Source organism: Heptranchias perlo, chromosome 14 (genome assembly GCF_035084215.1).
Source record: "Heptranchias perlo isolate sHepPer1 chromosome 14, sHepPer1.hap1, whole genome shotgun sequence".
NCBI lineage: Eukaryota > Metazoa > Chordata > Chondrichthyes > Hexanchiformes > Hexanchidae > Heptranchias > Heptranchias perlo.
In genome coordinates, this window is record NC_090338.1 from 27,664,508 (window position 1) to 27,786,403 (window position 121,896).

The window sequence follows — 121,896 nt, forward strand, 5'->3', positions numbered from 1 at the left end:
TGCAAGGCAGAGACAGAGGGCCAGAATAGACAGGAGAGGATGTAAATGTGGAGAATATTGCGGAGATAAAGTGGAGTGAAGGTGCAGAGGGATTTGTAGATGAGGACAAGGATTTTAAAATTCAATCCATTGGAAGGCGGGGAGCTAATGTAGGTCAGTGATGATGGGGATGATATGTTAGCAGGACTTAGGCAGGACAGGATCTGGGCAGCAGACTTTGATTGATTGGGAGTTCATGGAATGTGGAGGTTGGGAGGCTGACAAAGAGAATGTTGAAAAAGCCAGTTGATAGGTGACAAGGGTATTGTTAAAGGTTTCAGCAGCAGTGCAGATAAGATAGAGTTAGAGATGAGCAATGTTGCCGAGGCAGAAGTAAGAGGTCTTGGAAATTGATAGTATATGAGGCTTGAAGCTAAGCTCTGAGTCAAGTAGAATGCCAAGGTTGTGTAAAATCTGGGTCAGCCTAAACGATCAGCCAGGGGGAGAGGTGGAATCAATAGTGCGAGTGTGGATTTCTTGGTGGGTGCCAAAACTGAGATTCAATTGTTGGAAATTTTGCCCTCCACGACTTAATGTCTGACAACACAAAGATAGTCGTAGGGTAGAAGGAAATAGCAGAGAGGTACAGCTGGGTATTATCAGCATAGATGTGGAAGCTGACCCGATATCTATGACAACTTTCCGCACCAGTGCTTCCGATATGTCTTCCTTTTTCCTCAACCGAGGATTCCCCTCCACTGTAGTTGACAGGGCCCTCGACCGCGTCCGTCCTATTTCCCGCACTTCTACCTTCACCCCTTCCTTCCCCTCCCAGAATCATGATAGGGTCTCCCTTGTCCTTACCTTCCGTCTCACCAGCCTCCACATTCAACGTATCACCCTCCACCATTTCTGCCACCTCCAGCACGATCCCACCACCAAACACATCTTCCCCTCCCCTCCCTTTTCAGCATTCCGAAGGGACTGTTCCCTCCGCAACACCCTAGCCCACTCTTCCATCACCCCCAACACCCGCTCTCCTCCCCACGGCACCTTCCCATGCTAGCGCAGGAGATGCAACACCTGCCCCTTCACCTCCTCCGTTCCCACCATCCAGGGCACCAAACATTCCTTCCACGTGAAACAGCGGTTTACTTGTACTTCTTTCAATTTAATATCCGCTGCACACAATGTGGTCTCCTCTACATTGGGGAGATCAAACGCAGACTGGGTGATCGCTTTGCTGAACACCTCCGCTCTGTCCACAAGCGTGGCCCTGACCTGCCGGTCGCTTGCCATTTTAATTCCCCTTCCCACTCCTACTCTGACCTCTCTATCCGGCCTCTTGCACTGTTCCAATGAAGCTCAACATAAGCTCGAGGAACAGCACCTCATCTTTCATTTAGGCACTTTACAACCTTCTGGACTCAACACTGATTTCAATAACTTCAGATCATAACCACTGCTCCCATTTTTTGGTCAGCTAGTGCTGCTGCTACCATTTACAGCTACTCCTGATCAATCTTTTGTTTCTTAACCTGTCCCATTATCACCTTCCTTGCCTCACACCATCATCCCTTTTGTCATTTAATCACTAGTGCCCTCTACCCTATCACAGACCTTCCCTTTTGTTTTTTCCTACCCTCCCTCCCCCTCTTTCCCTGCTCAACAGGCAACAGTACTTGCTCAACAACTTTAACTCTTTTAACATCATCCAGTTCTGACGAAAGATCTTCGGCCTGAAACATTAACTCTGTTTCTTTCTCCACAGATGCTGCCTGACTTGCTGAGCTTCTCCAGCATTTTCTGTTCTTATTTCAGATTTCCAGCATCTGCAGTATTATGCTTTTCATCCTATGCCTAATTGGCAAAAATAGCCCTGAGGAGGAGTTCATAGAATGTATTAGGGACTGTTTCTTAGACTAATACGTCGGGGAACCAACCAGAGAACAGGCCATTTTGGATCTGGTAATGGGTAACGAAACAGGATTAATTAATGATCTCAAAGTAAAGGAGCCCTTGGGAGGCAGAGATCATAACATGATAGAATTTCACATCCAGTTTGAGAGCGAGGATCTTGGGTCTGAAACTACTGTATTAAACTTAAATAAGGGCAATTATAAAGAAATAAGGGCGGAATTGGCTAAAGTGGACTGGGTAAACAGATTAGATGGTATGATGGTGGATAAACAGGAGCAAACATTTAAAAAGATATTTTATGACTCGCAACAAAAATATATCCCTGTGAGGAGGAAAGACTCCACAAAAAGGGTGAACCAACCATGGCTAACTAAGGAAGTCAAGGATGATATCAGGTCAAAAGAAAAAGCAAACAACATGGCAAAGATTACTGGTAAGCCCGAAGATTGGGAGAACTTCAAAAACCAGCAATAAAATCCCACCCCTCCTCACATATTCCCTTAATCAGGTCTGTTAATGACCTGAAATACCAAGGTAAATACTGTTAAGTGGAACCCCGCTGGCTTTAATTGCCTGCGGGATTCCCACCTGCGGGGGATGCACGCACGTCGGCGCGTCTGTGGGGAACCCGGAAGTGGGCGTGTTGGAGCCGGGCTCCAGACCTGCTCCGGGATTCCCCGATTTTTGGAGCCCCCCTGCCAGGAACGCACCCGATAGCGGGAGCTAAAATGATGCCCAAAGTGTCTGCAAAGGGATATTGACAGGTTAAGCAAATGGGCAAAAAATTGGCTGATGGAATATAATGTGGGAAAATGTGAAGTCATCCACTTTGGGAGGAAAAATAAAAAAGTAAAATATTATTTGAACGGAGAAATACTACAAAATGCTGCTGTACAGAGGGATCTGGGTGTCCTCGTATATGAAACACAAAAAGTCAACATACAGGTGCTCTACGGGGGGAGGAGCTAAATACGATTAAAATCACTCAGGAGATGGTACTCAGTAAATTAATGGGACTCAAAGTGGATAAATCCCCTGGACCTGATGGCTTACATCCTAGGGTCTTGAGGGAAGTGGCAGTAGGGATTGTGGATGCTTTGGTGATAGTTTTCCAAAATTCCCTGGACTCAGGAGAGGACCCGGCAGATTGGAAAACTGCTAATGTAACACTGTTATTTAAAAAGGGTAGTAGGCAGAAGGCTGGAAATTATAGGACAGTTAGCCTAACATCTGTGGTGGGTAAAATTTTGGAGTCTATTATTAAGGAGACAGTAACGGAACATTTAGATAAGCATAATTTAATAGGACAAAGTCAGCATGGCTTTATGAAGAGGAAGTCATGTCTGACAAATTTGCTTGAGTTCTTTGAGGATATAACGTACAGGGTGGATAAAGGGGAACCAGTGGACGTAGTGTATTTAGACTTCCAGAAGGCATTCGACAAGGTGCCACATAAAAGATTATTACTTAAGATAAAAAATCACGGGATTGGGGGTAATATTCTGGCATGGGTGGAGGATTGGTTATCGAACAGGAGGCAGAGAGTTGGGATAAATGGTTCATTCTCGGACTGGCAACCAGTAACCAGTGGTGTTCCACAGGGGTCGGTGCTGGGTCCCCAACTCTTTACAATCTATATTAACGATTTGGAGGAGGGGACCGAGTGCAACATATCAAAATTTGCACATGATACAAAGATGGGAGGGAAAGTAGAGAGTGAGGAGGACATAAAAAACCTGCAAGGGGATATAGACAGGCTGGGTGAGTGGGCGGAGATTTGGCAGATGCAATACAATATTGGAAAATGTGAGGTTATGCACTTTGGCAGGAAAAATCAGAGAGCAAGTTATTTCCTTAATGGCGAGAGACTGGAAAGTACTGCAGTACAAAGGGATCTGGGGGTCCTAGTGCAAGAAAATCAAAAAGTTGGTATGCAGGTGCAGCAGGTGATCAAGAAAGCCAACGGAATGTTGGCTTTTATTGCCAGGGGGATAGAATATAAAAACAGGGAGGTATTGCTGCAGTTATATAAGGTATTGGTGAGACCGCACCTGGAATACTGCATACAGTTTTGGTGTCCACACTTAAGAAAAAACATACTTGCTCTCGAGGCAGTACAAAGAAGGTTCACTCGGTTAATCCCGAGGATGAGGGGGCGGACATATGAGGAGAGGTTGAGTAGATTGGGACTCTACTCATTGAAGTTCAGAAGAATGAGAGGCGATCTTATTGAAACATATAAGATTGTGAAGGGTCTTGATCGGGTGGATGCAGTAAGGATGTTCCCAAAGATGGGTGAAACTAGAACTAGGGGGCATAATCTTAGAATAAGGGGATGCTCTTTCAAAACTGAGATGAGGAGAAACTTCTTCACTCAGAGGGTGGTAGGTCTGTGGAATTTGCTGCCCCAGGAAGCTGTGGAAGCTACATCATTAAATAAATTTAAAACAGAAATCGACAGTTTCCTAGAAGTAAAGGGAATTAGGGGTTATGGGGAGCGGGCAGGAAATTGGACATGAAGCTGAGTTCGGATCGGTCAATGCCCTGTGGGTGGCGGAGAGGGCCCAGGGGCTGAGTGGCCGGGTCCTGCTCCTACTTCTTGTGTTCTTTAAATTTGTGGTTGGGATCAGATCAGCCAATCGGCTCGAGGGGCCGATTGGCCTACTCCTGCTCCTATTTCTTATGTTCTTATGGAAGGCAAAAGGAATATTGGCCTTTATTTCTAGGGGGATGGAGCATAAAAGCAGGGAAGTCATGCTACAACTGTACAGGATGCTGGTGAGACCACACCGGGAGTAGTGTGTACAGTTCTGGTGCCCTCATTTAAGGAAGGACATATTTGCATTGGAGGCAGTTCAGAGAAGGTTCATTAGGTTGATTCCGGGTATGGAAGGTTGTCTTATGAGGAAAGACTGAACAGGTTGGGTCGACACTCATTGGAGTTTTGAAGAATGGGAGGAGATCTTATTGAAATATATAAGATTCTGAGGGGACTTGATGATGCTGAGAGGATGTTACCCCTCATGGGGGAATCTAAAACTAGGGGGCATATTCTCAGAATAAGTGGTCGCCCGTTTTGACAGAAATGAGGAGGAATTTCTTCTCCCAGAGGGTCGTAAATTTTTGGAATTCTTTACCCCAAAAAGCTGTGGAGGCTGAGTCATTGAATACATTCAAAGTTGAGTTAGACAAATTTTGGATCAACAAGGGAGTCAAAGGATATGGGGAAAGGGCGGGAAAGTGGAGTTGAGATAAAAATCAGATCAGCCATGATCTCATTAAATGGCGGAGCAGGCTCGAGGGGCCGAATGGCCTACTCGTGCTCCTACCTCTTATGGTCTTATGATGATGTTTGTGAGGGGTAGCAAGTCGATGAGGAAGAAAAGGAGCCATGGATGAATCCTTCAGGAAATCCAGACATGATTATGCGGGAACTGGAGGAGAAGCCATTACTGGAGGTTGGTTAGCTGTGTTGGGATAGATAAGAATGGGCACAATGCAAGGGCCCAACCCACTGAGATGAGCCAGTGAGAAAGATGTGTGATTGACAGTGCCTAACACCATGGTCTTGGAACTCTGAACAGGGCAGAAACTGAACTGAAAGAATTCAAACAAGGAATTGTGGGAAAGGTAAGTACTCAGCTGGTAGACAGAGACACATTCAGGGACCTCGGACAAGAAGGCGAGATTGGGTGATAGTTGCAGAAGACACAAGGTTCAAGGGTGGAATTTTAGAGGTGAGGATTATTGATGGTGGTTTTGAAAGAAAGAGGGTCAATGTCAGAACAGAGGGAGCCAGTAACAATGTCATTTATATAAATTTTCTGTCCTTTTCTATCTCCCAGTTGTGACCTGCAATTTACAGGCACCAACCAGGGCTCAGCATTAAGTTTTAATCCCTATAACATTTATTCCTTTTCCTAACCAGATATTGATGCATTTCTTTTGAGGAGTTAATCAACATGGTAGCAATTGCTTTTACTGAGAATCAGTTCTAATACTTAAGGCCACTTGATGTTTCCCCTCCAATGTAAGTTTATGTTCTCCTTTATCTTAACTCCCCTCATACAACACAATTCCTCAGCCAAGAGGGTGGCCTGGCAACCTGTCACCCAGGCTGTAGCTATGCAGCTGTTCGCATGAGGAGGCGCCTGGAGTATTTTAACCTCTTTACTTTTCCCCTCTCCCCTATGGAGAATTTCCTGGCCTTTTGCCAAACCCAAGACCAGAGTTTCAGAAATCACCATGTGAGGAATCATTCACAATCTCGTATTCTACCCTTTCTATGGCATCAGATAGTTGATCATTAATAAGTTGCATCACCATGCTGCCATCTGATTTGATGTACTTTTTCAATAGGTTTTTAACTATCTTGATAAAGTAGTAACAATTTGACTCCTGCCTACCTTGTAAAAATACTCACATCCCTGAAACTGCAATTTAACTGCATTCTATTTTCATGTTAAAGTTTATTTTTTCTTTATTTTTGTCTTTTGTTAGCAGCTGAAGGATAAACATTTCCTAGGTTATCTGGTATAGTTCTAGATTACCTGGTGTGCTGAGCCTCAACTTTTATGTTCAATACTACTTCAAAATTCTTTAATCATCACTAACTCACTGTGTAGGGAATTTTATAATCGATCTGCACTTAGGTTGACAGCTAAAAGAAATGAGAATTTAGGAATAAATTTTATTGAGCCAACGTGCAATCAATCGTTACCCTCTCACTGCCAAGATAAGACAATGCAAAACCTCTCAGCTGCAAATTAGAATTTTACTGAACTGCTCCATAATTTTCAGTATTGGAAGAGAGATATTTATATATGGTGCTTCTCAGTTGCCTCTTTTATACACCGTTTTCTACTTCAACACTGCTGGTTAAAGACAGCGTGGCAGCAGGCATTTTGCACCAGTTGTGAAATTTCTATTTTGCAGACCAACCATCCATGTCCAATGTAATGGCAGTTAGTGATGAATTATTGACAGTTTTCAGCTGTGTCCTGCACTCACTTAGAATGGGTCCAGAACATTAAGTCCCTTAAAAATAACGTTTCTTACCAGCAGCATCATGCAAGTGCATTCCTTCCATGGCACAACTACTGGCCACTGGCTCTACATGGCCACTGATCTGTGGGACAGCAGACCTAATGGTACCAATGATATCAACAAAGCTGTGTGAGATGCTTGTCTGCAATTCAGCCCCAATCTTTTCTAGGCTAGAAAAGACAGTCCTCTCTAGCCTTAGGCCTCCATGGCAGCAGTCTAAACATCCACTGCAAAAGCACAGACTGCAGTTGGGTCTCTGTTGTAGGAGCCTCCCTTGCTAATGTCTGCGGAGCTCCATGCTGAACTGCAGTGCTATGAAACCATCCATCAGGGTACCGTAGTTGATTCCTCAAATGACCTTCCATACTGCTGCATAATATCTGACAGCGTCCCTTTGCCTGCACATCAGTTTTATACTCTGCAAGCATCCTTTTAAAAGCAAGATTTGGGAGATCTGAATCCCCAGGCTCTAAAGCTAAGGGGTGATATATCCCTACACTCTGATCAGCAATGTCTTCTTCCAGTGATCCCCCTCTCCTCCCTGCTCCTGACCACTCGTGCTCTGTACATCACCCAGCGCGCTCATTTTCCAATTGGTCCCAGGAGAATGTCTCTGGACAGGTGTTTGCAAGGTGAGAGTGAGTAACGGCAAATGCTGTGAAGTGGCAGCTGGCTTTTCTTAGCTTCTCTGACACAGTGAGGCTATTAAACTTTCTGTGGCAATGAATGTTGGTGTGCCGAATGTTAGAATTGGCACTGACTACCCTGGCCGCTTCCTTCCACTTAACTGCTATTGCTCACCTTGGGATCCTCCTTTTGACCTTCTGAAGATTGACTTCCTTCTAAGCTTGACCCCTTTAAGTAGCACTTCGAACATCAGCATCGGCAAAGCAGGAGCTCCATGCACCACAGCATTCCTGTCTGATATTTTCGGGTGAAGAAACTTGTTATCTGCATGCAAAACAAAGTTTTGTTTTGAAGCCCCTTTTAAGCTGCTGCAGGCAATTAAGTCCTGCAACAGTATATCATTTTCCACCACCAGACAGGCAAGTTCCCAAAGGTGGGCATTTGCCCGAATTATGCAAATCATGCTGACCCTAGAAATTACAGGAAGGTTATGGCTCCTGATGTTGGGCAGGCGGAGGTTCCACCTCACTACATTCCCAGCAACTGTTGTTTTACTGACAAAAATCCTGCCTTGGCTGTCCGAACACATGCATGACAAATCTGGCCTTGCCAGCAACGCCCACATCCCATGAACAAATAAAAAAAATCGACACTTGAAAAAGATAACAGAGGGCTACAGGCACGGAACGCTTGAGTGATCAAAAGAGTTGGAAGAAAAGAAAACTGGAGGTCTCATCCACCCCCACACACACACAGCAATCATATTTATATTGGTGGGAAAATATGGTTTCTGAAATCTTCAAAGGATTACGTACTAATGTTGGAGGAAAGAAGCTTTTGTAAAGATTGTGCAAGTAATGAACTGTCCAAACACACTGATCAGTGCATCAAAGATTAAATTGTCATGGGATTATGAACCACGTCCTCCATGCTACCCCAGGGATGGGCTATGAGTGCTTGATTGCATTATGGAATGTTTTGTTGACTTAATTTAAGCTACAGATTTCTGGTTAATTAGCACTTAGGCTTCCAAGAAAAAGAGACAAACTTCTCATATATTGACAGAAATAATTTTTTATGTTATGATACATTTGACAGCAAAACTAGTTTCAGGTTTATGTGGGATTATTATTTTGCTGTCATTTTTTCCCTGCTTTCTGACCCACCCAACTCCACCACAGCTATTCTCTAACCAAGAGATGCCTTTGTTAGACTGGTTGTTTCAAGGAGCACAAGAGTGATGTATTTAACTTGCATTCTGATTTTTTTTTTATGTGTTCCTTTCTCCCTATACATGTGGAAATGCACCACATCTACTTGCCTTCCTCCTTGGAATTGTCTGAAATTGTGAATTCATGGAGAGGGGAGATCATGCCTATGTCCTGCCAATTCATGTTACTGCAGTCTGACACACTGATTTATTTGTTTTGGAGGGATTGCAAAGTCATGGTACTTGGCAATGGCAGTCCAGTAATTGCATGAGACTATGACATTTTATTGATTCTCAAAACTTTTGTAGAGTGGGGTGAATGACACCATGGCATAGCTCATTAGCATAGCAGTGCATTCTGCCACAGAGTGGTGGGACTTAGGTTTTGTACTGGCACACCATCACACCACTGAGTTTTCAACCTCAGCCATGTTTATAAGAGAAACATTTCACAAGGTTTCGATATAATATTGCTAACCTTGTTAGGAAATACATTATATAGGCTTTTCCTGTAAACAAGGCTTTCTGTTCTGTTATTAAGCATCAACAGGCTTTTGGTCACCTTGTGAAGAGAGGCCCCCTTGAGTAGTGAGCATCTTATCTCATGCATAAGATGGGTAAAGGGAGTTGGCCAAAGTTTAATAAGAATACAGGATGTTTTGGCCAAACATAGTGTCTTTGACAAATTGGAGACAATGATGTCAGATGTTGTGTGTCATCTGGAATGTAAGGGAGTAAAACGGATGGCAGCTCCATGAGACAGAGAGGATGATTGATGGAAGGCCCTATGATCGCACATGACCATGTAGAACTGTTTGGGTTAATAAATGTATATAAACTGAGAATTAAATTGTTTTTGTTGGAACATTCTCTGAGCAAGGCTGGCCACGTTCAAGTAATATGAAGGACCTTCAAGCAGTGCACCTCGGAACCTTGTACGGTGATAAACTTTGCCAGGTTGTATTCGAAGATCTTATTAGTATGTTCAATTGTGCTGTTGTATTTTAACATCTTTGCTGCTTATTATAACTTCTTAATAAAGCTACTATTAACAAGCTCGCATGCTGATGCCCGGAGAGATTTTAACTTCTGAGCCTCATTTACATATGCAAGATCGGACTCCCGCCCAAACCCAGCAGAAATCATTGCCTGGCCAGCGGGGGAATTATGAATTTGGGCGGTCGGAGGCCTCAACAGGGGACCTGTGGAAACGATCCCCAGCATAAGGTAAGTTCATCAGAGGACTCGGAGGGGAATGCACGTCAATTGGGAGGGCGGGGGGATGAAGCTTGGGGCAGGGGTGGCTCAAGGTTTCCTTGTGGGGCCCGGAGGAGCACTCCTGCTTCTCCTGTCTCACGGAAACTTTAAAAAAAAACATTAAAATGTACTTTTCTGGGCGTCGTTTGGCCCTGGCTGCTGTTCCTGGCAAGTTTGGCCTGGCGGGGAAATCACCACTCCTCCCTCGCTCAGACTTCAGGTTAAAATGGCAGATCTGGCCTTGATAATGTCATCGGAGCCCGACCTGCATATTTAAAGAGGACCCCGCTGGCTTGGGGTGGGTGTCCTTGCCAGCTGCAATTTAAAATTGGAATCGGCCAGATTGGGATGGGAAAGGAATGGGTAAGTTCCCCGCTCCATTTGAACTGCACCCGCACCCCCCTGCCTCCCAAGTACCTGGTTTACAGCAAGTGGGGGGAGTTAAAATCAAGGCCTTAATGTCAGGCTTACTGAAGCTATTCACTTTATTTAAAGAATATATATTTTGGTATGAGGATAACTAGAGTATATCCTTTTACACAATGTTGACCATGGCTTTGAAAATGAGACATGCCTGCTTTAACCATGGGGAGTTCATTAACTCAACAGGATGATGACGATGACTCATTCCCATGAATCCAGCAGCATGCTGCAGTGTGTGCTGCAGTACTGTGCATTAGATTGCATGCAGCACACAACTCTCTGAAAGATGGATACCGTTCTCTTTGTCTGTGGTTGTATTTGGCTGCTGCTCAGTGAGTATGCTTCTCTCTTTTTACGTTCTTAATGTTCATTTATGAATTAGGCCTATTAATCATCCTAGGCAATTGTCACAGTGCTAAACTGGAGATTATGAGCTGGAAACTGCTGGTACATTGTGTGTGAGCATCATGCTCACATTTAGCACATTTCAGCAAATGAGATCCAAGTATTGAGATGAAAACTTTTATTTTTTGATTCTTTAATTAAACTTGTTGGCATTTAAATAAGCAGAATCTCTCACAATACAACCATATATATATCTATAATGTCTTTATTGGTGTTTGTAATTAAGCAGCAAATACAACTCTAATTCTGATCCTCAAAGCAGCACAATCGTATTGCTCTGGGCATAATGACTTTTTTAGCTGGCTTGAGACTGCTATTCATGTAAAATTTAAAACAATGAAGTTATTTCTAATTTGCTGTACATCTGTTTAAAAAAAATAAACTAATTGGACATGATTAATCAGTACCCTATTTTGTTTGATTTTACTTTAATTGATAGACATTTTTTCATACATTCTTAAAAAAGCTCTGAGGGAGAATGGTCTAATGTTTCTTAATACTGCCCCTACCTTCAGCAGTATAATGTTTGAGAATTGCTTTTAGACTGAAAGAATACGGTGTGTGTATTTTTATTATTGTATGGGGCTGCAGGTTAATGATTTTTCAATGCTGTACAAGTGCAGAATCTTATTGAAATGGTGATATACTCAAATGCTGTGTTTGGTGTTGGTGCATTGTTATCTTTTGCACTGTTCAGCTTAACACAGCCATTTTCACAGAAATCAGCTGTTTGTTGTTCTTGCTGCAGTGACACAGCTGACTTTTGAGACGTTAAACTTAAAAGTTTAAAAATAACCCAGCATCTCCCTAAATGACTCATCAAAAGACTAATTGAGCTATACAGTGCAGGACATTTTCAGGTTCGATCCCTGGTCTGTGCTGAGTTCACTGAACTCAGTCAGGGAGGTTGTACACTCTCTAAGATTCTTGGTTTTTGAAGAGAAAACCAGTCAGGGTTCCCACTCCTAATCACTAAGCAGTGACCCCTGCTGGAAGAGTGTGTGTGTGTGTGTGGGTGTGTGTATATACATTAAGGATAATGCTACCAAGATTCATTAGCCTGGCTAGGCCCAGTTGGGCAATGTACCGGATGATGTACACTCTACCCCATGAAGAAATTAAGGCCTTTCAGAGAAGAGATGAAAAAATTGTCTGTAAATTGGGGGAGGAAAGAGAGCCTAGGTGACCTTTTTGAAATATCGATAATTTTCCAATAGTATAAAAGAACTGATTACCCCATCAGCTCTATTCTGGCATCAGGAATTTTACTGACAATGGGAGATCAATGAGCAGAGGTACATGTATAAGTTTAACAACTTCCAATGCAATAGCAGCGTGAGTATTCAGTGTAACTGAGGCAGTTTGCTCTCACTGCTCTTAAAAGTGCACTGAATACTGCACAGTTTGGTGCAGCAAACTGCGGTTATTAGAAATATAGTGAAAATCTACTAAAATAGTTTGATCCAAAGATAAGTTAGATGTAACGCAGTATTGGGGCTCTTTAGCTCCCTCCTCCACTTCCATTACATGGGTGGGAGAAAATGGGGATCTGTGATATTAAAATGTATGGGATTTTGCTAATATTGTCACTGTCCAGGAAGGTGATTACTAACTGTTAGTGAAAGTGCTATCCAGTAATAGTTGTTTCCTTCATAGCCTGCTTTAACAAATAGAGCACCACGTTCTGTGATGCGTCACAGAGCTACTTTCATTCATCGGAAAGACTATTACTAGACCCTTGCACTTGTAGCAATCATCACATATGGGTTGCTCATACTTGAAAAACAGCTTCTGCTAAGGCCCATCAGCAGTACAAGATTCTGCATGGATCACTTGCATTATTCCAGATCATTACACATTAAAATGAGTAGCAGGTGAGATCTTTCTGATAGAAAGGCTGCAGATATTGTTGCAGTTCCCACTTCCCTCTTGCCTGTCTGCATCAGTCTTCTGCCACCTTTGAAGCTTATTATGGTATCCTTTGTGGATAGGGTAAATTTTTCTCTAGAGTTACACTGGTACTTCCATTGGAAAATTGGGCAGGGATTGGTTCCACCAACTCCCCACAGACTACTGCCACTTTTGGGATTATCTGCCAAAATGACAGATGCCGTTGAATCCATTTGCCCTAATATATGGGTGGGCATATTCAAATGACATGTTAATAACAGGTTGACGTCATACAACTTATTTTGCATTGTTAGTGTCATCGCAATGCTGGACGCCATGAAGGCTGATGCATTCCTGGCATACAAGGTGGGCAGGAGATGATTTCAATTTCAATCCCCAAGAGAATGTAATTGATTGCAAGATAATCGATTACACTTCCGCTGCCTGGAAAATTTTTAAATATAAAAGAAGAGCAAAAATCCTTCAGTTGTTCTGGAAGCAGCCAGCCACGCTCCAATACTGCAGGCACCCAAGGCCTGCAGCAGCGATTCTCCTCCCTCTCCTGAGGCAGGCTTCCTGACTCGGACGGGAATCTCCCCAGGAACCTGCCAAAATTATTCAAATGTCACTGACCTCAGAAAATACACCAGGGTCATCGGAAGGACAAATGAGCATGCACAAAGCCCGCCCTACCAACTTCACACTGGCTTTCTACCAAGGTGCAAAGCCCCAGCTAATACTCACTAGTGGATGTTAATAGTCATGTTCAGGTCACTTCACAAGAATATGAAATTGCATGGAATGGGAAAAGGCCATTCATCCCATAAAGCCCATTTCTTCCACACATCATGTACAATCCACATGACCACATAGCCTGGTGTCATCAGTAAATTTTATATTACAAGAAACATTCTTCTCTATGTAAATAATGTGAACAGTAAACTGAACAGTAAAAATAGATAACTGCAGAACTCTAATTGTCACTCCACCCCCCCCCCATTCTAGACCTTTTTCCATTTATCATCATCACCTCCTTTCCATTCCCCAGCTAATTTTCAATCCAATTAGCCAACTTTCCGTTATTTCCATGAGATTTAACCTTATAAGCCTCATGTACTGATCTTTATCAAATGTTAGAACTTAAATGAATAACTCCCGTCACATTATTACTGATACTCCCATACACCACATTTCAGTAATTCCTTTGAAGTAAACCGATATAACCTTAATAAAAAAATTATTTCCAACAAGAGGGTTTAATTTTCTTTGAGCACTCATCTTTGTCTTTGTATGCTAGTTATCGCATTTACATAAAATTCCCTTGAATGAATGCCATTTTAACACAGTTGTTACTTGTTTATTTTAAATGGGCCTGTAAAAAAAAATTAAAGTAAGTTACATTTTGTTTTATTTAAAGTAATGAAATATGTTTTAATTTTATTTATCAATCAGTTGTGCCAGTCCTGGGCAAACAGGAGTAGGCTTGATTTTACATCGGGCACGGGGATAGGGGTGCTGATTGCAGAGTCTGAGGATAATGCTGTGCCCATGGACAAAGTTCAAAGTTTAGTTCTCCCCTTATGTGTGCCACAGTGTCATAACTAAGGATACCTGTTTACTGTGAAACTATTTGCAGAAAAATCAAGGCTCAGTGATCATTTTCGAAAGGACAGTTTTTTTTCCCCATGCTCTCACCCTTTGGCAAACTAGGTAGTGTAATTGAATAATTTTCACCAAATACAGTACATAAGTTAAATTAACATAAACATGTTTTGTACAGGTGCTTTACATCTTCTATGCTGGAAATGGAAAAAAAACATTGAGGGTGAAATTAGTCTTCTCCAGTAATGTGAAGCGGGCACTATCGAATCAGACTTCAATGGAAAAGAAATTTGGACGCAGGATAAAACAGGCTGTCAATTCGCAATTGCCCCATTTCGCATCACTGGATGACACCAGTTGCATCCCCCATATATCTACTGCTCAGGATCCCCGCTGGTTTAATGTGTGAATTAATAGTGTGGTAAGCAGTTGAGCCAGACGAAGAGGGCCCCAGGTTAATCCCTTGGGATTGTGCTGATTTAGGCAATGTTAGTGGGGCTACACATTTTGCCTCATTGTACCCAAATTAGGGAGGCACAAATAGTGAGGGTTCTTCTTTTTGATTGTAGTCTGGTAATCCTTGCTGGAACCTGCGTGTATCTGGATGTTAGGAAGGACAAGTTTGGGTTTGGCTGTGACGCTCCCCATGATGAATAGCCTGCCAAAACTCAGGGTCTAGTCTCACATATGAAAAATTACTATATGAGTAAGCTGCTGGAGGATTATCAGGAGCCATGAGAATTTTTCCCAGCATGAGTCATATTGTACAGGAGAAAATTGGGGGAAAATGCCAGGTGTATGGCCTGTATAGTCCTATGCCTACTGATCACTCCTCATCGACAACCACTGCTACCCATTCTTCACTGATGCTAAGTGTCTCACCCTGTGTTTCCTCATTCTTATTAATATCTACACCTCCCACAGTTTGTGAACTGTGTTGGTAGTGCATGTAACGTCAGGTACAGTTGCTACTTGGCTGTGTTTTTACCACTCCAACCAAATTTTAGAAACTGTTTTAGCCAACAGTGCATTGCCTGCTTTTTAAAAGTTGTGTCTCGAAGCCTTCTTGATTTTGCCTCTCTCCTGGCCTCTACTAGGCAACTGCTCCCCACAGCACAGCTGAGATCAGGATATCAACAGATGACAGGAAGGTCAGTTGCAAATTCACATCCCATCACTTTGTGGCATTGCATGTTGGTAAAAAAGTTTGAAGCAATAATTCTCCAAATAATGAGCTTTCATTCTGCTAGGGGGAGACATAGAGTGGAGCAAAGCAAGTTTCTCCTCATGGGAAGGTAACATCGGATTAAAGGGTTGATTCTTTAATTTGGTGCAAAACTCACAGGGGCCAATCATTGTGGATGGAAAATCACACTATTTCCAGAAGTGCCACTTCCCACCGGGAGCACTTGATTGTGAAGTCACCCCTTAAATATCACCTCCAGGGCCACTTTCTCTTTCATGCTGCTTTCTTCACTTTGCTTTTCACTTTCACTGCTGATTAATGAACAGCACATTAATGAGACTGCCTTTTGATACCTTCTCCAATCTATTGTTCCATGTTTTGTATTCTCTAATTCATAGTTCTCATCCTGTGTTATTAAATTACAACCATTCCAGAAACATTCTTTTTTTCCCTTCAAGGCACCATTTACATCCAGGGTTGAGAGTGTGTTTTTGCACAGATGAGTCCTGTGGGTATATGTTGGCAATGTTGGACTGGCATTATTACGTCAGCATTTGTACATTCTGTGAGTATATACTAGCATTGTTATAGCGTCAGTTCTGTGGGTATAGACTGTTGTACTGTCATCATAGGTTCATGGGTACACCCTTTGAGCATGATGCACATTTCTCTCAAACACACAGAATTTGTCCACAGCAGCTGGAGATTCCCAGCGCTATGGCCCGGATGAAATTTCCAGCTCAAAGCCTGGGCCCCAGACAGAAAAGTCAACCCATGTGGGGAAAATGTTGCAGGGATTTCTGACTTTAAATATTCAATTTTATGGCTAAGCTTAGAGATTTTTTTGTGGAATTTGTGATTTTTCTTATGTGCTATGTTAAATATTAATAAATCTTAATTTTAGCTGTATACAATGACCTGAGTGGGTCAAAAACGGTGATGAAACTATTTGATTAGTTTGTTTTGTGCTATTTGTTGGTTCTAAATTCCTGGGTTTGGAAAAGTTTGAGTAATTTGGGTGGTTTTTGCTTGCTTATTAATTGCAAGCAATGTTTGTCTAGTTGATGAACTACTTTTTAGATGGCTTCACATTTAGCCAATTACATATTTTAACTAATCAGATGACCTTAGTGGTCATTTGATTGCCCTATATTTGAGTTTTCCTTATTGCAAGTTTGCTTTTGTTTTATTGAGGGTATTAAATATAGTTTTATGGCATTGAACATTTCTCTCCTTGTGCATTGAACATCTTACATATTTTGTCCTCTATCTTGTTGCCTTTTTGCTCAAAGCTTACTTTTGGCAAAGGCAAACCTTTCTGGAGTTTGGCTAATTCTTGCTGCAGTACAAAGTTATAAAGATGAAATTCCTTTGGCTGTTTCCATAATACTGCATGAATTGAATGGGGAAGAATTCATGAGGTCACAACATCTTCACTGCCTGGGTGGTAATCTGGCAGAGTGGATCAGCCCCCCATTGTAAAACCTGCCCAATTTTCATCTTAATGATTTCAAATTGGATGAAAATAGGGCAGGTTCCACAACGTGTGAGTGATACGTTCCACCAGATTAGCACCCAGGCAGTGAAGGTGAAAATTCCCTCCATAGAATTTTACAGCACTGAAGGAGACCATGCATGTGAGGGAAAACCCTTTCATAATTTTGCCAGTGGAAAGAAGACAGAATTGGAGAGGGTACAAAACTTTTGCCATCTAGCTGGTTTCCCAAGTGTCCAAGGCAATATCAGTGGAACCCATGTAACCACCAGGATTCCACACATTAATCCAGATGCATACATCAACAGGAAAAGGTACCAATCCATAAATGTGCAAATCATTTCTGACCACAAAACTGACAATGTGCACATTAATGCCCATTATGCAGCAGTCTGCAGTGCTTGCATTATTTGATGGCCCCAAGAGAATGAAACGATATCATAGCATTTATGAGAGAATATTGTTCGCTCTTGATCCCAAACTGCTTTAGGGGTCTGCAGATGACTGTGAAAGTGCCACTCACTCTGTGATATTCGGCATGTTCATTAAGACTTCCGCAGCACTGCAGTTATGTCAGAAGTGCATTGCTGCACGTTCTTTGCCGGCTGCTGTAGGTTGCTTTTAGATGTAGCAAATGCCTTTTGCTCCTGCATCAACTCTCATCCGAAGGCAGACTCCGTAGGATACCAAGCCCTTTTCCAGTTGACATGCAGCCCAAGCATGCAGCCTGCCCAGACCAAGATTTTTCCTATCCTTCCACTTGCTCCTCTTCACTTGTGAACTGTGACTCACCTGGTGCACCTTTCTCAAACTCACTCACTCACTATCTACACTCTCTAGAGTACTAGTATCTGTTCTGGTGCTGGGAGCAGGGAGACTGCTTAATGCAAGCTGCTGTGATATCGCAGAATCCTTAGAGCCACCTTGTCTCACATCATTCTGTGGGAACCTATAGGAAGAGAAACAGAAACTGATTTACAATGCATCACCAAGACAGTGCCTTGAAAGATGTAACATCATTAGACACTCTGAACTATGCAGCTCCTGCTGTGAGCATTAAGAAAGAGAGTCAAGTTATTAAGGATCATAATACATAGAGGATACTTGCTGGGTGATAGCACCATGCCTCCAAATTCACCTTCACCAATGCCTACAACAGCTTATTTTCTGAAAAACCAATGGCCAATTCATCATAGACCATCACTTGCTTCATGATGGCTGGTCCCTTCCTGTTGTGACCCTCTCCCTTTGGTTGTGCACAGCCTTGCACAGTAAAATAACTGATATAAACTCCCCAAGCACCTCAAACAACATCCCTTTGCCCAGGCCACCTGCCTCTTGGGGCCAAGACCTTGCAAATGAGCTAGCAAGGCATTTCTGCAGGCAGTGTTCTATGCAAGCAGAACTTGGAGCAACTATATGTAAGGTATTACTGTGTCCCAGTGCAATTGTCTCTTCTTCCATCTGCTGTATGCAAAAGTGAAGTGAAAATGGATGAATGTTTTCTACACACTCTCTCCCAGAGGGCACAGAAAGAAACCTTTCCATTGGCTCCACACCTTACATGGACAAAAAGCAAGCATGTATTTTAAAGGATACACTCACCTTGGCATCTCTGGATACTAGAAAACTTCTCCCTTGTTTTCTTCTGTGTACGATGGGCTTGGGATGCTACATGCCCTCTATCTTCCACCTTTCTCCATGTAGTTTGCACCTCCATCTTCACAGGAAAGTGGCCTTCTGCTTCAAAAAAACCCACCATCCTTTGCCACATCTCCTACAACAGGACCACCAAGGAGTCTTCAGTGAAGGAAGCAGTTTGATTTACATTGCTCCTTGCAGCCATATTTTGATACAACAAACTAGTTATTTAAGATTAGCCGAATTTTGTGACTAGCAGCCATTAGTACTTCTGGCCTGACTCCCTGAACTCATTTTTCATGTGCAGGAACCTTATTCTAATTAAGGGTGAAGGTGCTTGCCTCATGAAATTTGGCAAATGTCAGGCCTGCCCACTTGGTGCACGCAGCCACGATCTTGCCAGTCTCAAAAAATTGGTGCTATAAAACAATGTCTTTTATAACAAAGGAAATTAAGTTTGAGTTGTTCGAGTGATGGGTGTCATTGGCAAGACCAAGCTGATCCATTCAATTGATATTTGATAAGAGAAAGGTCGAGTCTTAAATCAGCTGAGGAATGTATGTAAATATGCCTACACACAGGTGTGCATGGGAGAAGGGGGTTTCCTGAATGTGTGTAGCTGGTTCTATCCTATGACTAGATAACTGGGAGAAGACTGGAGAGTTAATTGCACAGGGAAGAAATATAAAAATATAAGTAAAAACAAATTGTTGCTGTGTTCTCAGTTCTAATGATTTCATCATAATCTTAACAAGAGCACCAAACTCACCATTGCAAAACAAAGAGCGTTTTTAATTCAATGCTTTTCTTTCATTTATCTAGTGATCCTTATGTTTTCTTTGTGCACATATATCAAAAGATGTCCTGTATTTCTTAAGTGCATGTATTGTTAGTGAAGGGAGGGAAAATGAGCTTGTCTGACATCTTGCGTCAATCACCGTTGAGTTGCATGGATTTTGTATATTACTATCACAGAACTAAAAATAACCTCTGTAATCCAATTCTAGGGACAGTGCTGACTCATTGGGAGGGCTCTGGGCAGCGATGGTCCTTGAAAGTGCTGAAATCAGCCTGACCTAGGGAGTCCACCAAAGCTTGCCAGCTTGTTGCCCTTGGCATGTTTGATCTGCAGAAGTGGCTATATTCTACTGCAGTGCAAAATTTTGCAAAATTTTTTTCTAGCTTTTACAATGTAATTTTTTTTATTTTAAAAGACGCATTGTATACACAGCATGAGGTGCCAAAGAGTCAGAAGACTTGGAGCCATGCCTGTAATCCTGTAGTTGCGGAGTTCTAGGTCTTGGCAGTGCTAGCCCCACCCCAATACGCATGATGCTGTTCCATAAACCCTTATTTTGTCTGCTCTTTCCCTGCCCCAATGATATGCCAGCTGATTCATATTGACCTGTTAAATATAATAAGTCTGCCTTTATATATTGGAATTAATTTTAATTTTGGAGATGGGGGAGATGGATAGATTGTCTATAATGTGAGATGTAAGGGTATATTTTCTGATTTGGGCAAAAATAGTACTGGACTAGAACAACAGGTGGAAGATTCACTGATTTGGAGCTGAGCCAATCTTGTGAGATTTTCCACAATTATTCCTAATTAAATATTCATATGAGTCTAGGCCATATTGTATCTGACCTTGGGAACTCATCAAAGGTTGGGGGGGGTGCAGAAATTGTGTGAGTAAGTAGTAGAGGGAGTGCTGCACTGTTTGAGGTGCCATCTTTCAGATGAGATGTTAAACTGAGGCCCTGTTTGCCCCCTCTGTTGGACATAAAAGGTCCCATCGCACTATTTGAAGAAGAGCAGGGGAGTTCCCCTGATTTTCTGGCCAATATTTATCCCTTAACCAACACTACCCAAGAACAGATTACCTGGTCGTTAATCTCATTGCTATTTGTGGGGCCTTGCTGTGCACAAATTGACTGATGGGTTTGCCTACATTACAACAGTGACTACACCTCAAAAGTACTTCATTGGCTGCAGAATGCTTTGGAATGAGGACATGGAAAGTGCTATATAAATGCAAGTTCATTCTTCTTTCTTTTATTGAGGCTGACCTTGGAAATTAACGCACTCATGATGGGTGTGAATTGAGCTCTGACCTATGATCAGTCAGGGTCATGCCTGATTGGAACATTGATTCTCCACTGTATGGTTTAATGTCACAGTACCCCTTTGAAGGGGACAAAGTATTTTGCTGTTTTAATGTCTCAATTGTAAAGTTGAAAATGGATGGTGTGCAACAAGAATGGTTTCTGTAATCCCATCAGGATGGATTTCAGGACAAAGACTGTTATTGATCAGAAAATTCAATTAAGTTAAAGGTTCTTTTGGCCACTGTTGTCCAATAGAAATTGCTGACTAGCCACAGGTGTGCCTACGGTGACACCGTTTTAGCCACATACTCTTATTTTGGTAGAAAACTCATGTAATACAGGTAAATGTACTTCACTTGTATATTTACTTAAACATCTACTACCATTCAATAACCAAGGAAGTAAAGCACCCACGATAATCAAAAAACATTCGCACATTCTGCTTTTCGTCTTACCATTTTACCAACAAGCGCACATGCTTATACACTCTGTGAATCAGTATTGAGATTACATGCCCAAAGATGGTGTCTATTACTCCTCACTAGCATCTTCTTCACAGGAACAATGAATACAAAAAGGAGGTTAACTAGTGCTGTGGGGGAGGCTTTAATATAATTTGGCGGGGGGATGGGCACCAGGATGAAACAGAGAGGAGAAACAAGGTGCACAGAGGAACGGGAGAGACAAGTAGCACTAGAGTAAAGAATAGTTCAAAAATAGGAGGGATTAGACGGGGCAAATGCGAGGCAGTCTAAGATGAGAGTATGCATGTATGTAAATGCACGTAGTGTGGTAAATAACGTTGGTAAGCTGCAAGCTTGAGTCACCACATGGGACTATGATATAGTGACAATAACAAAGAAGAGGAGGATTGGGGACTTAATATCCCTGGCTACAAGGTATTCAGGAAAGAAAGGAGGTGGGGGGAGGGGGGAGGGTGGTAGTACTGATCAAAGAAACTGTTATAGCATTGAAAAGGGATGATGTAGTTGAGGCGTCAAAGACACAATCTTTTTGGTTAGAATTAAGGAATAATAGAGGAGCCACACAAGAGGTTATTACACAATAGAAGACACAAAAAACATACCGGAAATAATGGGGAACCAAGAGTCGAATGAGATTGAGGAACTTAAAGTAATTAAGATTAGTAAAGGAAAAGTACTGGAGAAATTAATGGGACTAAAAGCCGACAAATCCCCTGGACCTGATGGCCTACATCCTAGGGTTTTAAAAGAGGTGGCTGCAGAGATGGTGGATGCATTGGTTTTGATCTTCCAAAATTCCCTAGATTCTAGAATGGTCCCCGTGGATAGGAAGGTAGCAAATGTAACCCCAGGAGGAACGGGAGAAAACAGGGAACCATAGGCCAGTTAGACTGACATCAGTAGTGGGGAAAATGCTAGAATCTATTATTAAGGACTTATCATCTCATTGAAACATAAAAAATTCCGACAGGGCTAGACAGACTGGATGCAGGGAGGATGTTTCCCCTGGCTGGGGGGGTCTAGAACGAGGGGGTCACAGTCTCAGGATATGGGGTAGGACACTTAAGACTGAGATGAGGAGAAATTTCTTCACTCAGAGGGTGGTGAACCTGTGGAATTCTCTACCACAGAACGCTGTGGAAGCCAAGTCACTGAATATATTTAAGAAGGAGATAGATAGATAGATAGATAGATTTCTAGACACAGAAGACATCAAGGGGTATGGGGAGAGAGCAGGCATATAGTATTGAGATAGAGGATCAGCCATGATCATACTGAATGGTGGAGCAGGCTCGAATGGCCTACTCCTGCTCCTATTTTCTATGTTTCTATGTAACAGGGTACTTAGAAAATCATAATATGATTAAGCAGAGTCAACACAGTTTTATGAAAGGGAAATTGTGTTTGACAAATCTATTAGAATTGTTTCAGGGTGTAAATAGCAGGGTAGATATGAGGAAGATAGTGGATGTAGTATATTTCGATTTTTCAAAAGGCATTCAATAAGGTGCCACACAAGAGGTGGTTACACAAGATTAGGGCTCATGGGAATGGGGGTAATATATTGGCATGGATTGAGGACTGGTTAACGGACAGAAAACATAGAATAGGAATAAACGGGTCATTTTCGGGTTGGCAGTTTGGAACTAGTGGGGTGCCATAAGGATCAGTGCTTGAGCCTCAGCTGTTTACAATATATATCAAGGACTTAGATGAGGGGACCGAGTGTAATGTATCCAAGTTTGCTGATGATACAAAGCTAAGTGGGAAAGTAAGCTGTGAGGAGGACGCAAAGAGGCTGCAAAGGGATATGGACAGGTTAAGTGAGTGGGTGAGATGGAGTATAATATGGCGAAATGTGAAATTATTCACTTTGGTAGGACGAATAGAAAAGCAGAATTTTTTTGAAAAGGTGAGAGACTAAGAAATGCTGGTAGTCAGAGGGATTGGGTGTCCTTGTACACGAATCACAGAAAGTTAACTTGCAGGTACAGCAAGTAATTAGGAAGGCAAATGGTATGTTAGCTTTTATTGCAAGGGGATTGGAGTATAGAGTAAGAAGGTCTTGCTGCAATTATATAGGGCTCTGGTGAGACCTAGAATACTGTGTACAGTTTTAGTCTCCTTACCTAAGGAAGGATATACTTGCCTTAGAGAGAATGCATCAAAGGTTCACAAGATTGATTCCTGGGATGAGAGGGTTATGAAGAGAGATTGAGTAGAATGGGCCTAAACTCTCTGGAGGTTAGAAGAATGAGAGGTGATCTCATTGAAACATATAAAATTCTGAGAGAGCTTGACAGGTTAGATGCTGAGAGGCTGTTTCCGCTGGCTGGAGAGTCCAGAACTAAGGGTCCATAGTCTCAAAATAAGGGATCGGCCATTTAGGACTAAGATAAGGAAGAATTTCTTCACTCAGAGGGTTGTGAATCTTTGGAATTCTCTATCCCTGAGGGCTGTGGATGCTCAGTTATTGAGTATATTCAAGACTGAGATCAATAGATTTTTGGACACTAAGGGAATCAAGGGATCTCAATCATCAGCAAAGTGATGGAAGGTGTCGTCGACAGTGCTATCAAGCGGCACTTACTCACCAATAACCTGCTCACCGATGCTCAGTTTGGGTTCCGCCAGGACCACTCTGCTCTAGACCTCATTACAGCCTTGATCCCAACATGGACAAAAGAGCTGAATTCCAGAGGTGAGATGAGAGTGACTGCCCTTGACATCAAAGCAGCATTTGACCGAGTGTGGCACCAAGGAGCCCTAGTAAAATTGAAGTCAATGGGAATTAGGGGGAAAACTCTCCAGTGGTTGGAGTCATACCTAGCACAAAGGAAGATGGTAGTGATTGTTGGAGGCCAATCAACTCAGCCCCAGGACATTGCTGCAGGAGTTCCTCAGGGCAGTATCCTAGGCCCAATCATCTTCAGCTGCTTCATCAACGACCTTCCCTCCATCATGAGGTCAGAAATGGGGATGTTTGCTGATGATTGCGCAGTGTTCAGTTCCATTTGCAATCCCTCAGATAATGAAGCAGTCTGTGCCCGCATGCAGCAAGACCTGGACAACATCCAGGCTTGGGCTGATAAGTGGCAAGTAACATTCACGCCAGACAAGTGCCAGGCAATGACCATCTCCAACAAGAGAGAATCTAACAACCTCCCCTTGACAATACCTTTGCCGAATCCCCCACCATCAACATCCTGGGGATCACCATTGACCAGAAACTTAACTGGACCAGCCACATAAATACTGTGACTACAAGTTCAGGTCAGAGGCTGGGTATTATGCGGCGAGTGACTCACCTCCTGACTCCCCAAAGCCTTTCCACCATCTACAAGGCACAAGTCAGGAGTGTGATGGAATACTCCCCACTTGCCTGGATGAGTGCAGCTCTAACAACACTCAAGAAGCTCGACACCATCCAGGACAAAGCAGCCCGCTTGATTGGCACCCTATCCACCACCCTAAACATTCACTCCCTCCACCACTGGCACACAGTGGCTGCAGTGTGTACCATCCACGGGATGCACTGCAGCAACTCACCAAGGCTTCTTTGACAGCACCTCCCAAACCCATGACCTCTACCACCTAGAAGGACAAGGGCAACAGGCACATGGGAACAACACCACCTGCACGTTCCCCTCCAAGTCACACACCATCCCGACTTGGAAATATATCGCCGTTCCTTCATCGTCGCTGGGTCAAAATCCTGGAACTCCCTACCTAACAGCACTGTGAGAGAACCTTCACCACACGGACTGCAGCAGTTCAAGAAGGCGGCTCACCAGCAACTTCTCAAGGGCAATCGGGGATGGGCAATAAATGCCGGCCTTGCCAGCGACGCCCACATCCCATGAACAAATTTTTAAAAATATATGGGGATAGGCCGAGAGAGTGGAGTTGAGGAAGAAAATCGGCCATGATCTTATTGAATGGCTCGAGGGGCTGTATAGCCTACCCCTCCTCCTATTTCTTATGTCCTTATGTGCTATTATGCTACTGGGTGTATACCATAGGCCACCAAATAGTGGAAAGGAGATAGAGGAGAACATTTGCAGGCCAATTACAGAAAGTTGCAAGAACTGTAGAGTAATGATAATGGGAGACTTCAATTATCCAAATATAGACTGGGACAGTAACAATGTGAAGGGCAAAGAGGGGGAGGAATTCCAGAAATGTGTTTGAGAACTTTCTGGAACAGTATGTTTCCAGCCAAACCAGGAAGGAAACAGTGCTGGATCTAGTTCTGGGGAATGAAGTGGGGCAGATGGTGCATTTGGGGCACAGTGATCATAATATCATTAGATTTAGAATAGTTATGGAATAGGACAAGGAAGAATCAAATGTGAAAATGCTTAACTGGAGGAGGTGAATTTCAGTGAGTTAAAAAGGGATCTTGGTGGATTGGAATCAAAAATTGATTGGCAAAACAGTAATTGAACAATGGGAGGCCTTCAAGGACGAGTTGGTTTGGGTACAGAGTAGATACATCCCTACGAGGGGGAAAGGAAGGGCATCCAAAGCTAAAGCTCCCTGGATGACTAAAGGTATAGAGATTAAAATGAAACAGGAAAAGGAGGCTTATGATGAATGGAAGGTTCATAATGCAGTAGAGAACCAGGCTGAATACAGAAAGTACAAAGGAAATCTTAAAAAAAAAAGGAATATGAGGGGCAAAGAGAGAGTATGAGAATAGTTTAACAGCTAACATAAAAGGGAACCCACAAGTCTTTTATAAACATTAAATAGTAAAAGGGTAGTCAAAGGAAGGGTGGGACTGATTAGGGACAAAAAAGATCATCTTATGGAGGTAGAGGGCATGGCTGAGGTACTAAATGAATATTTCACAACTGTCTTCACTAGAGAAGAGGATGCTGCCATTGCAGCAGTGAAGGAGGAGGTAGTAGCGATATTGGACAGGATAAAAATAGATAAAGTACTTAAAAGATTGGCAGTACTCAAAGTAGAAAAGTCACCGGTCCAGATGGGATGCAACCTAGGCTACTGAGGGAAGCAAGAGTGGAAATTGCAGAGGCTCTGGCCACAATCTTCCTTAAATATGGGGATGGTGTTAGAGGACTGGAGGATTGCAAATGTTACACTCCTGTTCAAAAAAGGGGAGAGGGATAAACCCAGCAATTACAGGCCAGTCAGCCTAACGTCGGTGGTGGGGAAACTTTGAGACAATAATCCAGGACAAAATTAATTGGCACTTGGAAAAGTATCGTCTATAAATAAAAGTCAGCATGGATTTGTTGAAGGAAAATTGTGATTGATTAACTTGATTGAGTTCGTTGATGAATTAACAAAGGGTTAATGAGGGTAGTGTGTAGATGTTGTGTATATGGACTTTCAAAAGGCATTTGATAAAGTACCGCTTAATAGACTTGTTAGTAAAATTAAAACCCATGGGATTAAAGGGGACAGTGGCAGCGTGGATACAAAATTGGCTAAGGGACAGGAAACAGAGAGTAGTGGTGAACATTTTTTTTTCAGACTGGAGGGAAGTATACAGTGGTGTTCCCCAGGGGTCAGTATTAGGACTACTGCTCTTTTTGATATATATTAATGACCTGGACTTGGGTATAGAGGGTGTAATTTTGAGGGTGTTATTTTGAAGTTTACAGATGAAACGAAACTTGGAAATGTAGTATCCAAAGTTGAGGAGAGTGACAGACTTCAGGAGGACATAGATAGACAGGTGAAATGGGCAGACACATGGAAGATAAAATTTAATGCAGAGAAGTGTGAAGAAATGCATTTTGGTAGGAAGAATGAGGAGAGGCATTATATACTAAATGGTACAATTTTAAAGGGGGTGTAGGAACAGAGAGACCTGGGGGTGCACATACACAAATCCTTGAAGGCAGTCGGACAAGTTGAGAAGGCTGTTAAAAAAGCATATGGGATCCTGGGCTTTATTAATAGAGGCATAGAGTACAAAAGCAAGGAAGTTATGCTAAACCTTTATAAAACACTGGTTAGGCCTCAGCTGGAGTATTGTGTTCAATTCCAAATCATAGAAAGGTTACAGCATGGAAGGAGGCCATTCGGCCCATCGAGTCTGTGCCGGCTCTATGCAAGAGCAATCCAGCTAGTCCCACTCTCCTGCCCTATCCCCGTAGCCCTGCAAATTTTTCCTTTCAAGTACTTGTCCAGTTCCCTTTTGAAAGCCATGATTGAATCTGCCTCCACCCCCACTATGGTGGTGCATTTCAGATCATAACCACTCACTGTGTTAAAAAAAGTTTTTCCTCATGTCCCCTTTGGTTCTTTTGCCAATCACCTTAAATCTATGTCCTCTGGTTCTTGACCCTAACGCCAATGGGAACAGTTTCTCTCTATCTACTCTGTCTAGTCCCTTCATGATTTTGAACACCTCTATCAAATCTCCTCTCAACCTTCTCTGTTCCATTGTAAACAATTTTACAACACCAAGTTATAGTCCAACAAATTTATTTTAAATTTCACAAGCTTTCGGAGGCTTCCTCCTTCCTCAGGTGAATGGTGTGGAAATGAAATTTTCGAATCCTTCGCATTTGTAAATCACAGAACAATGCCTGGTGATTACTGCCTGTTGCCAAGGCAATCACAGTGGGCAGACAGAGAGGTGTCACCTAAAAGGCCACCGAATATACAAACCCCCCAAAAAAAAGAGAGAGAGAGAGAGAGAGAGAGAAGGCCTCTGTTTCTCTGTTCCAAGGAGAATAACCCCAGCTTCTCCAGTCTATCCACTAGAACTAAAGTCTCTCATCCTTGGAATCATTCTAGAAAATCTTTTCTGCACCCTCTCTAAGGCCTTCACATCTTTCTTAAAGTGTGGTGCCCAGAACCGGACTCTATACTCCAGTTGTGGCCGAACCAGTGTTTTACAAAGGTTCTTGCTTTTGTACTCTATGCCTCTATTTATAAAGCACAAGATCCTGCATACTTCTTTAACCGTTTTCTCAATCCCCCTGCCACCCTTCAATGATTTGTGCACATATATTCCCAAATCTCTCTGTTCCTGTACCCCTTTTAGAATTATCCCCTCTAGTTTATATTGCTTCTCCTTATTCTTCCTACCAAAATGTATCACTTCGCATTTTTCTGCGTTAAATTTCATCTCCCACATGTCCGCCCATTCCACTAGCCTGTCTATATCCTCTTGAAGTCTATCACTATCCTCCTCACTGTTCACGACACTTCCAAGTTTTGTTTCATCTGTAAATTTGGAATTTGTGCCCTATGCACCCAAGTCCAAGTCATTAATATATATCAAGAAAAGCAGTGGTCCCAGCACCGACCCCTGGGGAACACCACTGTACACCTCCCTCCAGTCCGACAAACAACCGTTCACCACTACTCTCTGTTTCCTGTTACTTAGCCAATTTTGTATCCATGCTGCTACTGCCCCTTTTATTCCATGGGCTTCAATCTTGATGACAAGCCTATTATGTGGCACTTTATCAATTCTGGGCACCACGCTTTAGGAAGGATGACAAGGCCTTAGAAAGGGTACAGAGGAGATTTAGTAGAATTGTACCAGGGATGAGGGATTTCAGTTATGTGGAGAGACCAGAGAAGTTGGTGTTGTTCTCCTTAGAACAGAAGATAAGGGGAGATTTGATAGAGGTGTTCAAAACATGAATGGTTTTGATAAAGTAAATAAGGAAAAACTGTTTCCAGTTCCAGAAAGGTTGGTAACCAGATGACACAGATTTAAGGTGATCAGCAAAAGAGCCAGAGGCGACATGAGGAAACATTTTTTTACGCAGCGAGTTGTAATGATCTGGAATGCACATGCCTGAAAGGGTGGTGGAAGCAGACTCAATAATAACTTTCAAAAGGGGATTAGATAAATACTTGAAAGGAAAACATTTACAGGGCTATTGGGAAAGAGCAGGGGAATGAGACTAATTGGATCACTCTTTCAAAGAGCTGGCACAGGCATGATGGGCCGAATGGCCTCCTCCTATGCTATACCTACTATAATACTATGAAAAAAGCACATTTCGTGTGGTCCCTAGGAGAGGCGGATTTCGTCCCACGAAGTGTTTGCTCGGTTCACCTTCGAATAAACTGAAAACCACCCATGTGAAAGACACAAATATCCAGTTCAGATCGTAAGTGATACTATTGTAACGCCTTTGAATTATGCTATTGTACAAGTATGATGTGGAGATGACTGGGGTGGACAAATGTAAGGAATCTTACAACACCAGGTTATAGTCCAACAATTTTATTTTAAAATCACAAGCTTTCGGAGATTATCCCCTTCGTCACCTGACTCATTCACCTGACGAAGGGGATAATCTCCGAAAGCTTGTGATTTTAAAATAAAGTTGTTAGACTATAACCTGGTGTTGTAAGATTCCTTACAATTGTACAAGTAGATACAGGGCAGTAAGAGTCAACCACCATAAAAGTGAGGCACTCAGACTGCTAACGGGAACAATTAACCCCACTGAAACAAAGAAAGTATCTATGGAACACCCAAATTCGTAACAGTAGTCTGGAGCTGACCAGGATACTAGCCACCAAGTTTTACATCAAGTGCACGGAATGGCTTAGATCATTCTGTTTTTCCTCGATTGATTGTTTTGGCTGTATCACTGGGAAATTAAGTTATTGTTCTTTGGGACTGCACATAGCTCAAACTCAGCAGTTTTATGTATGGATTCATCCTGATATATAATCCCTCTCATGTCAGTAAAAGCAGTATCTAACTCAAATATTTATTGGGAAATCAAAAGGCTCACTCCATCACTGTTACTTAATCACATTTAAAATGCATACTTCAAAAAAACTAGATGGTTTAAAGTACATTTAGTAAAATTTAACTAGGAGTATGCCACATAGAGAATAAATCCTGGCTGGAAGTGTGTAACATGAAAAATAAATGCTCTCTGGGAACAATTTACACAAATAAAATCTGGCTGGGAGTGGAATGGGATACTGTATAAATTCTCCATGTAACTGTTATTAACTTGCTTATGCAACTGTGCCTATACTGAATTGTAGGCCTCCATGCACTGGAGATAATGTGAAACTCTTAACATTTTGCAACAAAGGCAAGAACAAAGTTTCTATGGGCACTGACTGGCACTGAGACATCATTGGCCATGAGCAGCATTGAATTTAGTGCTCAGTGGTCTCAGAACAGCATAGTTGAAGCAATGGAATCCTGAGTGGCAGGGAGTTCCCTTCAGATTATATTCACTTTGGTATAGTCAAAACAAAGCATAAATATCCATCTGAAGGACATTAAGATGCCTCCCAAACCATAACTCAAGAAATTATCTTGAAATGAGCTTGGCTTTGTACTGAACAGGGTGGGTAGCCCACTTGTATTTGATTAGGTGAGGCCCCCTATCTGGTATGGACTCAACTCTCTCAAACACCCACAGACTCCCCCTGGGAAGGATAATTTGAAAAAACAGAAATTAATCTGGCACCATTTCCCTGACAGTATGCTGGGAACCACAGACCAAGCACACTATATGATGGATTTGGCTCCCTGAACAAGAACAACAGTGACTTGGCAAAATCAATAAGAGCCACTATTTCAACACAAAAAGAGCAGACTACCATCCACAAGCAACAGAAACCCAAGTGTCCACTTTAGACTGTCCTCATCTACCAATAGCTGTTGGAGCAGGACTCTCCTGTCAGGCAGGAGGCTGAATTGTCTGAACACATTGTTAGACCAAAGCTCCAAATACACAGAAGCATTTAATGCCAGAGTTGCCGAAAACCTCACTGGACTGGGTCCTCAACTGCAAAATGGAACATTCCTCCAGATTGCACATAGATCACATCTGGAGGGTTTTGCAAGCTTTCTCATGGGGGTTGTATTGCTATGGAGCACAGTGACACAGAAACATAAACAAGTCATCAACACCTATTCCTAGAACAGACCAAGCGTGCAGAATCCACTGAGACTCAGCAGGACACTTGTACACTACAGTAATTACAGACTTGACCGTTCTTAAAAAAAAAAGAATAACTTGCATTTATATAATGCCTTTCACAACCTCAGGACGTCCCAAATTGCTTTACAGCCAATTAAGTACTTTTGAAGTGTAGTCACAGTTGTAATTTAGGAAATGCAGCAGCCAATTGGTGCACAGCAAGGTCCCACAAACAGCAATGTGATGATGACCAGATAATTTTTTTTCAGTGATGTTGGTCTAGTTGTATAGTTCACTAGTTGCAAACTTGGCAGTTGTACTTCAGGTCCTCTCCCAGCATACAAAATTTACCAGACAGCATACCAAGTCCAGGAATTAGCATTACTGGTGTCGGGGAGGGTAGTGCACTAAGTTGCACTGTCTAACCAATCGGGTGAGCATTGATGAGTCTGATGGTCTTTCTGCAGCACATAAAAATCCCATTGGAAGATCAGTCCTTGTAGTTGGTGCTATGGCTCCTAAGTGGGGGTCTCACACTCTTAAATTTGTATTATTTTGTACAGTGTGTGGATGCAGAATGAAGATAGATTACTTAGCAGGTAAGGTCTTCTTCGTTCTTTGAATGATTTGCACACTGCAATCACACACCTATATTCCTCAGGCCCTGCAAGGGTATTTGGTCAAAACAAATTAGCGCAATGATGCAAATCCTGATGCTTTATACAATAATGGAATAGAAGACCACACACAACAATGCCTATCTGCAATGTTATGATGGCATTTTATGCTTGTGCCCAGGACATGTCAGAACCTGTCAAGATGGGTTATACACCAGTGCTGTGAGCAGGATGCATATTGTTCAAAGTATAAAGAACACTCTACCAGGTAAGTAATCTATTTCAACCCACCACCACCACCACCACCACCACCTCAACCATGTTAATTCCTGATCTTGGATGGATCGTTGCAAAGGGGAAATAATCCTTGTTGAAGAATTTTTTGTCTCACATCTCCACTGGGTTGATTGTTTTGATATTTCTGCTCAAACCAAGATAATACATTATTAATATTTCAATATTCTGGGAAATGTGATTGAATGGAGTGGAGATATGCAGGTTTTCTATATTTTCCAATTGTGGTATTATTGCTGTAAGGTGAGGCCAGGTGTTTTTCTGCGGAGAGAAAATCTGAGGACGAGCATTCACTAGGCTTTCACTTGCTTCCTAGCAGCCAGCAAAAGAATTATTGGTGATTGGTTGAAACAAGACTAGCTGCCCTGTGCTTTCAGATGCAAGAAATGCATGACTTGAAGAATTGGAAGATCAGTGAGGGGACAGATTTGAGGAGGAAAAGGACAAAAGCTACCACAGGAGCATAAATGGTCTAAATTTATTATCCTAGTTCTCATCTTATCACTCAGGATAATGTTACGTGAGATGTGAGAAACCGTTTGCTTAAAGTGGAGAATCAAAATGCCCATAAGGGATGATTATGACTACTAGTTCACTCGTTTTATCTCCTTTATCTTATGCTTTATTGCAGTAAGTATCCCATTCGCATTTTAAAAAGGATTTGTTTAATATGGTTGGCAGATCATTGGCTGCAGAGCATTCTTAGCTAGGCAAGAGATTTTAGCCAACATTTGAAGTAAAATCTCTCCATTGACAGGCTATCCTGATAATGGCATGATGCGGAGGACTGCCAAGAACAAATCAGCCTGATATTCTATTGAGTCCTTGAAAGTTCTGACTATTTGCATAATGCATTGAGTTGAAAATAACAAAAGTTTTGAAAAGCAAGTGTCCTTCAGTTGTTGACACTGAAAGGAATAATCATTTGTAACCATATAGCAAGGATGCCTCTGCGCTTCTTTTATATCATTGTGATCTGCTTCATGCTGAAAACATTTTCTGATGGGGCTCAGACTTACTATACTGAATGACAGGTGGCTATGAATGTGTTTCATGAGGGATAATGCCTAAACTATGTTACAGAAATACATCTAGGATATTGACTTCCTAATGCACAAGAATGGGTGATCATTGCCATCTGAATTCTGAGATATGGTAATACCTAGAAACACATTCTTATTATGAGAGGGCACTTTATAATATATACACTGCAATACTGACCATTCAATGAAAATTGGTAGCAAAATTGAGCAGTAAGTTGCAAAATATCTGATCTCTATGACAACAACCATTTACATTTATATAGTGCCTGTAATGTAGAAAAACATCCCAAACTGCTTCACAGAAGCAAAATGAGAAAAAAATGGACTCCGAGCCAAAGAAAGAAATATTGGAAAGGGTGACCCAAAAGCTTGGTCAAAGAGGTCGGTTTTAAGGAGGCTCTTAAAAGAGGAGCGGGTAATGGACAGACAAAAGTCTTTAGGGTGAGAATTTCAAAGTGTGGAGCCAAAATGACAGAAGGCATGGCTACCAAAGGTGGGCTAGCACAAGAGGCCAGAGTCAGAGAAATGGAGAAGTTGGCTGATGGTGGAGATTTGGGTGGGGCGGAGGAATTGTAGTGCTGTAGGAGGTTATAGAGATAGGAAGGGGTAAAACTATGGACGGTTATAAACATAAGGATGAGAATTTTAAAATGGAGTCATTGGAGGACGAGGAACTGATGTACATCAATAAGGACAGGGGTGATGGACAAGTGAGACTTCATGTGGAATAGAATATAGGTAGCAGAGTATTGGATGAGCTGAAGTTTACAAATGGTGGAGGTTGGGTTGCTGGCCAGGAGATTATTAGAATAATCGAGTCTGGAGGTGACAAAGGCAAGGATGAAGGTTTCAGCAGCAAACAAGCCAAGGTAGGGACAGATGTGGGAGATACTATGGAGTTGGAAGTAGGCGATCTTTGTAATGGAGACAACATGGAATCAGAAGCTCAGTTTGGGGACACCGAGGTTCAGCCCAAGACAGAGAGGAGATCTGGAGTCAATGGCAAGGGTACGTAGTTTATTGCGGAGGCTGAAGACTATGGCTTTGCTGTTCCAAATGTTTAGTTTAAAGAAATTACAGCTCATCCAAGACTGAATGTTAGAAAAGCAATCCGGCAGCACAGAGGTAGTGGATGGGTAGAATGATGTGGTGGAGAAGTAGAGCTGGGTGGAGGCTGATCTCATGTCTGCAGATGATATCCATGTAGAGGAGGAAGAGGAGGGGGCCAAGGATAGATCTGATAGTATCAGATGTTCCAAACTGCACTGCTGAAGCACAATCTTGCCTGTGTGTTATTCTATATACAACAGAAAGGGTTCAGACATAATAAACTGTAAAAGTGAAACTCAAGCAGCTTCTGTAGTAACTATCTGACCCCAGGGATTACGTTATACACTTGAAGAACATACCTATAATATATCTAATTTCTAAAGTTCACTGTGTGTATATTTTTTTTTGTCGTAATCATAGGTTGAGAACTTAAACAGAAAGGATTTGTGGAGATGGAGACAGTGACAATCAGCAACATCCTGAAGTTGAGAGTTGACTTGCCGTATTATGTTAGTGTAACTGAAGTGACAATCGTTTGTCAATCATACTAGGGTATTACTTTGTATTTATTAATTTGATACCACAATATAAAATGTCTTGTTAGGATGCATAAACTGCATTCAAGCTCAGAGAGTCTGCAATTGGACTGGTTTGGGTCAATTCACAGATACGTAACTTTGGCCCAATTTGTATGATTCTTGGACGTGAAATATCCTCTGCGTGTACAGGCCACTATTCCACATATCCCTCTGTTAGTCACCATGTTATTTGTCACTATTGTACTGGTAATAGGCTGCTGCCTTTGACTGTAACCACAGCCAGTAAGATATCTTTAAAAAATTCTTCTAGTGTGAAGAAATTAAATTTGTGCCAGTTTGGTTGTGGTGGAGTGGAGGAATCCCTGTTGATCTAGTGGTGAATTTGGTGAATTTTCCCCGGCATATGTTTCTGCTCTTTTTAAAATATTAATCAAATTAATTTTTCATTAAAAAGAGCACTGTCCTCATGGAAGGAGGGCTTAGCAAATCATTTTTGCCAGAATAATGTCACACCCAATTGCCACAATGATGTATTTCAGCAAGGTTTACATTGTTGCATTTGTGAAGTTGCAAATAAGTGAACACAGCTTTGCTAAACATTTGTTCTCGAAAATAGTTTCTTTTTGAAGGTGAAAGAAAAGCTGCGTTGTGTTGTTGTACTGCATTATAACAGCCTGTGTCCATTTTGATAAGCGTCATCATCCTGCACATAAAGCAGAGGGTGATGGTGTGTGTATATGTCAAGTGTGAAAGAAAGCTCACCACTGCATTTTCCTATTTTCATCATTCTGTTTAAGGAACGTACTGCCCTAAAGGGAGGAAGAAGTTTAACCTTGCAAGAATGCAGCTTAATATATATAGCTTGCATGAATCGTGAAAAATTACCAAGACTGGGTCATGAAATGCTTAGAAAAAAAATGAAATCTAGCAAACAAATGATAGAAATTAAGCTGCAATTAATTATTGGTTAAGATAAATGACTGTATACTAAAGTTTAATTTTCTGCAGAAATGTATTATTTTAAGAGAAGTTTGAGAATAAATTTACAAAGAACAGTGCTCTGTTTGGCAGTTAGTCAGGAGCGCATAATAAAAGTTTCTCTATTAAGAGATACCATGTGCTATATGTGTCAGAGTAGTCATAATGTAGTAGAGTTAAACTATGCATGATATACCAATGCAAAGTTTTTATATTTCAGATGTGGAACTTTAGACTCTAATAGGAGAAATGATTTTGCGTTTGAAGAAAATGCTCCAAGTGTAAACATTCCAACCGCACTTTACATTATAGCATCAATAACATTAGCATTGGCTCCAACTGAATTGGAAATAGTCCAGAAAGGAACGTAGTGCACATTAAGGCAGTTTCCTCAGGATTTCGTAAAGGGTAATGGTCTGCAGCATTTGGCATTGTGTGTGCCTTTTTCAAAACTGAGACATTTTGTATTTTATGAGGAGCCAAACATATAGCAAGCCTTAATTTAAATGGACTCATAAAAAAGAGGCAAGCCAAATAAACTAAAGAACTTCCGTTTAAATGTGATGGGTTAAGACCACCCCATTGCAAAGCTGGCCAATAAGGGCCTAGAAATTGGGCCACGTTTTGCTGCCATAGCAGCTGTCAGATTCGTCATGAGACGTTCCGTCATGGTGAGTTCCACTGCGGTGCTGAGCACTCGATCCATGTTGGAAAGGATAGGCACAATGCTCTGCGCTAAGCCTTGCACCAAGTTGGAGGTGGATTCTTCCCTGCTCCGCGCAAGCTCTCCAGCAGGCTGCCCAGTGCACCAAGCATTTCCTGGTGTACGCTCATCAGCCTTCTTCGGTAGCCTGGCCCATCGAAGTCAGCATCTGAGTCTTCTGCAGCAGAACTAGTATACAACCTTTCCCTCCGGCGACCTGGAACTTGTGGATTCCTATCCCCCTGCCCTGGCGTCTGCACACTTGTGCCCGGTGAGTCACCACATGCAGATACCCCCTCTAACCTAGCCTCTAAAGTCCGCGTTGTATCAGGACCTGAGCTGGTAGTTGCAAGAGTCAGATCATGTGATGGTGTATCTTTGTGGTCACTCTGTTCCTCTTGCTCCACTGGCTCAGGGACATCCCCATTCTGTCAAGCTGAAATGAAAATGGGACAACGGTTAGGTTGTGGTGTAAGGGAGAGCACAGAGGATGAAATGGGTGTTGAAAACATCTGCAGCTTGTTGTGCAAAGTGTGTGGATTGAGGAAGTATTCAGAAGAGAGAAGGAGAATTAGATACAAAGAAACCTTGCTCGGCCTGTCCTCCAGCGTCGCCAGTTGCCACGGCCTCCGCTCTACCCTTTCCCATTACTACCAACTCCATCTCCTCAAAGAGGAAAGGATATGTAAGTGCGCTGGTCCTCCACCGGTGGCAGCCTGTTGCCTCGTGTTATACGCGACCTTCTCGTGCCTGTCATGCTTGGATATCTGCCAGTGTGTGTGAGAGTTGCGGGCGTAATAGTTTGTAATAGTGCTGAGTGTGTGAGGGTGAGATGAATCATATTAAATGAAGTATGCTATACTGTTTGCAGCAGAGCGCAGGGTGGTGGGGGAGGGGAGTTCTGTCAGTGTCGCAGTCAATGAGGCTGTTGTGAGCGGTGCAGCTGTGATGAGAAGCCGATTGAACAGTGTTCTTTGCTTGACAACTCTTGTCAAATATTAAACTTCTTCCGGCACTGCATCCAGGACCGCAGAGCAATGTTCCTGGAATTCACCTCGCTCGCAACCTCCTCCCACTGCCTGCATATCAGATGCCTGGATGGCTTCCTGCCTTCTGATGGATAGAGGATTTCCATCTTCCTCTCCACTTCCTGCACCAAGGCCTCCAGTGCAGCAGCAGAGAACCTTGGTGCATGTTCTCCCCCAGCTTCAGCCTTCTCACTGCAGAAAAGGTTGACACCACTTCCTGCAGCCACAATGCCCCTTCCCTTTAAGAAGTGCTGGCTACCTTTCAGTTGCGTCGTGGCCTCCCAAAATCTGGCCCCCCATTCATGCACTAGCTGCACGCAGCAATCATTTTAATAAGCAGGCAGCACAGATTTTGTGTGCTGCCTGCAACACTATCAAGTGGCATGGGTTACTTTCTCACCGTGATCACTTTCTCATCACGTTCTCCCCCACTATTGAATTTTCCAGGCCAAGAAGTCCAACATATGTATAGTCAGTGATTATCGGGCCTGATACATTTTAAATGCTTGGTGACAATGCTGATTTAAACCAATTATATTTAACTGCTTTACCAAATTGTTTATCTCGTTATTTTTAAACTTACATGGCACAAACAGAATGCATGATGAGAACATTTTTATTTTTAACTTCAACAGTTCTGACAGAGGGTCTGTACCCGAAATGTTAACTAGCTGATTGTTTTGATAAGGATGGACCTGCTTTGTATCTCTAGCATTTTTTGTTTTTATTTCTTTCTACCTCATTACTCATTACTTATCAGATTGGCTCAGTCACGGACTACAAATCCTATCTCACAGGTCTTGTCCTAAATGTTAAAGTGGAGATTGTACTGTAGGCAGAGTACTTCATATTATTTATCTATCTGAGAGTGTCTAATAAAAATGGGTGAAATAAAGGTCACAATGTATGCTTGTTAGTGTATATATAAATCTGTTTCGAGAGGTTATTATGTGTTCTAGGCTAACAGCAAAGATTAAATTCTCTAATGCAACATCAAGATTCCTCACTAGTTTCTAATGCTTTAAAGCATACAATGTTATTAGAGGAACTTAGCCTTTTTGACACTTTAACAGAGGCAGGAAGGCAGGGCCAACTTAGTCAGCTGCTCCACTCAGCAGCCTGCTGCCAATCAGCTACAGAGTTTACTCTCGGGCATCAGCCTGGCTATCTCAGAGTGGGAGGCTCTGCTGCCTCGTAACTGGATGAATTCAGTAGTGTGAGTTAGTGGACTGTATTCTTGGGTTTACAAAGTGCGGACTTGGCACCAAGCCGTCTTTTTTTTAAAGCAGCACCCAGATGACTCAAGTGCTGTAACTTTTGTTCCTTCCACAACTATAAAAGAGATTTTTGCGTCCACGGCAGCTTGTTTCAAATGGAAAGTGTCTCGAGCTGCTGCTCCATCAAGGACACTGAATGTTTGAGGTAAGATCTTCCTAAAGAAGCCCAGCTGTTTAGTATCTTGCTGTTAAAAAGATTTGGATTAATATATTATGAATCTTATCTCCTTGTAGGTTATGTTCTTGTTTCTTTGGCAGCATGATTTTTTTTACATTTGTCTTTCCTTTTTAAAAAAAACTTGTGATTATGGAATCTATTTTTTTTTAAAAAGTTTAAATACTTAGATGTAGCTGTTTCTGTGGGGCAGTTGAACAAATTCAGAAATCTGATGTGCTTATTACATCATATACTGTGGAAAGTTTGCACCTAACAAAATAGATACTCTGGGAGGGGGAAAGGAGTAATTTATTTCATTGTGGGTAAGACTTCCTTTTTAAGGTATTTTTCTTCTCTCTGTCTTTCTCTGGCCCCTATGCAATGTGATGCAACTCTGGCTGAGAGGAAGGATGGATGGCCTGTTCTCAGGTCCTTGCCAGTGTTGCTGTGAAACCAACTATTACAGGCGTCCAAGAGCAGCCTGGGGTGGCTGCCCTTCAGATTTTCCCTTCCTCTGTGTGGGAAAGTACCCAATTTCTTTTTGGCAGTGACTGCCTCTCAGAAATAGTACTGGGTGCAGCAACTTAACGTGTGAGGAATCGTAGATTAAGCCCTTGCTCCACCATTCTGTGTCACAGTACATTGGGTCTTTAGTAGGCTGTATCACTACACTGCTCACTAATAAGATTGTTTTCATGTATATTATATCCAACATTAAAAAAGGCCTAAGATCATTCAGGAATATCTTAACCGTTTAGATTTAAAATCTGATTGGAGTGCCTGTATAAACTAAAAAGACTAAGGCACTATTAATGTGCAGAATACTGAATAGCGATGACAGGCTTTGCAATGTCAATTCATCATGTTACTCTCCAGGAGATGGCCGAAAGGAGTTTAGCTCATTCATAAGAATGGTTTAGTGTGAAAGAGGCTTAAACATACTGTTAAAGCATTAATGAAAATTGTAGTTTTTTTTAAAATCAGGTTTTGATGCATAGTGCAGTATATTTGCCACATGTATGAAACATGAAAGGTTCATGTATAGAGGAAGGGAAAAGTAATTTGCCTTTGAAAAAGTAATTTACATAGGTCATGTGCGTCACCTTCAATGGTTAAATTGGTTGCTTCAGATTACTACATGTGAATTCTAATTGGATCTCTGATTTCTTTCTCCCAGGGGGATTTATTGTATCATGACGGAGGATGTTGTAGTAGAGTGGCAGCTTTCTTTTTCCTAAAACCAGTCAAAAATGAATGCAAATGATTTTTCCACTCCCCATCTTGATGATCCTGTCTTTAGATCTCCCTTTGTGTCCACTTGAGTGTGAATATTGACTGCCTCTTCAGACCTGAGCCTCCTACTCCCATTTTTACTTTCCAGTCATTTTCAGGTTCTTCTCTTTTGTTCATTTTCTCTCTTCCCCCCCCCCCCCACCCCATTTAAAGCACATTTGGATCTTAATACTACAAATTGTTGTTGACAGATTTTTGGTGTAAAAATATTTGTTTAAGAACACACAAATATCATGTTAGGTGTGATGTCTCAGAAACCATTGGCCACTGAATATGGTGGTCATTTTGTGATGTTTTTGATCCCCTATGGGTTACAAAGTATCTAGGTACATGCATAAGGGTCGAGGCTGAAGTACAGCACTTTGGAACACAACAAGCTGTGATACTGCACTTCCTGATACTAAGTCTTATATCAATTTAGTTGTTTTTTCCCTTAGATATTTCAGCATGACACACAACTGTAGGGGCTATTTTTCTTTTTTTTTGAAAAGGGGAGATAAATTACCTGTTGTTAAAATCAGGAAGAGATTTGCACTTTAGAGCCATGTAGCCTCATGCTTCATTACAAATTCTGTCTAGAAAATATCTGCTTTCTATTTTTAAAAAAAGATAGATGCCACTCAGCTTTTTCAGAATACCACTTGTCTGGAAAAAATGATTTCCTGGAAGTTTATAACAATGAATATTGTGAACTGGAGGTGCAAAAATGATTGGCCTGGAATTTGTTCCATTGGAGTAACCCAGAAGTTAGACCCGAAAATGTGCCCAACGCCACGTCCATTCTGACTACGTCAAATTAAAATTCTCACCCTCGTGTTCAAATCCCTCCATTGCTTCACCCCTCCTTGGCACTTCAACCTTCTCCAGTCCAAGAACACAGTGTTCCTCCAACCCTGGCCTCTTGTGCATCCCCAGCTCCCTTTGCGCCAGCATTGGTGGCAATGCCTTCAGCCGTCTAGGCTCTAAACTCTGGAATTCCCCCCCCCCCCCCCCCCCCCAAATGTCTCCATCTTTCTCTCCTCCCTTAAGACACTCCTAAAACCTAACTCTACCTCTTTGACCCAGCTTTTGGCCACCCGTCCTAATATCTCCTTCTTTGGCTCAGTATCAGTTTTAATCTGATTATGCTCCTGTGAAGTGCCTTAGGATATTTTACCACGTTATGGTGCTTTTTAAGTGCAAGTTGTTGTTGTTGTTGAATCTCACTGGAATACAACCAAACGTAAAACTGGGCGGAAATCAGTGTAAACAATCTGGGCCCAAGGAAAGCACTGAACTCACACCATATATTTCTTCTTTAAGTATGAAAATTAAAATTTCAAATTGTTTAACTATTACTCATGCACATCAGGCACAGCATGTTTAAGAACCTGCAATCGGGGAAGCCTTTCAATTTTTAATGTGACTTATACTTATGCCAAATCCAAAGTAACAGAAAATACAAAGCAGGTATCAGTGAGGATGATTTTTTTTAAAAACAAAGCTAAAGAAATTGCCACAAAACACCAGAAAAATTATTTTGTTTCCTGCTGCGCCTGAAACTCTAGTTGTAATTTGAAGAGAGCCTCTGAGCAAGCACAGTTGCAGTAAACTCGCGTATAAAGCTCTGTAACTTGGGGATAGGACTATTATGATGGGCAGAGATGAGTTTGGGCAGATGGATCGATAGATGATCATAAAAGATTGAGGAGATTTGGCTGAATTGTACTTTGCGCACAACTGACTTACACCCAAAATTCCTCCATCCTTTAGGCTGCGTATTTGATTTGCGCCCAGATTGTCCCTGTCTCTGGGTGCAAATACGCAGGAAATTCCAGGTCATTATGTTCTATGTTATTTTCATGTGACAATCATGCTGAAGGTGATAGTGCTGGGCACTGGAAAATGTTTCCACTTTTGTTATCTGGCATCATTATCGAGCAATTGTATGTCAACCATCGCACATGACTAATGCAGAGTAAACTTTCGGCTACTAGGTCTCAATGATATGCCTTACTACCATCCTCAATGAAGCACCCCTAACATTTCCATTTCCTACACCAGTCATCCCACTCTGGCCTCCTCGAGGCTGAAGGCAGATTCAGTGCTGACTTATGGACAGCTTTATATGGTGTTTTTTTAAGTACTCAAACTGGGAATATTCTTGGGTACTTTGAGGTCAGTGCAATTTGATCCATCATGTTTTAACTGGACCAGCATAGTATGTTTCCACCCAGTTCTAGGAAAGGACTTTCATTGCCTAGAGGCAAATGTACAAATACTATATTCCAGTATATACCCCACTACAGCTAACACCATAAGTAAAATGTACAATCTGTGCAGTATGTGAACTGGTGATTGTATTGTATATATACTGAACTATATTAGATCCTGGCAAGTTGATTGTTACGTTGCAATCATTTATCCTTCATCTTTTATCACACTTCAATGACACAGATTGCTGACGCAATTGGCATCCACCACAACAGCTACTGTTATTTTTTTAACAGCCCCCCACTAAACTTCTGAACAAATTATGTATTTTTTATATGCTGGAAAGAACAATATGATATGTTAGTAATACTTATTGGAAGGAATATGTTACAGAAATTCTGAGGTCAATTTTAACGGAAGGTGGGAGTGATGTGAAGGGGGCCCAAAGTGGGTGGCGCACCCGGAAGTCTGAAACGAAGCGAGACTCGGCTGATTATAATTGCCAGGCCTTGTTATAATAAGATTGACAAGCTTGCTGGTCGATCGTGTCGGCAGCAGGCCCGCCTGCCCACTTGGACTGCGCAATTTCCAGCAAGGGTCCCAGCCCACTATTTAAAGGGTGAATGTACCTCTTAAAGGGGGGTTGCATTCACTCAATTTTAAGACTGCTTTCAGCTTGTTTTATTACTGTGCTGCAGTTAGGAGATGGATGGAAGGAGGGATAAGGTTGGCCCCGGGTTTTCAGACAACTCAGTGGCAACAGTCGGGGTAAGGAGGGAAGTGCTGTTCCCAAAAAGTGGCAAGAGGATGCACAACAGCATGACAAAGAAAGCCTGGTTGGAGGTGGCAGAGGACGTTAGTAGCAGGAGCAGCACCCCGAGGACCTGGATCCAGTGCCACAAGAGATTCAATGGCATCACTTGATCAGGAAAGGTGAGTACACCGCCGCCTTTTCCCCATCTCCTTATCAGGACTGATCAAGGCACTTGAACCATCAGGAACCCAGTGAGCTTGATGACCTCCTTGTGCTGGCATAGCTGTCGTTATACCTGATCTGCTCAAGTATGGTGGGCTATGCGAAGGGGTCTCATGAGCCATGGTTGAAGGGGGTAGTCCTTGTCCCCGAGCTGGCATTCTTGAACACCCCTACCAGGTTGGAAAAGTGGGGGGAGGGGGTGTGATATTTGACTGACACAAGATGAAAGAATCATGGTAGCTGCCTGGGAACCAGGCACAAACTTGCTTGACACATTTGGTGTGGTCACATACAAGCTGAACATTGAAGGAATGAAACTCCTTGCGGTTCATAAAAGCTCCTGGCTGGCCCTGAGGTGTACTGATGGCAACTGAGTGCAGTCAATCACGCCCTGCACTTGAATGGAGCGCGCCATTACTGTGAACCCAAAGCTCTCTTATTTTGACTGTTGCCAACAACGGGAAGGGTATGTATTGATGTACCCTGGGATATAGTGCATTGATCACATGAAGTTTGATGTACCTCTGGGCGGAGAACTGCAAAATCCTTAAGATGCCCCCAGTAGCAGCCTGGCAGGATCCTGAGGGGTAGAAGTTCAGGGCGATGGTGACCTTCACAGCCACTGGCATGGACCCCTGGTCCAGCAGGCAACAGGTCTTGCTGCAGGAGGCTGCAGACGTCAGCAACTACCTACCTGGACAAGCACAGTCTCCTCTGACAGTGCTTCTCAGACAAAGGTGACCTTTGGCCTGTCGATCCTGTTCGGTGTTAAGGCCTTCTGCGAGCAGGCCCCCTCACCTACAGCCTTCTGAGAGGTCTAGCTACTGCTCCTCCCGCATGTTGAGGGCTGTGCTATTGCTCTTCTTCTTCTTCTTCTTCCACCCAGAACAGCTAGAGCACCACCCATCCTAAGGTTTTGCAGCATCTTAAGGGTGAGTGACCATATGCCTGTTAAAATGGAGGCCGAAGTGTCAGAAATCAGCAATTTGTAAAGTGCCAGATCACTCAGAATCCAACAAGCTCAGTTACACTCAGATACAACTGACTTAGTGCCCGCAGTTAGTGGCCTCTTTATGTCCTGCAGCCTATTCAATCTTCAGACAATCCCACCAGGTTTCCCTAATGGTTTGTCGATGGGCAGGACTTCCCTTTTTTCTGTTAAAATAGCATTGGGGTCCTAATTACATCATAGGACCCTGGTTAACATACCAATCATGAGGCTTCCGCCTGCCTGTAGCGCGAGCTTCGGTCGACTTGAAAGCCGGTGAAGATAAAATGGGGCCAGGTGAGAACGGAGTGACCTGGGGCTTGTAAGTCAACTTGCCTGATTTTAACCCCTCCCACACAGCCTAACGGAATAGAGTGGAGGGGGGGGGGGTAAAATTGACCCTTATATGTCCAAAATTAAAATCAATAAGCAACCTATCATATTTTAGATGCAGTGAAAGAGTTTTTGAATGTTCACAGCAAAACTAGTCAAGGACTCCATTTAAAGTCAGACAGTTCCCAGCTGGTCTTGAATATAAATCTGACAAAGCAATTGGCACCAACTAGTGGATACGCTCTGTCTTTACCCTCCACCCAAAGTTAACTAAGGATTATTTTGTATTGGTGATAGTTTATTAACATGCGAAAGATGCTTGGACTCAAGGCAGTGAACGCTTCACACCCAGATTTCTAAAACAGTACTTTTCTCCAACATCTATTATACATAGCTTATGAACAGAAGTCATAGAACACCATTCAGCAGAAAGAAGCGTAATGTTGGAGTAGCACAACGTTTCAAGGTGTTGGAATATGCATTTATGCTTACTTTTCCACCAACATGCTGAGTTTGCAATCTCAGTCATGCTATCCTGGAGAGAATGTGAGCAGAATTCAGACAGCTCCCTACAGAGAGGGAAGGAAAGTCAAAGGGAGAGTCATGGTCGATTGATTTCAGACTGGCACTGGTCGAGGTCTAGTAGCAGGTCCGATGGCAGTTTCAGATGGCGCAAGGAGATGAAGAAAAGAGAAGGGGCAGAGAAAAAACTCAAAAAGAGGATGTCTCAGCCTCAACAAAAAAGGTTCAGTTTTCATATTGTTCCTTTTTTTTGGCAGTACAGTTTCACTAGCTTAGAAATTGCATTGTTCGTTTAATTTCACACATCATTGGGAAAGTTGCACCTGATCACCAACTAACAGCAAGCCAAAGTTGCTTTAGAATATTTTTGTTAGCATTTCCAATTCTGAAGAATTCCTTAAATTGATCAATAAATTCTAATACTTACTGGTTTAAAACCGATGGCTAAAGTTCTCTTTCATCTTGTAAGATGCACTAATGAGGGAGTCAAATCGGACAAATTTACCTGTAAGTAGAAAAGGAATAAAGGGAAAATATTTATAGTAGAATATTAATATTTTACTGGATGGAAGTGGGAGTGGGACCTTTGCATACTTTCTCCTATTCAAGCAGTGTCTCTTTTACAAAATTAGCTCCATAGTGAAAGGAATAAGGAAAGAAAAGCATTGAACGTCGTCTTTGAGTAAGAGTTGGCATGGTACATTTTGTGATCCTTTTGTTCCAAACAGAAACCTCCAGCACCTCGTGCTGGGGTATGGTTTCACAGACCCTGGCAGCCCATACCATTCAAGCAGCCACTCTTCATACACCAAAGTTAATCCTGATCTTGCCCTCATCAAATATCTCGACAAACTCACTTTTCAGCAAGGGTCACTTGACAATGAGTGGGAACTGATTTTAACCATCTTAGCCCGGGGACTAATTATAGTGCAATAACAGCTGTCCTGGCTGAGATTCGTGAATTCCAAACAGCCCAGGGACAAAATTTGAAATTTCCCTAATTTGTTGCGGTCAGTGCCACATTGCACAATGTACTTATTAATTGAGCAATCAGGAGAGTCCCATTGGTTTATTTTTAAATGTAGAAGAGCATCGCCAGCTGATCAAACAGATTCCAAACTTGAAAATAGTACTGTGTAATGGCTTAATCAGTGTTCATATAATGTCATGTCGGCTGCTGCTACAATATTTAACACTCAAATAAAAGTGAACAGAAACAGAAAATAAAACAGCGCAAAAATGTTTCCTGCGATAGTTATGGCCTGATGATGTTTAAGTGGAGATTTATGATCAGGCTACCATTGGCTGTTACAGGCTCTTTAATATCCTCAAAAACTCATAAAATTGTAACAATAGCCCTTTAATTAGTGATTCTTCAATAAGATATTCATCACTTTACTTCTTTTGCTTTCCCCCCTCGTGCAAAACACTCTCTCCACCCAATAGAAAAGAAAGAACTTGGACATCCTCAGGGCATCCTAAAGTACTTCACAGATAGCTAAGTACTTTAAATTGTAATCTCTGGTGTATTATGGGCAAACAAGTCAGACAGTTTGTGCACAGCAAGGTCCCACAAACAGCAATGAGATAAATGACCAGATAATCTATTTTGGTGGTGTTGGTTGAAGTATAAATGGTGGCCATGAACACTGGAAGAACTCCACTGCTCTTCTTCCAATAGTGCCATTGTACCTTTAACATCCACCAGAGCCTCGGTTTAACATCTCGTCCAAAAGACAGTACCTCCAATGGTGAAACACTCCCTCAGTACTGTAATGAATTGTTAGCTTGTGTTTTGTGCTCTGCAGTGGCATTTGAAAAAATGCATTAATCTTGTTATAACATAATTACAGCAGATTTATCAATAAATAATTTGGAGTTTATTGCAAGGAAACTGAGCCTGGTGTACACCATTAATTTATAATTACTGTACTTATATTGCATCCTTAAAGGAAAAGGTAAGCCTAGGTAAGTACTTCCAGAACAAAGTGTTCCCCCATTTGTATTAAAAGAAAATAGGGAAGGTTCTTTTGTTTTAATTACTTATTTTCCTTCCCTTGGAGACCCAACATTTTGAGCTGCTCTTCACATTGTTGCTAGTTGTATGGTGCAGCTGAGCTGTTCAATTCAGATCTGTAATATTTGAAGTGACATTCTCAGTTTGTAGCAACACTGCCAGGAATAGCACACACCCAGACACAGGTTACCTTACTTGTGAAAGCATTTTTTAATTCACCTTCCATTCTCCCCATTCTTACAATTCTGCTTCTGCTCTGATGAATAAGGAGGTCTCTTCCTTGGATGATGGAGTTAATTTGTTTCTTCAATTTCCTCAGAGATTTTAGTCTGGTATAACTAAGTATTATTTTTTTCAAAGGAATGGAGGAGGAAAAGATTAGCTATGAATTTTTCTAAGTTTCGCGTAGAACCTGCAGCGTAGCACAACTTTCCGATATGAAGACACAGAGTAACAGGTGCTAGAAATGATTCAAGGTCTCTTGTGTGCTGCAGTGAAGTGGTGTATTTTGTTTCAAATTCAATAGAATGCTTCTTGGTGAACCATTAAGACATAATCACCAAGATAAGTGAATCTTGGCTAAGATAAAACAGAATGAAACACAATATACGAATGCTGAATGACATTGCATGGTTAACGAAGAATTGAGCATTTAAAAAATATATATATTTCCAGTCTTTTCTAATGGTCTTCTTGCACCCGTGCATTCTGGAGGCAATGACCAGCTCTGATTTTTGCTGATGCCAATCTGAAATTGAATTTTGGGAAGTGCCTGAGAGCCCAGGGAGATTCTACCTGATTTTTCTTCTCTCTCTTGTTCCATGCTTCTAACTGTGGCACAGCTAAGATTGAAAACTCAGTTTGTGGTAGTGGTTGTTGGAGGCCAATCATCTCAGCCCCAGGGCATTGCTGCAGGAGTTCCTCAGGGCAGTGTCCTAGGCCCAACCATCTTCAGCTGCTTCATCAATGACCTTCCCTCCATCATAAGGTCAGAAATGGGGATGTTCGCTGATGACTGCACAGTGTTCAGTTCCATTCGCAACCCCTCAGATAATGAAGCAGTCCGAGCCTGCATGCAGCAAGACCTGGACAACATCCAGGCTTGGGCTCATAAGTGGCAAGTAACATTCGCGCCAGATAAGTGCCAGGCAATGACCATCTCCAACAAGAGAGAGTCTAACCACCTCCCCTTGACATTCAACGGCATTACCATCGCCGAATCCCCCACCATCAACATCCTGGGGGTCACCATTGACCAGAAACTTAAATGGACCAGCCATATAAATACCGTGGTTACGAGAGCAGGTCAGAGGCTGGGTATTCTGCGGCGAGTGACTCACCTCCTGACTCCCCAAAGCCTTTCCACCATCTGCAAGGCACAAGTCAGGAGTGTGATGGAATACTCTCCACTTGCCTGGATGAGTGCAGCTCCAACAACACTCAAGAAGCTCGACACCATCCAAGATAAAGCAGCCCGCTTGATTGGCACCCCATCCACCATCCTAAACATTCACTCCCTTCACCACCGGCGCACTGTGGCTGCAGTGTGCACCATCCACAGGATGCACTGCAGCAACTCGCCAAGGCTTCTTCGACAGCACCTCCCAAACCCGCGACCTCTACCACCTAGAAGGACAAGGGCAGCAGGCGCATGGGAACAACACCACCTGCACGTTCCACTCCAAGTCACACACCATCCCGACTTGGAAATATATCGCCGTTCCTTCATTGTCGCTGGGTCAAAATCCTGGAACTCCCTTCCTAACAGCACTGTGGGAGAACCGTCACCACACGGACTGCAGCAGTTCAAGAAGGCGGCTCACCACCACCTTCTCGAGGGCAATTAGGGATGGGCAATAAATGCCGGCCTTGCCAGCGACGCCCACATCCCGTGAACGAATAAAAAAAAATAAAAAAAATTCCACCACCCTGTGACACAACGTGCTGTTATCCTCGCATGCTGTAGCATTCCTAAATTCTTTATTTAGATATTGGTAACAGTAGAAAAATTGAATCTGTTTACAATGGATTTCCAATAGACATAACGTGGCTGTAGACTCAAGGCCTTCAGGATCTTGCCTAAGTCGTCCCCCCCCACCTCCCCCACTTGCTGGTTTTCCCTCAACATGTTGAGCTCTATTACTGGGCATGCCAACTGTAATTGTGGAGACCAGCTAGAACACAATATGCTCATTTTTGCTTTCAGAGATATCTCAGGACAAAGTTGGATTCTGGTTACTTATCAGTTATCTTATAAGAAAACTTGAATCTGGAAAAATTCCACTTATTTTCACAGTTCCTAAAAATGGTTTTCCGGGGGTTTTCATTTTCAGTAATTTTCTATTGGAAACGACAAGGATTACAAACAAGAAAGTAGATTTTCAATTTGCTGCCCAAGTGTAAATCTGGCATATAACAGAACAGAGTATTAATGGGTCAGTGCCATTCACTATGACACTTTTTTTAAACTGTTGACTGTATTGTGAAAAGGATAAAGCAATTATTCAAAATACAAAGTTATTTTTGAAAGTAAATTCCCATTGTTTAGTTAATTGTTTATCCATATTCTGATGCCAATGTCTTTTGCTTTTGACTTTAATGGCAATAGCTGTTGATGCAACAAGATGCATTAATAGAATAAACATTTCTTTCAATATACAGCTGAAACAGATTATTACATTATTGTACCAAACAGTGACTGACGGTTTTGCTGGATAGTGCACACATTCTCCCATTGCAGACATCAACTTCCCCCTCCCCGCGATCAAATTTTGGAAAGTCATCTCACTGATCTTTTTTTTCCCTTCTGTGACAGAATTTTTTAGCTCACTCATTGAGAAGATGCAAGCACAGGAAATCTTGAGGAGTCTGCGGCTGCTGGAATTAGATGAATTCAGCCAGTTTGTGCGTACCCTTCCTCCACCAACACTGGTGGGAATTGCTTCATTCGCAGCTATTGTAGCATACTGGTTAGTTACCAGACCCAAAGCCCTGAAACCACCCTGTGACCTTTCACTACAGTCAGTGGAAATTCTGGTAAGTCTTGTCCAAGTCAATATGACACAAATAAAACTGATATTATTACACTAATTTGGCTTGATTAGATTGTGACCTGAAGTAATAGCACTAAGCAGGTGAGGATCAAATTGAATTTTGGGTTGATGCACATTTTTGACTCTATCCTATCATGTTTCCACTCCTCTCCCAGTACTGTAATGGCCCTAACAAAGTCACAAACAATAGTCCCCATGACTGTGACCATGGTGTATAATCCCTCCTCATTCTCTTCAACCTCTCTGCAGCCAGCAACATGGTTAGTCACACCATCAATGTTTCTTCTCTGTTGTTCAGCTTGCTTGATACCATTCTTACCTATCCAGAGCATCTATAGAAATGGGTTCTCTTCCCACCCCTGCACTGTCAGCTTGGAAGTCCTTCAAAGATTCATCCTTGGCCCCCTCCTCTTCTTCATCTACATGCTGCCCCTAGGCGACACACAGGGTCAGCTTCCACATGTACGATGGTGGCACCCTGCCCACTACTTTTCTTGACCTCTTCACTGCTTATGTATTATCAGGCTACTTGTCTGACATCCATTCTTCCAGCTAAACATTGAGAAGACTTGAAGGCACCATCATAGACCCCCAGCACAAACTCTGTACTCTTGCCACTGACTCCATCCTTCTCTCTGGCCAGTCTCAGGCTGCACCAGACTGCTCAAAACTTCAGTGTCCTGTTTGACCCTGAGCTGAATTTTGGACTCCATATCATCCCTATCAAAACGACCACTTACTCCCATCTCCATATCATCAACCACCACCACCCCGACTTCACTCCATATGCCTCTGAACCTCTTGCGCATGTCTTTGTCACTTCCAGACTCGATTACTCCAGTACTTTCCTGGCTGGCCTCCCATTTTCCTCCCTCCATAAACCTCATTTCATTTAAAACTCCTCTGCCCATATCCTATCCTACACCACATTCTGCTCACTTATCATCTTTGTCCTTGTTGACCTACATTATCTTCAATTCAAAATTCTCATTCTCGTGTTTAAATTCCTTCATGGCCTTGCCCCTTCCTATATCTGTAACCGCCTCCAGCCCCACACCACCCGGCACCCGCAAACTCTCTCTTCCTCTTACTCTGGCATCTTGTACATTTCCCCCCCCCCCCCCCCCCACTTTACTCCACCATTGACAGCTGAGCTTTCAACCATTTGGGCCACACACTCTGAAATTCCTCCCTAAACCATTCTACCCCTCCACCTCCCTCTCCGCATTGTTAACCTTAAAACTCACCTCCTTTACCAGCTTTTGGTCATCCCTCCTCATCTTTTCTTCTTTGGCTCGCTGTCAGTTTTTCCTTATGCTTTTATGAAGCATGAATGGGACATTTTGTATGTTAAAGATGCAAGTTTTTTGTGTCCATGAGGCCTCAGATTCAATCCTTGGCATCTTTTGTTTCCTTCCTCTTCTATACTTATCTTTGTAGATGTTGTGATGGGGAGAGCTATAGATTTCTATGGAAGAATGAGCTAAATAAGTCAGATTATCTCCCTGATCTGTACTGATCTTTGTGATACAAAAGAATTTGTGATAATAAAGCATCAATATGCCTCAAGCAGGACTTGTTAGCAGTTGAGTTGCCGATAAGTTGATTCAGTTGCTAAAAATCTGTCAAGTTCATTTTTTTCCCTTAAAGCCTTTACTATTTTCTTTCCTTTTTTAATATAAGGTATTTTCTGTTTGCCTCCACTTCCGTCTCTCCTCCTGACATCTAATACTTACAGCCAGAGGACAAATGGGTGATATAGTTGAAGGCCTTGACTTGCCAGTTTGAAGCAAGCTGCTGCAAAATGTGGGAAAATGTCTTGTGAATGATTTTACTGCGTATGTTTTTTTCCTCCCGGGGGTAAGCACTGAGATTCTGCTTAGTTTTCTCATTATGTGGGAAATGTTAAGGTCAGGATTTCAGCCTGTGGAGGATCTTGGATATATGCGGACCCACATCTAACCACTCTGTGGTACCATGTATCGATGATCCAATCAATGTTCTTCACAAGCGCTATGGTGAGTCAGGTGTAGAAGTGTCATAGCGTGCAATACATAGTGTATTATTTTTCTGCTAAGGTGGAGCTGTATCCCTTCAAGGCCCTTTGACTTTTGTAAAGTGAATACCTGTTCTGGTCAACTATTATTTAATTGTTGCTGGTCAGGAGACTTTGCATCTTGCAAAATGCTTGTCAGTTTCAGGCTGTACCTCAGAAGCGCTCAGCATTCTAAGATTGTTTTGCATTTGTAACAGTGTAATATCGGCACATGCTACTCATAACAATAAATATAACATTAACATTGAATATAATATATCTGGAAAAATATTGTTTAAGAGCTATTTGTTCCTTAAATGTCAAATAGTATATCCAATGGATGAGTAAGCAATATTAGTGAGCAGCCAGGAAAGATTAAAATTTGGCTGCAATCACAATGCAACCTTTTAAAAATTTATGTATTCATACTTTTTCATGAATTTTTGTCCTCATTAAAATAAGGGATATCAGTGTTGGAGGAGTGAAACACTTTTCCACTTCCATACCCAGTGCTGGTATTGAGCGCTCCCAGATCATTCACGAACTAGGTGCAGAGTAAATCTCCCTTTACTCAGCCTTAACAATGTTCATTAACCTTAACGTCTTACAGCATTTCCAATCTCTGAACGCTACAAATATCCTCTGTGTTGTGTGAAAGTTGCAAATTTTTGAATGGTTTGAGTTTTCAATCTTGTATTATCAGGTTCCTGGTGATTCTCAGTCAATTTTGTCTATAATTCCAACCTATAATATGAACTCAGCATTTATAGGAGTGATCCACCAACATATCCCATAGCCCTTTCGTGTGAAGTGTGGTTATTTGTAACTATCCACACATTCAATCTCAATGAAAACAATTCAGAATAGCACAAAGTATACAATCAGCAACAATAAAGCAGGCAGCCTTAACTTCCATGAAGGACTTGGAGAGGAAGAATGGGAGAATGAGAAGGAGCCAGTGGGAAAGTGTAGAAATGCAGTAGTCATAGGGGATTTGATAGTCAGGGGACAGGCAGGTGTTTCTGTGACCACTGTGAGTTTACCATGTTGTGTTGCCTCCCTGGTACCAGGGTAAAGGACATCACGGAGAAGGTGCAGAACATTCTGCGGGGGGGGAAGGGGAATTAGCCAGAAGTCTGGTCCATGTGGATACCAACGACATAGGAAAGGAAAGGGATGAGGTCCTGTAGTTAGAGTTTCAGGACTTAGGGAGGAAGTTAAAAAGCAGGACCTCAAAGGTAGTAATCTCTGGATTACTCCCAGTATCGTGCACTGGTGAGTACAGAAATAGGAAGATATGGGAAGGTTAATGCATGGCTGGAGACATGGTGCAAGAGGGAGGGCTTCAGATTCTTGGGGCATTGGGACCAGTCCTGAGGCAGGAGGGGACCTGTTCAAGATGGACGGGTTGCACATCAACAGAACTGGGACCAATGTCCTCGCAGGGAGGTTCACTAGAGCTGTGAGGGAGCGTCTAAACTAATTTGGCAGGGGGATGACACCAGGATGTAGCATTAAAAAGGAGAAACAAGGTGCACAAAGGATTGGGAGAGACAGATAGCTCTAGAGTAAGAAATAGTACAGCATTAGGTGGGATCAGACTAAGAGAGAATACGAGAAGGTCGAAGATAAGTTTGGAGTGCATGTGTGTAAATGCACGAAGCGTGCTAAATAAGTTTGGTGAGCTGCAGGCGCAAATAGTCACATGGGAATATGATGTAGTGGCGATAACAGAAACCTGGCTCATAAAAGGGCAGGATTGGGTACTAAATATTCCTGGACACAAGGTGTTCAGGAAAGATAGGGAAGGAAAAAGAGGGGGGTGGCAGTATTGATTAAGGAGAATATTGCAGTGCTGGAGAGAGATGTCCTTGAGGGGTCAAGGACAGAATCTATTTGCTTAGAGTTAAGAAACAAAAGAGGTGCCATTACACTACTGGAAGTATTCTATAGGCCACCAACTAGTGGGAAGCATATAGAGGAGAAAATTTGCAAGGAAATTACAGAGAGGTGTAAGAACTATAGAGTAGTGATAATGGGGGTCTTCAACTATCCTAATATAGACTGGGATAGTAATAGTGTAAAGGGCAAAGAAGGGGAGGAATTTCTGAAATATGTTCAGGAGAACTTTCTTGATCAGTATGTTTCTGGCCCAACGAGGAAGGAGGCATTGTTGGATCTGGTTCTGGGGAATGAGGTGGGTCAAGTGGAGCAAGTATCAGCGGGGTAACATTTAGGGAACAGTGATCATAGTATCATAAGGTTTGGATTAGTTATGGAAAGGGACAAGGAGCAATCTAGAGTAGAAATACTTAATTGGAGGTGGGCCAATTTCAGTGGGCTGAGAATGGATCTGGCCCGGGTAAATTGGAATCATAGATTGGCAGGCCAAACTGTAATCGAACGATGGGTGGCCTTTAAAGAGGAGATGGTTCGGTTACAGTCCAGGTACATCCAGGGGGGACAGTAGTTCAACCAAAGTCAGAGCTCCCTTGATGACGAAAGAGATAGAGATTAAGATGAAGCAGAAAAAGGGGGCATATGACAGATGTCAGGTTGATAATACAAGTGAGAACCAGGCTGCATATAGAAAGTATAGAGGAGAAGTGAAAAAGGAAATAAGAGGGGCAAGGAGAGAGTATGAGGATAGACTGGCAGCTAAAATAAAAGGAAATCCAAAAGTCGTCTTTAGGCATATAAATAGTAAACAGGTAGTAAGAGGAGGGCTGGGGCAGAATAGGAACCAAAAAGGAGATCTACGCATGGAGGCAGAGGGCATGGCTGAGGTACTAAATGAGTACTTTGCATCTTTCTTTACCAAGGAAGAAGATGCTGCCACGGTCACAGTAAAAGAGGAGGTAGTTGAGATACTGAATGGGCTAAAAGTTGATAGAGGGGGTACTAGAAAGGCTGGCTGTACTTAAAGTAGATAAGTCACCCAGTCCGGATGGGATGCATCCTAGGTTGCTGAGGGAAGTAAGGGTGGAAATTGCAGAGGCGTTGGCCATAATCTTTCAACCCTTCTTAGATACGGAGCCAGAGGACTGGTAAATTGCAAATATTACACCGTTGTTCAAAAAAGGGCGTATGGATAAACCCAGCAACTACAGGCCAGTCAGTTTAACCTCAGTGGTGGGGAAGCTTTTAGAAACGATAATCTGGGACAAAATTAATAGTCACTTGGATAAGTATGGATTAATAAAGGATAGCCAGCATGGATTTGTTAAAGGCAAATTGTGTTTAACTTGATTGAGTTTTTTGATGAGGTAACAGAGATGCTTGATGAGGGCAATACATTTGATGTGTGTATGGACTTTCAAAATGTTTTTGATAAAGTGCCACATAACAGGCTTGTGAACAAAATTGAAGCCCATGAAATAAAAGGGGCAGTGGCAGCATGGATACAAAATTGGCTGAGTGACGGGAAACAGAGGGTAATGGTGAACAGTTGTTTTCGGACTGGAGGAAGGTATACAGTGGTGTTCTCCAGGGGTCAGTATTAGGCCCACTGCTTTTTTTGATATATATTAATGACTTGCACTTGGGTTCACAGGGCACAATTTCAAAATTTGCAGATGACACAAAACTTGGAAATGTAGTAAACAGTGAGGAGGATAGTAATAGACTTCAAGAGGACACTGACAGGCTGGTAGAATGGGCGGACGCATGGCAGATGAAATTTAACGCAGAGGAGTGCAAAGTGATACATTTCGGCAGGAAGAACGAGGAGAGGCAATATAAACTAAATGGTACAATTCTAAAGGGGGTGCAGGAACAGAGAGACCTGGGGGTATATGAGCACAAATCCTTGAAGGTGGCAGGACAGGTTTCAGAAAGCGGTTAAAAAAGCACACCGGTTTCTGGGCTTTATAAATAGAGGCATAGAGTGCAAAAGCAAGGAAGTTACGTTGAACCTTTAGAAAACACTGGCTCAGCCACAACTGGAGTAATGTGTCCAATTCTGGGCACCGCACCTTAGGAAGGACATGAAGGCCTTACAGAGGGTGCAGAAAAGATTTACTAGAATGGTTAAGTGGATAAACTGGAGAAGCTAGGGTTGTTTTCCTTAGAGCAGAGAAGGTTGAGAGGAGATTTGATAGAAGTGTTCAAGATCATGAAGGGTTTAGATAAAGTAAAGAGAAACTGTTCCCATTGGTGGAAGGGTCGAGAACCAGAGGAAACCGATTTAAGGTAATTGGCAAAAGAACCAAAGGTGACATGAGGAAAAACTTTTTTATGCAGAGAGTAGTTATGATCGGGAACGCGTTGCCTGAAAGGGCGGTGAAAGCAGATTCAATTGTGGCTTTCAAAAAGGAATTGGATAAATACTTGAAGGGAAAAAATCTGCAGGGCTACGGGGAAAGAGTAGGGGATTGGGACTAACTGGATTGCTTTTACAAAGAGCCGGCATGGGCTTGATGGGTCGAATAGCTGCCTCCTGTGCTGTAACCATTCTATGATTCTAAATGAGGTAGGGAGAGAAAAAGGGAAAGATGGAATGAGAGACAGACAAAAGGTGGGTGAGAAACAAAAGAAGGGAAAATTAAGATAAAGAATTACGAATGATTCAAATAACTGTGATGACCAATCTCACACAAATTGACTCAGATATTCTTTTAGGAGCAAAAACAATCGATCAACTGTAAAATAAAATTGTTCTAAGGTGAACCAGAAATTACAATTCTTAATATAAAATCTAAAATTTTTCAGGGGAACATGCCCCTAGACTATCCTCGGAATATGCATGTTACAGCCTCTAAAGGAAAGAAATAACATTTTAAGGGAGTGTGTACAAAGTTAAATTTGCCATCTACATCTCTGAAGAAGACCAGTGAAGAGAGAGAAAGAAGGAAATAGCAGAAAATAAATAAAGATCAGAAGAAAGGCAAAGAAACAAATATTTCCTTACATTAAGGGAAGAACATCATTTATTGCAAAGAAAAAGAGAGTAAATAGGTCCCGAGAAAAGGAAGGAAACTTCTTTCTTATTTCAACATAACAGGAACTCTAGTTCTTTGTTTCTGTCACAGTTGGCATTTCTGAAATGCTGATTTTATGGACTGGTGCTAGGCCAGCTGGTTCTAAGATTTGTGGGCCTGGATTTTCTGATGGGAGGGGACAAAACTGTTGATAAAAACTGTTCAAATTATATATAATAATGAAGGTGGAGTAAATAAATTACTGTATCATTGTAAATTCATTTAAATCTCTCTTTCTTTAAAGAGGTTTGTTGAGTTCATGCTCGGACAGCATTTTCATCTGGTGCCAGTGGCTTTACATTCCAAAAAATCCTTTCCTGGTAAATCAATGAAGAACATCCACTTTCTTAAGTAGGAAATGCTTTCAGATAATAACATAGAAAATGTATTTTGGAGCAGTGTGTTGCATATGTGCCAACATCAGCTTTTAGCTTGTTGACAATTGTTAGCTTGTCAGTTTTTTTGAAGAAAAATCAGCTTTTTTCAGAGATTGGTTGATGCTGACAATCTCCAATCATCTTAAACGTGGGACTGCAGCATGTCAGATTCAGATTGGTTGGAAGGCAGGATACAATTAATCAGACATTACTTTCTCCCATTGTTTGTTGTGCAAAAGCTTGAGGCAGAAAATTTTTAATTGAGTTGTTGGTTTCTGAGAGTTGCAGTTATAGGTGTATCTACTTAGTGTTTATCCCCAAAGAAGTTATATATAAGAAATAAGCTGCCAAAATGCAACTTTTGTCTTCTCATCTGCGGAACTTTTTGGAGTATGTCTTTTATGTTGAAGACTGCTTGCAGCTTTTTTGAGATAAGATAAATGTTCCTTGGTGTGATTGCATTAACTGGCTTTATTTGATAACTTCAGGTGAGTACATAAGAACAGGTGTTAGCCATTCAGCCCTTTGCTTCTATTGCACCATTCAATTAGATTGTGGCTGATCTGTATCTTAACTCCATTTACCTGCCATGGTTCTGTAACCCATAATACCCTTGCCGAACAAAAACCTATCAATCTTAGTATATGACATTTCTATCACCTTGAGGTTTGACTCTGTAACATTTGCTTAAATGACCTACTTCTCCCCTCAACCCTCCTCATGGTACAACTCTTCAAAACACCACAGCTTCTGTCTTCACCCACACAATGTTCTGTGCTCCCATCGCCACCAACCTCTCCATCTTCACTGGCTCCGTATGCACCAGTGAGTTGACTTCAGAACTTTTGTCCTCACTTTTAGATCCCTCTACGGCACTGCATCACCCTACTGTAGCAATCTTCTCCAGTCTCCTCACGTATCCTCTGTTTCTTTAACACTGGGCTATTATCCCATGCTTATACCAATCCACCATTCATAGCCACACATTCAGACATTTTGCTCCTGTCCTTTGATACTCCCTTCCTAGTTCCTACTGCCTTGGTACGGAAATGAGCAAGTCTCTTTGGATCTTATAGAAACGCTGATCCAACCATAACCCTAATTCAAGAGTGAAAGGTGTTTAGCATGATTCGACTGTACAAAGATCATTTATATAGGTTTATACTGATGCAATATATTGTTTTGTTTCATTAGGGTGCTGAACAAGCTCGTAGGTCTGTATTAGGTGACAGTCTCAAGCTTATGACCCACTACCACGATGATGCAAAGACTATGTATGAAGTATACCTTCGAGGATTACACATATCAGGCAAGTTTCTGCATCCCAAAGTAATTTCCATTCAGAATTTGAAAGAATTATTTATAGACTCTGGAAGGCTGTTATTGAATTAAAAACAGTAATCCATCAAATAAAGTTCGTATGGCACAAAGTATGGTGTGCAACCTTTTTGAGTAGTGGCAGAATTTAGGTATTGCTTTTAAGTCAGGCGGAATCATTATTAAACATCACTTCCAATTCCTAATCGATTTTGCACTTCTTGGAGTCATTGGACCACATCATTACCAGCTCCTTCACTTCTGCATGTTTGTATGCCTCTCTACTCCACTTCTGTCTCTCTCCTACATTTCTGTTTCCTTCTCTCTCTTTTTTTCTCTCTCTCTCCCCTCCCTCCCCCTTTCCTTTCTCCTGCCTTCCCCTCGCCATGCTCTTTTACTCCTTTTCTTCCTTCTTTTCGCTTTATCTTTCTTACTGTTTCACTTTGATTTTCTCTCCTGTTTGTCTATGCAATCATGGGGAGGTTTCAGATGGGCAACTTAGAGGCAGCAGTATCTGTGCCCACTGCGCCTTGGTGGGATGGGATGCTGGCTTTGCTGCCTTGGCTGGGGGCATGGGAACTAAAATGCTCCTGGTTGCTGGCTTTCCATAGTCTGTTGGGGGGCAGCAGTACGACAATAAACCTCAGCAACTCAGTGACAGCCTTTTTAAGGTCTGTTTTGGGCAGCCCCAAGGTGATTGGGCTAAGCTCTGACAACAACCTGCTTCTAGGCCTGAGCCATATTGTGTGAGGTGAACACTAATAATGAAAGACCTACCAGCCAAAACAGCTGATTTGCTGGTGGGAATGAAACCGTAGAAGTACTAATGGTATCATATAATTGCCCTTAGACAGATCCACTCCTTTTCTATTTGTGAACCGATCCTCCTTCCTACCACACCCCCCCTCAAAATAAACACTTTCCTTTAACAAAATAAAGTTCTTGTCCCAAATAACGTCACCCTAATCCTAACCCAGGGCAATTTTATTTTGAAATAAAATTGTTGGGGCCATCCTATGGGGGTGGGATTTATTTCACAGCACTGGATCTCTGAATGGGAGTGCACTGGGTTGGCACCCACCTCCTGTTCTCTGCAGCACTGTTCTTCTGCTCCAAGCAGGAATCCATGATGCTGGAGGAAAGCAGCACTGCCGGGAGCAAGAGGTGGTGGCAGTCCACCACAGCGGCACCGGAAGAGTCAGCAGCATTAGTTGTTTCATTCCCTGTCGACAGAACAGTTATTTCCACTGCCGGGTTTTTCAGAGAAATTCATTCTTTTTATTGGATCTGCCCCTCAGGCCATTTAATATTGGGAAAGGAGTCCGATTGAAAATGTGAGCTAAGGGTTGGACATCCTAAAATAAAATACGAGAGAAAAGTTGTAGTTGTTGTTCTTCAACTGGACCCCTTAATTAGGTCACTATCTTATGATTAGTTGAATGCTACCCAGTTTTAAATCAAATTGTACATCACTCACACGACATGGCATTTCACAGAATGTCAGTAATACCAGATTTTTGTTTAGTTAGTGAACTCCAGCACTACTAAACATGTTATCTGTCTGTAATATATTAAAAGTCTTATGGGAAGTGCACACTCCCTATAACATTTTCCTATCGGACTTTTTCCTTCATTTTCTCTCACAAATAGATTCTGGAACTCATACTAGGTAGATTCCTCAAGACATCAAGCCAAATGTCCGGCAGCTCTCAGTTAGGTTGTGTAAACAGTGGAATGGAGTGTAGATCAAAGAAAGAAAGAACTTGAATGTATATCACGCCTTTCACAACCTCAGGACATCCTAAAGCGCTTTACAGCCAATTAAGTACTTTTGAAGTGTAGTCACTGTTGCAATGTAAGAAACACAGCAACCAAACTGCACACAGCAAGATCCCACGAACAGCTATGAGATAATCACCGGATCATCTGTGTTTTTTATTTAGTGATGTTGTTTGAGGGACAAATATTTAAAAGGAAATAATTCTTCAACAATATAGAACATTTGTCAGTCCACATATGGGGGCTGATTTTAAAACCCAGGAATCGGTTAGGTTGGGGGCGGGTGGGAGTTGAAAATAGTTGTTTTTCGGGTCTCGATTTCAACCCAGATTTATTTCCAGGTTTAATGTCGGCGCATAAAAGTACAGGCTTCCCACTGGGAATGCAACTTCCAAAAAATTTGTGGTTGTGATCCAAAAAAACAACTATTTTCAACTCCCACCCGCCCCCAACCCACCCGTTCTTGGGGTTTAAAATTACCCCCATGGAGTAGGCAGTTCTGGAACACATGCTACAGAAAGGGCAAGCAGAGGTGCTGCCCGCAAACAAGATTAATGGAAACTCTTGTGTAAAGTCGGAACGCAGCACATCTGAGTCCTGGTGAAGTTTCCAGCCATCCCCCAAAACTCCTTCGAGTGCTATGACAGGAGTTTTCTGGAAAAATCGAGTTAATTCGGGGCCTCTCTCTCTCACACTTATAATGAAAGGAGATATAAACAATGTGAGAGACATACAGAAGAACAGAGACAGAATCAAAGAGAAACTTGCACAATGAGGAGTCAGTGGCAAAACCATTTTTAATCAGCAGCATATTGTAAATTGCCATTATCCTGTTTCTCTCAGCCCACCTAACATTGAAATAGGTTTCCAACTAGTTATTCTAAGTGCTGGCCTGAAGACAGTTGGCAAGTGTTCAGCTCACTGATAGAGTTTAAAATTAGAGTTTGGATTAAATTACTGGTAAACAGCAAAACCACATGCCAACTGTACAAACAGTTGCTACTGTAACCAGCTGGAAACTTCCTTCACTTTTGAGCAGGTCGAGAGAGGCAGAATGCCAACACTGATATGCTACTGATTACAACGAAGTTTTCATGATATAATGTTCTGTCATTATAAACAGTGCATCCTATAACTTACCATGTGTAATGCAATGGAAAATCTGTCCATTTGATATATTAAATACAATGGGGTTTTATCTCTGTGTGATTTTCGGGCAGCTGGCTGGCATAAAATAATGTAGAATGATATGTATAGAATGTGAGGGAGAACATAGGAACTTTAGAAATAGGAGCAGGAGTAGGCCATACATTCCCTCAAGCCTGCTCCGCCATTCGATAAGATCATGGCTGATCTTCGACCTCAACTCCACTTTCCCCTCATATCCCTTGATTCCCATGGTGTCCAAAAATCTATCAATCTCAGTCTTGAATACACTCAACGACTGATCATCCACAGCCGTCTGGGGTAGAGAATTTCAAAGATTCACCACCCTCTCAGTGAAGACATTTTTCCTCATCTCGGTCCTAAATGGCTGACCCCTTAACTTGAGACTGTGACCCCTAGTTCTAGACTCTCCAGCAAAGGGAAACAGCCTCTCAGTATCTACCCTGTCAAGCCCTCTAAGAATTTGATATGTTTCAATAAGATCACCCCTCTTCTAAATTCCAGAGAATACAGGCCCATTCTATTCAATCTCTCCTCATAGGGCACCCCTCTCTTCCCAGCAATCAATCTAGTGAACCTTTATTGCACCCCCTCTAAGGCAAGTATATCCTTCCTTAGGTAAGGAGATCAAAACTGTACACAATACTCCAGGTGTGGTCTCACCAGAACCCTATATAATTGCAGCAAGACCTCCTTACTCTTATACTCCAACCCCCTTGTAATAAAGGCTAACCTACCATTTGCCTTCCTAATTTCTTGCTGTACCTGCATGTTCACTTTCTGTGTTTCATGTACAAGGACACACAAATCCCTCTGACTATCAACATTTCTTAGTCTCTCACCTTTTAAAAAAATATTCTGCTTTTCTATTCTTCCTACCAAAGTGGATAATTTCACATTTCCCCACATTATACTCCATCTGCCACCTTCTCGCCCATTCACTTAACCTGTCTATATCCCTTTGCTGCCTCTTTGCGTCCTCCTCACAGCTTACTTTGTCTTCTAACTTTGTATAGTCAGCTAACTTGGATATATTATACTCGGTCCCCCCATCTAAGTCATTGATATCGATTGTAAACAGCTGAGGCCCAAGCACTGATCCTTGCGGTACCCCTCTAGTTCCAACTTGCCAACCCGAAAATGACCCGATTATTCCTAATCTCTGTTTTCTGTCCATTGACCAATCATCAATCCAAGCTACTGCATTACCCCCAATCCCATGAGCCCTAATCTTGAGTAACAACCTCTTATGTGGCACCTTATCGAATGCCTTTTGAAAATCCAAATATACTACATCCACTATTTTCCCCCCATCTACCCTGCTAGTTCCACCCTCAAAAAACTCTAATAGTTTTGTCAAACACGATTTCCCTTTCATAAAACCATGTTGACTCTGCCTAATCATATTATGATTTTCTAAGCGCCGTTACTACGTCCTTAATAATAATTTCTAGCATTTTCCCTACTACTGATGTCAGGCTAACTGGCCCGTAGCTCCTTGTTTTCTCTCTCCCTCCTTACTTAATAGTGGGGGTTACATTTGCTACCTTCCAATCCATGAGGACCGTTCTAGAATCTAGGGAATTCTGGTAGATCAAAACCAATGCATCCACCTCTTTTAAAACCCTAGGATGTAGGCCATCAGGTCCAGGGAATTTGTCGGCTTTTATTCTCATTAATTTCTCCAATACTTTTTCTTTACTAATCTTAATTATTTTAAGTTCCTCACTCTCATTAGACCCTTGATTCCCCACTATTTCCGGTATGTTTTTTGTGTCTTCTACTTTGAAGACAGATACAAAATATTTGTTTAACGTCTCTGCCATTTCCTTATTCCCCATTTTAATTTCTCCTGTCCCTGCCTCTAAGGGGCCCACGTTTACTTTCGCTAATCTCTTCCTTTTTACATACATTTTGTAGATGCTATTACAATCTTTTTATAGAGCAAATTTATTTATTGCTATCTACCCACAATGGGTAAAGGAATTAGTATTTATTTTTCAGGAACCATTCAAAAAGACACTTACTTTACTGTCGCTCGGGAGAACGGTAACAAATGTCTTTCTTTCCACCATCCAACAATCCACTTTACAGCAGTTTAATCTCTGATTCACCTTGAGTAATGTCATAGGAGATCTGGTAATATTATCAAGTATTTCAGACTGGTTCCCTTCAATGAATGAAATAATTTGAGTGTGCTTCTTTGTTTAGGTGATGGCCCTTGTTTAGGATTCAGAAAACCCAAACACCCCTATCAATGGCTTTCTTATAAAGAGGTGAGAACAAATTTGACTTTCTCTATTGAAAGAAGCATCAGGACAAAATCTTGTGGTTGCACTCATTGATATCTCATGTCTAATTCCTTGATTTTAAATAAAGTCCTGTTGGTGAGACTCATTTGTTTAGTATTCTCATTGTATAATTAAGAGATACTGGAAACATTAATTTTCATTTAGGCCTTTATACTGTAACAGAAAGACTTGCATTTACATAGCACCTTATCATGTCTCAGAAATATTTCAAAAAACTTCACATACAATGAATTACATTAAAATGCAGTGTCTATCAGTAACATGGCAGCCATTTTGCACACAGCAAAATACCACATTCAGCAATGTGATGAATGACCAGTTAATTTGTGGTGCTAGTTAAGGGAAGAATGTTGGTCATGAATGTTAGTTTCTATTGTATTTGATAATATGTTCATATATTTTTAGAGGAATAGTAAATCATTTATGTTTAAAATGTTATAATAAATAAAGGGGGGAAAAACTGAAGACAATTGTTTCAGATAAATTAGACAAACCTTGTTCGACAAACTGAGCTATAATATTAGGAATAGTTGATACATATTGGGTAATTCCCCAGTGCCGCCAACACCCCCCTCCCACCCCAATTGAAAAAGAAGTGAATTATGTTGGCATCGCAAAGAAGTTATTTTCTGAAACTTTTGCTCAAGAAATTAGATTCAGCAGCAATGAAGCAACTATATATTCGCAACTCTTGCTGTTTAGCTTTCCGTCAGAGGCATCTAGTGAAACCTCTTCGTAATGAGAGTTTTAATGCCTCTGATTGGGATTACGACATTTATGTTGGGAAGTGCCATCAAATGCATAACATAAAAGGGGCATAAAGAGTTACAGGGCAACTCCATTTAATTTATTTTCTTTGGTTGGAGTCTGAGAACAAAAGTGATGCAACGAACATTGTTTTCCACACAGGTCGCAAACCGAGCTGAGGACTTAGGATCTGGACTGCTCCAAAAAAACTGCAGGGCATCACCAGACCAATTTATTGGTGTTTTTGCACAAAACAGACCTGAGGTGAGAGATAGTTACAACAAGTATTTAGGAGTACTTTTACAAAAAATGAAACATTTTGTGAAGTTTATTTGTGTGCATGAAGTTTTTTCCTTTTTTGTTGTATTTTTTGTTTATTTTTGTATTTTTATAATTGCAACTCCTCACCAGTGGATTATTGCTGAGCTGGCATGCTATACCTACTCCATGGTGATAGTGCCGCTTTATGACACACTCGGACCTGAAGCCATTCGCTACATAATTAACACAGGTAAAAGGAACAACACACTTCTCAAAATTATACTGCACTTATTAAATTTAAATGTCAAAAAGGTGAAATCAAAGGATCCTTAAATTCAAAGGGTTAAAAGTAACACTTCTGAGGTCCAAACCTATTCCTAGGTTAGGAACAGCAGGAAATATTCCATTGAAATACAGTGGACCAGTAGGGGGAAAGAATGAGTGGCTTACTTCTATAAACCATCATATAGAAATGTGTATTCTATTGATGCAGCAGAAATGAGTAATCAATTATTTGATTTTTATTTTGTTTTTCTCTGAATGGAGATTGCATTGGAAAATGAATGATTGATTTATAAAAGTAATTAAAGCACTCTTGCCCTGACTGGGACTAAAATGGCTTCATGGAAACATAAGTTATTTGACATATCACAGACACATCTTTGGAACCATCAAATCTTGTCACGTCACTGGAGCATAATGTCGTATTGTTGAAAATATTACTTGGTTTTTCGGAACCAAATGATTAAAATTCTCTCCCCTGTATGGTGATATCCCCTCGTTGGCAGTAGATCTGAAAATGTTTCACAGATGAGACGGATTCTATCCCTATGTCGGTCTATTTGATGCAAAAGTTCAGAACAGACTCTTGCTTTAAGACCTCTGGACCAAAAGTTGATACCGTAGGTACATGGATGCAATTAAAAAAGGAGAAAGCAGCACTCCGAGATAATGGGAGTAAAAATTAACTTCGGTGTGGATGCAAAACGGGCAAGATGTATAACGGGCAGTTAATCCGCTACCGCACGTTTTGCGCTCGTGCCGAAATTGAATTTTATCACCCATAGGTCTCCACTTGAATGCCAGTTTTCCAGAGCCTAACTTCCCGTATAAAATGCCTGTTGCAAATCTGTCAGGTCCATAGGATTCTGTTTCCACTACAGTTCAACTGTCTGTATATTTCCCAGTGACTGAACGTATTATTAGGGGGAAAATTATTTTCAAAATTTTTTCCTGTATTTCATTTCCCCTCCCCTCCCCCTCGAAATACAAATACGTGAATTTTCTGAAAATCATTTTATTTCACCATTTTTTGCTTAAAAGATACTGTCTTCATGAAAGTATGTTTGGCAAACATTTTCTCATGAACCTTAAACATAGCACAGTTAAGCAAATTATAAAATCATATCTTTCAAGAGACATCATCATGATGAAAATGACACATGGCTCTTCTGCCTCCTTGAAAAAAAGTTTCCCAAACAGTCTTTCATGAAATTTAACAGGCTATGGCCTCATTATATGATGCAAATACTGTTTGTTTTAAAAAAGCTACAAATAGCTAATAATGAAACTGTATTAATGACTATACTTGAAAACTAGGAGAACCTTGCCATGACAAGCTTTATCTTGCTAATTGTTTTTAGTGAAAGAATATTCTTACCTTAAAAAATAACCTCTAATCCCTGAAATTCTGATTAGATTTAGGGCTTATACGTAATTGTTCCCTTTTTCCACAAAATTACAAAGTGGACTCTTCCTAATCCCTTCCACTCCCAAAAGCATACTGTAAAAATTAGCATTCTTATATATTTGATCAGGTGTAAATGGAACATTACCTCTGTTCCCCAGCACAATTTATACTCTTCTTGGAGGAGAGTTACCAAATTTCTAAAATTATTTGTATCTTCCAAATCTTTCATTTCTCACATTTCTCGATGCATCACTAATGCATGCACATCTCATTTTTAAGCTGAGATTTCCACAGTTATCTGTGACAAGGTAGAAAAAGCAAAAATTCTTTTGAAGAATGTGGAGAAGAAGGAGACTCCAGGCTTGAAGATAGTTATCTTAATGGACTCGTTTCAGATGGACTTGGTTGAGATGGGAAATGACTGTGGAGTGCAAATACTGGCACTGCAAGAAGTGGAGGTATGTGAATGATGTCAGTAATATAAGTGGTGCAATGCAGTTGTATACAAAAGAGTTGTGGCATGCATTGGTGACTGTAATTCCTGATTTTAGCCCAGTAGCCAAATTAAGGCAAAGTGATTTGACACAGGGTAGAAGGAAAACTGGAGAGCAAGTCTACTTGTACCACTTTTGTGTAACTCCTAGCAACTGATTCAAAAGTAGCAGAGGTAGAGGTCTGGAAGCTTGGTGTCTGGTTGATTTTCATCGGGAAGTGATGCATGGTGCCAAGGGTGGGAAGAAACTTAAGAAGAGGGCTGGGAAAAAATAACATTAAAAATACTTGTTTTTTTCTCAAATTTCAGGATTACTAATTGACATAACAAACTCCTGAAAAATATTATGAGCTCAATTTATTTTCCAAATTATGAGATATTTAAATAGTAAATTATTCTGTTTTATTTGGGTATTGGGTAAAAAAGAAAACAGGGAAAATACTTGGCAATGTAGTGCCACAGCATGTCAGTGCTCCAACAAACCATGTTACAAACTGATAGTCATTCTGCAGTTCCCCATGCAGTGGCTTACCAATCTGTGCTATGAAAAGTATTTATTATTTTCAAGTAGAATGACTACATTTTTTAAGTAAAATTCTGTGTGGGACTGCAGAGACCATTCATACAGATCTGGGCTTGACAGCCGAATGGGAAGTGATAGCTATGAAATGGCAGATGGATTTTAAGGTAGATTATATAAATATAGAGTAATACATAATGGAACAAAAGACATGAGACCTTTTATAAATGATGAAGAGGTCCTATTTTAAGTAGACCAACAGGCTTGTAACCCCACAGGGATAGAATCAAGTACCTCCCCTTAAAGGGGCTCCACCAGTAAAACTTCAGGGATGGGTTGGCTCACCCTAACTGTTAATTTAGTGGATCAAACAGAATTAATTAAAATAACAAAATTAAATCGAAAGGTTCAAATCAAGTGAAATCAAACCAAATTCTGTACATAATTTTGCTGCAATTGACACTAACTTGGCAGTCTCCCTTGGAAAGGCCACAAGGATGACTGGTGTCTGAAATTGGTCTTCTAAAATTGGGACTAGAGTAGAGGGAACTTCGCTTGTGTATTAACACTGGGTACAAAAGTTAGAAAATGTGCCATCCTAACACTGAAGAATCTTAGCACAAATTGATTTATTTTTGTTTTTAAATAGATTATGGAAATAGCACTATACAGTTGCAAATTCTTTGCAAATTATTCCATGATGCCCAACAAGCATTTTAGAAATAGCTTACATTCTGCAGGGTTTTATCAGCAGCATTCACTTAAAGTCCAGAACAAAGAATGAAACCACGTGAGAGCACTTTCTTTTTGTTCCGCTATTTGATAGTTAGCCAGTGAATGAATAGCATTCTTTGTAGAGCTGTGTTTGAAAAACGAAAGTCATTTAAAGATAAAATATGTGTCCTATTTTCACTCTGAGGTAGCTTTCTTCCCTTCTTGCTTTCAGAACCTTGGACGGATGAACCGGCGAACCCCTGTGGTGAGTGAAGTAACCAATCTAATTGACTTTCTGCTTCATGGAGCTTTCCGAAAGCACGTTCATATTTATGGGAAGGGTAACTTGAAAATGTACATCAACAGCAGCCAGCATAGATCAGCACATTGTGTCCGTCTCTAGTTTTCAGCACAGATTTGTTTCTTCTGCAACTTGCACTGCTCTTGGTTTCTTCATTTTTATTTGTTTTCTACTCTCAGCCTCCAAGACCTGAGGACCTGTCGATTGTCTGTTTTACTAGTGGAACAACAGGTATGTGCCACAAGAAATGCTTGTGGTTATATTAATTAATGGCATTAAGTACTAGGGTAAACTTTGCATCCCTATGTCACTGCCCATCTGTGCCTTATCAGGTAAGCTGGTCCATAACCACTGACCCGGCAAAATATAATTTCCTCTGTGTGTACATACTGTACAAGCATACAGTACATACACACAGAAAGACAGAAAGAACTTGCATTTATATACTGCCTGTCACAACCTCAGGATGGCCCAAGGTGCTTTACTGCCAATGAAGTACTTTTTGAAGCGTAGTGACTGTTGTAATGTATGGAAATGCGATGGCCAATTTGTGCACAGCAAAGTCCCACAAACAGCAATGAGATAAATGACCAAATAATCTGTTTCAGGGATGTTGATTGAGGGATAGATGGCTTCTCTCTTGGACTGTGTGTCTCAGTAGCACATGGGGTGGCACAGTTAACTATTGAGCGATCTGGGGAGTGCATCTCCTTCATCTAAATCCATGACACTGTTTCAGTCTGTAATACAGCTCACAATTCCACATTGGTGGTCCAAGACAATCTGCATTCCACACAGACTATACTACACCTTTTTAATTTAGGGCTCATTACTCATGAGATCAGTTTTCTTAAATATGTATAGAACTTTTTCAAATTCTCTAATTAGTCATTACAATAGCAGATCATTTCCAGTCTCTGTCTTTCAGATGATTTTTCCAAATGGGTATTATTTGAATCTTGATCAAGATCATTTTGATCTTGCTGTTTGCTGAGCAAAGTAGTATCTGTTCCCTACCTCTGTGGTGATAAGGTTTTCCTGCAATGATCTACCAAGAATTCTGCTGATACATCTGCCCTCAAAAGCATTGCTTTTACATGATTGAGAAAATCTTTTGTGGAGTCCAGAATCATGAATTTTTAATGTAGCCACAATGCCTATTTTACTGCAGACTGTCAAATATCCACATTAGATTCTTCATCGTCTTTGGAATATAAACTCGCCCTTGGGCGGTAATGCACAGCGGGCAGTGTGGAACCAGTCGCCCCTTATACTCCCCACCCTATATTCAGTTCCACTGATTTCAATACAACTGAATATCAAGTGAGCAGTATAATAGACGGCCGCTGAGATGCTGCATGTTTTGCACTACCTATGACCAATTTATACCCCATTGTATCAAAGCAGTTTCCAGCATTTAAAGGATAATTTTTCTAGATTCTCACAGATCTGAAAGGCTAATTATTGACATTTTAAACCCTCTAAAATTGCAGTTGGTGAAAATTTAATGGTCCAACAATTCCATATGCATGTATTTATGAATACACGTATGACATACCGTTAATATGCCGATGTATTTGTGTCTTGATTTTTGAGAACTGACTCTCTTAAAAACATTATAAATGCATAGATACTCTTAATTGCTGTAATTATTGAGCATATAAAGGCAGATTTTCATGTTTCGTGCGTCTGGGGAGCACTTAGTTGCCAGGTGCAAAGGAGAGAAAAAAGGGGGCGTAGACTTGTGATGCCAAGTCTCTGCCCCCATTATGTTACCCAGAGATTCCTGGAATTCCGCCAAGGAGGCATGAAATGCAGCAGATGCAAGCAAAGGGTAGAGATGGTAATGAGGTGAGAGTGGGTGTAGCTACCCCATCCATCTCATTTTCTTTTCCCAACACTTGTTTTGAGATGCCCCCAGAAAAAGTAGACTTTTATGCCTACACCTAGTCTCTCTCCAACTGGAAGATGTGAGAGGAGCAAGCAGGAAAGAGCAGAGGACTAAAAAAGTTGTTCTTTTTCTCTCGGAAACAGTAGGCTGGGGATCAGAGGTGGAAGTGGTGGTGCTATGCATAGGAATATTGGGTATGAATCCTTCCCCCCCACCCGCGCCCCAATTTGGTGCTTCAATGGCAACAGAATTTCCTTTGTCTTTTCATGTGGTTGAACCTGACTGCACTTGAAGAGGGTGCAGCAATGTAAGTTGCTTGTAAATGAATGTCAGAGACGTCTGCACTCAGATTTCCTGCTGTAACACTGGATGCAGTTCAAAGGCAAACTGCTCTCAGAAAACCATAGTGCTACAGCTTCTAGAGCTACTATTTTTGGTGCTATCTGTCTTAAGGCACAGACCAGTAATGTCTTTTTTGGGCCTTTTGAAAAAAAACAAATGGCTTTGCAGAATGCTGTTAGTTCTTTACAATTAATGATGAAGGTTATATTCCGAACTGTAATACCCCCTCCCCCTCCCCCCCCCCCCCAACCCCCAACCCCCAACCTCCTCTTTTGGCCATATGGCTTACTTAGAGGTAGATGAGTGGAAACAACCAGTAACACTCTTGACAGCTGCTGAGGGCATTTGCCTGGGCCTCTCCCAAGCTACTAAAATATAGTTTCCCTATTGCCCCTCCCTTCTTTCACCTATTCCATGCCACCTGGAATAAAACAAGAAATTTCACAGGAGCACCCTCCCCTTATTCCCACACCTTCATTCTTCACACCCACACTTGTTTCCCTTGTTCCTCCACCTACTGCTTGGCAAAACAGTGCTGTCCTCTTATCACCTCCTTGCAAGGCAGAGTAGAGATACCACGACTGCTGTTTAGGGTGCGCCTGCTATCTCGACCATGGAACAGCAGCACAAGTTAATTCACAGTGGGTGGAACCTTTAAATTAATTTGGGTCACACACCATTGACAGGTCCACTCCCAGGCCTCTGCAAGTACTGCTTCAAACTGGAAGCCTGGAGGTGTGCAAGGGTAGCCTGGAGTGATTTCTTCTGTGATCTTCCAACTGATCTCCACTCAACATCTTCACACAATTAATGCAGTTGAGATCAGGGACTCAGTAAGAGTGTGGATCGAACTTGCACCTGATCATTCGATGGCACAATGCATTGTAGCTCAAGTACAGTGCACCATCACACTAATCTATAATTTCTTATGTGGCTTCTTGTTTATCAATTTTTTAATGTGCCTTCTATTTTATGGTTTATTATAATTGTTTTGACAATATGATTTTTCCTTTCAGGGAATCCTAAGGGGGCCATGCTCACACATGGGAATGTGGTAGCTGATTTTTCAGGCTTTTTGAAAGTTACAGAGGTGAATATATGCGCACAGCTGTTTGGCTGCAAGTAGAATAATGATACAAAGCTTATCATGTAGAAAGTATTGTTTTCAATCCCAATTACTCTGCTAATGTCATATAAAATGGAAGTTATACAACTTGTTTCCATTTTCTTATACAATTTTTATTTGACAAATCTTTTGAGATGATTTTGAGAATCGGTTATGCTTTAATCAGTGAAAAGAAAGCTCACGTGTGTGCAGCCATAGTATTCCTTTCAAAAATTAAACCATTACAAAGAACTGTGATTGATTTAAACAAGCTTTTATTTTGTCCTGTGAACATATTGAAGTTTTTGTTAAATAGTGAGGACAGATGATATAATTGGGGAATCCAGCTTGGAAAAGTTGCTGAGTCTGACGGTGCAAAGTGGTTAAATTAACATTCACAGTTGATTGACTATACTTCTGCTGATGACTCCGTTTCCCTGAATTGTTGGCCTCAGTAATTCCAGTCCCTGATAATAATATGACTACATATGGTTTAAATAAAAATGTCCCAAAGTCTTAAAAATCATGTGGCTCTTGGACTATATTAATTTCCTTGGTTTGATATTCATGGAGTCAAAACCCATGGATAGACATAATATCTTTCTTTGCTTTTTGTTCTAAAAACACATTTTCTTTTTTCCCCACCCTGGGCAATACATTATTTTTCAGCCATTAGGGTGGATAGGTGATGTGCTCCCTGTGCAGTTCTTGAGCTACCTATATGGGAACCATCAAGCCTCTTCTTGGAACCCCTCTGGCAACATCATTGAATTTGAGACCAATTGTTAGAGTTACAGAAGTGGAACTTCATTTTTTCATTTCACAGTACAGTGTGCTGATGTACCACTATAACTTCCAGGGTTGTGAAGCTTTGTATAACAAATATGGTCCAGAGAGCGCTATTATATCACCAGTGAGATGTGCGTGCATGTGTGTATAATCCTGAATTAGAAAAACATAAGTCACTGTGGGAGATTATTGCCATTGCGGTGATTTCCATGACCAATTAAGTCCCTTTAGATCTTTGTTAATAACATTTGACTGTCTTAACCTTTATTGTTTCCATTCTCATCAGGCGTGCTATTTAGGTGCATTTGGTATAGGCAGCAGTAAAGTCGGTGTATTATGTGAATTAAGAAGTTAGGCAGGGAACTGCAGCCTTGGTGAGTCTCACTCTTTTTGAGCAATATGTGTTCAGTGCATTTTGAAACAAACCCAGCTTTAAGTGTTTCATTGGGTTTAAAGTCTATTTCTCACTTGTGCTCCTGAAATCTCACTAATGGTAAGGTGCTGATAATGGCAGGTATGAAGCAGGTGCCAATAGCTATTTGACAGGAGATGAGAATGGTTAGGGTGCCCCCCCCAAACCTGCAGTAAAATTGAAAAGCAGAATATAATATCTTTTCATCTGAGCTTTTTGTAATATCCTCACGATGTGATATCCATGGGTGTGCTGATATCAATTATGCAGGATATTCATGACATTCATAACACCAAAAAACTCATCATTTGCTCTGGATTTTGCTTTTTATCTGCCCATGAATTGAATCTAATTCCTCTATCAACCCAACATTGTTCCTCTGTCAACCTGACTATATCCCAGTGTTAGTAAGATGCTGTGCGAAATTGTTTCCTATGTTGTCAAAAGTAATTTTAAAAATTTTATTTGTTCTTGGGAGATGGATGACCGTAGAAAAGCAGCATTTATTGCCCATCTATAGTTTCCCTGAAAAGGTGGTGGTGGGATGCCTTCTTGAGCCGCTGAAGTCCAAGTGGTGAAAGTATTACTACAATGTTGTCAGGTTGGGAGCTCCAGGATTTTGACCCAGCAACAATGAAGGAATGGCAATATATGTCCATGTCCATAGGTCAAGCAGTTTTCTCACAGGGAGCGAAGGGAATTTGGAACACAACTCATTCCAGACCAATATTTATGTACCTCCCACTGGACAGGTACAGAAATTCATGAACAGAGACCAGGGTGTACCTGCCTGCTCAGCTAGATGTGAATGGTGCATTGTGCAGGAAGACCACAGAATAGGAAGAGGAGAAAGTAGTAAATATCTTACAATTGACATAAATAAATGTTTTTTTTTACAGCAACACTACAAATCATTAGTTTTTCTGTGGGCTTTTCGCCAGCAATTTGCCCCATCATTTAAAACCCTTAAACTGCCATCTCTTAGGGAGATGGGGACAGTATTTTGTCTATTTAACCCTCTGTTAAAATGTTCAATATCCACTTGTGCTGGAAGTCCTTACAGGAAATTATTCATTTTTGTTACAATTTTTCACAAACACATTCTTGAAGAAGTGGAACAAATCCTTCTTGGAAATAACAAACAATCTTAATCAAAGTTTTTAACAAATATAATGATGTTCAATGAAAGTAACTATTTACTGATAAGATAAGCAGGTCAGTGGCTCCCTAGTGTTCCTTCTATCTTTTTATGGCTGAAGTTCATTACCTCCCACTCTGCAGTTCAAGTTTTTGATTTGTGTGATTAAAAAAAATCTATTGAAAATGAGATCTGCTGAGAAGGGAATTTTCTTTTGCGCTCTCTCTGTGGGTAATCTCCCTTGACTGACCTGTTGTCCAAAAAATATATATAATGGTGGACAGTGCCACTTTAAGTAATGAATCAATGGGATGGCTGAGTTACAAATATTGATACTGTAAAACTCCAAATCCTAATAAGTCTAAAATATCCCATTTTAAATCATAAGTGTGTGTCAGGTATGTTAGTAAGGGTGATCAATCATATTTCTATAAGATTTAAAGATATATTTAGTAGATGGTGCAACGATAAGCCAATGCATTGTGCTATGAATAGGCACGACACAGGTTTGTACCTATAGCTCCCCACACATCAGGTTCCTGATCTGAATTCCCAATGTTGTTGGTGGAGGTGATCTTTAAAGTACAGGAGCTCCACCCTCCCACCCTCACAGGACGGGAATATCAGCAGATGCTCAGGCACCCCACAGTTTCTTACTTCAAGAATTTTTGGCTAAGTCTAGGGAACCTGGCTAGCCATCTCAGCCAGGCAACGATGTTGGGCCAAAGAGCCCAAAACAGAGAGGGGGAAGTGGATATTAAAGAGCGATCTCAACATATAATCTCATCAGACAGTTCAGAGGGCAACACAAGCCATGTAAGCAAAAGCAGGTCATAACTATCTGAACTTCAGGGCAAGATTACTGCCTTGGAAATCATTTCCCTGACTTAACAATATATAATTGTTTTGCTAGTGGTAGGTGTAACATCAAACCTTTACTGTGCATTTGATATATGATATCCTCTGAGAAGGATTAACAATTGTGATATAATCAGTGTCCTTTATGGAGTGATAACTAACATTAATTACCAAGGTCACTACACAATATCCCAGAAAGTATATTCACATTCAAAATAAGATAAATACATAATAAGTGGAAGAAAAATTAGAAATACATCTGAGGCAGCTGCACCACCGCATTCTGCATCTACCCAAAAAGTCTGCATGAAATGCTAGTAGCAAAATTTAAAACATTATTCCTTCTTCTTATCAGACTCTCTCCTGGACAATAATAGAATTTTATCCCCTATATGCAGCAGCCCAACATGAAGTTAATCATGGCTGTTGGAGCATCTCTCATTCATCCAGCAGCACTTGAGAACAAATCCTTTACTTCTTTCTGTCATCTCTCAATAACCACCAGTTATTTCCAGATTTACATCATTGAGTAACATCGAAACTACAGCACAGAAACAGGCCATTCGGCCCAACTGGTCTAGGCCGGCGTTTATGCTCCACACGAGCCTCCTCCCTCCCTACTTCATCTAACCCAATCAGGATACCCTTCTATTCCTTTCTCCCCCATGTGCTTATCTAGCTTCCCCTTAATTGCATCTATGCTATTTGTCTCAACTACTCCTCGTGGTAGCGCGTTCCACATTCTTACCACTCTTTGGGTAAAGAAGTTCCTCCTGAATTTCTGATTGGATTTATTAGCGACTGTTCTATATTTATGACCTCTCGTTTTGGACTCCCCCACAAATGGAAACATTTTCTCTACGTCTACTCTATCGTTATCTTAAAGACCTCTATCAGGTCACCCCTCAGCCTTCTCTTTTCTAGAGAAAAGAATCTCAGCCTAATCAGCCTTTTCTGAAAAGGATATCCTCTCAGTTCTGGTATCATCCTTGTGAATCTTTTTTGCACCCTTTCCAATGCTTCTATATCCTTTTTATAATCAGGAGTCCAGAACTGTGCACAATACTCCATGTGTGGTCTAACCAAGGTTCTATACAAGTTTAACATAACTTCTTTGCTTTTCAATTCTATCCCTCTAGAAATGAACCCTGGTGCTTGATTTGCCTTTTTATAGCCTTATTAACCTGCGTCGCTACTTTTAGTGATTTGTGTATCTGTACCCCGAGACCCCTTTGCTCCTCTCTCCCGTTTAGACTCTTATTATCCAAGCAGTATGTGGCCTCCTTATTCTTCTTACCAAAATGCACCACCTCACATTATCTATATTGAAATTAATTTGCCAATTACACGCCCATTCTGCAAGTCTATTAATGTCCTCTTGTAATTTGATGCATTCTTCCTTTGTATTAACTATACCCCTCAATTTGGTGTTGTCTGCAAATTTTGAAATTTACTTCCAATTTCTGAATCCAAATCGTTAATGTAAATTGTGAACAACAGTGGTCCTAGCACCGATTCCTGTGGAACACAACTTCCCACCTTTTGCCAGTCTGAGTAGGTACCCTTAACCCCTATTCTCTGTTTTCTGTTTTGTAGCCAACTTGCTATCCATTCTGCTACCTGTCCTCTGACTCCACATGCTCTGAATGTAGCCATGAGACTACAATGCAGTACCTTATCGAAGGCCTTTTGAAAATTCAAATATATTACATCTGATGCATTACCCTTGTCTACTCTGTCTGTTACTTCAAAGAATTCAGTAAGGTTGGTCAAACCTGACTTTCCCTTCTGAAATCCGTGCTGACTATTCTTTATTATATTTTCATTGTCTAGATGTTTTTCTATTACACCTTTGAGTAAAGATTCCATTATCTTTTCTACCACCGACATTAAGCTAACTGGTCTATAGTTCCCTGGACATGTTCTATCTCCCTTTTTAAATATAGGAATAACATTAGCTGTCCACCAATCCTCTGGCACTATTTCCGTTTCTAATGAATTTTTAGGCAGATGTAATAGTGCCCCTGCTACCTCCTCCCTAACTTCTTTTAATATTCTTGGATGTAATCCATCCAGGGATCTTATCCTCCCTAAGTTTGATTAGTTTATCAATTATCTCAGATGAACCCTGTTGTTGTACTGCCTAAACAAAATAAAAAGTAATCACCAGTTCTAGGAAGCAATTGATAACACAGCAGGAAACTATTATTAGAACAGTAACACTATGACGCACCAAGGACTGTGATAGCATTTTAACACCAGTGCAAAGTAAAATGAGATTAAATAGAGTATAATGGGTAATGGGAGACATTTCAAAGAAAAAAGTCTTTCTTTTTCCTGTAATATCTCCCACGACTCTATAGTAATGTTCGACATTTCATGTGATTTTATTCTCCATAGCAGGTACTATAACTAATATAGATCTATCAATCATCTCTTTTCCCCAATTTCCACCCCTTCTGTCTTGAAGGTACTGACCACTGATTCGCCAAGTGCCAGCATCCCTCCAGTATATCAAGTGACCATTCTTCATTTCAACTCAGGGTGGCAATTGTGCGGGTGGAAGCCAAGACAGGTGGCAAACCATCCCTACCTCAGCAGTATGAGGCCAGAGAGATTTTAACTCCCCGACCTCATCTGCATTGGCCCTGTCAGGTTCCCGGGAGCAGAATGTCGAGCTGCAGGATGCCGCTGCCAGGACCGAAGGAACGGTCCCCGGCTCTCAGGTAAGTTGCTGGGAGGGTGTTCGGAAGTGGGTGGAGCCCAGGACATGGATACCTAAACTTTCCTTGTGTGGCCTAGAAGACCACTCCTGCTCCTCCTGGACCCACAAGGAAAGTCTAAAGAAAGTATTTTAAAAACTTACCTTTTAGGTCCTCTTCTGGCCCTGATTCCTCTTCCCGCTAGGTTAAGATCAGGTTAAAATCAGAACCTGCAGGAAGAGAACGGGACCTTGGCAGATAAGTCCCACGGCGAATCTAATTGCCCGCCCACCAGGGTGAGAAGGGTTAAAATTGTCCCACAAGTGTCAGCAGACTCTATGGCCGTAGAGAGCATCAGAGCTAAACAGGATCTGTTTTTATTCATACATACACCGTTTCCAGCAGGAAGAGAGGTCACTGCATAGTGATTGGTTTGGAAATCCTGGATGTTGTTCTCCTCCCTTATTATTCCTATTCCTATTGATATTGTTTCACTTAGTATGGATCAAATCTAGGACCTTCCTGGTTTTGTATCGTTCAGTACCATCCCAGGCAGTATATTTACTCAAAGACCCATCAGTTAATTGCTTCAATCAATGGTACCTGATGATATCCTGACTGAAATAATATATTTGTCCCACAACCACTGCAAGATTACCAAATTTAAACTACTGTTGATTACTGGGATATAAAACAACCCTTGATACAATTACTAATAGAGTAGAATGGCTCTAGAATCATAGAATCATAGAATGATACAGCACAGAAGGAGACCATTTGGCCCACCGTACCTGTGCTGGCTCTTTAGAAGAGCTATTCAATTAGTCCCACTCCCCTGCCCTTTTCTCATAGCCCTGCAAATTTTTCCCCTTCAAGTATTTATCCAATTCCTTTTTGAAAGATTTTATTGAATCTGCTTCCACCACCTTTTCAGGCAATACATTCCAGATCATAACACGCTGCATAAAAAAAATGTCTCCTCATTTCGCCTCTGGTTCTTTCACCAATTATCTTAAATCTGTGTCCTCTGGTTACCGACTCTTCTACCACTGGAAACAGTTTCTCCTTATTTACTCTATAGAATCATAGAAGTTTACAACATGGAAACAGGCCCTTCGGCCCAACATGTCCATGTCGCCCAGTTTATACCACTAAGCTAGTCCCAATTGCCTGCACTTGGCCCATATCCCTCTATACCCATCTTACCCATGTAACTGTCCAAATGCTTTTTAAAAGACAAAATTGTACCCGCCTCTACTACTGCCTCTGGCAGCTCGTTCCAGACACTCACCACCCTTTAAGTGAAAAAATTGCCCCTCTGGACCCTTTTGTATCTCTCCCCTCACCTTAAATCCATGTCCCCTCGTTATAGACTCCCCTACCTTTGGGAAAAGATTTTGACTATCTACCTTATCTATGCCCCTCATTATTTTATAGACTTCAATAAGATCACCCCGAAACCTCCTACTCTCCAGGGAAAAAAGTCTCAGCCTATCCAACCTCTCCCTATAAGTCAATCCATCAAGTCCCGGTAGCATCCTAGTAAGTCTTTTCTGCACTCTTTCTAGTTTAATAATATCCTTTCTATAATAGGGTGACCAGAACTGTACACAGTATTCCAAGTGTGGCCTTACTAATGTCTTGTACAACTTCAACAAGACATCCCAACTCCTGTATTCAATGTTCTGACCAATGAAACCAAGCATGCTGAATGCCTTCTTCACCACCCTATCCACCTGTGACTCCACTTTCAAGGAGCTATGAACCTGTACTCCTAGATCTCTTTGTTCTATAACTCTCCCCAACGCCCTACCATTAACGGAGTAGGTCCTGGCCCGATTCGATCTACCAAAATGCATCACCTCACATTTATCTAAATTAAACTCCATCTGCCATTCATCGGCCCACTCATCCAAATCATTAATATAAATAACAAATAACAGCGGACCCAGCACCGATCCCTGAGGCACACCGCTGGTCACAGGCCTCCAGTTTGAAAAACAACCCTCTACAACCACACTCTGTCTTCTGTCGTCAATCCAATTTTGTATCCAATTGGCTACCTCACCTTGGATCCCGTGAGATTTAACCTTATGTAACAACCTACCATGCAGTACCTTGTCAAAGGCTTTGCTGAATTCCATGTAGACCACGTCTACTGCACAGCCCTCATCTATCTTCTTGGTTACCCCTTCAAAAAACTCAATCAAATTCGTGAGACATGATTTTCCTCTCACAAAACCATGCTGACTGTTCCTAATCAGTCCCTGCCTCTCCAAATGCCTGTAGATCCTGTCTCTCAGAATACCCTCTAACAACTTACCCACTACAGATGTCAGGCTCACCGGTCTGTAGTTCCCAGGCTTTTCCCTGCCACCCTTCTTAAACAAAGGCACAACATTTGCTACCCTCCAATCTTCAGGCACCTCACCTGTAGCTGTCGATGATTCAAATATCTCTGCTAGGGGACCCGCAATTTCCTCCCTAACCTCCCATAACATCCTGGGATGCATTTCATCAGGTCCCGGAGATTTATCTACCTTGATGCGTGTTCAGACTTCCTTCATGATTTTGAACACCTCTATTTAATCGCCCCTTAACCTTCTCTGCTCTAAGGAGAACAACCTCAGCTTCTCTAGTCACTCCACATAACTGAAGTCCTGCATCTCTGGTAGCATTCTAGTAAATGTCCCCTGCACCATCGCTAAGGCCTTGACATCCTTCCTAAAGTGTGGTGCCCAGAATTGGATACCATACTCCCCCCGGGGCCTAACCAGTGTTTTATAAAGATATAGCATAACTTCCTTGTTTTTGTACTTTATGCCTCTGTTTAGAAAGCCCAGGATCACACATGCTTTTTTAACAGCCTTCTCAACTTATCCTGCCACCGTCAAAGATTTGTGTACGTGCACCCCCTTTAAAATTGTACCATTTGGTTTATATCGCCTCTCCTCATTCTTCCTACCAAAATGCATCACTTCACACTTCTCTGCGTTACATTTCATCTGCCTATTTCATCAGTCTGTTTATGTCCTCCTGAAGTCTGTTATCATCCTCCTCACTCTTTACGATATTTCTGAGCTTCGTGTCATCTGCAAACTTTGAAAATATGTCCCGTATACTCAAGTCCAGGTCATTAATATATATCAAAAGGAGCAGTGGTCCTAATCCCACCACGGGACATCACGGTATACTTCCCTCCAGTCTGAAAAACAACCGTTCTGCTTTCTGTCCCTTAGCCAATTTCGCATCCGTGCTGCCCCTGCCCCTTTAATCCCATAGGCTTCAATTTTGCTAACAAATCTAATATGTGGTCATTTAAATGCCTTTTAAAAGTCCATATGCACAACATCAACCACACTAACATCAACCTTCTCAGTTACTTCATCAAAGAACTCAATCAAGTTAGTGAAACACAATCTTGTTACATAAGGTTAAATCTCACGGGATCCAAGGTGAGGTAACCAATTGGATACAAAATTGGATTGACGACAGAAGACAGAGTGTGGTTGTAGAGGGTTGTTTTTCAAACTGGAGGCCTGTGACCAGCGGTGTGCCTCAGGGATCGCTGCTGGGTCCGCTGTTATTTGTTATTTATATTAATGATTTGGATGAGAATTTAGGAGGCATGGTTAGTAAGTTTGCAGATGACACCAAGATTGGTGGCATTGTGAACAGTGAAGAAGGTTATCTAGGATTGCAACGGGATCTTGATAAATTGGGCCAGTGGGCCGATGAATGGCAGATGGAGTTTAATTTAGATAAATGTGAGGTGATGCATTTTGGTAGATCGAATCGGGCCAGGACCTACTCCGTTAATGGTAGGGTGTTGGGGAGAGTTATAGAACAAAGAGATCTAGGAGTACAGGTTCATAGCTCCTTGAAAGTGGAGTCACAGGTGGATAGGGTGGTGAAGAAGGCATTCAGCATGCTTGGTTTCATTGGTCAGAACATTGAATACAGGAGTTGGGATGTCTTGTTGAAGTTGTACAAGACATTAGTAAGGCCACACTTGGAATACTGTGTACAGTTCTGGTCACCCTATTATAGAAAGGATATTATTAAACTAGAAAGAGTGCAGAAAAGACTTACTAGGATGCTACCGGGACTTGATGGATTGACTTATAGGGAGAGGTTGGATAGACTGAGACTTTTTTCCCTGGAGAGTAGGAGGTTTAGGGGTGATCTTATAGAAGTCTATAAAATAATGAGGGGCATAGATAAGGTAGATAGTCAAAATCTTTTCCCAAAGGTAGGGGAGTCTATAATGAGGGGGCATAGATTTAAGGTGAGAGGGGAGAGATACAAAAGGGTCCAGAGGGGCAATTTTTTCACTCAAAGGGTGGTGAGTGTCTGGAACGAGCTGCCAGAGGCAGAGGCAGTTGTCTTTTAAAAAGCATTTGGACAGTTACATGGGTAAGATGGGTATAGAGGGATATGGGCCAAGTGCAGGCAATTGGGACTAGCTTAGTGGTATAAACTGGGCAACATGGACATGTTGGGCCGAAGGGCCTGTTTCCATGTTGTAAACTTCTATGATTCTATGATTCTAATTTGCCTTTAACAAATCCGTGCTGGCTGTCATTTATTACCCCATATTTTTCCAAATGATAATTAATATTGTCTCAGATTATTGGCCTGGATATTAGCTTGGAGTCAGGAAGAGAGCAGTGGGTGGGGGTTGCATTTTCAGATGGGAAACAGGGAAGTAAGGATTTCGTGCACATCATGATGATTTTGACGATGGGACGTCTTTCAAATTTTTCAACAGGTTTTGCGCCTGACAGCCAGCCACATTGACAGGCTGACTATCTGTCGGGCGGGAAAGCAGCCAAGGAGTGATTGGGATCTTCGGGGTTTGGATGGGGACGTTGGGGAGAGATCAGGGACTTGGATGGGGGAGCCGATCGCGGGAGTGTAGGGGAAGTCGGACATCGTGGGGGGTTCGGCCGATCGCGTGATGTTTAAGCTACATCATTAAATAAATAAATTTAAAACAGAAATAGACAGTTTCCTAGAAGTAAAGGGAATTCGGGGTTATGGGGAGCGGGCAGGAAATTGGACATGAAATTAAATTTGAGGTTAGGATCAGATCAGCCATGATCTTATTAAATGGCAGAGCAGGCTCGAGGGGCTGATTGGCCTACTCCTGCTCCTATTTCTTATGTTCTTATGTTCTTAAAAGGTAAGCTTGGTGAGCTGCGGCGAAGCAGTCCTGCTCTTTTTGGCCCACAAGCAGTGCAGTAAAAAGGCTTACCTCATGGATTTGGCCCTTCTCGCCTCCTTTTAACTGCCGTGATTCCCACGGCCCAGGAAACCCATGCTGGTGGAGTTAAATTCTAATGCCTGTTAATCATAGAATCATCGGTTACAGCACGAAAAGAGGCCATTCAGCCCACCGAGTCCACGCCGGCTCTATGCAAGAGCAATTCAGCTGGTCCCACTCCCCAGCCCTATCCCTGTCGCCCTGCACATTTTTTCCTTTTAAGTACTTATCCAGTTCCCTTTTGAAGGCCATGATTGAATTTGCCTCCACCACCCCCTCTGGCAGTGCATTACAGATCCTAACCACTTGCTGTGTGAAAAAGTTTTTCCTCATGTCACCTTTGGTTCTTTTGCCAATCTCCTTAAATCTATGTCCTCTGGTTCTTGACACTTCCGCCAATGGGTACAGTTTCTCTCTATTTACTCTTCCTGGACCCTTCATGATTTTGAATACCTCTATCAAATCTCCTCTCAACCTTCTCTGTTCCAACGAGAACAACTCCAGCTTCTCCAGTCTATCCACGTAACTAATGTCCCTCATCCCTGGAATCATTCCAGTAAATCTTTTCTGCACCCTCTCTAAGGCCATCACATTTTTCCTAAAGTGTGGTGCCCAGAACTGGAAGCAATACTCCAGTTGTGGCCAAACCAATGTTTTATAAAGATTCATCATGACTTCCTTCCTTCTGTACTCTGTGCCTCTATTTAGTAAGCCCAAGATCCTGTATGCTTTTTTAACCGCTTTCTCGGCCTGCCCTACCACCTTCAATGATTTGTGTACATATACCCCCAGGTCTCTGTTCCTGTACCCCTTTTGGAATTGTGCCCTCTAGTTTATATTGCCTCTCTTCATTCTTCCTACCGAAATGTATCACCTCGCATTTTTCTGCGTTAAATTTCATCTGCCATGTGTCTGGCCATGCCAATAGCCTGTCTATATCCTCTTGAAGTCTATCATTATCCTCCTCACTGTTCACTACACTTCCAAGTTTTGTGTCATCTGCAAATTTGGAATTTGTGCCCTATACACCCAAGTCCAAGTCATTAATATATATCAAGAAAAGCAGTGGTCCTCGCACCGACCCCTGGGGAACGCCACTGTGCACCTCCCTCCAGTCTGAAAAACAACCGTTCACCATTACTCTCTGTTTCCTGTTACTTAGCCAATTTCGTATCCATGCTGCTACTGCCCCTTTTATTCCATGGGCTTCAATCTTGATGACAAGCCTATTATGAGGCACTTTATCAAACGCCTTTTGAAAGTCTATATACACCACATCAACTGCATTGCCCTCATCTACCCTCTCTGTTACCTCATCAAAAAACTCTTATCAAGTTAGTTAAACACGATTTGCCTTTAACAAATCCATGCTGGCTTTCCCGAATCAATTCACACTTGTCCAAGTGACTGCTAATTCTGTCTCGGATCATCTTTTCTAAAAGTTTCCCCACCGCTGAGAGTAAACCGACTGGCCTGTAATTGCTGGGTTTATCCTTGCACCTTTTTTTTGAACGAGGTGTGACATTTGCAATTCTCCAGTCCTCTGGCACCACCTCCATATCTAAGTATGTTTGGAAGATTATGGCCAGTACCTCCACAATTTCCACCCTTGCTTCCCACAGCAACCTAGGATGCATCCCATCCGGACCGGGTGACTTATCTACTTTAAGTACAGCTAGCCTTTCTAGTACCTCCTCTTTATCAATTTTTAGCCTATCCAATATCTCAACGACACCTTCCTTTACTGTGATTTTGGCAACATCTTCTTCCTTGATAAAGACAGCTGCAAAGTACTCATTTAGTACCTCGGCTATGCCCTCCTCCTCCATGAGTAGATTTCCTTTTTGCTCCCTAATCGGCCTCACCCCTCCTCTTACTACCCATTTTCTGTTTAAATGCCCATAGAAGTCTTTTGGATTCCCTTCTATGTTGGCCGCCAGTCTATTCTCATACTCTCCCTTTGCCCCTCTTATTTCCTTTTTTACTTCCCCTCTGAACTTTCTATATTCAGCCTGGCTCTCACTCGTTTTATCAACCTGATATCTGTCATACGCCCCTTTTTTCTGCTTCACCTTACTCTCTATCTGTTTTGACATCCAGGGAGCTCTGGCTTTAGTTGCCCTAACCTTCTCCTTCATGGGAATGTAACCAGACTGTACCTGAACCATCTCCTTTTTAAAGGCCGCCCGTTGTTCAATTACAGTCTGGCCTGCAAGTCTTTGATTCCAATTTACCCGGGCCAGATCTGTTCTCATCACATTGAAATTGGTCCTCCTCCAATTGACTATTTTTACTTTAGAGTGGTCCATGTCCTTTTCCATAGCTGTTCTAAACCTTATGATACTATGATCACTGTTCCCTAAATGTTCCCCTACTGACACTTGCTCCACTTGACCTTCCTCATTCCCCAGAACCAAGTCCAGCAATGCCTCCTTCCTCGTTGGGTTGGAAATGTACTGGTCAAGAAAGTTCTCCTGAGCACACTTCAAAAATTCTTTCCCCTCTTTGCCCCTTATATTATTACTATCCCAGTCTATATTAGGATAGTTGAAGTTCCCCATTAACACTACTCTATGGCTTTTGCACCTCTCTCTAATTTCCCTGGAAGTTTGCTTGTCTATATCCTTCCCACTAGGTGGTGGCCTATAGAATACATCCAGTAGTGTAATGGCACCTCTTTTGTTTCTTAACTCTAACCAAATAGATTCTGACCTTGACCCCTCCAGGACATCCTTTCTCTCCAGCACTGCAATATTCTCCTTAATCAATGCTGCCACCCTCCCCTCCTTTCTTTCCTTCCCTATCTTTCCTGAACACCTTCTACCCAGGAATATTTAGTACCCAATCCTGCCCTTTTTTGAGCCAGGTCTCCGTTATTGCCATGACATCATATTCCCATTTGGCTATTTGCTCCTGCAGCTCACCAATCTTGATTACCACACTTTGTGTGTTTACACAAATACACTGTAAACCAACCTTAGATTTTCTTCTTCTCTCTCTTAGTCTGAACTCCTCTAATCTGGAGCTTGAGCTCCTCCAGCTAACGACACTTCCCGCACTGTGGTTGTCCAGGACATGGGAAGCGTCCTGGGGTTCCCATATGGCACAAGATGTGCTTTCAATGGGTCTGAGGTTCCCTGCCATTTATTATATAATTAACTAAACTTTAAAAAAATAAACTTAAAGACTTAAAAAAATACACTCAGCAGCTACTCACCAATCAACTCCTTCCCTTGTGCTAACGTCACTTTAGGTGTTTTTTTCACTTCTCTCCCCGCTCTGCTCTCTCTCTCCTCTCTCGCTCCTCCTTTTAGCGCTGATCCCATGCTCCCTGCTCTCTCTCCTCTCTCGCTCCTCCTTTTATCGCTGTTCCCATGCTTCGCTCTATCTCTCCTCTCTCGCTCCTCCTTTTATCGCTGTTCCCATGCTCCGCTCTATCTCTCCTCTCTCGCTCCTCCTTTTATCGCTGTTCCCATGCTCCGCTCTATCTCTCCTCTCTCGCTCCTCCTTTTATCGCTGTTCCCATGCTCCGCTCTATCTCTCCTCTCTCGCTCCTCCTTTTATCGCTGTTCCCATGCTCCGCTCTATCTCTCCTCTCTCGCTCCTCATTTTATCGCTGATCCCACACTCCGCTCTCTCCTCTCTCACTCTTATCACTGATCCTGCGCTCCGCTCTCTCCCTCCTTTCCTCTCTCCTCCTTGTATCGCTGATCCCGCGCTCCGAGATTTATTGCTGTGATAAGTACCCACCTGTCTGTACTAATTATCGACCCACCTCCGGCAAGTAGGATCCTCGCACGCAGCCAAACGCTCCTCCGTTAAACCCGTAAGTGGGTGCATTGGAGCCGGATTGTTGTCATGCTGCAAAATTCTATTATTTTAACTTCCCACCTGCCCCCAATCCTCCCATTCTTGCGTGTTAAAATTCCCCCCAATGTCTCAAAGTTTCCCCACCTCCGTCATTAGGTTGACCGGCCTGCAGTTGCCAGGTTTACCCCTCTCCCCTTTTTTGAACAGGAGTGTAACATTTACAATGCTCCAATCCTCTGGCATCACTCCCATATCTAAGGAGGATTGGAAGATTGTGGCCAGAGCCTCTGCTATCTCCACCCTTACTTCCCTCAGCAACCTAAGATGCATCCCATCCGGACCGGGTGACTTTTCTACTTTGAGCGCTGCAAACCTTTTTCTATTTTCTTTATCTATTTTTATCCTTTCCAATTACTCTACTACCTCCTCCTTTACTGTGACATTGGCAGCATCCTCTTCCTTAGTGAAGACAGATGCAAAGTACTCATTTAATACCTCAGCCATGTCCTCTGCCTCCACAAAAAGATCTCCTTTTTGGTCCCTAATCAGCCCCACCCTTCCTTTGACTACCCTTTTACTACCAGACAAACTTATAAACACCAAACAGTAAAACTGCATATCAAATCAGACCAATGAGCTGAGTTAGATATTACTCTGCCTTCATGGAAGCAAGGACTTTACAGGCTATTTTATTTTAGCTAATAAGAAAATAACATTCAACCACAGTAAAAGTGTTGATGTTTCTAAACAGATTCAATGTATAAATAGGAGGGCTGGCTGATGGATGAAAAGATTTAAAATTGAGAAAGATGTTAGCAGCTTTTTTTGTCCACACCATGGGTTGAGGAGTATTTGAAGCTACATTGACTAATAAATTAAATGTTGGGGTCAAAATTCTGGAAGCCCTACTCTGACACTGGAAATATGGTGAGGTGGGATTTCTACCGGTCCATTTTCCCTCCCCTACCCCATCCCAAATCCCTGGGATGAGGGTCATCAGAATATTAAGGCTGGGTGCCTGTGCCATTAATGGTGCTACTGGGGTGCTCATCCTGCACAACCAGTCGAACTTTGGGGGGCAGTGGCACAGGCCAGTCTGGCCTAAGGTGCAAAACTTTGAATTTATTTATTTATTTTTTTGCTCCCTCACTGGTCTGCCAATATCCTAACTGCAATCAATCTCTCGTGGATCGATTGCCATTTGGAAATGGCCCTTGTATGGCAAATAAACTTGGTTTATGTGTGGACCTAGACCAATGCCCATACAATAGGCAGAATGGGCAGGGTTCATGGAGGAGCCCGGCATTCCAGCAATCCTGCTTTCAAAAGTGATCTCATGACTGAGGGGGGACATACATAAAAAGTGTTCGCTCCCCTGTATCAGAATTTCTCATCACTGCCACAAATTCCTGTTCCTCCACTCTCACTGTGCTGAAATTATGCCCCTCAAAATGTAAGAATTCGGCAGGAATATTTCTGTACCAGAGGAGAACTGAAGCAATTTATCTCGCAATTTACCTCAGCGATGTGGGAGAGGCAGTTGTGGAAAATAAAATATAACACTCATCAATTGTTTCGCATTTAATTTATTCTCAGAATTTAGCAAATTAAAAAATATGCTTTGGCTACATGCATTTCCAGTAGAATTGTTCTGAATCCAGCATCATTGACTGGTTAGGTATTGGCTGCAACCACCTGACATTTTCCACAGTGCAAGAATCTGATATAGGAAACAATCAGAAGCCCCAGACGTTTTCTCCATATTGAGGGAGGGATTATTATCGCCTGGAATTCTGCGCTTTGTTTATAGTCAACTATGACCCAGTGAATTCAGATTGTTTGATCTTCCCTTGCAGTACGGGATATCTGTAACTTGGCTATTGGTACAACATCTGTCGGTAATTCCTGTGTTCCTACCAGTCGTCATATTTGTGAGACATTTGTCCTTACTATAATTGTCTCCAGCTGCACCCTGCTACAATGCAAATAAATGACACACAATATGTACAATAATATTTTTAAAAATTTGAAGCAGAAGTACAGTGCTCTTGCACACTTCCTAGTCGCTGGCTGAACATTGGGAATTGGCAGAGCCTAGGAGCAGGTTACCTATGCTTCTCTTACTGGAGGAAATGAAATGTGATGCAGGAACAACCTAAAGAGAGGGAAGGCAAATAAAATCAAGAAAAAAATAATTGTTTTCCAGATGTCATTTGAAAGGTGTGTTTTCTCCAGTCAATGTGTTAATTGAATAATAAACCTCTGGACAGATGATATAGCTATGCTTGTACTGTGTGCTAACTGAATACTTTGTACATGTTATTTCATTACTGTGGTGTTGATCTCTTTGCTCTTAAAGGGGCTATGTCACAAAGTGTTCCCAACATTTAGCTGTTGTGATGTTAATGGCATCATTCATTGCCAATTTACAGCTCAGAGAGTAGCCAGTTTGGAAGCACAATATTGCAGTGACTGCAGAAAGCCGAAGTTAGGGGAGGGTGTGGAAATGATGGCAGTCAGTGGCTTAAGACCTTCGTGAAACAATGTAGCTTTTGCCTGCAATTCACCATGTGGCAAATTATAAATTTGGCCAGGGAGGAGCTTTCCTACTTGAAGGCAAGAAAAATTTGATGACCAGTTACCCTTATATCAACCAGTTGCAGAGTACATTGACAGATGCCTGAGAACAATCTGTTGGCCAGGAGCCAAAGGAACAGTGCATTTTATGAGGAAGGGGGCCTTAAAAATGGAGAACAACTTTAATTAAAAAAATAAATACATTTTTATAAAAGGCAAAATACTGCAGATACTGGAAATCAGAAATAAAAACAGAAAATGCTGCGAACACTCAGCAGGTCAGGCAGCATCTGTGGAGAAAGGAAGGTAGAATTAACCTTTCAGGTCGATGACTTTTTGTCAGAACCCTGACGAATTGTTTTGACGAAAGGGCATCGACCTGAAATGTTAATCCTACCTTCTCCTCTCCACGCATATTATATCTTTTGTACTTTTATTTGAAGATTGAATTTTTGAAAAGTTTTTTTTTAAAGTTTTGTTTACAACTTCATAGCAAACTTACCTTTGTTGCTACTATCATTGATATCACTGAAATAAAAATGGAAAATGCTGGAAACACTCAACAGGTCAGGCAGCATCTGTGGAGAGAGAAACAGAGTTAACGTTTCAAGTCGATGACCTTTCATCAGAATTGAGTTGGCTAAGTTTGGAGTTTTGTTTGGAGTAGATTTTGTTGTGATGGAATCTGTGTATAATAACAGCACAGGATGTTGTAGGATGTAACTAACCTTTTACTGACTCTCCACACACCCTGTGAGATGACAAAGCCCCTTAATTCATGTCCGTTTCTTCTGGTGTCACTTTCTTTTCTCTTGTAATTTTCTCTTTGTCTTTCTGTCAGTGTATTCTCCTCTCTGTCTCACATTCCCTCATACCCTCTGCAGAAAGTGATCTTTCCAAGACAGGACGATGTCCTTATTTCCTTCTTGCCTCTGGCTCACATGTTTGAGAGAGTTATCCAGGTAAGAGTCTATCTCACCATGCTTGTGCCATTTATTATGTTTTACAGAGCCAATGGTTGCCTACATCTGATGATGTACATATTTCCTACTTGCCATTAGCACACATGTTTGAAAGAATGGTACAGGTAAGAAGGATAAAGGCAGCAAAGGAATGTCTGCCACTGTTCATCACACCTAAAAAGTGTACACTTATTTGCTGTTCTCTGTCTTTTATGCTTATTCTTTCAGTAAAGCACTTGTGAAGAGTAGTATAGATTTGCATTAATGCTGTATTTCTCTATTTACTGATTATACTGGAGACACATTGTGGCCACTAATAACCATATTTATGCAGAATTTTTTTTAATGCTTTTCTTCTAAATTTCTTCAATTGCATCATCTTAATGAATGCAATTTAGTTGCATTGCTTGTGATTCTGTGAAACAAAACATAATGTGCTAGATCAGTGCGACTTACTGTTCTAAATCAATATCATCACACACAATGTTACATGAAGTTCTTAGTCAATGCATCACTATGCAGCATGATGCAACTTTTTCTCAGTTATCATGATTCAGTGCAATTTAATGCACTCACAACGTAGGTTTGGATGAAGACGGTCCGTCAGCCCAATTAATGATCATCCTTCTAGAATATCAACCCTGTCATTTTCCCATTACAGTATCTTGATGTTTCTTAAACTAGTCCTGAGCCTTGGCCTCACCCACGCTTCTTAGCAACTCATTTCAAATATTGATCACCCTCTGTGTAAAGAAACACTTCCTGATGTCTGTCCTAAATTTGCCCTTCATAACCTTGTGCCCTCTTGATGCCCTAGCATATCTGAAAGTAATACTTTGGATTTGCTTTCTCTTAAGTATCTTGCATATCTCTCTAAGGGCATCTCTGAGAATACTCATTCTTAAGGTTGAAGAGCTTGATGTAATCTGAAACTGTAATTCTACGTCCCTTGTGTATACCAGAAATAAGTGTTTTCTGGGGCACTCCACTCTAGCTCCCTTCATTATGATGTATTTCCCCTTACAACAGTGCTCTGCCTTCTTCCCTTTAGCCAATTACTAATTGCCACTTCTTACCCTTAATACTCACACACCTCAGTTTGTTAAGCAGTCTCTTATAGTTCTTTCTCAAAGGCATTTTGGAAGTCTAGTATATATGATAGTGACATCCCCATGGATATCACCTGTTCAAACAAGTTGACGAGGTTGATCAGACAAGATCTACCCCTTCTAAAGCTGTGTTGGCTGTCTTTTGTTAGGTTATTTTCATACAGGTACTCTTCCATTTTGATTCTGATTACTGATTCCATTAGTTTACCAAATATTGAGATCAACCTAGTTGGTTTCTGGTTGCCATGTATGGTCTGTCACCATTCTTGAAAACAGGAATTACATTTGTCTGTTTGCAATCTGTTGGAACTTCCCCAGTGTTCATTGACCCCCTCAAAATGACTCTCAATACTTCACAAATCACATTCTTTGTCTCTAATTGTCGCAGGATATAGTTAATCTGTCCAAGAATTTTTTTTTTATCGAAAGTGTTAATCACATCTAAGCAATGCAATATTACATATTTGATTTTCTGTTGGTTTGGAACAGATACTAACTGAAAATGATTTAGATTCAAATTTCAAATTAATCCCAATCATAAAGGTTTACACAATAGAAGTAATTAAAAGGTGTTTCTACAATGTCTTGTTAATAAGGCTCTAAACCACACCCTACTTAACCTCTCCTGCCTACCTACCTAGCATCTCTGCGTGTGCGATACAGTCTATTCCTGTAATTGCAGTCATTTTGCACTAAAAAAATTATTCAATAATTTTAATTAACCAATGTAAATAATACAAGGAAGTTGGAATTTAGTGCTAAAATTGTATTATCAGAGCTACGTGACTTTGAATCAAAAGGAATAGACTGTAGTGACTGATTGGAATCCTATAGCTTACTTACATTAACAAAATGTAAAAAAAATGTTGACTAACAGAGGTGTGTCACATTTGAATCACTTTGATTTCTGAAAAAGGCACAATTTTGCCTTTTTTAAATATACTATGATGTTAGTGTGACATTCAAAACAAATTCAAAGATGGAACTGTTGAAATGGCAGAATTCCCCTGGCTGGAGAGTCTAGAACTAGGGGATATAGTCTCAGGATAAAGGGTCGGCCATTTAAGACTGAGATGAGGAGGAATTTCTTCAAGCAGAAGGTTGTGAATCTTTGGAATTCTCTACCCCGGAGGGCTGTGGATGATGAGTCGTTGAATATGTTCAAGGCTGAGATAGATAGATTTTTGGACTCGAGGGGAATCGAGGGATATGGGAATCAGGCGGGAAAGTGGAGTTGAGGTTAAAGATAAGCCATGATCTTATAGAATGGCGGAGCAGGCTTGAGGGGCCGTATGGCCTACTCCTGTTCCTATTTCTTATGTTCTTAGAATGCATCTGTCCCTGACAAGCTATACTAAATAGTCATAGAATCTGGGTATGCACCCAGATATGTCTGTTGTGCTATCAGGTTAAGGTGAATAGTGAAGGACAGATGCTTACCCTATCTTTAGCTACTCATGTCGATCTCCTAATGCCTCAAGAGTGGCACAGGCAGTGAAGACACTATGGTGGTGCTGCACCTTGCATGAATGTGCCAATGATAGAATTGGCCCTCTCGCTCTTGATTGTAGCCAGAGAGGCAGTGATTGGCTCCAAAGAGGCTCCTTAGAAGGATGGTTGAAAATCATCAAGGGAGTCCCAACCAATTACTCCAATATGTCTGTGGCAGCTGATAATCGGTAGCATAGGCAGTGGTATTAGAGCAGCGTGCCCCACCTGACTTTTGGTGACAGGCACGAGGCTTCGGAAAGCTAACAATGAAGAACAATTCCGATGTTGACAGTGACTTGGAAACAGGTGTACCTGCCCGCTCAACCAGTATATGGGTATGGCCTGGCAAGACAGAAAGAATGGACGAGAGGGAGAAAATTAAGTTCATATGACTTTATTTTTTATCACCATAAAAGGGCCTACTATGACATTATCAAATATCAAAAATGATGGTGTTAGTTTAGCAAGTATTTAGACCTTACATTATGTTAACACTAGATCAGCTCATACTATCATTCTGTGAAGTCATGTGCCCACTGTTGGAAAATAAATATTGCACAGCGGAGGTCATACAGTGAGTTGGAGTCCTGATGCACTGTGCCAAGGTTTGATGCAATACAGATTTGAGCCTACTGTCTGTGCTTGCTCATTTCTTTATCTCATCTATGCTACTCTGGAAGGAAAATAAGAAGGAGAATCACCCTTAAGAAAAAAATTAGGGCAAGTTTAATTAATTCTTAAATAGGTCACTGGTTTGAACACAGTAGGGTATGGAAGGGTAATTTCTGGCAACCTAATTGTTTTGGTTCATATTGTGTGCCTCCTATATCAGCTCAAAGACTAAAGCTGATATTGCAAGCTACTAACCTGATCTTGGCAGCAGGCAGAGGGCCTGGAGGTGCCTAGCACTGTTAAAAGTGCAGGAAAAATGCAAATAGCGTAGTTAAAATTGATTGTCATTTCTCACATGCACATTCAGAAATACACATGCGTGCACATAGCTTTATCAGCAGGAGAAACTAGTAATGCAATTTGAAGGTGGCCAAAATATATACTTGACACAATGGGGCTAATTTTAACTTTCAGCAGACTTCAGGCAGGTGATGGGCAGAGCGATTTTGCCACCTATCCAATGTCCTCGGCAAGAGGCCCGAGCCATTTACATAGAATTAGTGTTCTATAAGCGATGAGCCAGCGCAACAATCTTGCAAGCTAGAAATTTGTCAGATAATCCATTGAGCCAAGCCAGAAGTTAGAGGTTAAAGGGGGGAATCGGTTGAAGGCAATCGCAGGAGGAGGTCATAGAGAGCTGGCAGCGGTACTAAGATTTTTGTGGGACCAGGTGGAGTATTCCAATAGTGTGCATGTGCAGTGCGTGCTCTTCCCATGGTATCTGAAAATTGTGTTGGGGTCCTATGTATATCATAGAACCCTGACTTGCATGACGTAATGAGGCACCCGGCTGAAACAGGCAGGTGCCCTGGCTGCCCAGTTCCAGGACTAGCTGGAAATGGTGGCAGATGTATCGGGAGCAGGAACAGAATGGTAAGTTCGGCACCTTGAATTTTGGAGTGCTACCGCCCTGTTCCCGACCAGCAGAGGCAATAAGGATTGGCCTTGATGTCTCTAATATGCAAATAGTTTTATGAATACTATATCTGCTCATGGCTAATCTGAGATGCTTTGAAGAATTGGTATAACAGCACCATTAGGTCTATTTTAAGTAAAAATGATTTAATTTTCTTTCAGTCTGTAGTTATCTGCCACGGAGGCCAGATAGGTTTCTTCCAAGGTGACATTAGGCTCCTGTCTGATGATATGAAGGCTCTTCATCCGACTATTTTTCCTGTTGTTCCAAGACTGTTAAATAGAATGTATGATAAGGTGAGTTCTATTCTGTGTATTAATGCACAGTTTAGTAAATGTAGCACAACATGGACTGGTTGTGTTACAAGGTAGTAATACAACCACAACTTTTATTTATATAGTACCTTTTAACGTAGAGAAATATCTAAAAGCACTTTACAGGGAGGAGAAAAACAAGTAAAATAGATAAAAAGAATAAAAGAATGGATGCCAAGCCATGTGAAAGAGTTAGGAGAGGAAACTGAAAACTTGGTTGAAAAGATGGATTTTAAGAGAGAAGATAAGAAGAGGGATTTAGTGAAGAGTTGCAGAGATAGGGTTAAGGCATGAACAGCTTTAATGTCCATTAGTGGGGTTGAGGGAGGGATGATGTACAGAAGACGAGAGTCAGAGGACTGAAGGACGTGGGAGGGGAATAAGGATTGCAAAGGTAAAATGGGAAGAGGTAATGGAGGAATTTGAAAATGAGGATAAGAATTTTAAATTCAATGCATTGGGAAGCAGGGAGCCAGTGTAGAGCAGCGAGGACAAGGGTAATGGGTGAATTTAGTGCAGGTAAAATTCTAGCTCTGAGTTTTAAATGAGTTGGAGTTTATGGAGGGTGGATGGTGGGAGAGTGGTAGATAAGACAGTGGAGAAATCGGGCTACATTTTCCACTCATGCTATCAGGTTACCCACCATTTGATGGGTGGATCCTCTCCTTACCATGAAGATGCATCCTTAACCCCAACTGATTTCATCCTTAGGATAATTTCCTAAGCCTTCGCCAAGAAATCTGCCTGGAACGGGGTAGAAATTGGCTAAGACAGGCCTCCAAGGCTGGCTTCAGTGCAGTAAGGCCAGTGGCCTCTATATTGCTAGTTAAAGTTCTTTAACTTTTAACTCCGATTGAGGGCTGAGGCGGGCGGTAAACTGTCCCAACCTCAGCAGCGTGAGGCCCAAGAGCTTTTAACTCCCGCCTGCATAAGCCCAGTCAGTCTCCCACCCGAAACCGGTGGGAAGGCAATGTCGGGCGGCGGAAAGCCACCTCCAGGGACCGAAAAAACGGTCCCTAGCACAGATAAGTCACCAGGAGGGGAGAAGGGAAGCTCCGGGCAGGGGGCGCTTAAATTTTCCTTGTGACCATTCCTGCTCCATCTGGACCCACAAGGAAAATCAAAAGAAGTAAAACCACATATATTGTTGGGCCTCTTCTGGCCCCAACTGCTTCCTGCTAGATTGGCCTAGCGGGTAAGCCACAATGGCTTCCCCACAGAAGCCTCTGGTTAAGATAGCAGTCGGAACCCATGATGTCATCAGAACATAATCTGCATATTTAAATAAGGGTTTCCGGCGCTCAGGAGAGCAGGTTAAAATTGGAACCTTTGAGATGAGAGTGGGAACTCAACCGGCAAAACCCACTGGTGTTTTTAACTGCATATCTGCCCCATTTCCACCGATTGGGCAGGGTTAAAAATGCCTTTAAAGTATATATTTTCATGATATAATGTCACTAAAGTACAAATTTTGTCCAATTTTTTAAAAGATATTTAGCCAAGCAGGTACACCAGTAAAGCGCTGGCTATTGGAATTTGCAGCCAGGAGAAAGGCAATTGAAGTGCGAAATGGCATCATAAGGAATGACAGCATATGGGACAAACTCTTTTTCAAAAAAATACAGGTAAAAAAATTCTTCATTTTACAAATGTCCTTATAGACCATTAATGGCAAGGCTTAACACACCAGCTCTCCTGTCTATAGAATTCTCTCCCAGAAAATGCTTTGGAATGGCATTTTGGTGCCTAAACTGATGTACTGAAAAATTAATCCTTGCAGCTTGATTTGAAAATGGTTGTTCGTATAAAATATAGGTCAGCATATTTTCAGAAAAAAATTTAAGGTGATCAGCAAACGAGCCAGAGGCAACGTGAGGAAACATTTTTTTACACAGCGAGTTGTAATGATCTGGAATGCACTGCCTGAAAGGGTGGTGGAAGCAGATTAATTTGTAACTTTCAAAAGGGAATTGGATAAATACTTGAAGGGAAAAAATTTGCAGGGCTATGGGGAAAGAGCAGAGGAATGGGACTAAATGGATAGCTCTTTCAAAGAGCCAGCACAGGCACGATGGGCCGAATGGCCTCCTCCTGTGCTGTACTTACTATGATACCATGAATATAAAATGCCAGTTCCCAATTTTATGGTAATAATGTCATTTTAAAATCTCATATTGTTTTTTAAAAAAAGTATACTTATTTTTATTTCTATTTTTCAATCTCATGGAGATCTACCACTCCACAGGGAATCGTGCTGCTGACATTAATTATGGGAGTATTAGCATGATGCCCCATAAGGAATCTTACAGATTGGTGTTAGGGCCACATGGGAGGTATCTGAACGAAGAAAAATTAGCAGCGGCTAAATATACAGCAGGACCCAACCAATATTGATTTTTTTTTGAACCTCCGACACCTCCTGACTGTTATTTAAGGAATTAACAGAATGTAAATCTATTGGCTTCCTCAATTTATATTGAAAATACTCTCCCAAAACCCAAAATTAAGTGAACTATTACTTGCAAGGGAGCATTTTTATTGCACTTTGTAAGCAAATTTAAATCATTGGACACCCCAGGCAACATAAAAGCTGTTGTGAAATGTATGCCTTGCTCTGCATTTGGTCATTGTGTTTCCTGTTAACTTGGAGATATTTGTTTACACAGGATAGTCTTGGGGGAAAGGTGAGAATGATTGTCACAGGCGCTGCTCCTGCCTCTCCTGCTGTTCTTGGTTTCCTAAGAGCAGCACTGGGTTGCCAGGTATGAAAACTAGTACTTTTGTAATTCTTTCAGTTTTCATGAGAAAATGTTTTTTAAAAATAATCCAAATAAAAAATAAGTACATTTTTTCACCAGCTTTCCAAAAATACACACAAATACCACAAAGAGATAGATGGGCCATAGGTTCAATCCTAATCTGCTTTGGGGAGGCACTGAAGATAAACCAGAATTTGCTGTGGGGAAGATTGAACAGAAATCCTACAGTAGGTAAATGTCACATGCCTCATAATGGCAATCCAAGAGCAGGTTTGGCAGCATCTGGGATTAGACACCCTGACTGTCTTCTCAGCTCCTAGAAGTGCCCAGAGAAAACCTGCAAAAGAAAAAAAAATGTGAATGCCCTATAGAAGAGCATGTCCTCTAATCCGAACTTCAGTCTTACTGGAGAAAACACCTTTGCAGGATGAATATATGTATCTGTTAAATCAAGAGGGGTTGTTGATGGCTTAGGGAGGGAATAGTTATTGTTTCATCTTGCACCTTAATTTGCACAAGTGATGATGCAAGATAATGAAATTAAGTTATATATGAAATTAATGAAATTAAGTTGATGTCATTATGCTAGATGCTGAACACGGCACTGCTTCATGAGCAATGGTGCTCTTTTAAATGCTAAACATGCACAACCACTCAAGATCTAGCTTTCCTCGGTCAATCATGAAAACAGAAAAACATTGCAAGAAACAATGAAAAATATGACTGCGTAACAATTTCAGTACAACAGGAGCAAGTGCTTATGTAGAAAGATTGAGCAATTAAAAAATTGTTATTATACATCAATGTATTTACTTGAATTTATTGATAGGAATAATTGATGAATAATTAATGCAGCTGAAAGGTTTTTGGTAGTTTAATTGCTGAGCAATCATTACTAGATTTTTTGATACCTAGTATAACAATTTCTTTATCATGTATATCTAATTTGTGGAAATTGGAAATAGACTAAATGCATTTCTTTTATTTTGTTGTGTGTTTTTATGTAGTTTGGAAGCGAACCTGTATAAGATGTAGGAAGTGTAAATGTGTTGAAGATGATGAGAAATAAGGGAGTATGGAGCATGAGCATACACTACAACTGAATAGCGAATATGTATTTGCTCATGTGATTACTCTGGTGCTTAGGTCCTATCTTCCTCCATGCTGCTATGGAATGGTGATGAGCAGAGGGTAGCCACTTCATTGTGAGAAGAAAAATTGAGGGAGAATTGGCCTTGTGCCACTACTAAACCCTTTTCAGGAGAATCTTTTTAATAACTGTGTTCCAAGTATATATATATATATATATATCTATTTAATGTTAAAAACGCTGAGTGTTGGCAACATTTAATAAAAGGTATTATGCGTGTAGGTGGCATTGTAAGCATAACATTGCATGACATTGTAGGGGCGATTTTCAACTGCTGGCTGCCCATTTCTCGCATGAAAAATGGGCGGCCAACAATTGAAAATTACAAGGGAGAAAAATACTTCAGTTGCCCCATTGATGCCTAAGGTCTGCCTGATGCAATTTTCAGGCAGGCCTGTAAATTTGGCCAGGAAAGGTACATGGCTCAGCTGCTTAAAAATGCAAATCAGGGCCATTCAAGGCCCCCCACCCTCCCACACCGGATCGCTTCGCCCACCGTCATCCCAAGACCCAACCCCGAGGCCGACTCAGTGTGGCAGCTGGCCAATTTCCCATCCTCCCAGAACCGGCAAGCTACAACAGGCACCTGCTTGGCACCCGCTACTCACCGGGGGCGTGCTAATGAGACCCAGATCTCAAAATGGCTCAGTACTCATGCCAGCACTAACGAGTGGGCAGAGTGGCCAGTCCACAGACATTGTGCCCATTTCAACACTACCTGAAAATAACCCCCAATGTTACATGACAGGGCTTCTTAAAACAGAATCTCACCTGTGGAACCACACAAAAAAAAATAGAAAATGTTTATTTTTAAAAATGAGCAAATTTGAAAAGTTCCGAAGATTAATAAACAGGAAAAGATATAATAATTAATTTTTAGAATGAGCTGAAACCTTGGCTAACCATGGACAAACGTGGTATAATAGAAGATGGTGCCATAAGCACATATACAAAACGTGGGGAAAATGGAGCTCAACAAATGACAAAAATCTCCCTGACATTAGGCAAACACCAACCCAAAAGCAATAAAAAACCAGTAACCCCACAAAGAGGAACTTCTTATCATCGGAAAGACAAACCAAGAACTTGCACAATCGATGAAAAAAATGAGCATCTTCAAAACAAAAAGTTAGTTGCTTGGGAGAAAGTCAGACATAGACCTGCCCTGTTACTTTTTGACAGGAACTTTCTATTAATGTGACAGCCAGTGACACTGTAATTCCTCACTCTGGGCACTGGGTGATGTTTTGGAGCAGATTTATCAATCTTCATTTTAACATTTTTAGCACTGTCATTTTTTGCGCTTTTCTATTATGAACTTCTCAGAAAAAAACAGAAGCAGAATTGTGGACACGAACAAATGTTATCATGTAAGAAACGACAGTGTGAATAATAACAGATGTTCGTGGATTTTTTTTGTCGTTGCCGGTTGAAGAGAACGCCTTTTTTTAGTCAATCGTCATTTTAGTTGTGTATATTCAGTTTAAAAAATCTCTTAAACCATTTTTGAGGTTTAACTTTTTTATGTAAAAATTTGGAAACTGCAAATGTTCTCTTTGTCACAAATAATGCATTTTGCACTACATGGTATAATACTTTTCTGGTCTTATAAAACAGTGTATCATTTGACTTACCGTGAACAAAGTCACAGGCGATCCATTAGTAATATATTGAAAACTCGAGTCAGTATGAGCTTATGTCATACTCCAGATGTCACACATTGTTACAAACATAAAACAATCGATGCTTGGTGCTTGTGAGCCGCCACCTTAAACTGACATGTGCCTTCCAATCTGCAAAGCTTCCTGACCAAACAACAATTAAACTCCGAATGACCTCAGGCTGAGTTCACTTACAACAATTATATTTTCTAGCCTTAAAGAGGAAATCCACCTTGAAGTCACCTTAGCAAAATAATACATTGTACATTGCATGGTATAACACTCCTGTTTTTATGAAACAGATTATCATCCAATTTACCTTGAGCAATGTCATGGGAAAACTGCTGACATTTAGTAAATATTCTTTGTGGTGGAGGGACCATATAATCAAGTAATTAACTGATGGCTTAATGTAGGTCCTTTGTTTATGATAAGTAGCTTGTTCGAAGAACTAATCCTGCTGTCTTGTGCTCTAGTCATCCAGTCTATCCTGAATTACCATCGACACTTTCATCATCCAATACTACTTAAGTGCCCTATCCCAGAAATATTTTTTAATAATGGTATATTGTGATAGTATTCACCAGTAGCAAAATCTCTGAAAAGTGTGATAATATTAAGAATCTTACACTGTAGTTTTTGCTAATATAAGAACATAAGAAATAGGCCCCATTCAATAAGATCATGGCTGATCTTTTACCTCAACTCCACTTTTCCGCCCTATCCCTATTTATAATCAAGTCATAAATACAGAGAGACACTTATCTAATGACCACCAAGTAGCTGAGTGAGATTGTGTTGAGCTCCGCTTCTATTGCCAGCAGCCAGAGGTGTTCAAAAGACAGTAGTTATGGCAATGTATCACTGCAGTTCACAGCTCTCTCCCTCCCTACCTCCTGATATTCTAAGGTATGGGTGTTTGTTTTATCCACCTTAGAAGAATGAAAGACTGGATTCAAACCAAGACCCTTTGGTCCACAGTCCAACAATCAACCAACTGAGCTATTTGCATTCTAAGTCATAAATCTCAGATTTAAAAACTAAACACAATTTTGTTAGTTATGGTGTGGTCTGTATCATAATGGCTGCTCTGGCGATCACAGTGGTGTCTACCCCTTTATCAGTCACTATTCTGTTTACCCCATTTTTCTGTTCAAAAACCCATAAAATATTATAGATGTCTACCCCATAGCTGCTTTTAACCAATAGTTTTAAAGGTTAAAACAATAACAAGTGAGAATGAGAGATACCAGTAACTGTACAGATATCTCCCTTTGCATTTAGGCTTATATATGGAAATTCAACACAGTAGCACTTTAAAGAAATTATGTGAATGAGAGTTTTATTCTTGCAATATGTTTCACTTTCCATATATCTATAATCAATGTTGTGACATGTTAGGTCTATGAAGGTTATGGACAGACTGAGTGCACTGCTGGATGTACCTTTACCACACCTGGAGACTGGACATCAGGTACTATCTGATACCTCTTCTTACTTCTAACACACAAGTGCACTATTTATCAAAGAGGTTTACATAACTTTCTTAAAATATGCTCCAGTTTTTGGGGGCTTGACGGAGTAGATGCTGAGAGATTGTTTCCCCAGGCTAGAGAGTCTAGAACTAGGGGGCATAATCGCAGGCTATGGGGTCAGCCATTTAAGACTGAGATGAGGAGGAATTTCTTCATGCAGAGGGTTGTGAATCTTTGGAATTCTGTACCCCAGCGGGCTGTGGATGCTGAGTCATTGAATATATTCAAGGCTGAGATGGATAGATTTTTGGACTCGAGGGGAATCAAGGGATATGGGGATCGGGCGGGAAAGTGGAATTGAGGTCGAAGGTCATCCATGATCTTATTGAATGGCGGAGCAGGCTCGAGGGGCCTGCTCTTATTTCTTATGTTCTTATGTGCAGTAGGGTATCAATGTGCTGTGCTAGGGAGTAATGGCAGAATGCCCTAACTCTGTTGAGTTCTGAATTTCAGCTGCGGACTTTTGGGAAGCATCAACCAGAAGATGTTTAGGGAAAGGGCAAGAACTGAAGTATGGCTCACCCTTTGACCCTTCTCATACTTTCTGGTGGTTGGCTTCAGACTGGTATTAGTAGAGGCCTGAAACAACAACAACAACAACAACAACTTGTATTTATATAGCACCTTTAACATAGCAAAACATCCCAAGACGCTTCACAGGAACGATTATCAAACAAAATTTGACACTAAGCCACATAAAGAGATATTATTACAGGCAAAGAGGTAGGTTTTAAGAAGTGACTTCAAGGAGGAGAGAGAGGTAGAGAGGCAGAGTGGTTTAGGGAGGGAATTCCAGAGCTTAGGACCCAGGCAGCTGAAGGTACAGCCGCCAATAGTGAAACGAAAGAAATCGGGGATGTGCAAGAGGCCAGAACTGGAGCAGCGCAGAGATCTCAGATGGTTGCAGGGCTGGAGGACGTTACAGAGATGGGGAGGAGCAAGGCCATGGAGGGATTTGAACACAAGAATGACAATTTTAAAATCGAGACATTGCTGTACCAGGAGCCATTGTAGGTCAGCAAGCCAAGGGATGATAGGTGAGCAGGACTTGGTACGAGTTAGGAGGCAGGCAGCAGAGTTTTTGATGCACTCAAGTTTACAGAGGGTGGTAGGTGGGAGGCAGGCCAAGAGAGCATTGAAAAGTGCTTGCTGTTTATATATTGGCCCAGAAATTGCTTAATAAAGAACGGTGAGCTCAACAGCGCTCACTGTTGTTAGCGGCAAAATCGAGGAGCAAGTTCCAGCATTCACACATGCGCAGTCAAACGCGGAAAGCCAGAACTTGCTCCTCCTAGTTCACCAGTGATTTGACAGCTTTGAATTAAAGGGATAGCAAAGGCTGGAATTAGTGGAAACAATGGACCATCGACAACTTGCTCATCTGCCCAGCTCGTACTTTTAAAAATACAAGATCTAAACTAAGTTTTAACAATCTTAACAACTGCCAAACAACTAAAAATTAACTTTTAAAAATGTGGAGTCTCATTACTCCTTATTTTAATAGTTTTTGGTCATTTTTCCAAAAAAAATTCTCTTTAAATTAATAATTTAAAAAATTTTTTTTTTTACTTTTCCCTTCTGTCTCTTTTATAAAATTCGATTATTTCTTATCCTTTTTTTTCCATCTGTAACTGTTTTTACAAATGATTTTAATGTTGTACCTTCCACTTCCTTTATTTTACATCCCAGCTTGCAGAAAATGTTTGCAGTGGGTCAAAAATGCTGCAATCTGATTGGTTGAGGGGAGACAGCGATCCTCTCACTTCTCCCATGGGTCCTAGCTTTGCTGGAGTTAACACTTCCTATTAGAGGAAGTTCCTGCAGTAAAGGCCGCAGGAATTTAGTGGGTTAGTATAAATCTATGGAGCACCGAACATTGTTGGTTTGGTGCTCAGCAATTTCTGGGCCAACATATATATATATAAAATATTAGTTAGTCTCCCACGGTGTTGCATGTAGGGGGTTTAACTTTGACGTTGGACAATAGTGTAAAACGTGCGATATCGGTTCAGCCGCCCAATGGAAATGAAAATCGGGAGAGATGTTCAACAGATGGCCGAGCCGATATGGTACATTTTACACTACCGCCCAACGTCAAAATTACCCCAAGGGAATCAAGACCAAGGGCACTTTTCAGGCCAAGCAGGGTTAGAAGGCCAGGAGACAGGTGAGCAAAGGCAGAGAAGAAGAAGAGATAGATGGGAGGGGAAGGCAGGGACTGGGCAAAGGTTGAGGGTGTGGGGAGAGGAGAGAAGCGGAGGGGAGAGCAGAGAAGTGAGGGTGAGGATAGTGGAAGCGGACTGAGAACATGGGGAAAGAGAGGGGGAAATAGGTGAGGGGAAAGGAGAGGGGACAGGAATATGGTAGGAGTGAGGGGATGGGAGGGGAGGAGAGGAGGGATGGAGAAATGGGAGGGGGAAAGGGTAGGGGAGAGAAAGGTAGAGGCAGGGAAGAAAAGGGACGAGGAGGGGATACAAGAAAGGGAGAGGAAGATTCAGGGAAGATCTAAAATAAGATTGGTGAGAAAGGTGTAGGAGGGGATGAGAGGAGAGAAGAGAGAATAAAAGGTTGGAAGGGGAGAAGGGAAGAGAGGAAAAGCATTGGATCGGGAGGGGGAGGAATGGGGAGAGTGGAGGAGGAAGGGAGCGAGGAAAAAGGGAATATGGTTGGAGGGGGAGAAGGGTATGGGGGAGAAGAATGAAAGGAAGGGGATGGGAGGGGAGTAGAGGGGCAGAGGAATGAAGGACAGGATGGACGGAAGAAGAGGGATGGAGAGGAGAAAGGGTTGGAGGGGGAGGGGATAGGTTAGAGAAGGGAGGCAAGGCAAAGAGGAGAGTAGAGGGAATGGGAGGAGAAGGGGAGGTGGAATAGAGGAGGGAGCAGGGAGGGAAAGGAAGGGGAGCAAGGGAGAGAGCAGGACGAGGGAAATGGGGAGGAGAAGGTGAGGAAGGGAGGGCAGGATGGGGAGATGGAGTGGAAGAGAGGAGAAGGCATGAGGGGACAGGATAGGAGGGGAGGGAGGAAAGGAGTGGGAGAGGAAGAAAGGTAGAGGAGAAAAGCGAGAGAGGAAATGAAAGAGGGGAACAGTGGGTGTAGGAGGGGAGGGGAAGAGCAGGGGAGGCAAGGGGCAAAGTGGGGGAGGGGATGGCAGAAGAGGAGGGAAGGGGATTGCGCAGAGGAGAGGGAGTGGAGAAAAATGGGGAGATGGGAGGAGAGCACAGTAAGTGGGGAGTGGAGGAAAGTGCAGAGAAAGGGGCGGAGGAAGAAAAGGAGGGGAGTGGCAAGCAGGATGAGAGGCTATGGGAGGTGAGGAGGAGGAGAGGGAGATAACAGCCTCTTAGTCACTTTTAGGTTTACCCCATTTTCTTTCCCACTTACCCTCTCCTTCTCCCCCCTTCCCCCTCCCCGACTCCCCATCCCTCTTCCCCCGTCCCTCTTCCCCCGTCCCCGACTCCCTCGTCCCCCCCCGTCCCCGACTCCCTCGTCCCCCCCCCCCGACTCCCTCGTCCCCCCCCCCCCCCGTCCCCGACTCCCTCGTCCCCCCCCCCCGACTCCCTCGTCCCCCCCCCCCCGACTCCCTCGTCCCCCCCCCCCCCCCCGTCCCCGACTCCCTCGTCCCCCCCCCCCCCCCCCCGTCCCCGACTCCCTCGTCACCCCCCCCCCCCCGGTCCCCGACTCCCTCGTCCCCCCCCCCCCGTCCCCCCGTCCCCGACTCCCTCGTCCCCGTCCCCCCGTCCCCGACTCCCTCGTCCCCGACTCCCTCGTCCCCGACTCCCTCTCCCTAACTGCTCTCCTCCCATACATAGTACTCCAACTCTGGCCTAACTCAGGTCTTGTACAAGTTCAACATTACTTCCCTGCTTTTGTGTTCAATGACTTATAGATAGAAAACCAAGGATTCTGGACAACTTTATTATGACCTCATCTACTTGTGCTGCCACCTTTTAATGACCTATGTTTGTATCTGTACACCAAGTTCGCTCTGCTCCTCCACTTTGTGTAAAATTGTATTAATTTTGCATTTATGCCCTTTAGTTCTGTGCTTGCAATCCAAAAACCTAATCATCATGTTACCATGCATCAAATTGCATTTTCTCCTTCCTCCCAGAATACAAGATTCAAACATTATTTGATTAATAAATTGCCTCGTTTTCATTCTGTAGGTCATGTTGGGGCTCCCCTACCATGTAATTTTCTCAAACTCATCGATGTAGATGAAATGAAATATTTTTCTGCAAAAGGAGAAGGAGAGGTAGGTAAATAGGTATTTTTTAATCATATTCCACCCCCAGTTTTAGGTATTCCATCTTCCACACTATTCACTATTTCAATTAAAAGGGTAGGTCACAAGGAGAAGGAAGAATTTTCAGGGCTATGAGGAAAGTGCAGGGGAGTAGAGCTAATTGGATAGACCTTTCAAAGAGCTGGCACAGGCACGATGGGTCAAATGGCCTCCTTCTGTGCTATAAGATTCTATGATTCTTTGGGGGGGAAATTCCATTGTGCCCAAAAACGGGACCACAGGGGGTGCAGGAAACGATCCCTGCACCTGGATGGATAGGCCTGAGGCGCACCTATTAACGGGCCTCGGGCCTCATTATTATAGAACCCACAAGCTGCGGACACTCAGGCAGCTCGCCAGAGAAGAGACCTCAAAGAGCGGGCCGCTGCGTCGCCAGCAGCAGCCCTTGGGTAAGTCCTCGAAGGGAACTGGGAAAGGTGGGACGGTGACCAGGAAGGGGGCGATCGGGAAGGAGAAAACAGTGGGCATTATCAGGGAGGGTGGTGGTGGTGGCAGCAAACGGGGAGGATGGTGGCAGCGATTGGGAAATGTAGTGGCAGTGATCGGTGGGTTTCAAGGTAGCGATAGGGAGTGGGGAGCGGTGGCTGGCAGCAGGCTGTGTGTTTGAATGCTCTTCCTGTCTTCACTTTCAGGTAAGTATATTTTAAAATCTTACTTTTTTGATGGCGACCTGCAGCGGTCCCTTTAAGGATAGCCTGTTAGGCCGCATGTGGCCTGGTTTTCCTGAACGCAGCTGGTGCCGACTGCCTCAGGGCAACCCAATATTGCAGAGGAGGTCTGAAACAGGCGTTAGTTCCTTTGCATCTGCAAATAAGGGGCCTAACGCCTGTTTTAGGCATGGGCCCTGGATGCCTTTTTTTTTTGCCTACACCAGCATGGTGGGTGGCTCACTTTCGGCTCGTAATTAGCGTGTGTTTCCTGCCCGCCATATTGGAGACTTGGGTGCCCGTTTAGCGCCGAGATAATGGGCATGGTGCCATCAAATTTCTAGGCCCTTGATCCTACAAGATCAGGATCCAATTTTTCCCTCCTCCCCTGGAATAGAATGGCCAGCCTCTTCTTGTCATTTCAGTTTGTCCTCTTGAGTCCTCATACAGAAAATTATTTATGTTGCCTATGCTGTCATGACCGCGCCACTCTCACCCCACAGTGAAGAGGCAGACAGGTCACCCTGAGCTGTTTTTATAGCAACTCCAAGGAAAGCAAAATGCCAAGACATGAGGGTCTGACCTAAAAGGAACCTGAAATGTGGAAGAGATGTGGAAGAGATGTGAAATATATTTGGAAATAGATGTTTTTATATTGTGATTGCGAATGATCATTATATTGTAGATTTGTGTGAAAGGACCAAATGTGTTCAAAGGCTACCTCAAAGATACAGAGAAAACAGCTGAAACTCTGGACAAAGACAGGTGGCTGCACACTGGGGACATTGGAAAATGGTTACCTGTGAGTATTTACTGTTTAAATATTATCGTCGTGTAGTACAGCTGATCAATTCTGGTTTTTTTAGTTTTATATTTTTTTAATAATATTTTTGAAAATAAAACCTAATAGCCAATGCTGAACATAATTACATTTATAGATTCATATCAAAACATATATTGACATGAGTATGATATTTATCTGTTTATAGAATGATAGATTGCTAACAGTTACAAGATTGTTTGGGACATCGGAATTCTATCCCGAGATAATGAAGTGTTTGTTGCACTAAAATTCCATTTAGCAGACATGAATGAGAAGACATTTGATCTACTGAAATTCTATATTCTGTGGCTTAGTGGGAATTGGTTTGGTTCATTCTGACTTTGTACAGAAGTAAATGGGGAAGTGGTTTGGTCATTGGAATTCTGCAGAATGGGGGAAAAAAAACATTGGAATGTGAAACAAAGGGAGTAAGTAGGAAGCAGTCTAGTCGATTGGAATCCTATGCTTGGACTATTTGTACAGTCTTCTAGGGTTGACTCGTATACCAAATGGAATGAATGAGTCATGGTGTGTTTGTTATGATGTTCAAGTGCTTTCAAAGTTAGCTTAAGTGTAGGAATTTATTATTTTTCAGAGGGACTAGTCTTAATCTGCTCACTTGCTATTTGCTATGAATTGTGAGTTTTATAGCAATTCAGGACATCCAGTTCAGGGTATTTAGGGCAAAAATTATTGATTGGCTGAAGTGAAGTCTTGTTAAATTACCAAATGTGAAAAAATCAAAAGAAATTCCATTCAGTTAGTTTGTATCGAAGTATGCAAGAGAAAACTCTGCAGTCAAATTACTTTTTTTTAAAGCTACCAACTGACAAGCAGCTGGAAGCAACCAATAAAATACTGATTGTTGTAAAAAAGAATTGTGAAATTGGATTGGACTGCCATCTTGGACCTCACAGCTAAGAATTTACTGGTAATAGTAACAATAGTAACATTATATGCATGAAATGACAAAGAAACCCCCAAAAATATAAACAATTCTAGTTTATCAGACCAATAGTGAAAAGTTAGGAACAGTGAAGGTCCAAAAAGATTTAGGGATCCATGTGAACACATCACTAAAATGTAGTAGTCAGGTACAAAAGATGAATCAGAAAGGCTAATGGAATGTTAAGCTTTACAACTAGAGGGCTAGAATATAAAGGGGAAGAAATTTTGCTACAGCTATACAAAGCCCTGGCTAGACCACATCTGGAGTACTCTGTCCAGGACTGGGCATCGCATCTTAGAAAGGATATATTGGCCTTGGAAGGACTGCAGCTCAGATTCACTAAAATGTTATCAGGGCTTCAAGGATTAAATTATGAGGGGAGATTACATAAACTAGGCTTGTATTCCGTGGAATATAGAATATACAGGGTTAAGGGGTGATTTGATTGAGTATTTTAGGATTTTGAAAGGAATTGATAGGGTAGATAGAGAGAAACTTTTTCCATCAGTGGGGGAGTTTAAGATAAGGGGACATAACCTTAAAATCAGAGCCAGGTCATTCAGGAGAGAAGTTAGGAAACACTTCTTCACGCAAAGGGTGGTAGAAATGTGTAACAATCTCCCACAAAAAGCAATAGATGCTAGCTCAATTAATAATTTTAAATATTGAGATAGATAGATTCTTGCTAAGCTAGGGTATTAAGGGATATGGAGCCAAGACAGGTGGTATTGGTTGAGGGAGAAATGGTGGCCAAAAGATCAAGAAAACGCGCTACACTTCCTTGAGTAGTTCCACGGCATCTTTAACGTCCACCCGAATCAGTGGAACAAGCAAATGTAATGTTGGTTTAAAGTTTCCCCCAAAGGGTAGCAGCTCCCACAATGGAGTACTCCCTCAGTACTGCATTAGAAGGTCAGCACTGAAGGAAAAGAGAGACTTTTATGTCCATAAGTAATGCCACGGGAGACCAACTATATTGTATAATAGCACATTGTGCATTAAATTATATGGTATGCTCTCCTATTGTTACAAAGTAGTGTATCTTCTGACTCACCATGAGTAATGCCACAGGAGATCCATTAGTTTTCTAAGTCATCTGTTTCCCTATTCTAACTCGTGTTCTTTTTGTGAAGGTTGTGTGTTTAGACATAGACATCTATAGCTTGAGACCTGATTTTGTACATTATGATCCATTGTTCTTGATTTTTCAGGAGTAATATTGTGATTTATAAGGCAGTTAATGACTGTGGGTCATTGCTTTGTTTTCTTATGCACAGAATGGCACTTTAAAAATCATAGACAGAAAAAAACATATATTCAAACTTGCTCAGGGAGAGTACATTGCACCAGAAAAAATTGAGAATATCTACGTAAGGAGTGAGCCTGTGGCCCAAGTGTATGTCCATGGGGATAGTTTGCAGGTAAGAATGGATTTCTAATATTACTCCCTAATAAAATGAACTATAACAATTGTACCTGAACATTTATAAGGTTTGTTATCTGTTTAGCCTGTTAGTCCCTTTAGAAATATATTTTTGTCTCTTTTCTTTGGTTATTTGCTTTAATTTTCTCTTTTTTCTGCCTCTGCTCCCCACTTTTTTATATTGTACTGTATTTTTACAATAGTTTATCACTATAACTATTATGTTGGGAGTCATTAAATACATCGCAGTGTTTACTATAGTGAGGCTGCATTGTACTCGGAGAGGCACCGAGTGGAGACAATGGCCTTTACAACAAGGAGGGAAGAAAGGGGAAATGACAGACCAACTTGACTTGCAACAACCTCACCCACTTTCTAGAAGTTATAGAGTGATTTTAGCAAATGCCTGAAGTGTTTGTTAAGTAAGCATTCGGGGTAATATGTGTGTTTCAGAATGGAGAGAATTAAAGGGAAGAAAAAATAGGTTACAATGCATCATACATGGTGAATATTTGTACTTCATGAGGTGAAGATTAGTGTTCTCGAGAATGAAATATTCTTTTGCCTTTTTCACCCAGTAAAATATGCGGTACTGTCCTATTAGTGTGCTTTAACCAAAGCTTCAGAAGAGCAGATGATTGCAAGCTGACTGTAAACAGAAAATCACCCAAAAAGTTATGTTCTTATTTAAAATATTATAACAAAACCCATTAGTGCAAAAAATGTATTTACGTAAAACAAAATCAAGAATGAATCGTATGGTGTGTCATAGTTCGAGGGAAAATATTGTTTTTTGATGTTATTGACATTCTACATTTTTATTATACAATCACAAATGTCAGTATTGTATTTTATTGTAATTTTTCTTTTCATGTAACCCCAGGAAAATTGTTGAATCTTTGAACTTAGAATTTAAATGCTTAGAAAAACTTAGAATTTGTATTCTGTGTAATGTATAAGTATGCTTTCACTGTTTTGGTGCAGTCCTTCTTGGTAGGTATTGTTGTACCAGATCCAGAGGCCACAGAAGCCTGGGGAAAGAAAAGGGGATTTGAGGGATCATACGCAGAACTATGTAAATCCGAGGTATGTTTTAAAAAATAGATACCAAGAATGTATAGTGAATTTGACCTGGATATGACAGAGCCAAAACTTTACAGTCAACATCATTTTACAGTGGTCTGATTAAAGCTGTAGTAGTGGGCTTTTCCCACAGGTGATCTTGGTGTAAATAGGGTGACCTCTATTGGTAGCAAAAAAGTACTACATGATTTCAATTTGCTCAGCATCCAAGATTGTCCACATTCCTATTTGGGCCGCATTTCCAACTTCTGCTTCTGTCCGCCTTGGATGCCTGCTACAGCACAGAGATGCAGACACCAGGCCCAGGCAGTGGGAAATGGTGGGGAGCTGCAAGGAGGCAGGAACGCAGCAGTGTGTGTGTGCCCAAGCAATTTTTGCCCCCACCCATCCTAAATCTGCCATAAGAGTGGTGACCGGAAAATCTAGGCCAACAGATATGCCGCCTTATATTTTTTACATGGTCTGAACCTAATAAAATAGACCCCACACCACAAAGAGGTGGAATGTTTTTATACCTGTAATGCTGGTATTCCAGTAATATCTGAATTACTATTAATCTTTTAAAATGTTTTTCTTTGAATAAATAAATCTATGTAACTTTTTTACAATAGGAAATTGGAAAAGCTGTTGATTTTTTTTCTATGTTACAGTTACTATTTCTCCAAGCAAGTAATCATTCAATTTTATGTTGTGTGTTACTTAACTGATTTCAATGATTACATTTAGGGTTTTAAAAAAACTATCATGGAGGACATGGTGAAGCTGGGGCAGCGGGCTGGCCTTTATTCATTTGAACAGGCAAGACAATTTAGGCTGAGGTTTTTCCTTCTTTATTTATGATAGGGGGAAATTTCAGCTATATCATTTTAACATTATATGCAAAGATAATTTTGTGTTTGCAGTATTTTCTTAATTCTTTAAAATGTGTTTTGTAGTTGCTACTAGAATTTATTTTAATGGTATCATTTTTAATTTAAAAGTATTTTTTGTAAACTACTGTTAGTTACAATGTACACCTTGGGTAAAGGCAAACAGTTTTCTCATATGGAACTGTATATCTCAGTCTGGAAAGAGAAGAAAAAGAGAACAAAAGAAACAGAGCAAAGTGACAGCAAAAATTGAGAGATTAGATAGAGGGAGGATGAAAGGAGAGCAAAAGAGGAATCGCATGTTGATCGCTTAAAATTAAGGCTCATTAAAGTAATTTTTTACCTATTTCCATCATAAACTCCCAGAAATTTTCAGGTTGGTGGATTGGTTAAAAACAGACTTGAGAAATAAAACTAAATTCTCCCTATAATTCTATCTGTTCTTTGCTTTAAAAAGTAGGTCCCAAGATTTGTGCGCATTGCATTTGTGATGGCATCACGCACATTGGGCCCGAATTTAGCAGGCCTGCGGGTTCCCAGCGGGTGGTCCTCCGGGAGCGTGGTCAACACGCTCGGCGAAATTAGTGGGTTGCCCACGCGATCGTAGCAGGCAACCCACTAATAGGAATCAATTACCTGCTCCTCCGGGGTCCACGCTGCTGGTCTGCGCGTCGGCAGTACGATCTGTCAGCTGGAGGCTCTCTAGTTAAAGGGGCAGTCCTCCACTGACAGATGCTGCAACCAATGGGACAAATTGCAGCATGGAGCAGCCCAGGGGGAAGGCTGCTCCCAGTTTAATGATGCCTCACCCCAGGTATCATCAGATGGGGTGAGGAGGAGGGGGAGGACACAGATCTTCCCCCCGGCGGGCGGGAGGAAGCGGCCTGCCTCTGCCACCAAGAAGGCCTGGCTCGAGGTGGCAGAGGGGGTCACCTGCGCCACCAACATATCGCCCACCTGCATACAGTGCAGGAGGCGCTGCAATGACTGCAGTAGGTCAGCCGCAGTGAGAACACGAAGTCTTTCCCCTACACTCCGTCTGCCACAACACTGCCCCCACCCCACATCTCCTTCGGCACCGCCAACACTATTCTGTCACATCACCCTTCATACCCACTCACACCCCATCCTCATCTTACCTCCACCTACTCACCTCGCCAGTACTCACCCTGCCACTAACACGCAACCCACTCCTCATACAATCTCATTGCTCCATCCCATACTCACCCTCTCGTGCATCTCCCTCACGGCCAGCCTCACTCAACCTGCCACCACCTGTGCTGCAGCCACAGGGCATGCATCACATATGTGCAGTAGGCAGCGTAAGGCAAACGTCTCGTCAGCATGAAGGGGATGCACAAGGGTGTCTGAGGGTTTGTCATGGGTGTTACCCATATTGAATTTCAGAGCAACAAACAGCACACATTATATTGACACCACCACTGCCATGTCTCCGCGAATCCTGTCCGTTGTGTCCAATAATGCCCGCTCCTGGGTATCACTATGAGGACCCACCACTGATGCCACCCATCGTGTTACTGCAGAGTAGGTGCAGGTGTATTTGCAGGGCTCGTCCGCGCAGACGACTGAGAGACATCGGCGGTGTTGCCGGCTGCACCCTGGAAGGATGCGGAGGAGAAGGTGTGGAGGGCAGTGGTGACTTTGCCAGCGACAGGTAAGCAGTTGGTGCTGGGGCCTGCCAGGAGCAGCTCGGCATGAAAGAGGCTGCAGATCTCCACGACTACATGTCGAGCGAATCTGCGCCTCCCTGTGCACTGCTGCTCGGAGAGGTCCGGGGAGCTGCGCCTCGGTCTGTGGACCCTGTGGCGAGGGTAGTGCCCTCTGCGACGCGTCTCTCTCTGCGGTAGCCCTCCCTCCTGCTGTGCAGGTGGGCGTGCAACAACACCGTGTTGGGGGGATCCACGTCCCTGCAGCGGACGGCGTGGACTGCGAGGCTGCTGGGGCTGGTCATGCTCTTCGTCCTCCGAGGGTCTCCACACACCACCCAACTGGCAGGTGTTGGTCTGAGGGGTTGTGCAGGGTAGGTGTGTGGTTCCTCGGACTGGGGCTGCGGTTTCGTGTCGGTCTGTCCTCTGGCTTGGCGGGGGGTGGTGGAGGGCAGGGGTTGCCCTATGTGACGCGGTGGCCTCCTGCGTGGGTGAGGGCTCTCCCCCGTGGAGCGCACCTTGGCACCTGCCACAGGCTGCTGGCTGCAACACGCCTGGTTGGAGGGAGACTGTTTCCCCCAGTGTGGGAAACTCACTGCCTTGAACCTAAAATCCCACACTTCCTCTTTTGACAGCTGCTTCAGCTCATTAACTGACCACAACGAGCAAGGTAAGTACTCTCAAGTGGAACCCCGCTGGCTTTAATTGCCTGCGGGATTCCCACCAGCGGGGCTTGCGCGCGCAGCCCCGCACGTCAGCGCGGTACCCGGAAGTGGCCGGGATTTCGTCGCGATCCGGTCACGTGACCGGAGATCGGGATTTTCGGGGCCACCCCGCTGGGAACCCGCCGGAAACACGCTCCTAAAATCGAGCCCATTATGTATGATGGTATCATGAATGCAATGTCAAGAACCAATCTTCAGAACAAAGAACAGGGACAATTGTTTTGAGGTGAATTCAGAGTTTAGAAAGAAGGACACGTTTAAATCTTCTCTTGCTATTAACCTCATAATGCTAGGTTTATGGCTGGTCATTGATAGTTAGAAGCACTGGCAATCAATTAAGTTGAATTATTAATTTAACAAAAAATAATTTGAATGCTTTTACAAATTGTACTCTATTTGTGAAACATTTTTTAACAATCAAGTTTTTACTGGTCCAAAACTTAAGTTGAGTGATCAAAAAGTCTGCCAAATTTATTTCTACAACCATCTGACAAAAATACAGTGCTCTGTAATTAGAGACATATAAACTTGCACACTCCACAAACTTCTGATTTTTAAAAATAGACGCTGAATACAACAAATATATTCCAATTTTCCCAGATTCCTAGCATATGCAGTAAAATTAAAAGGAGTGGTTAAGAAATGACAGATGTACACAAACTATAAGTTTAGTTAGTTCTGTAACTCAAATAACTACAGACTAAAAGCAGTAATAAAGCTAACACTTGCTAAAATTTTTGGAACTGTTCACAAACTGTAAATAATTGTGTGTTTGTTGTTGAGCTTAACTTTTTTTTAGTCCATTGCTTGTGTCCAAATGTTGGTGATGTTCCAAATAAAAACTGATTTTCACTGAATTTCTCCAAATTTACCCCTTTGGAGTCCAATTTTTTTCCTAATTTTCTCCCAGTTTTTGATGCAAAAAATAAAACCAGAAACGCTAGCCTCCCAAAAAGTTTCTAAATCAGCAATGAAAAACAATTTTAATGGGCAAAATATTAATATGGATCCTCTGGAAAGCTTTTACTTTTAAGCACAAAATTAACTAACATCAGTCACCAAAGAATGAACAATTGTTATCAAATATGTTAGATTTTAAAGAGTGCAACATTGATCAGAAGTTGTAATTTCCTCTAATTCATTCTGGCCCATCCCGACATGTGCCTTCTGTCAGCTGAGATGGAGAGGTATCCATGTGCATTTCTTATCCCTGGTGAGGAAGAATATATGTAGGTCAGATGTTTGGGAAAAGGAAAAATTGAATAAAAATAGACTGTGGTGTGCCATGGAGTGGCAGATGGAGCAGCAGCAGCCTAGGCGGAACCCAACAGCAAGTCAGCTCAAGCTTGGGGAAAAGTGCACAGAGTTGGGAGACCTGAAGGGGGAAATATAAAAGAAAACTTCAAAAATAAGGAGTGACTACATGAATAAATAGTCTGTTTGATCATTGTGATTTCTTGGTTTATAGGTAAAAGGCATCTATCTCCACTATGAAATGTTCTCTGTCCAAAATGGCCTGTTGACCCCAACACTAAAAGCCAAGAGGCCAGAAATGAGAAATTACTTCCGGAAACAAATTGAGGAGCTTTATGCTAATACATCTATATGAGAATATTTGGCAGATGTCTCATGAAAAACATTCCTATTCGTGTGCTGGTTATCTTATGTCAAAAAATCATGAAGTATATATATAAAATGTATTCTTTGGCTATATTCAGAAACCTCTTAATTTTTTCCAGTCAACTGGATGGTGTCTTGCTTAACTTTAAGAACTTTGTGTATAATAAAGATTTGCCCTTTTTTAAAGCTGCAGTATGCAAGAGAGACAATTTTACATGTTTTTCAGCAATGAGATGTGCTTTGTTTATACGAGGGTATGATTAATAGCTTAAAATTAAAATGTACATATTTTGTAAAAATGAAAAATAAAAAAGTTTAGGTTAAGGGTTAAGCACCTCTAAATGTCATCCTTTAATATTTGTAGATGTAAATGTGTATATAAATCTGTCTATATGTTATCTAAAAATGTAATTTCCTTAACCTGGATGCATTCATCAATACATGAAGCAGATTTTGTAAGTTTATTTTTCCTATTGACACACATGAGCCTTTTCAGGACCGCAGTAGCATTTTTGCACCATAACCAAAGTATAATCATTTATTTTATCATAATCAGAGAATTGTGAGAATAATGCTTCTTACTACCACATATTCTTGAGAATTCAGCATTAGAAATTTTCAGAAAATTTGCAAGTGATTGATTGTAAGGAGTCAATACCGTATAAGGAAATTTCACTCCATTTGACTTGAGCGGATGCTGGGGGAAGATGGCAATCTTTGTTTTTGTTCATAATGCCAAAGCAGGTGTAAAGTGGAAGCAAGAACTGGGCTTACATTACATCTACCTACAAAACCTCAATCTTCACACCGGGATGTTTGAGAAGACGGATGGGAAAGTGATGGACGAATTCATCTGGAATAAGCAAGAGAACGAGGTGTGAAAGGAAAAATTATTGCATTTATATAGCACCTTTCATGTCTCAGGCCATCCCAAAGTGCTTTACAGCCAATGAATTACTTTTGAAATGTTGTCACTGTTATTTTGTAGGCACACGCAACAGCCAATTGGCTCACAAATGGATAAATGACCAGTTGATCTGCTAGGTGGTGTTGGTTTGGGATAAATGTTGGCCAGGACACTGGGAGAAACTCCCTGTTCTTTGAAAATTGCCATGGAAGCTTTTGTATCCTGCTGAATGTTGGAAGATGGGACCTCGGTTTAACGTCTCATCTGAAAGATGGTACCTCTAACAATGCAGTACTCCCTCAGTACTGTACTGAAGTGTCAGCCTTGATTATCAACTCAAATTCTGGAGTAGGGCTTAAACCCATAATCTTATATCAGTGTTACCACTGATCCAAGACTGATACCAATACATTACAGCCAGCCTCATAGCCAGTCTTGGCTGCACAAAAAGGTGTAATATTTCACTATGCTAAGTCACTAGTCATTTTGCAACTATTTTTTAAATCTGGGATGTAAAAATGATGTCATGATTAATACAGAAATCTGAACTTCAAGAATAAATGTAAGATAAAGCTAAATTAATTAACCCTGTGTGTGTAATCTCTATCAAAAAAATGGATGAATTTCTGGTTCGAAATGGGATTGAGAGTTATGTGCAGATAGAGATGAACAAATAAGCTACGGAATATAAAGATTTCTAAGCTGTTGGAGCCATGAAAGGGTATGCCAAGGAAGGTAGCTGATTAAGATTAGACAGTTATTCAAGAACTCCACTTGATTTACCTTTGAAGGCCCAACCAAACATTAGGAAAACTTTTTATCGTCTAATTTGTTTTCTCCTCTGGCCTTCCCATACTACCTCTGGCTGAGTGGGTGGAAGAGCAGCATCAACATATAGTGCCATGAATTGGTGGGGTATGAGTTCACATCTGCAAGTCCATTCTCATTAGGTTCCCAATCTTATCTACACTGATGAAGGTGGATGTCAGGAAGGTCAGGCACTTCCCCAAGGAAGTAAGATTGGAGGGAGAGTCCAAAAAAAGATTGCACTCACAAACCTCATAATTGGCAAAGACCAGGCAGGAGATCGACTGCCTGCTCTCAATCATAGGTAGTGTTCAGAGATCATGGAAGAGTCCAATGACTGGCTGTGTTCCATCAGTGAAAATTCAACAGTAGCTGCCATGTCTACAGCAGCACTGAATTTATTGTTTTAAACATGAAAATGAATTAGAATTTTGAAGCTTCAATATTTTATAAAGCATAGAGGGATGTTTTTATTAGTATAGCAGAAATGCTGAGAGCCTATGGTGAAAAATAATTTCATTTGCCAACATTGACTTGTCACCTTGATGCGCATACAATTTACCAAAACAAAATGCTATTTAAAACATGTCTCTGGGGTGGATTTGGTGACACAGTTGTTCTGCCTTTTCATCTGTATGACCTGGGCTTGAGCTCAGCCTGGATTGAAGGGATGAAAGGTTCTTTCTAATGCTTCTAAGGGTCATATGTGAAATCAATTTGGAGCACAGAAATTTCATTTTAAAAATTGTCAGTTACAATAATGAACTCAACTGTGCTTTAGCCTATATTTTAGTTCACAAGGGTCTGTTTCATTGGTCAGCTTTGATTTGATGACAGTTCATGATATGCATAAACCCTTCATTAAATACACTTTAGTAGAATATATTCAGAATTCAACAATGGGGGTTGCATTCTGCTTCAAGATTTCAGTTAAACCTGAGTAATCTAAACATAAGCAGAACTGGGCTCAAGAGTTTTAATTGGCTCTCTGAAGCCTAAGCATCTGCATGCTTATTTCCTACAAAGTTTAAATGTTTAAAAGTATTTCCATGTACTTCATTATATTTTTTGAAGAGAACTACCTTTATTGTAGAATACTTGGTAGACAGTTTTGATCTTGCAATGTGATGACACAAATTTTATGGTGTGAAAATGCCATTGCATCACTTGTGTGTGATTTCACCACAATGGAAAGGATGCATGACTTATCTCCCTACCTCTGATAAAGGCTGTACTCCTTTAGATAAGGGGTGGGGTGTGGGGTTGTTAAACATTTTGTTCCAAATCTGAAATTAAAGTAACATTATTTTTATTTCTCAAATATATTGCAGCTTTAAAAGAGATAAGACAAAGCACAAATAATATTGTACAGGATATTGCAATGCTACTGCAGAGAATGAAAAAACAGTATTTTTGCATGACAGCAAGTCAACCAACGTATTCACATTATGTACATTTATGTAATGTAGTCTTATATTGCAAAGAATATTTCAAATTCAAATAAAGAAAAATGTAGTTACCAGAAAAAAAGGACTTACTTCACAGTTGATTAACCATTTGAAAAATTCAAGTAATATTTCTTATTAGTTGACTTGTAAATGAAGTGAATGCAGTCAATATGATAATTTGTGTAAAAATGATCTGTAAATATCGTTAACCAAATAAGATTACTATAAAGGGGTGATTATATGTAGATTTACATCACTTGGATGTAAAAATGCAGAAAGGCAAGGTATGAAAATTTAGGTTTGTATTTTAAAAATGTGGACATTTATCTGTACCAATGAATTTTATGTCCTTCATGGAATTACGTAAAACTGGCAATCATACAATATGCTTTTGTTGATTTTTTTTGATGGGAAAAAATATATATTGTCCATTTTCAGTGGGGAGAAAAAGAGAAAAAATCCTCATGACATACAACAGGAGTCCCTTCTGGTTTTACAGTTTAATTTAATAACTGAATTTGTATGCTTTTTAGAAGTTGGTCTCTCATAGTGTTGTTCAGGGGGGGGCTGGGTTCTGGAACACGATTGTAATATTTAGCTGCTAATCTGACATGTCCCCTTAAGGTCACTGCTCAGGTACTCCCTATGGGGAAGTGGTCTGAAAAGGTCCTGAGGCCAGCGAGAGACAAATTATTATTACACAGAATGTACAGCACAGAAACAGGCCATTCGGCCCAACAGGTCCATGCCGGTGTTTATGCTCCACACGAGCCTCCTCCCACCCTTCTTCATCTAACCCCATCAATATATCCTTCTATTCCTTTCTCCCTCATGTATTTATATAACTTCCCCTTAAATGCATCTATGCTAGTCGCCTCAACTATTCCTTTTGGTAGAGAGTTCCACATTCTAACCACTCTCTGGATAAAGAAGTTTCTCCTGAATTCCCTATTGGATTTATTAGTGACTATCTTATATTAATGGCCCCTAGTTCTGGTCTCCCCCACAAGTGGAAACATCTTCTCAACGTCTACCCTATCATACCCTTTCGTAATCTTAAAAACCCCTATCAGGTCACCCCTCAATCTTCTCTTTTCTAGAGATTGTTGACAGTTTCTCTAAATAGGCAACTACTTGGTTCCTCTCCTAGTAATCTCGACCACCACTCGAGGCTATTTTAAAATCTGGAAAAAAAACAGGAAATAACTGAGTTTCTATTTTTGTATGTTTTTAACAGATTCTTCATTTGTGATTTGTTGTTTTATGCAAAGTATTATATCTGGAATGTTTTATATAAATAGATTGAAAGTGGATCCAGTACTACATGAGGTTAATTTCTCCCAGGTGTCATTACTTGAGTTGTTTGATGTGCTAAGTGCTTCCAGGGGCCCGATTTTACCAGGCCTGCGGGTTTCCGGCGGGTTGGGTTTCGGGAGCGTGGTCAACACGCTCGATGAAATTAGTGGGTTGCCCGCGCGATCGTAGCAGGCAATCCACTAATTGGATCCAATTACCTGCTCCTCCGGGCTCCGCGCTGCTGGTCTGCGTGTCGGGCGGGCTGCGCATGCGCAGTACGATCTGTCAGCTGGAGGCTCTCTAGTTAAAGGAGCAGTCCTCCACTGACAGATGCTGCATCCAATAGAACACATTACATCATGGAGCAGCCCAGGGGGAAGGCTGCTCCCAGTTTAATGATGCCTCACCCCAGGTATCATCAGATGGGGTGAGGAGGAGGGGGAGGACAGAGCTCTTCCACCCGGCGGGCGAGAGGAAGCGGCCTGCCTCTGCCACCAAGAAGGCCTGGCTCGAGGTGGCAGAGGAGGTCACCTGCACCACCAACATATCGCCCACCTGCATACAGTGCAGGAGGCGCTCCAATGACCGCAGTAGGTCAGCCACAGTGAGAACACGTAGTCTTTCCCCTACACTCCGTCTGCCACAACACTGCCCCCACCCCACATCTCCTTCGGCACCGCCAACACCACTCTGTCACATCACCCCTCATACCCACTCAAACCCCATCCTCATCTTGCCTGCACCTACTCACCTCGCGAGTACTCACCCCGCCACTAACACGCAACCCAATCCTCATATAATCTCATGGCTCTATGCCATACGCACCCTCTCGTGCATCTCCCTCACGGCCAGCCTCACTCAACCTGCCACCACCTGTGCTGCAGCCACAGGGCATGCATCACATATGTGCAGTAGGCAGCGTAAGGCAAATGTGTCGTGAG

The 121,896-nt window shown here is 41.7% G+C and overlaps 1 protein-coding gene across 1 annotated transcript; it reads left to right on the top strand.

The window, feature by feature from the left end:
- The first annotated feature begins 38,675 nt into the window (after positions 1–38,675).
- Positions 38,676–117,982, top strand: LOC137332382 (long-chain-fatty-acid--CoA ligase 6-like). Its single transcript, XM_067996160.1, has 21 exons — positions 38,676–38,850; positions 50,000–50,220; positions 58,823–58,937; positions 64,103–64,167; positions 65,113–65,214; positions 65,362–65,461; positions 67,181–67,359; positions 68,861–68,893; positions 69,109–69,160; positions 72,179–72,252; positions 90,829–90,906; positions 95,131–95,265; positions 96,774–96,908; positions 97,950–98,045; positions 102,255–102,327; positions 106,552–106,640; positions 108,024–108,140; positions 110,388–110,531; positions 111,518–111,619; positions 112,343–112,414; positions 116,346–117,982. The coding sequence occupies exons 2-21, from the start codon at positions 50,026–50,028 to the stop codon at positions 116,484–116,486; spliced, it is 2,097 nt and encodes a 698-aa protein (XP_067852261.1). The 5' UTR covers positions 38,676–38,850; positions 50,000–50,025; the 3' UTR covers positions 116,487–117,982.
- The last annotated feature ends 3,914 nt before the right edge of the window (positions 117,983–121,896 follow it).

What these genes read in the sequence shown, in the direction of transcription:
- LOC137332382 (XM_067996160.1), top strand. Translation starts at nt 50,026, where the DNA reads ATGCAAGCACAGGAAATCTTGAGGAGTCTGCGGCTGCTGGAATTAGAT. An exon ending in GCTTTTTGAAAGTTACAGAG is followed by an intron (nt 72,253 to 90,828) that starts GTGAATATATGC and finishes TATGTTTTACAG; the next exon opens with AGCCAATGGTTGCCTACATC. An exon ending in TAAATAGAATGTATGATAAG is followed by an intron (nt 95,266 to 96,773) that starts GTGAGTTCTATT and finishes ATTTTTTAAAAG; the next exon opens with ATATTTAGCCAAGCAGGTAC.